Source organism: Elephas maximus, chromosome 7 (genome assembly GCF_024166365.1).
Source record: "Elephas maximus indicus isolate mEleMax1 chromosome 7, mEleMax1 primary haplotype, whole genome shotgun sequence".
Classification (NCBI taxonomy): Eukaryota; Metazoa; Chordata; class Mammalia; order Proboscidea; family Elephantidae; genus Elephas; species Elephas maximus.
This window is the reverse complement of record NC_064825.1, coordinates 106,759,066-106,903,244: the sequence shown is the minus strand read 5'-3', so window position 1 is coordinate 106,903,244 and position 144,179 is coordinate 106,759,066. Positions and strand designations below refer to the sequence as shown.

The window sequence follows — 144,179 nt, the reverse complement described above, 5'->3', positions numbered from 1 at the left end:
TTTTAAAGCACATGATGTCATTTATAGGAACCATATAGTACATCAAACTTTAGAAAATATTTTGCTTATTTTTTCCCATGTCTTAACTAGGGCATATTTTACATATTTGTTCCTTAAGCTATAAATCAAGGGATTCAACGTGGGGTTAACCAGGGTGTAAAATATGGAAGCCACTTTATCAGTATTAAAGGAATCACTGGACTTGGGCTGCATGTACATAAAGATTAAAGTCCCATAGAACACTACCACCACGGTCAGGTGGGATCCACAGGTGGAGAAGGCCTTGTGTCTGCTCTCAGCTGAGTTCATCCTGAGAATGGCTACAAGAATGAGTAGGTAAGAAACAAGAACTATTAGGAGGGATGAAATCAAATCAAAAGCTGCTAAGATGAGAATGATCAATTGAATTGCATGTGTTTGAGCAGAGCAAAGATAACAAAGAGTTACTGTCACAGTAGAAATGACTGATGACATTGTAGCCACAGAAGGATAAATTAAAAATCTTTATGCTGATGAGGAGAGAAACAAATGTGCTGTAGAGACAGATTATTGCCACCAGCACACAACAAGTTCTTTGTGACATGATGGCTGTGTAGACCAGAGGGTTACAGATGGCCACATAGCAGTCATAGGACATTGCTGATAGAATGAAAATTTCACTAGTTATGAACACAATAAAGAAAGCTAGTTGTGCAGCACAAAAATAATAGGAGATTGTATTTTCATCCACAACAAAATCTACTAACATTTTGGGTCCCACAGCTGTTGAATAACCAAGATCAGTGATAGCCAGGTGTCTGAGAAAAAAATACATGGGAGTTTGTAGCTTGGAGTCTGTCTTGGTGAGGATGATGATGCCCAAGTTGCCCACTGCTGAGATCATGTAGATGATGAGGAACAACCTGAACAATGGCGCCTGCAGCTCTGAGTGGTCCGTGATTCCAGTCAGAATGAATTCATTCAGCACTGTCAGATTGTGTTTGTCCATCTTGGTCTATCAGGAAACCTGTTCTGGATAGAGACATCAGCAGAGTCAATAGGTTTTATGTAGCATCATCTGGTAGATCTTTGGTATACAAAGGCAATATGCTAAATGAATAAGATAAATCCAAATTTTCCAATATAGTTATTTGAAATTAAACCCACTTCCCACAAATAATATATAGCCACATGAAGTTTGAAATACAAAGAGAGGGAGAGGGAAAGAGAGAGAAATCGAACTTATCAGTTGGGCAAAATTTGCTCCCCAAAGAACATTTGTCAATGCCTGGGACATTTTGGATGTCACAACTAGGAGAAGGGTTCTACTTGTATCTAATGGAAGCCTGGGATGTTACTAAACTTTCTACTACATACAGGGTAACGCCACACAATAAGAAAATTTCCAGTCCAAAACATCACTTTGGCAGAAGTTGAGAAACTCTGATATAAACATAGGGATACCACAGATAAAGATGTAGGTGTAGGTGTACAGGTACATGTAGCTGTAGATGTACATATACGTACACATATACATGCACATATTGTATACACAATACAGACGCATATACACATTAATATACTTATACATAGATGGGATTCCTGGTGGAGCAGTGGTTAAGGGCTGGACTGAGAATAAAAAAATCGGCTTTTTGAGTCTACCATCCTCTCCTTGAGAAACCTTTGGGGCAGTTCTATTCTGTCCTATAGTGTCTCTATGAGTCAGAATCAACTTGATGGCAAAGGGTTTCAGTTTTTTTTTTTTTAATACCTATAGATATATGAAGCAAAAATGAAAAAAAGTTAAAAATTTTAAGTGATAGGTACATGGATGATTACAAAATTTTCTTTTTTCTTGTAAATAATGACACATAATCACATTTACAAAATTATAATGCAAATGTTAATTTCATTATAAAAATTTCAAAGTGCAAATTCACTAAATGTGTGGGAACATTTAATATGCCTTTCTTCAAAACATAGTCCTATAAAAGCTCTTGTGCCACGGGTGGTACTGACTAAGACAACACACTTGACAGGTATTGAACACATGTCTTAACAAGGGATTATTTGTCTTTATACAGGGAAATATTCCGGATGGCAGACCCATGCAGATACATAGTCTCTGTTATATCACTGCTTGTGGGTTATAGAAACCCTGGTGGCATAGTGGTTAAGTTCCAGGACTACTAATCAAAATGTTGGCAGTTCAAATCCACCAGGTACTCCTGGGAAACTCTATGGGGCAGTTTTACTCTGTCCTATAGTGTGCTATGATTTGAAATCAACTTGACAGCAATGGGTTTGGTTCTGGTTTTGTGGGTTATAGAAAAAATACCTTAATTTCTTTATTTACAAATGCAAAATGGCCACTTCCCTTCAGGGTTGTTGGAAAATAAATAGTGATTAAATGTTTCAATGCATTTAAGGTATTGGGACATAAATCTTAATTATCAAGTATATAGTGTTATTGTCATTTTTAAAATGATGACAATAATTTACAAGAAAGGACTTTTCTTTACATATGTATCTATAAATTGTTATAGTGTGACTTAGTTTCTATGTCAGGGTTATAACGATGAGTAGGTTGAGAAGTGTGTTACCCATGTAACTGACCCCAGCTCTTCTCTCTCCAATCCTCAACTTCATAATTAAAATTGGACCGTCAGTGTGCCGGTCTTCTGGATAATACATCCTCTACTTAATACATTTTAATATAAGTTGATGGACTGCTAAACTAAAGATCAGCAGTTCAAAACCACCCATGGCTCCATGGGAGAAAGAAGTGGCAGTCTGCTTTCATAGTTATTTACAGCCTTGGAAACCCTACGGGGTCACTACTGAGTAAGGATCACCTTAACAGCAGTGTGTTTTAATATACATTTACTTAAAATACGACCTAACCTAGGAGTATTTTCATTATAACTAATATACTAAGTTGTTCGTAACAAATCAGAAATATTTTCTCATGAAAGAATCTAAGATAGTGAGAGGAGATTTGAACAAATGGGAGAAAGAGAGGTCCGTGTCATTGTTCTTATATAATGAGATTTCATTTAAAAAATTACATTTGAATAAAGAGATCCTCTAGTTTAAATGATTATATAGTATGTAATGCATATAAACATAAGTTAAAACCTATATACGTATCCCTAATATACCACAAATTAAAAAAAAAAAAAGCCAGAGAAGGATAAGGATGGCAGTTCAAGGTAAAAGAATGAATGGTTTGAAATGATACGACTTACATGAAAATAGCTGTACCAGCACCCTCTGATTCCGGAATAATCAAGCAAGTATAAAAATATAATTGTATTGTATTAAATATTAAAATGGCTACTGGGGAAATACACTCTCTCATATAAAACATTGCTTGTAAGGTTGTGACCTTATATACACACATTGCTTATGTCAGAAAAAAAAAAAAAGCTATTGGCCTCTTTCTGCCTCGAGCAAAGGAAAATGAAGGAAACCAAAGACTTAAGGAAGCAATTAGTCCAAAGGACATATGGCCCACATGAACCACAGCCTCCTCTAACCTGAGACCAGAAGAACTAGATGGTGCCTGGCTACGACTGCAGACCACTCTGACCAGGATCACAATAGAAATTCCAGGGCAGAATGAGAAAAAAATGTACCAAAAAATTAAAAAAAAAAAAAAAAAAGATGATATTTGCTGGTTTGAAAGAGGCTGCAGAAACCCATGAGACTATTGTCTTAAGACAATCTTCTAATGTGAAACTACGGACACTCCTGGTGGCCACCTTTCAGCCCAATAACAGATGGGGCAATTAAATTAAGTAATAACATCTATGAAGAATGTGCCCATTAGAACAATTAACTTTTTGAGACCAACGGGGAAAGAAGGCAGGGAGGACAGGGAAACCTGACTAATGGAAACAATGAAGCCGGGAAGGAAATGAGAAGAGTGCTGACACATTTTTTGTAAGAATCTTTGACTGGAAAATTAATTTGCTATGTAAACTTTCACCTAAAGCACAATAAAATGTTTTGTTTTTTTAAAGAAGTACTGAATTGAGTATCAGTAGGTACTACAATTAGGAAGTCAGCTATCTTCAATGAATACAATAAAAGCAATATAAATCTTGTTTAGCTGCAATGATGAATGGTGAAGAAAAAAAGTTCTTGTATTGGTAAGTACTGCTTTTCCTAGAAGGTAAAGGACGGTAAGGGGACTTCCTCTCAACATGTCGGGAGTTCCGTGGACAGCACCAAATTATTATGGAAAATCTGCTGGCTTCGTGGTTAAGGTGCTACGGCTGCTAACCTGAAGGTCAGGAATTCAAATTCTCCAGGCGCTCCTTGGAAACTCTATGGGGCAGTTCTACTTTGTCCTGTAGGGTCACTAGGAGTCAGAATCGACTCAATGGCAACAGGTTTGGTTTTCACATAGTTATTTAAATATATATTAAATATTAAATTACACTTGAGAGAGACATAAGAAGAGCCTAGAGCCATTATATAACTAAGGATTTTGAAGGACATCAACATTGGAGACTGAATACCTGCAGCTTCAGAATTCTGCCAGAGTAGTTTTTAAGGCTCTATATGCTTCCTTTACTTTCACCTTTGTGCTCTATTAGTTACATAATTAGGCCACTTGGATGGTGCAGATAATTAAGAACTCAGCTACAAACTGAAAGTTTGGGGGATCGAGTCCACTCCGAGGTGCCTTGGAAGAAAGAAGGATCTACTTCTGAAAGTCTCAACCATTGCAAAACCTATGGAGCACTGTTCTCAGACACAAACAGGGTAGCTATGCGGCAAAACTGACTCCAGGACTTCTTTTTTTTTCTGTCTTTGATTCTTTGTTTCTTTTTTGTTCATATAATTATTTATACAAAGTGAAATATTATTTAGCCATATAACGATAATATCTCATAGATGCTTATGAGCATTTAGCCTCTGAAACAAAGTGTGAATATTTGAAAAAAAAATGACAGAAAAGGGGAGAGAGATCCTAGCCTCCGTCACTATTCAAAAGTAGAGTGCACACAGGACTAACTCAGAAATCCTACTGTTCTGCAATGACTTTGCCATTGAATAAAGCTGGGACCCTGCAAGTGTCACTGAAACATTCTGGGTATTGCCAAAATATAGAAATAGTCTATCTTTTTACCTGCAATGAAGTCTCTGTCTTGCCTCTCCCATGTGTTTCTTAACATGACATAGAGAAACAAATTTATGGAATTTTTTTTTCACCCATGGAGATTCTCCCTGAGGAGATGCCAAGTAATTTGTTGATTTGTCCTGAACCACTTAAAAGCTTAACAAAGTATCTAGGGGTTGACTGTTAATTGTCCAGGACAATTTGTATTCATCAGTGAGCAAGTTTTCAATCATACAGTGTGTATACATATCTGTATTTATCTATTTCATACATTCTTACCTTTTACTCTTTGTTGACCTTCCATTTTTATCACCCAGGTACCTGGATTAAACCATCATACTTATAAATCCGATCTGTCAGTATTCCTCATTTCTACAGCGGTCTCTTCAAATAGATGACAAAATGAAGACGTGCTTAAACACTTTCTTATTATATTATTTAAAAGACTTAAATGGAATAAAATTAATGCATTGCCCACATGTTAGGTATCACTTCCTTGTTTGCTGCTGTTATTGTTGCTGTTATGGTTATTGTTCAGCGTTTGTTTGTTTGTTAGCTTTGTTTTTGACCTCAGGAACAGAAATGTTGCATTTGCTTCTCATTCCGTGGTCAACTGCCATCATAGTCTGCTTAGGATTTTTGCTTGTTTCTTTAATTTTCTTTTATTATATTTCAATATTTTATGGTTTTCCATTCTGTCCAATCTTCATCCCAAAACATCTTTCTCACCTTCATACATATTTGGCTGTGCTTCACATATGCTCAACCATAGCAATATTACTCTTGTGTCTTAGGCTGAGTTCTTCAGAGAAGCAAAACCAGTAGAGCATATAAATATACATAGAGAGAGATTTATATCAAGGGAATGGCTCACGTGGCTGTAGAAGCAGAAGCTGGAATGCCCTAAGTCTGTGGGTCAGAATAGAGGCTTCACCTGATTTATGTAGCTGCATGGGCTGGCTAACAGAACATCTGCAGGTCAGTGAGCAGGGCTCTTGCTCACAGGCTGGGAAGATCAAAAAATCCCAAGATCCAAAACCAAAACTGCAGGCAAGCTGCTGGTTCAATTCCTAAGAACCAGAGGTCAGAAAAACAGGAGCCTATTGCAGGATCCTGAGTGAGAAAAAGCCAATGAACCTTGGTAGAATGTCTGCTTATATTCCATGCAGGCCACAGGTGTCAACTGATTCCTACTCACAGCAGATGCCATCATGGAGATGATCACATCATCATAGAACTGCCATACCACTGAGAATCATGGCCTAGCCAAGTTGGCACAGAACCTTAACTATCACACATTGTAAAGTGTGATATTTTATGTGTAATGTTTTATTATGAATATACATTTGTCATGCTATAAATCTTTTTGGTGCACTTTGCCATTTTAGACATTCATAATGTACCCATTCATGCTTTTCTTTTTGCTTATTTGTGATATATATATGTATATATATATATATACATAATTTTTTCAGCATTCACTACTAAATGAAAATTTGTAAGTTTAAACCCACAAGCCATTATGGGGAGAAAAGACTTGGTCCTCTGCATCCATGAAGATTACACCCTGGGCAACATTTGGGGCATTTCCACTCTGTCTTTTGAGTCACTATGAGTCTCTCACCGTTTACCCTTTGGTATGGAGTGGATTCCAAGTCATCTCACAGTTTAGGAATCTAGAAATTCAAGTTCAGGACACCAGCTCCAGGGGAAAGTTTTCTTTCTCTATAGGTTCTGGGGAAAAGTCCTTGTCATCAACCTTCCCCTGATCTAGGAAGTTCTCAGCTACTGGATCCCTGGTCCAAAGGATTTTCTCAATTAGTGGTGACATTTTCTGGGTGGCATGAGGTCCTACACCTTTGTGCTCATTTCACTCTTTTGTATCTCCAAAGAGATTTACTCATAATACATCCTAATCCTGTTTGAATCCTTCCTTATTAACAGAAAAAAACATAGCTGCCTCTAATCCTGCCTCATTAACATCATATAGGTTAGGATTTACGACACATAGAATAATCACATAAGATCACAAAATGTTGGAGAAGGACACTATACTGGGAATCCTGGCCTAGCCAAGTTGAAACATATTTTGAGGGGACATAATTCAATCCATTACTAGTGTTATATCTAAGAAATCCCAAAAAGTATGTGTATGATAAACAAAAACCCACTTAAAATTCAGACAGAATTTTTTTTTAATTGACCACTAACCTAAAAGCAAATTCACAAGGAAATGCTAAGTTAACTTTTTAATACTATAATTCTATTGTAGGCTCTATTAGATTTTATACATAAAAAATTTCATCTATCAGTAAAAAGAGTTTTACCTCTTCCTTTCCAATCTGAATGCTTTCTATTTATTTATTTTTATTGCCTTGTATTTTCTAGAACATCCACTAAAATGTCTGATAGACTTGGCAAGGGTAAATTTACATATTGTGTTCATGGTCTTCCTGAGAATTTATTCAATCTTTTATACCATGTGTGATGGCAGCTGTAGGTGGATCACGGATGCCCTTTATCAGTTTGAAAAAGTTCCTTGTTTATATTGTCGTCAGTTGTGGTTAGTCGTCATTTGAGTCAGTTCCAATTCCTGGTGACCCAATGTACAACAGAATGAAACACTGCTTAGTCCTGCACTATTCTCACAACCATTGTTTTGCCTGAGTGCATCCTTCAAGCCACTGTGTCAGTCCATCTCATTGATGGACTTCCTTTTCTTCACTGACCCACTACTTTGTTGTTGCTGTTGTTAGGTGCCTTTGAGTTGGTTCTTACTCTATGTACAACAGAAAAAAACACTGGCTGGTCTTGTGCCATCCTCACAATTGTTGTTATGCTTGAGCCCATTGTTGCAGCCACTGTGCCAATCCATCTCATTGAGGGTTTTCTGTTTTTATTGTAGACCCTCTACCAAGCATGATGCCCTTCTCCAGGGACTGATCCTTCCTGATAATATGTCCAAAGTGCATTAGAAGAAGTCTTGCCATCTTTGCTTGCAAGGAGCATTCTGGTTGTACTTCTTCAAGTCAGATTTGTTCATTCTTGTGTCAGACCAATGTATATTCAATATTCTCCCCCAAAACACCAATTCAGAGGTGTCAATTCTTCTTTGGTCTTCTTTATTCATCCTCCAGCTTTCACATGCATATGAAGCAATTGAAAACACCATGTGTTGGGTCAGGCACACCTTAGTCCTTAAAGTGACATCTTTGCTCTTCAACACTTTAAAGAGATCTTTTGCATCCAAATTGCTCAATGAAAATTGTCCATTGATTTCTTAACTGTTGCTTCCACGGATGTTGATTGTGGATCCAAGTAAAATGAAATCCTTGACAACTTCAATCTTTTCTCTGTTTATCATGATGTTGCTTATTGGGCCAGTTACGAGGATTTTTGTGTTGTTCATGTTGAAGTGTAATTCATACTGAAGTCTGTGGTCTTTGATCTCCATCAATGGTGTTTCAAGTCCTCTTAGCTTTCAGCAAGAAAGATTGTGCCACCTGCATAATGCAGGTTGTTAATGTGTCTTCCTCCAATCCTAATGCCCTGTTCTTCTTCATGTAATCCAGCTTCATGGATTATTTGCTCACCATATAGATTGAAAAAGTGTGGTGAAAGGATTCAACCCTGATGCACACCTTTCTTCACTTTAAACGATGCACTGTTTTTCTGTACTCTTTTTCTGTTCGAACTACTGCCTCTTGGCGTAAGAACATGTTTCTCATTAGCATGATTAAATGTTCTGGAGTTCTTATTTGTCTCAGTGTTACTCATAATTTGTTATGATTCACGTAGTCGAATGCCTTTGCATAGTCATTAAAACACAGGTAAACATCTTTCTGCTATTCTCAGCTTTTACCCATGATCCATCTGACATGAGCAATGATATCACTCTTTCCATGTTCCATGTTCTCTTCTGAAGCCAGGTTGAAAATCCTTGTTGATGCACTGCTACAACCACTTTTGAATGATCTTTAGCAAAATTTCATTTGTGTGTGATATTAATGATTTTGTTAGATAATTTCCACAATCTGTTGGATCACCTTCAGTATTAGTTAAAATTTTATCACAATATTGTTACATTGAAAATGTTTTTCTACATCTTTTTATGTGGCTTTGTTTTTATTTCTAATTAGTTTTAATGGTGAATGTCATTACTTGGTCTTTAAAAACCAACTCTGCATTCTTGGGGCACACCTAATTTGGTGCATTACTCTCTTTACATGTTTCCGGACACAATTACTTTAAATTTTTTAAAAGTTTTTCACATATACCCTCTGCTGTTTTCTTCTTTTTAATACTTTTGCCTACCTTTGATATCAGACTAAAGCTATCCTCATTTAGAAAATGGAAATATACACTCTTCTTCAGTTTTCTGGAAGAGTTCATAGAGACCTGGCTAGTTCTTTTTCCTTAAATATTTAATAGAATTTCCCCCGTCAAGGCGTTTGGACTTGACTGGGGATCGGGCGTATTCTAAATTTAAATTTCCATTTTGATATTCTCTTAATCAATGATTTTTTTTTTCTTATGTGTTTTCCAGTCTCTATATACGTGGAAACACCATAACCCTTCCTTTTATGGTCCTGACCTAAAACCCAGGTTGAATTTTTTTTTTTAAATGGGCAACCTTAGTGTATCTAAAATTTACTTTATTTTTTCTCATTACAAACATTTTGAGTTTTAAAAGCACAAAGATAAGAAAATATGCATGGAAAATTTGGAGGGAATGTGGAGCAATCATGTCCAGAAATTATAACAAATATATAAAATGGTACATATCGTAGCTCACACACTACAAATACAGCATAATCCAAATTTGAGATTATCTCCTTTTGCTTCTTTCAAGTAGAAGAATCAAAATGATGAATTCAAACTGTAGGTCCTGATCAAAATATACTGTACACTCATATTAACCAAATTTTAGAAAATTCAGCAGAACAAAAATAAGGCAACAAACCTAACTTCATACTTCTGCATGCTCTGCAATGCATTTAGTAGTAGTGATGTTAACTCTTCGCTGAAAGTTTAGCAGAATTCTCCAGTGAACCTGTCAAGGGCAGGGCTTTTTTTTTTTTTTTTGGTAAGGAGTTTTTTAATTACCTCTCCATCTCTTCTTTTGTTATAGGTTCATTTAGTTTTTCTGCCTCTGCTTGTGTTAGTTTAGGTAGGTAGTGTGTTTTTTGAAATTTGCCTACTTCCTCTAGATTTCCAACTTTATTGGAGTAAAATTTTTTGTAGTATTCCGTTATGATTCTTTTCATTTTAGTTGGGTCTGTTGTGATAGTGTTCATCTCATTTCTTATTTGGGTTATTTGCTTCTGAGACAGATAGGGTTAACTGTGCTGGCAGAACAAAAGAGCTGTTAAAAGATTACTATCTAGAAGTTGGGTAAACAGGAACTACACCCTGGGAACATGAGATAAGTTTGAAACAAGCAGTGAATTACTATCTCCTTCTTAGTGTTTTTCTAGTACCCTCCCCCTTTACAGGCTCCCTCATGGACAGAAGAACAAAGTGTGACAGCTGTTTAACCTTCCTTGCCCTCCAAAGATGGCGATGTAGTGCCAAAGATCAGTGCACTTGCATTATGTCCCATAATACATGATGCCATCTTGACTATCAGCGGGTTCCATCTTAGATTCTAGATTCACACGCAACCTAATTAACATGCACCGCCATTCTGAGAAATACCCAACCCTTGAAAGAAGCCCACTAAATATTCATTACTCTATTGTCTCCACCGAACCCACAGAAGCCCTAGCCTTGCTTCCCTTTTTTGAGTCAGTGTTTTCGAAAGGCTTACTCCTCTGCTGACTTTTTTTGCTTGACTCAACCAAAATAAAGCTTGCTGAAGATAAAGTTTGTCTTTCACGTTTATTCTTACTTGGGAAATGACAAGGACTCTTTGTGTCAGATTGGCGAATGGTCACACTTCCTCTTCTGTTGTTCTTCTGTCAGGTTGGCCAGTGGTTTATCGATTTTGTTGATCTTTTCAAAGAACCAGATTTTGGTCTTGTTAACTCTTTCAATTGTTTTTCTAGTTTCTCTTTTATTTCTACTCTAATTTTTTTTTTTTATTTCCATTCTTCTGATTCATGTAGGCTTCTCTTGCTGATCTCTTTCTATTTGTTCATGTTGTAGGGTTAATATTTTGATTTTGTCCCTTTTTTCTTTTTGGTTGTATGCATTCACTGCTATCAACTGACCTTTAAGCACTGCTTTCTCTGTGTCCCAAAGCTCATGGTAGGATGCATTTTCATTTGCATTTGGTTTTGTGAATTTCTTTATTCATTCCTTAATTTCTTCTGTAGCCCAGAAGTTTTGGAGAAAGGTGTTGTTCAGTTTCTATGCCTTTTTTTTTCCTTGCTTTTTCTGTTATTGATTTCTACGTTTATGGCTTTATAGTCAGAAAAGATGCTTTGCAAAATTTTGGTGTTTCGGATTCTGTTAAGGCTTGCTTTGTGGCCTAATACATGGTCTTTTCTGGAGAATGTTCCACGTGGGTTGGAAAAGAAATTGTACTTGGCTGCTGTTGGGTGCAGTATTCTGTATATGTCTATGACATCAAGCTGGTTCATTATGGCATTTAGATCTTCTTTGTCTTTATTGAGCTTTTTCTGGATGTTCCGTCCTTCACCAAAAATGGCGTCAACTGTCCTACCATTATTGTGGAGCTGTCTATTTCTCTTTTCAAAGCTGTTAGAGTTTGTTTTATATATTTTGGAATTCTGTCATTCAATGCATAAATATTTATTATGGTTATGTCCTCCTTGTGTATTGACCCTTTAATCATTGTATAGTGTCCTTCCTTATCCTTTGTGGTAGATTTTACTTTCAAGTCTGTTTTGTCAGAAATTAATGTTGCCACTCCTGCTCTTTTTTGATTGTTGTTTGATTGAATTTTTTTTTTCCCATCCTTTGAGTTTTAGTTTGTATCTTTGTATCTAAGGTATGTCTCTTGTAGGCAGCATATAGGTGGACCATGTATTTTTTATCCCTTCTGCAACTCCCTGTCTCTTTATTGGTGCGTTTAGCCCACTATATTCACTGTAATCACAGATTGGTGTGAGTTTAGTGCTGCCATTTTCATGTACACTTTTCGTTCTTGTTTATTGACAGTTTCTTTATTAAAACACTTAATTTTCTTTGTTGAGTCATTTTTTCTTTGTGTATATTCTTTTCATCTTTTTCGCTGCTGTTGATTTCATATTTGCTGGTCTTGATGTTTTTCTTGTTTTTTATTTTGATATGCAGGATTGTTAATTTCCTTTGTGGTAACTTTAATATTTACCTCCATTTTTCTAATGTTTTAAACAATCTTTTATTTCTAATATTAACTTTGAATTCCTCTCCATATGATAGTTCTATAACTACATTATTTACCCTCTTTTTTGTTTTAATGTTGTCATCTTTTACATATTGACATCTCTGCATTCCCTATTTTCAGCACTTCAGCTTGTATTTATTTTTGTGAGTTCCCTATCTCAGGGGATATCTGGTTGTTCTCACCTGTGTTCTAATCTTGGGTTGTTATCTGATGTTATTGATTTTCTAACCAGAGGACTCCCTTTAGGTATTTCTTGTAATTTTGGTTTGGTTTTTACAAATTCCCTAAACCTCTGTTTATTCTGAATTGCCCTAATTCTGCCATCAAATTTGAGAGACAGTTTTGCTGGATATATAATTCTTGGCTTGTAATTTTTTTTTTTTTTTTCCCTTCAAGTCTTTATACGTCATCTCATTGTCTTCTTGCCTGCAGGATTTCCACTGAGTAATCAGAGCTTGGTCTTATTAACTCTTCTTTATAGATGACTTTTTGTTTATCCCAAGCTGCTCTTAAAATGCTCTCCTTATCTTTGGTTTTGACGAGTTTGATTATGATATTTCTTGGAGACTTTCTTCTGTGATCTACCCTGTGTGGGGGTTCTATGAGCTTCTTGGATAGATATCTTCTCATGTTTCGTGATATCAGGAAAGTTTTCTGTCAACAAATCATCAACAATTCTATCTATATTTTCTGTTATTCCCCCTGTTCTGGTGCCCCGAACAATCGTAGGTTATTTTTCTTGATAGGGTCCTACATAATTCTTAGGGTTTCTTCATTTTTTTTTAATTCTTTTATTTGATTTTTCCTCAGATAATTTGATGTCAAATGTTTTGTCTTCAATCTCACTAATTCTGCCTTCCATTGCCTCAATTTTGCTGTTATGACTTACAACTGAGTTGTCTAATTCTAAAATTCTTTAGCTAATCTTTTGGATTTCTGTTTGATATCTCTCTGTGGATTCTTGCAGCCTGTTAATTTTGTCATTTTGCTTTTGTGTAATATTCTTAAGTTCCTCTGTTGCTTTGTCTGTGTGTTCCTTGGCTTTTTCTGCATTTTGCATAGTCTCCTTCCTGATCTCTCGAATAGCTCTGTACACTAATCTTTTGAATTCTACTGCCAGTAATTCCAAGAAGTTATCTTCCTCTGGGAGGTTTCTTTGTTTTTTGTTTTGGTTGCTTGCTGAAGCCATCATGGTCTGCCTCTTTATGTGATTTGATATTGACTGCTGTCTCCATAAGTCATTATATTTATTTATTTAATGTTTACTTACCATGTCTTTTTTTTTTTTTTTTTTATATGTCCAAATAGGCTGGATTTGTGAGCTGCTTTGATTACTGATGTCTTTAAAGCTCTCATGTGCTGTTATCAGGTGGTTAGAGTTGTTACTAGGAAGGTGAGCCCAGGAGTCCTTTTACTTTTCTTGTGTCGATTCAGCTTAGGAGACCAGGTCAGTCATTCACCAAGTGTGCCTTGCAGGCTCTCACCTACAGTCCTAGACATGCAGGAATGATGGGAGTAGGCCTAAGTGTCTGGCTGCTGTAGGGGGAAGGCAGGGGACTGACAGCTGTCCTGTAGACAGCTGTCTACAGGTATGTTTCTGTTCCCTAGAGTATGTAGGTAGGAGGCTTTTGCAGTTGGACTTTGGGCAACCAAACTGCTGGCTGTAGGAACTGAGAAGAAACACTTATTGTCAGACACCTCCACGGGTGGCTGGGTGATATTGGTAGAGCCACCTGTCCTCAGACCAGATGTGGGTAGATGAGGACCCTGCTTAAAAGGCAGAGTAGTATCAAGTGTCATGAATCTGCCACTCTTCCTTAGCTATTGCAGTTGAAAATAGGCTTCAGCTATATACTCTGTTATACTGGGCTAATGAGTGTCTATGGTGTTGAAATGGGCCCACATAGGTCCAGGAAGTAGTGAAAGGCATTCAAGGCCTGAGGACCTCTTATGCCTGTTCCTAGGCAAAGGGACTGTGGTGCCCTGAATTCCCAGCTTAGGGGAGCTGGCAGATTATTTTTTTTCCTGCTTGTTAATTTTTTCCTACTCCAAATCTAGGAGAATGGTTTGGGGCACTCTTTAGGTCATACTTCTAGCCCAGGGAGCTCAGGGAGCACTGACACCAGGCCAGGACCCAGAGCAGAGAGGGGAGGGAGTCGGTAAATGGGACAGAGGTACTTCCCAAGGAGGGGAAGGGATTTTTGAGCCACACAGTAGGTTAGATGCTTGTACCTATCTTTTGCCAGTTCAGAACTGCTTCTCCATGGTTCCAGAGGTTTGAACAGACTCTCTGCCAATCTGTTACTCCTGATGTGGAAAATGCATCCCAAACACAATTGCTTGCCTCAGCCCAAGCTAGCGAGCTGATCTAGAATGCAAGGTACTGGCCAGGTCAGGTCTGGAAAATCCTTGCTTCTTCTGAACTGTCTCTCCCTCTCTCTGCCACTCAGTACAACTCCTTAAACTTGTCTTTGATGTTCAGGTCTCCTAGATTGTCATGTATTATTGACTCACTTGTTTTTTCAGGTCTTTGTTGTTAAGAGGGGCCTTAGGAAGCGTCTGACTAATCCAACACCTTGGCACCACCTGTTTGTAGAATTTTTTTTGTTGTTTTTTAACCTCGAGGAGAGTAATTGGCCACTCCAACTCTCCTTTTATTGTAAATTGTCTGTTTGAGTCTTCTCTGTTATTTTATTTTATTAGATTAAGATATTCTATTTTATTGACATGACTCAAAATGAGAAGAAACAGCTACAAATATCCAATAATAATTGAACATAGATTGTATGAAATATGAGTCCCAGATAATTGGAAGTTGTAAGAAATGACATGTAACACATAAAAATGGTTATCCTAGGCATTAGTGAGCTGAGATGGAATGGTATCGACCATTTTGAAACATATAATCATGTGGTATGCTATGCCAGAATGACCAATTGAAGAGCAATGGCATCAAGCTCATCATCAAAAAAAAAAAAATTATTCCAAGACCTATCATGAGGTACAACACTATCAGTGATATGATAATATTCATATGCCAAAAAAAGACCAGTTAATACTACTATTATTCAGATTTATTCAACCAATGCCAAAGATGCAGATATTGAAGATTTTATCAACTTTGAAGTCTGAATTCATCAAAATTGCAATCAACATCCATTGCTAATTATTAGCTATCAGAATGTAAAAGTTGGAAAAAAAGAAGGATCGATAGATGGAAAATATGGCCTTGGTGATAGAAATGACACCAGAGATTGCATGTTCAGATATTGCAAAACCAATGAATTCTTCATTACAAATAACTTTTTTCAACAAAAGAAATGGAGACCATATATGTGGACCTTGCCAGAAAGAATACATAGGAATCAAATTGACTACATCTGTGGAAAGAGATGATGGAGAAGCTCAGTATTATCAGTCAGAACAAAGTCAGGGGCCAACTGTGGAACTGACAATCAATTGCTCATATACAAGTAGAAGTAGAAGCTGAAGAAAACTAGAGCAAGTCCACGACACCCAAAATATGACCTTGAATATATCCTACCTAATTTTAGAGATCACACCAAAAATTGATTTGTCACACTGAACACTAATGACCACAGATTAGTCAAGTTTGGATGCTATCAAGAACATGATATCTGAGGAAATCAAAAGATCTTTAAAAGATAAGAAAGTAAAAGAAAACCAAATGAATGTCAAGAGATACTCTGACATTTGTTCTTGAATGTAGAGTAGCTAAAGCAAAAGAAGAAATAATAAAGTTGAAGAGATGAACAGAAGATTTCAAACAGAGGCTCAAGAAGACAAATTACAGTTTTATAATGAAATGTGCTAAGTCCTGGAGTTAGAAAACCAAAAGGAAAGGACATGTTTGACGTTTCTCAAGCTGAAAGAACAGAAGAAAAATTTCAAGAAACGTGAGTAAATTTTATAGTATGTTTCTCAATAAAAGGATTCAAAAAATAAAAGTGACAACAAAAAGACAATTAGTCTGACTTTCAAGATTTGAAATAAAAGACATATCCACGTATAAAGATGTAGAACCTATACTTACTCGAGTAGGTATTCAATGTCTTTATGGTTAGAATAATCATGAAAATTTAATGACTTTGAAAAAAACAAAGCCTTGAAAAATTTCTTATTTTTTTATTTCTATATCAGTTATTTTATATATTTATATCAGTTATTTTATATAAGTGCACAATATCCATAGAATCAATTTGTTGTGATGGTAATTGAAAAGTTCCATAAAAAGGTGAGCTTTAAAAATGAAAACATTTTCTATGAGAGAATAAATGTTGAATTTTTATTTTGCCTACTCTCTTTGTTGTTGTTAGGTGCCGTCGAGTCGGCTCCAACACGTAGCGATCCTATGCACAACAGAATGAAACACTGCCTGGTCCTCAGCCATCCTTACCATCTTTGTTACGCTTGAGCTCATTGTTGCAGCCACTGTGTCAATCCACCTCATTGAGGGTCTTCCGCTTTTCCGCTGACTCTGTACTCTGTCAAGCGTGATGTCCTCCTCCAGGGACTGATCCCTCCTGACAACATGTCCAAAGTATGTGAGATACCGTTTCACCATCCTAGCTCCTAAGGAGCATTCTGGTTGTACTTCTCCGAAGACAGATTTGTTCATTCTTTTGGCAGTCCATGGTATGTTCAATATTCTTCGCCAACACCACAATTCAAAGTCGTCAATTTTTCTTCAGTCTTCCTTATTCATTGTCCAGCTTTCACATGCGTGTGATGCAATTGAAAATACCGTGGCTTGGGTCAGGTGCACCTTAGTCTTCAAGGTGACATCTTTGCTCTTCAACACTTTAAAGAGGTCCTTTGCAGCTGATTTACCAAATGCAATGCGTCTTTTAATTTCTCAACTCCTGTTTCCATGGCCATTGATTGTGGATCCCTGTAAAATGAAATCCTTGACAACTTCTCCATTTATCATGATGTTGCTCATTGGTCCAGTTGTGAGGATTTTTGTTTTCTTTATGTTGAGGTGCAATCCAAACTGAAGGCTGTGGTCTTTGATCTCCGTAAGTAAGTGCTTCAAGTCCTCTTCACTTTCAGCAAGCAAGGTTGTCTCATCTGTATAATGCAGGTTTTTAATGAGTCTTCTTCCAAACCTGATGCCCTGTTCTTCTTTATATAGTCCAGGCTCTCAGATTATTTGTTCAGCATACAGATTGAATAGGTATGGTGAAATAATAGAACCCTGACGCACACCTTTCCTGACTTTAATAAGTATCCCCTTGTTCTGTCGGAACAGCTGCCTCTTGATCTATGTGAAGTTTCCTCGTGAGAACAAAGAAGTGTTCTGGAATTCCCATTCTTTGCAATGGTATCCATAATTTGTTATGATCCATATAGTCAAATGCCTTTGCATAGTCAATAAAACACAGGTAAACATCCTTCTGGTATTCTCTGCTTTCAGCCAGGATTCATCTGACATCAGCAATGATATCTCTGGTTCCATGTCCTCTTTTGAAACCAGCCTAAATTTCTGCCAGTTCCCTGTTGATATACTGCTGCAGCCATTTTTGATTGGTCTTTGGACAAATGGGGGTTTCCTACCCTATGGTTGACTAATTTCTATTGCTCCAAGTAATAAACTAATATATTGAGTTAATAATTATGTAAATAGGTAGGTTCATCTGAACTTATACTTTGATGTTATTTCATATATTGTGAACGTTTGGTGGTATTTAAGTCATATAATCCCATACTAAGTATTTTTATTTATCTCATCAAGGAGACAATACAGCTTTGTTACTGTTGTTAGTTGCCACTGTATATAGGTAAGACTGGCTGTAATTATGAGATGAACTTCTACTAGAATATGACACAGTGGAAACTGGGAGAAACACAATATGTTGTAACGAAGGGCAGGCCCCCCACATTTCTAGCATGTGCCATTCACATATGCTGGAAATTAGAATATCACTCTTCCTGTACCTTGACTTCTGAGACTTCCCTACCTCAGCATTTTTCTTTATCTCTCCACCAGTTTACTATTTCTCCAAGGAACCCAGCAACATAATGTAGTACCAAATTGTCAATCCCTCAGCCCCCTCTGCTTGATGGTAACTTTCTCTAATAGAGAAATTATATGCAGATAGTATTTGACACTTGGTGGGAGGGTTCAGTCCTTGGAAAAGGACATTACGGTTGGTATAGTGGAGAGTCAATTAAAAACAGGAAGACACTCAGTGAGGTGGATTGACACAGTGTCTGCAACAATGGGTTCAAATATAGCAATGATTGTGAAGTAGTGCAGGACCAGGCACTCTTTCGTTCTGTTTTCATAGAGTTTCTCTGATCAGTATCAACTCCAGACACTGTAAAACAATAACAAATATTAAGATTATTGGGGATCATTAAACATCTTAAAGAATCACAGATTATTTCTTATTATAACTCTAATAATGTTTAACTTGTATATCAAGCTCTTCAGTATTTTCTTATCATTCTCTCTCTCTCTCCCTCTTTCACTATCTTTCTTATTTTCAGGAGCTCCTTCAATGAAAAACTATATAAGTGGATTAGAGAAAATTATTTTCTTTGAGTTGATGGATAGCAACGAGTTATGTGTTTTCCTTTGGGTATGTGTGATTGCTGTGATGGAAAGCTCTTGGATGTTTACATTAATCATGGCAATAGCCAATATATGGCACATTTACAGCTGGTTCTTTCACATCCTAGGCTATATAAATGGGAACCCACAGAACTCCATGGTGCCCAACCTTCACAATTGCATGTAGTGCTTCTGTCTCTCATCATTGTATTATCCAGAAATTCTTCTCCCAGAAATGTAATGAAGCACTCAATAAGTAAATGTATCACTCAAACATTTGCTCAAGAACAGGTTTTAATTTTTTTTTTTTTAAAGAAGCAGAAAAAAAAAAAAAAGCCACTAGTGGGGCCTGGTGGCTCTTATGGGTTCAATAGCTCAGCCAAATCAAAGTTAACATATTTGGCAATCCCTTATCCTTAAATTCATATCCCCAAAATTCAAGTTCACACTGCAAGAAAGTCCAGGAAGCATAAGATGATGGGGAATAAATCTTCTTCTCACAGACCTCCTGTTTTAAAGAAGTAACATCAATCTTATCTTTATTTTTAAAAGGTGGCAAACTTTTTGAGGCAAAAGTCCAAAAATCATTTCTTAAAATGGGAATTTCCTTGTTTATTTATTTTTAGCATCTTCCTTACTAAACCAAAAACTAAACCCAAGCCATCCAGTCAATTCTGACTCCTAGCAACCCTACAGGAGAGAATACAACTGCCCCCTAGGGTTTCAAAGAGATGCTGGTGGGTTCTAACTGCTGACTTCTGGGTTCGCAGCTGAGCTGGAACCAGTGTGTCACCATGGCTCCTGTTCCTTAGTACTTTATGATAGTTCTCGATACCTGCCACTGGACATTTATTTTAAACCTGCCCAGACTATGACCTGCATTCATATTGTGATGGTTTTCCATTGTTTAGTTTGAACAATTCATGCACCCAAATGAATCCATTAGCTTGCTGTGTCAATTTATTAATTCATTATCTCTATTGAATTTATATTCTGTCCCAGGCATTGTCCTGGATATTCACTATTTTATGATCCCCACTGCTATTTCTCTTCTTCTAACCTGATATGCTCTGTTATCTCAGGGATGACATCATTAATGCAGAAAATTAACATTAAGAAGTTATTTAGACCAGCTGCTATGAATCCGGAACCTGGAGCTAGACCATGTTTGAAACTTGACTGTAATGCTTAAGACCACTCTGAACTTGGTCTATTTATTCATCCCTTGCAAGCTGAATGAGTAATTTATTTATGCTCTCTGAACCTCCACTTTATCATCAGAAATATGTAAACATTAATAGAACCTGCCTCACAGAGCTGTTGTGAAAATTAAACTATTTAAGTCTTGAAGAATGACTGTGATACAGCAGTCAATAAGTATGAGGTATTATTATCTGGATGTGCTCACTGTTGCTGTGGAAATCCCTGGTCCCACTCGGCATGACTTGTCTCATCCTGTAAACCAGAGGCTAAAGTGGGAGCATAGAAAGGCACGTTTATTTCATTGTGCAAGGGAAGAAACAGTTGGGGCTGATGTTGCCAAGGCTGCTCAGTGAAAGTAAGGCAAAAGGTTACTTTTAAGGGGATTACAACTTAGGAAATTCATACAAGTTACAACAGCAACATTATTAATCAAACTACTTAGGTGCAATGTGGTTTCAACGTAACTTCTTGCATCCTGTGTTCAGAATATGGTGGTTAAATCCCACCCAGAGATGGAGAATTTACTACGTAGGAGTTTTAAAAGGTTATCCTGAATGTCAACATGGCATCTGAAGCAGTTTCTGCCAATTTCCTCTAGTTTGGTCAGCATCTAAAAAAGAGGGGAATCTGGATTTTAATGTAAAGCTATGAAGCATATCAAGCAAAGAAACCAGGATTCTAATGTAAAGCTAGGTGGGGTGCCAAGCAAGCTGCTGGAGGCTGACCTTTCAGTTAGCAGCCAAACGATTTAATCACTGCACCACCAGGGCCCCAACGCATTCTCCTCTACTTTAAAATTTAATTATTTTATTTGTGATGTACCTCTTCACTTCAAGAAAGGCAAAGGTTTTTACTCTTTTGTTCATCAATGCATTTAGAAGAGTGAGTGACACATAGGATATTTGTAAATATATGTGGAATATATTTGTGCTCACTATAACCTATGGAGGCACACAGACAAGGTTTGAAGCCAATCATGTAATTTATAGGAACCACATGGTGCATCAAACTGTAGAAAAGATGTTGCATATTTTTTTCCATGTCCTATGTAGGGCATATTTTACATCTTTGTTCCTCAAGCTATAAATTAAGGGATTCAACATGGGAATAACCAGGGTGTAAAATATTGAAGCCACTTTATCAGTGTTGAAGGAATGACCAGACTTGGGCTGCATGTACATAAAGATTAAAGTCCCATAGAACACTACCACCACGGTCAGGTGGGATCCACAGGTTGAGAAGGCCTTGTGCCTGCCCACAGCTGAGTTCATCCTGAGAATGGCCACAAAAACGAACAGGTAAGAAACAAGAACTATTAAAAGGGATGTAATCAAATGAATTGATGCTAAGATGAGGGTGATCAATTGAATTTCATGTTTGTTTGAACAGAGCAAAAATAACAAGGGATTAGTGTCACAGTAGAAATGACTGATGGCATTGTGGCCACAGAAGGATAAATTAAAAATCTTTATGGTAACTAGAAGAGAAGCAAACGTGCAATAAAGGTACAGGCTTGCCACCAGGGCCTGACACACCCTTTGTGACATGATGACTGTGTAGAGCAGAGGGTTACAGATGGCCGCATAGCGGTCGTAGGACATTGCTGACAGAATAAAATGTTCACCATTTATGAACAAGAGAAAGAAAGCTAGCTGTGTAGCACAAAAATAATAGGAGATTGTATTTTCATCCACAACAAAATTGACTAGCATTTTGGGTCCAACGGCTGTTGAATAACCAAGATCAGTGATAGCCAGGTGTCTGAGAAAAAAGTACATGGGAGTTTGTAGCTTGGAGTCCATCTTGGTGAGGATGATGATGCCCAAGTTGCCCACCACTGAGATCATGTAGATGATGAGGAACAGCCCAAACAATGGAGCCTGCAGCTCTGAGCAGTCTGTGATTCCTGTCAGAATGAATTCATTCATGACTGTTAGATTGTGTTTTTCCATCTTGGTCTATCAGGTAACCTATTCTGAATAGAGACAACAGCATAGTCAATAGGTTTTATGTAGCATCAACTGGTGGATTTTTATTATAGAAAAGCAATATGCTAAATGAATAAGATAAATCCACACTTTCTAGTATAGTAATTTGAGATTAAACCCCCTCCCACAAATAAGGCATAGGCACATGAAGATACAGGTAGAGAGAGAAGGAAAGAGGGAAAGAAAGAGAAATCTAACTTGTTATCAGTTGGTTAAAATTTGCTCCCCAAATAATATTTGTCAATGCCTGAGACATTTCGGATGTCACAACTAGGAGAAGGGTACTACTAGTATCTAATGGGAGCCTGAGGTGTTACTAAACATTCTACTATATGCAGGTTAACTCCACACAATAAGAAAATTTCCAGTCCAAGATGTCACGGTGGCAGAATTTGGAAACCCTGCGGTAAACGTAGAGGTAGAGATAGACACAGATAAAGACATAGGTGTAAGTATGTGACGATGTAGACTTATATGTACACATATGCATACATATACATGCACATATGCATATACACAATACATATATGTATATATATATACACACACGTATATTCATGTACGTAGATGGGATTCCTGGTGGAGCAGTGGTAAAGAGCTTGGCTGATAACCAAAATTTGACTTTTTGAATCTACCAGCCTCTTCTTGCAAAACCTATATGGCAGTTCTATTCTGTCCTCTATTGTCTCTCTTAGTCGGAATGAACTTGATGGCAATGAGTTTCATTTTTTTTTTACTTTTAATACATATAGATATATGAAACAAAAATCTTAAAAAGTTAAAAGTTTTCAGTGGTAGGTATATGGATGATTACTAAATTTTCTTTCTTCATTTATATAATGACTATTACATAATGACATTTACAAAATTATAATACAAATGTCTATTTCATTAAAAAAATTTTTTTAAAGTGCAAATTTACAAAATGTGTTTAGAAGCCCTGGTGCCACAGGTGGTACAGACTGAAACAACACACTTGACAGGTATTGAACACATGATTAACAAGGACAATCTAATTGGTCATGGTGGGGATTATCTGTCTTTATACAGGGAAATATTCCAGGTGCTAGACCCATGCATATACAGTCTCTGTTATGTCTCCACTTGTGGGTTATAGAAAAAAATACTTTCTTTATTCACATCTGCAAAATGACCACCTCCCTTCAGGGTTGTTAGAAAAATAAATGAGGATTAAGTGTTTCAATGCATTTAAGGTATTGGATATAAGTCTCAAATATCAAGTATATACTGTTGTTGTTGTTTTTAAAATCATGATAATAAGTTACCTGAAAGGAGTTTTCTTTACATATGTATACGTAAATTCTTCTAGTGTGACCTAGCTTCTATGTCAGGGTTATGATGATGATGAGTAGGTTGAGTAGTCTGTAATCCATGTAACTGAGCCCAGCCCTTCTCTCCCTGATACTCACTCCATGACTGAAATTGGACCATCAGTGTGCCAATCTTCTGGATGATACGTCTTCTACTTTACTTAATATATTTTAATATAAGTTGATGGACTGCTTACCTAAACTTCTGCAGTCCAAAACCACCTGTGGCTCCATGGGAGAAAGATGTGACAGTCTGCTTCCATAGTTATTTACAGCCTTAGAAAACCTAGGGGGTCACTATTGAGTAAGGGTCACCTTAACAGGAGTGTCTTTGAATATAAATTTACTTAAAATATGTCCTACCCTAGGAGCACTTTTATCATAACTAACATTACTAAGTTGTTTGTAACAAATCAGATGTATTTTGTCATGGAAGCGTCTAAGATAGTGAGAGGAATTTTGAACAAATGGGGAGAAAGTGAGGTCCATGTCATTGATTTTATATAATAAAATTTCATTTAAAAATTCCATTTGGATAAAGAAATCTTCTAGCTTAAACTATTATATAGTACATAATTCACATAAACACAAATATATTTAAATTAAAATGTATATACATATCCCTAATATACTACAGATTTTTAAAAAAAAAAAAAATGCCAGAGAAGGATAAGGATGGCAGTTTAAGGTAAAATAAATTCCTGACTTGAAATGATATTATTTACAATGGAAATAATAGTACCAGCACCCTCTGAGTCAGAAAAAAGGAAGCAAATAGAAAAATATAATGATGTCATATTAAATAACAAAATGGCAACAGAGGAAATACACCCTCTCATATAAAATATTGCTTATAAGGTTGTGACCCTAAACACACACATTGCTTATGTCAGAAAAGAAACTATTGGCCTCTTTCCACCGAGAAAAAAGGAGAATGAAGAAAACCAAAGACTTAAGGGAGCAATTAGTCCAAAGACATATGGCGCATATGAACCACAGCCTCCTCTAACCTGAGACAAGATGGTGCCTGGATACCACTACAGACCACTCTGATCAGGATCACAATAGAAGGTCTGGGACAGAATAGAGAAAAAAATGTACCAAAAAATTCAAATTAAAAAAAAAGAAGAAGAAAAAAACCTGATTTACTGGTTTGAAAGAGGTTGAAGAAAGCCCTGAGACACTTGTACTAAGACAATGTTCTAATACCAAACTACAGACACTGCCAGTGGCCACCTTTGAGCACAATAACAGACGGGCTATTAAATTAAATGATAACATCTGTGAAGGATGTGCCCCTTAGAACAATCAACTGTAGGAGACCAAAAAGGAAGAAGGTGAGGAAGGACAGGGAAATGTGACTTTTGGACACAGAGAAGCCAGGAAGGCAATGAGGAGAGTGTTGACACATTTTGTGTAAGAATTTTTGATTGGAAAATTAATTTGCTTTGTAAACTTTCACCTAAAAAAACTTTCACCTAAAACACAGTTAAAAAAAAAATTTTAAAAGTTCAGCATTGGTTATCAGTAGATATTACAATTAGGAGATCAAGTATCATCAATGAATGCAATAAAAGCAATGTAAATCTTGTTTAGTTGCAATGATGAAAGGCTGAAGAAAAAAAGTTCTCATATTGGGTAAGTACTGCTTTTCCTATAAGATAAGGGAAGGTAAGAGGACTTCCTCTCAACAGCTTAGGAGTTCCATGGAGAACACCAAGTTATTTTCCATAGTTTACTATCTTTATTGAGTACCTAAGAAAATTATATCATCTTTCTCTGCCAGATTCCCCTAGAAATTGAAGAATATGGTATATATTCTTCATATAACTGGGTACTTAAAGTTTCCCAAACTCTTAAAAATTGCTTTTCACATCTCAACATGAGTTGTGAGATGGAAATTTATTTCCTCATCAGGAGATTAACAAAAATGTATATTTATACAGTTTTCTTTTTAAATATGCATTATATACTAAGTTACACTTAAGAGGGACATTTGAAGAGCCTAGAGCTACCTTTTTTTAGAGCTACCTTATAAGTATGGATTTAAAAGGACATCAACAGTGGAGACTGAATACCGTAGCTTCATAATTCTGCTACAGCATTTTTTAATACTGCGTTTGCTTCCTTTACTTTCAAATTTACGCTCTATTATTCACACAAATAGGCCACCTGGGTGGTACAAACAGTTAAGCACTCAGTTACAAACTGAAAGGTGGGGGATAGAGTCCACTCAGAGGAGCCTTGGAAGAATGGAGGATCTACTTCTGAAAGTTCACAGCCTTTGAAAAACTATGGACCACAGTTCTGTGACACCCATGGGGTAGCTGGAAGCCAAATTGACTCCAGGACAATTTTTTGTTGTTGTTGTTCTGTTAGTTTTTTATTCATGTAATTACTTACATAAAGTAAAAATATTATTTAGACATTATGATAATGTTTCAAAGATGCTTACGAGCATTTAGCCTGTGAAACAAAGTGTGAATATATGGAAAAAAAATAATAATGTAAAAAAAAAAAGGGGAGAGAGATCCTAGTCTCAGGCACTATTGAAAAGTAGAATGCACACAGAACTGACTCAGAAATAATATTTTGCAACGACGTTGTCATTGAATAAAGGTGGGACCCTGTGTCACTAAAACATTTTGGATATTGGTAAAATATGGAAACAGTTTATCTTTTTACCTGCAATGAAGCCTCTCTTGACTCCCCCAAGTGTTTCTTAATAGGGCAGAGTGAGAAAAATTTATGGATTTTTTTTTACCCTTGGTGAGTCTCCCTGAGGAGATGACAGGCAATTTGGTGACTGTTTCTGAAGCATTTGAAAGCTTAACAAAATACCTGGGGGTGGTTGGTTAATTGTTCAGGACATTTTGTATTCACCAGTGACCAAATTTTTATTCATATAGTGTGTATGCAGGTCTGTGTTCATCTATTTCATGTAGTCTTGCATTTTACTCTTTGTTAACTTTCCATTTTTACCACACAGGGATCAGAATTAAAATTGTGTCTATAAAACAGAATTATTAATATTCCCCATTTCTACAGTGGTCTCTCCAAACTGATGTCAAAATGAAGAAGTGCTTGAACACTTTCTTATTGCATTTTTTAAAAGACTTAAGTGGAATAAAAGTAATGTATTGTGTATATGTGACGTATTACTTACTAAAAAAATTTTTTTTTTTTTATTACTTACTAGTCTACTGTTATTTTTGTTATTGCTGCTGTTCTTGCTATTTTCAGGTTTTTTTTTTTTTTTCTTTTTGACTTCAAGAACAGAAGCGTTACCCCTGCTTCTCAATTCATAGTCAATTGCCATCGTCTGTTTATGTTTTTTGCTTGTTTGTTTTATTTTCCATCAATATATTTTAATATTTTATGTTTTTTTCATTCTGTCCAATCTTCATTCCAAAACTTTTTTCTCACCTTCATATATGTTCTGCTGTGCTTGATATAATGCTCTACCATATCAACACACTCTCATAAAGTGTGATTTTTTTGTATAATGTTTCGCTATGAGTATTTACTGTGCTATAAATATTTTTGTTGCATTTTGTCATTGTAAATATCTGTAATGTATTCATTTGTGACTCTTTTTTTCTGCTTATTTCTCCTATAGAATGGTATGTATATGGTATAGTGGTTGAGTCTGGCTGTTAACCAAAATATGGGCAGTTCAAATCCACCAGGTGCTGATCGGAAACCCCGTGGGGCAGTTCTACTCTGTCCTATAGAGTCATTATGAGTCATAATCGATTTGATAGTATTGGATTTTGTTGGTTATATATATATACATAGATATATATATGTATATATATATCACTGCTAACTGAAAAGTTGGTTGTTTGAACCCACTAGCCTTTCCGGGGAGAAAAGACCTGGCCATCGACACCCATAAAGATTACAGCCTAAGCAACCCTGTGGGATATTTCTACTTTGTCCTCTACGTCACTATGATTTTCAATCAGCTGGATGACAACTAACAAAACAAAAAGTTTTAATGTTACATATTTTTTGCCTCCAATAGAACCTTGTCTGACTTTCTTGCTTCAGGCATGTTATAAGCAGAGAACAGTTTCTGGGTGAGGACATCATATTCGGTAAAATAGAGGGACAATAAGAATGAAGGAATCTTTCCATGAGATGAACTGACAGTGGCTGCAACAATGGGCTCGAACATACTGATGATTGTGAGGTTAGGACAGTGACAGACAATGTTTTGCTCTGTTTTACATAAGGGTGCCATGAATTAAGGTCACTCAATGGCAGGTGACAACAACAAGAACCTTTTGTGATTGACTGTTTTCACTTCACATGATTCTATTGAGGTCCATCCTAGCTGTTGAGTGCATCAATACTTTATTCGTTTTTACTGCTGAGGATGACTATGTATGGATTTAGTGCAATTTGATTACCCATTACCCATAGAAGGACATTGTCGGTTGTTACCAGTTTTTAGCTATTATAAATAACATTTCTTTGAACATTTGTGTAAGGATTTTTGTATGAACATAAGTTTTCATTTCTGTGAGATAAATGTCTAAGTGCGGGTTGTTTCAATTTTCACAAAGTCCAATGTATCAATTTGTACTTTTCATCCATATATTTGCATGTACCAATAATTCAGTAGTTTTTATTACTGGGTGGCATTAAGTTGCTTGGAAATACCACAATTTATGTATCCATTCTCAGGTAGGTGAACATTTGGGTTGATTCTAGTTTTTGAGTATTACAAATAAAGTTGTTCTGGACATTTGTATACATGTATTTACAAGGATAGATGCTAACATTTCACTTGGGTAGATATGAGTAAATTGGATAAATTTTATGGTAAAACTGTGTTCAGCTTTTTAAGACCCTGGTGCTTAAAACAAATTATTTTTTAAGTATTTTCATCATTTTAATTTTACACTAGCAGTTGATGAACATTCCATTTCCCCCACATACTTACCAAACACCTGATATTCTAATAGATGTATAGAATTATGTCATTAATGTTTTAACTTGAAATTCGTTGATGAATAATGAACTGAACATTTTAATGTGCTTATTTACCAGCAGAATATGTCCTATGAATAAGTGAAAGTTTGTTTTTATGATAATTTTTGTGGATTATTTCTTTTCTTTTTTATTTTATTCTATTATTATTGATATTTTTGAGTTTTGAGGCCTATCTCTGTATATATTAGGGAACCCTGGTGGAACAGCGATTAAAAAGCTGGTTGGCTAACCAAAAAGGTTGGCAGTTCGAATCCACCAGCCACTTCTTAGATACCCTGTGGAGCAGTTGTACTCTTTCCTGTAGGATCTCTAAGCGTCAGAATCTAATTGACACCAATGGACCGGAGGAGGGATGGTATATATTGAGGACACAGGCCATTTATGAGATATATTATATGAAAATATTATCTTCCAGAATGTAACTTGTTTTTTATACAAGCATCTTTTGAAGAGCCTAAGTTTAAATATTTCATGTGGTCAAACTTTATGGATTTTATTTTTGGTGTTATAGCTATGAAATCTCCAAATATGTATATAGAATCAATGAAAGCCTACTTAAAATCCAAAATGCATTTTTTAAATAAACTTATAAACTGAGAGTAAATTCACAAATAAATGCAAAGTTATTTTTTTAGTTCTGTAATTGTATAGTGGGCCCTATTAGAATTTTTATATAAAAAAAATTATGTCACCTACCGGTAAATAAAGTTTTTCTCCTTTTCCAATCTACTTATTTAATTTTTTATTGCCTTATTGTGTTGCCTGGCACATCCACTAAAATGTGGAACAGATTTGGTAAGAGTGGATTTACTCGTTTTTTTCCTGGTCTTAGTGAGAATATATTCAATCTTTCACACCTTGTGTGATGGTAACAGTGGGCTGTTCATGGGTGCCATTTTTCAGTTTGGGAAAGCTCCATTTCAATACTAATTTGGTCAAAGTTTTATCACATTTATTGGGAGTTTTTAAATGTTTCTCTACATCTATTTATATGGCATTGTTTGTCATTTTTATTTGTAATTATGGTGAATGTTATTAATTAATTTTTTCATGCAAAACTATCCATGCATTTCTGGAGCACACCTATTTGGTGTACTGTTGTTTTTACATATTGCCAGACTTAATTTCTTAAATTTTTCCTTAAATATTTCACATGCATGCTCTGTTTTTTTCTTTTCTTTTAATGACTTTGTCTGAGCTTGGTATCAGGGAAACGCTATCGTCATATAACCTAAAAAACCTAGTGCTGTCATATACAGGAAATGCAAATATACCCTTCTCTTCAGTTTTGTGGAAGACTGTGTGTAGAATTGGCTAATTCTTTCTCCCTAAACGGTTAATAGAATTTCCTAGTCCAGCCACTTAGAATGATTGGGAATGGAGTGTGTTTTAAATTTCCATTTTGATATCCTCTTTATAAATGATATTTTCTACATGCATGGAAACATATCATAACTCACTGGTAGGGTCCTAACCAAAAACTCAGACTGGATTCTTTTCTAAGACAACCTTAGAATATCTAAAACTTAATTTTTTTCTTATTAAATTTTTTTTAATATTAAAATAAGAAAATATACAAGGAAAATTTGGAGGGAATATGGAGCAACTATGTCCAAAATCATGGCAAATACATAAAATGCTACATATCACACCTCACCCACTAGAAACAGAGCATAGTCCAAACCATGGGTTATCTCCTTATGCTTCTTCCAAGCAGGATAATCAAAATGATGAACTCAAACAACAGATCCTGATCAAAATAAAGTGCCACTCATATTCATCAAATTTAAGAAAATTCATCCAAACAAAATCAAGACAGCAAATATAATTCATCATACAATAGACCTCTTATGCAAGGTTACATAAACAGAAAATGACTTATAAACAGGAGTAATTTTTGTTTTCTAGAGAGATAAGGATAACAATCTATAAGCCAAAAGCATAGACTTTGGAAGCAATATCAATCCAAGAGATAAAAAATAAAAATTGTGAAAACTTCTGTGGCTGGCCTCAATAAATTTATTTTAACCGATATACCCACTGATACAGGCAAAATGGAATAATTTAGGTAAAACCAGATACAGAGTTGATCCTGTTGAATGTAACTTTATTTTTTTATTATATTATGCTTTTACTAATATTACAGTGTAGTAATAATAAAAATAATAACAACTAAGGGCTCAAATATGAAAGTAAAGGCACTGATGATGAAAGAGAGGGATTTCAAGGTTTGGAAAGTGGACATTTGAGCAAATTCAGAAGACTGAGTACTTCAAATCAACTCACCACACTGAGCCCTGTTTTATTCAGAATTAGCCACCCAGTGCAGAGAATGAGCAATAAAACAGAAGGTGTGTGCATGCACACACACACACAGGCTCACACACAGATACTTTCTTTATATTTTTTTCTCTATTAGATGAGGAAAACACCAAATACTTGGAAATCTTTCTGCATCTACTACAGTTTTACTCTCCCACTCAACATACCCAATTTTCTTATTTTTTCTTAAATCCAACACCCCCAGCACATTCTAATATACTATCAACTTTCTTAATTATTATGCTTATAATGCATCATTCCAGCTCAAGGAAGGCAACACTTTGTACTGTTTCATTTATTAATCTATTTGCAGCCTTAGTAGAGTGATTGGTAGAAGGCAATATGGAAATATATGTTACCTGTGCTGTTGTGCTTGCTTTATCCCCTGCCCGAGGCACACAGAAAAAAGTTTAAAGCCCATAATGTAATTTATATGAATCATATGTTATAGTGAACATCGAGAATTTTTTTTTAATTGTCCTAAAGTCCTAACGAATAAAACAAACCCAGTGCTGTCGAGTCGATTCAGACTCACAGCAACCTTATAGAACAGAGTAGACCTGCCCCATACAGTTTCCAAGGAGTGTCTGGCGGATTTGAACTGCCCACCGTTTGGTTAGCAGCCATAGCACTACCACTATGCAACCAGGGTTTCCTATGTAAGGCATATTTTATGTCTAGATTTTTTTTTTTTAGACATAAAAGGGATTCAACATGGCGATCAAAAACACCAGGGTGTAAAATATGGAAGCCATTTTATTAGTGTTAAAGAAATGACTGGATTTGGGCTGCAGATGCATAAAGATTAAACTCCCATAGAACACTACCACCACAGTCAGGTGGGATCCACAGGTAGAGAAGGTCTTGTGTCTGCTCTCAGCTGATTTCAGTCGGAGAATGGATGCAATTACAAGTATGTAAGAAACAAGAACCGTTAAAAAAAATGAAATCAACCCAAAAACTGGTAAGATGAGAATGACCAATATCATTTCATGCATGTTTCAGAGAGAAAAGATAACAAGGGGAGACTGTCACAGTAGAAATGCCTGACGACATTGTAGCCACAGAAGGATAAATTAAAAATCTTTATGGTGACCAGGAGAGAAACAAATGTGTTATAGAGATAGGGGATTGCAACCAGCACTCAACATTAACTTCATAACATGATGACTGTGTAGCGCAAAGGGTTACAAATAGCCACACAGCAGTTGTAGGCCATTGCTGATAGATTAAGAAATTCAGTAGTTACGAATATAATAAAGAAAACTAGCTGTGTAGCACAAAAATAATATGAGATTGTATTTTCACCTACAACAAAAGTTGCCAACATTTTCAGTCCCGTGGCTGTTGAATAACCAAAGTCAGTGATAGCCAGGTGTCTGAGAAAAAAATAAATAGGTGTTTGCAGACTAGAGTCCCTCTTGATGAGGATGATGATGCCCAAGTTGTCCACCACTGAGATAATGTAGATGATGAGGGACAGCCAGAACAATGGAGCTTGCAGCTCTGGGCGGTCTGTGATTCCCGTCAGAATGAATTCATTCAGCGCTGTTAGATTGTGTTTGCCTGTCTAGGTCTACCAGGAAACCTATTGTGGATAGAGACATCAAGCATCATCAATAGCTTTTATGTAATATCTATCATCTGGTAGATTTTTAGTATACAAAACCAGCATGAATAGTGTAAATCCAAACATTCTATTTTAGGATATTTGAATACATACCCAACTCCCACAAATTTTACGCATACATATACATATACTTATTTAGATTGATGGGTACACTGATAGATAGATGAAACAAAAATGAATAATATATTAAACCATGGATAGTTATTATACTCTTCTTAAAAGTTTTGTCTTTTTCACATACTTAAAAAAATAATTGGATACATTTTGAACCTTCTCCTTCAAAATATTATCTTACGGAAACTCATAATTATAGATGGTCCAGGATGGAACAATCAACATACTAGACAGGTTTTGGTTAGATATATAATTAATCACAGTGGAAATTATTTGTCTTCGTACATGAAAACATCCCTAGGGATACATGTATATAGATGCAACCTCTGTTATACTTTTATTTGTAATGTATACAATGTGGTACTTTGGGCAAATAACATATGTTATATGAATCTTTTTCTCCCATCTGAAAAATCGTATTCCAACACCTGCCTGCAAGGTGCTGGCCAGTTCAGGCCTGGCAAATTCTCACTTCTTCTGAACAATCTCTCCCTCCCTCTGCCAATCAGTACAACTCCCTAACCTTAACTTTGATGTTAAGGGCTCTTGTTGCTGTTGTTGTTAGGTGCATTGAGTCTGTTCCGACTCATAGCGACCCTACGCACAACAGAATGAAACACTACCCGGTCCTGATCCATCCTTACAATTGTCGTTATGCTTGAGCTCATGTTGCAGCCACTGTGTCAATCCACCTTATTGAGGGTCTTCCTCTTTTCTGCTGACCCTGTACTCTGCTAAGCATGATGTCCTTCTCCAGGGACTTATCCCTCCTGACAACATGTCCGAAGTATGTAAGATGCAGTTTTGCTATCCTTGCCTCTAAGGAGCATTCTGGCTGTATTTTTAAGACAGATTTGTTCGTTCTTTTGGCAATCCATGGTATATTCAATATTCTTCACCAACACCACAATTCAAAGGTGTCAACTCTTCTTTGGTCTTCCTTATTCATTGTCCAGCTTTCACATGCATATGATGCGATTGAAAATACCATAGCTTGGGTCAGGCACACCTTAGTCTTCAAGGTGACATCTTTGCTCTTCAACACTTTGAAGAGGTCCTTTGAAACAGATTTACCCAATGCAATGTGTCTTTTGATTTCTTCACTGCTGCTTCCATGGTTGTTGATTGTGGATCCAAGTAAAATGAAATCCTTGACAACTTCAATCTTTTCTCCATTTATCATGATGTTGCTCATTGGTCCAGTTGTGAGGATTTTTGTTTTCTTTATGTTGAGGTGCAATCCATACTGAAGGCTGCAGTCTTTTGATCTTCATTAGTAAGTGCTTCAAGTTATCTTCACTTTCAGCAAGCAAGGTTGTGTCATCTGCATAACGCAGGTTGTTAATGAATCTTCCTCCAATCTGGATGCCCTGCTCTTCACATAGTCCAGCTTCTCAAATTATTTGCTCAGCATACAGATTGAATAGGTATGATGAAAGAATACAATGCTGACACACACTTTTCCTGACTTTAAACCAATCAATATCCCCTTGTTCTGTCCAAACAACTGCCTCTTAATCTATGTAAACGTTCCTCATGAGCACAATTGTTCTGGAATTCCCATTCTTCGCAATGTTACCCATAGTTTGTTATGATCCACACAGTCAAATGCCTTTGCGTTGTCAATAAAACACAGGTAAACTTACTTCTGGTATTCTCTTCTTTCGGCTAGGATCCATCTGACATCAGCAACGATATCCCTGGTTCCACGTCCTCTTCTTAAATTGGCCTGAATTTCTGGCAGTTCCCTATCCATATACTATTGCAGCCATTTTTTAATGATCTTCAGCAATTTTTGCTTCCGTGTGATATTAATGTTATTGTTTGGTTGAATCACCTTTCTTGGGAATAGGCATAAATATGGATATCTTCCAGTCAGTAGGCCAGGAAGCTGTCTTCCATATTTTTTGGCATAGACGATTGAGCCCCTCCATTGCTACATCTGTTTGTTGAAACATGTCAATTGATATTCCATCAATTCCTGGAGCCTTGTTTTTCACCAGTGCCTTCAGAGCAGCTTGGACTTCTTCCTTCAGTACCATCGGTATCATATGCCACCTCTTGAAATGTTTGAACATCGACTAATTATTTTTGGTATAATGACTGTGTGTATTCCTTCCATCTTCTTTTGAAGCTTCCTGCATCATTTAACATTTTCCCCATGGAATCCTTCACTATTGAAACTTGAGGCTTGAATTTTTTCTTCAGTTCTTTCAGCTTGAGAAACACCGAGCATGTTCTTCATTTTGGTTTTCCATCTCCAGCTCTTTGCACATGTCATTATAATACTTTACTTTGTTTTCTCGAGAAGCCCTTTGAAATCTTCTGTTCAGTTCTTTTACTTCATTAATTCTTCCTTTTGCTTTAGCTGCTCAACTTTCAAGAGCAAGTTTCAGAGTCTCCTCTGACATCCATCTTGGTCTTTTCTGTCTTCCCTGTATTTTCAATGACCTCTTGCTTTCTTCATGTATCGTGTCCTTGATGTCAGTCCACAGTTCGTCTGGTCTTTGGTCACTAGTGCTCAATGCATTAAATATATTCTTCAGATGGTCTCTAAATTCAGGTGGGATATACTCAAGGTCATATTTTGGCTCTCGTGGACTTGCTCTGATTTTCCTCAGTTTCAGCTTGAACTTGCATATCAGCAATTGATGGTCCGCTCCACAGTTGGCCCCTGGCATTGTTCTGATTGATGATATTGAGCTTTTCCATCATCTCTTTCCACAGATGTAGTCTATTTGATTTCTGTGTGCTCCATCTGGTGAGATCCATGTGTATAGTCGCTGTTTATGTTGGTGAAAGAAGGTATTTGAAATGAAGAAGTCATTGGTCTTGCAAAATTCTATCATTCAGTCTCCGGCATTTTTTCTATCCCCAAGGCCATATTTTTCAACTACTGATCCTTCTTCTTTGTTTCCAACTTTTGCATTCCAATCACCAGTAATTATCAATGCATCTTGATTGCATGTTTGATCAATTTCAGACTGTAGCAGCTGATAAAAATCTTCTATTTCTTCATCTTTGGCCCTAGTGGTTGGTGCATAAATTTGAATAATAATCATAGTAACTGGTCTTCCTTGTAGGCATATAGATATTATCCTATCACTGGCAGCACTGTACTTCAGGATAGATCTTGAAACATTTTTTTTTTACTATGAATGCAACACCATTGCTCTTCAAGTTATCATTGCCAGCACAGTAGATTATGGTATGACCAATACCAGTCCATTTCAGCTCATTAATGCCTAGGATATTGATGTTTATGTGTTCCATTTCATTTTTGATGATTTCCAATTTTCCTAGATTCATACTTCATACTCAGGGCTCTTGGATTGCCATATATAGTGGATTCACTTGCTTTTCCAGATCTTTGTTGTATGAAGGACCACAGGAAGGATCTGACTACTCCACCGTCTTGGCCCCGACTATTTTCACTCAAGGAGAGTTATTTGTCACTCTAACTTTTCTTTTATTGCAAATTTTCTGTCTTCTCTCTTATTTTGTTTTGTTAGTTTAAGATATTCTATTTTATTGGCATGACTCAAAATGAGAAGAAACATCTGCAAATATCCATTAATAATTGGAACATAGAATGTACAAAGTATGAATCCCAGAAAATTGTAAGTTGTAAAAAATGAAAAGGAACACATAAAGATCGATATCCTGTGCATTAGTGAGCTGAAATGGAATGGTATTGACCATTTTGAATAAGACAATCATGTCATGTACTATTTCAGAAGGACAAATGAAGAGGAATGGCATTGCACTCATCATCAGAAAAAAAAGAATTCCAAGACCTATCATGAGGTACAGTGCTCTCAGTGAAATCATAATACACATATGCCAACAAAGAAGAGCAGTTAATACTACTATTATTTCAACTTAATCAGTGCTAAAGATGAGGAAATTGAAGATTTTATCAAATTAAGAAGTCTGAATTCATTGAAATTGCAATCAAGATCCATTGCTAATTATTAATTATTAGAATGTGAAAGTTGGAAAAAAAAAAAAAAAAGAAGGATCAATATTTGGAAAATGTCATGGATTGAATTATATCCCCCAAAAAATGTGTGTATCAACTTGGTTATGCTGTGATTCCCACTATTGTGTAGTTGTCCTGCATTTTGTGATTGTAATTTTATGTTAAGAAGATTAGGTGGGACTGTAACACAGCCCTTACTTAGGCCACCTCCCTGATCCAATGTAAAGGGTGTTTCTTTGGGGTGTGGCCTGTGTCAACTTTTTTTATTAAAAGATAAAAGTAAAGAGAAGCAAGCAGAGTTGGGACCTCGTACCATCAAGAAAGAAACACTGAGAGCAGAGCGTTTCCTTTGGACCCAGGGTCCCTGCTCCTGAGAAGCTCCTCGACCAGGAGAAGATTGAGCACGAGGACCTTCCTCCAGAGCCAACAGAGAAAGAAAGCCTTCCCCTTGAGCTGACAGCCTGAATTTGGACTTCTAGCCTACTAGACTGCGAGAAAATAAATATCTCTTACTAAAGCCATCCACTTGTGGTATTTCTGTTATAGCAGCCCTAGATGACTAAGACAGAAAATATGGCCTTAGTGATAGAAAAGACACCAGAGATTGTTTGTTTGAATACTGCAAGACTAATTCTTCATTAAAAATAACTTTCTTTGACAACAGAAACAGAGAATACATATGTGGGCCTTGCCAGGAAGAATACACAGTGATCAGATCGACTACATCTGTGAAAAGAGATAATGGAGAGGCTCAATATCATCAATCAGAACAAAGCCAGGGGCCAACCACAGAATTGACCATTGATTGCTCATACACAAGTACAAGTTAAAGCTGAAAAACACTAGGGCAAGTCCACGAGAGCCAAAACGTGACTTTGAATATAAAAATACTCTACCTAAATTTAGACATCATCCCAATAATTGATTTGACACATTGAACACTAATGACCACAGATTAGACAAGTTTGGAAAGACATCAAGGGCATCATACCTGAAGAAATCAAAAGATCATTAAAAGACAAGAAAGAAAGAGAAAACCAAATGGACGTGAAAAGATACTCTGACAAAACAACTTATGAAACAAAAAAGAGAATTATTAAATAAGAACTATGAGTGAGGAAGGGATTACAATCCTGAGAGCAACTATGGATGACCTCAAGAAAATTATCTTAATTGCTGTATATTCTGATCTAGGCAAAATGTATTGATTAAAACAAAGTCAGATGCAGAGCTGAACTTTTGAATTGCTAAATAGCAAGCTAGTTTGAGTTAACAGATTTACATGTGAATGTAAAGGCATTAATAAGAAAAGAATGGAATTCCAAGGTCTGGAGTGGGGACATTTGAGCAAATTTAGATAAGAGAGTAATTCAGAGCAACATGCTACACTGAGACTCATTGCAACCAGGCCAAATCTAATACCCACCTCAGAAACTATGCAGGCTAAAACAGAAGGCAAAGACTTACACAAACACACACATACACAAACACAAGTACTGACACTACAAAGTTTATTTTAATAGTTGGAAAATACACCAGAATCATTGTAATTCCACTTTTGTACCTAGTACTTTTCCCCACTCCCACTCAGCATATCCACTCTCCTTGCCTGATTTCAGGGTTCCCAGCAAATTCTCCTGGACCCCTCGTGGTGCATTGGATAAGAGCTTGGAGCCTGACCACATGTTCAGCAGTTCAGAGCCACTAGCCACTGTTTGGAAACCCTATGGAGCAGTTCTACTCTGTCCTATAGGGTCGCTATTAGTCAGAATTGACTCAACGGCAAAGGATTTTGTTTTTTATCACATTCTAAAAAAAACCAAGTGTGCGGTTGTGCAGTAGATTCTGACTCTTACTGACCCTATAGGACAGTGTAGGACTGCTCCATAGGGTTTCCAAGGCTGTAAAGCTTTATCGAAGCAAACTGTCACATCTCTTCCATGGATTGGCTGGTTGGTTTGAACCACCAACCTTTCAGTTACCAGCCAAGCACTTTGATCACTGCTCCACCAGGGCCCTAATTCATTCTTCTCTACTATAAAATTTACCTAATTGTTATATTTGTGATCCATCCCTTCAGTTCAAGGAAAGCAAAAGTTTTTACTCTTTTGTTCTTCAATGCATTTGGAAGAGTTACTGACACATAGAAGGATATTTATAAATATATGTGGGCTATATTTGTGCTTGCTATACCCTATGGAGGAACACAGACAAGGTTTGAAGTACATGACGTAATTTATAGGAACCGTATAGTACATCCTTGGAAACTCTATGGGGCAGTTCTATTCTGTCTTATAAGGTCGCTATGAGTCGGAATCGACTCGACAGCAACGGGTTTTTATAGTACATCAAACTTTAGAAAATATTTTGCTTATTTTTTCCCATGTCTTAATTAGGGCATATTTTACATCTTTGTTCCTTAAGCTATAAATCAAGGGATTCAACATGGGGATAACCAGGGTGTAAAATATGGAAGCCACTTTATCAGTGTCAAAGAAATTACTGGACTTGGGCTGCATGTACCTAACGATTAAAGTCCCATAGAACATTACCACTACCGTCAGGTGGGATCCACAGGTGGAGAAGGCCTTGTGCCTGCCCACAGCTGAGTTCATTCTGAGAATGGCTACAAAAACGAGAAGATAAGAAGTAAGAACTATTAGAAGGGATGAAATCAGATCAAAAGATGCTAAGATGAGAGTGATCAATTGAATTTCATGTGTGTCTGAGCAGAGCAGAGATAACAAGGGGTTACTGTCACAGTAGAAATGACTGATGACATTGTAGCCACAGAAGGATAAATTAAAAATCTTTATGGTGACCAAAAGAGAAAAAAATGTGCTGTAGAGATACGGTATTGCCACCAGTACCCAACAAGTCCTTCGTGACATGATGGCTGTGTAGAGCAGAGGGTTACAGATGGCCACGTAGCGGTCGTAAGACATTGCAGACAGAAGGAAAAGTTCAACATTTATGAACACAATAAAGAAAACTAGCTGTGTAGCACAAAAATAGTAGGAGATTGTGTTTTCATCCACAACAAAATTGACTAGCATTTTGGGTCCCACAGTTGTTGAATAACCAAAATCAGTAATAGCCAGATGTCTGAGAAAAAAGTACATGGGAGTTTGTAGCTTGGAGTCCATCTTGGTGAGGATGATGATGCCCAAGTTGCCCACCACTGAGATCATGTAGATGTTGAGGAACAGCCCAAACAATGGAGCCTGCAGCTCTGGGCGGTCTGTGATTCCCATCAGAATGAATTCATTCAGCACTGTTAGATTGTGTTTTTTCCATCTTGTATCTGGAAATCTATTCTGGATAGAGACATCGTCGTAGTCAATAGGTTTTATGTAGCATCATCTGGTAGATTTTCAGCATAGTAAAGTAATATGCTAAATGATTAAGATAAATCCAAATTTTCCAATATAGTAATTTGAAATTAAACCCACCTCCCACAAATAAAGCATAGGTACATGAAGATAGAGACAGAGGCAGAAAGAGGGAACGAAAGAGAAGTCTAACTTGTTATCAGTTGGGTAAAATTTGCTCCCCAAAGAACATTTGTCAAAGCCTGGGACATTTTGGATGTCACAACTAGAAGGGTACTATTGGTGTCTAATGGAAGCCTGGGATGTTAATAAACATTGTATTATATACAGGGTAACTCCCACAATGACAAAATTTCCAGTCCAAAATGTCACTAGGGTGGAAGTCGAGAAACCCTTCTGTAAACGTAGAGATAGAAAAAAAAAAAAAAAGATAGAGACACAGATAAAGATGTAGGTGTCGGTGTACAGGTACATGTAGCTGTAGATGTACATATACATAAACATGCACATACACATGTACATATATACAATATATACACACATTATACATAGATGGGGTTCCTGGTGGAGCAGTGGTTAAAAGCTTGGCTGATAACCAAAAAATCGGCATTTTAAATCTACCAGCCTTTCCTTGCCAAACCTATGGGGCAGTTCTTTTCTGTCCTATAGTGTCTCTATGAGTCAGAATGAGCTTGATGGCAATGGCTTTCATTTTATTTTTTTATGCATATGGATATATGAAGCAAAAATTTTAAAAAGGTAAAAAAAATTAAGTGATAGGTATATGGATATTACTAAACTTTATTTTTTCATTTATATAATGACAATTATGTAATAACATTTACAAAATTATAATACAAATGTTAATTTAATTATAAAAATTTTAAAGTGCAAATTCACAAAATGTGTGGAAACATTTAACATGCCTTACTTCAAAACACAGTCCTAAAAAAGCCTTTGTGCCACGGGTGGTACTGACTGAAACAACACACTTGACAGGTACTGAACTCATGATTAACAAGGAAAAACTAATTGATCATGGTGGGGATTATCTGTCTTCATATAGGGATGTATTCCAGGTGGTAGACCCATGCAGATATAGTCTCTGTTATATCTCCACTTGCGGGTTATAGAAACCCTGGTGGTGTAGTGCTTAAGTGCTACGACTGCTTACCAAAAGGTCAGCAGTTCAAATCTACCAGGTACTCCCCGGAACCCCTATGGGCAGTTTTTCTCTGTCCTATTTTTTTTTTTTTTTTTGTATGGTTGCTATGAGTTGGAATTGACTAGACTGCCATGGGTTTGGTTCTGGTTTTGTGGGTTATAGAATAAGATACCTTAATTTCTTTATTCACAAATGCAAAATGACCACTTCCTTTCAGGGCTGTTGGGAAAATGAATGATAGCTACGTGTTTCAATGCATTGTCTCAAATATTAAGTATATAGAGTTATTTTTAAAATGATGACAATAGGTTATATGAGAAGGCTTTCCTTTACATATGTGTATGTAAAATCTTCTAGTGTGACCTAGCTCCTGCATCAGGGTTATGCAGATGAGTAGGTATTTATCCATGCAACTGAGTCCAGCTGTTCCCTCTCCCATTCACAACTTCATGACTAATATTGGAACATTCTGTATTATACATCTTCTATTTAACACATTTAATATCAGTTGGGAAACCCTGATGGCGTAGTGGGTAAGCGCTATGGCTGCTGACCAAAGGGTCAGCAGTTTAAATCCTCCAGACGCTCCTTGGAAACTCTATGGGGCAGTTCTGCTCCATCCTATACGGCCGCTATGAGTCGGAACCGACTCGAGGGCAATGGGTTTTTATGGTAACATAAATTGATGGGCTGCTAGCCTAAAGACCAGCAGTTCAAAACCATCAGTGGCTCCATGAGAGAAAGATGTGGCAGTCTGCTTCCATAGTTATTAAACCCTATGAGATCATTGTTCAGTCCTGATCACCTTAACGGCAGTGTGTTTTAATATAAATTTACTTAAAATGTGTCCTAACCTGAGTATTTTCATTATAACTAATACACTTAGTTGTTTGTAACAAATCAGATATATTTTCTCATGGAAGAATCTAATATACTGAGAGGAAATTCGAACAACTTGGGAGACAGTAAAGTCCGTGTTATTGATTTTATATAAAGAAATTTCATTAAAAAATTCCTTTTGGATAAAGAAACCCTCTAGTTTAAACTATTATATAATACAGGATGTATATAAACATAAGTATATTTAAATTAAAATATATATACCTATCCCTAATAAACTAGATTTAAAAAAAAAGCCAGAGAAGGATGCAGATGGCAGTTTAAGGTAAAAGAATGAATAGCTTGAAACGATACTACCTACATGAAAGTTGTGACCTTATACATACACATTGCTTATGTCAGAAAACAACTGTTGGCCTCTTTCCACCTAGATCAAAGGACAATGAAGAAAACCAAAGACTTAAGGAATCAATTAGTCCAAAGGACATATGGCCCACATGAACCACAGCCTTCTCTAACCAGAAGAACTAGATGGTTCCTGACTACCACTACAGATCCTTCTATCCAGGACCACAGTAGAAAGTCTGGGGCAGAATGGGAAAAAAGTGTATAGGAATTAAAAAAAAAAAAAAGACAAGATTTACTGGTTTGAAAGAGGTTGGGGAAACCCCTGAGACTATTAAGGCAATATTCTAAAGTGAAACTATACACACTCCCAGCCCAATAACAGATGGGGCTGTTAAATTAAACAATGACACCTGTGAAGAATGTGCCCCTTAGAACAATCAAATATTGGAGCCAAAAGGGCAAGAAGGCAGGGAGGACAGGGAAACCTGACTAATGAAAACAGGGAAGCCAGGGAGGAAATGAGAAGAATGCTGACACATTTTTTCTAAGAATCTTTGATTAGAAAATTAATTTGCTATGTAAACTTGCACTTAAAACAATTCTTTCTTTCTTTTTTTTTTTTTAAAGAGGTACTGAATTGGGTATTAGCAGATATTACAAGTAGGAAATCAACTATCTTCAATGAATAAAAGCTATATAAATCTTGTTTGGTTGCATTGACGAAAGGCTGAAGAAAAAAAGTTCATATATTGGTAAGTACCAATTTTCCTATAAGGTAAGGGAAGATAAGAGGACTTCCTCTCAACAGCTTTTGAGTTCCATGGAGAGCACCAAGTTATTTTCCATCATTTACTATCTTTGTTGAATATCTAATTCTTATTTTATAAAGCTATATTCTTTGGTGTATAATACACAATCATCATCAATCTGGCTGCTTAAATGTTTCCTAAACTCCAAAAATTGCTTTTCACCTCTCAGCAAGAGATGAGAGATGGAAGTTTATTTCTTTCCTCATCAAGAGTTTAGGAAAAATGCACATTTACGCAGTTATTTAAAGATGCATTAAATATTAAATTACGCTTTAGAGGGACATAAGAAGAGCCTAGAGCTACTATATAACTAAGGATTTTGAAAGACATAAACACTGGAGGCTGAATACCTGCACAGCTTCATAACTCTGCTACGGTATTTTTTTTAATACTATATATGCTTCCTATACTTTCATATTTGAGCTCTAATATTCACATAGTTAGGCTACCTGGGTGGTGCAAACAGTTAAGCACTCAGCTGCAAACTGAGTGGGGAATTGAGTCCACTCAGGTGCACCTTAGAAGAAAGAAAGGTCTACTTCTGAAAAGTCATAGCCGTTGAAAAACCAATGGATCACAGTTCTGACACACATGGGGTAGTTATGAGGCAAAATTGACTCCAAGACTTTTTTTTTTCTCTTTGTTTCTTATTCATATAATTATTTATATAAAGTAAAATATTATTTAGCTGTATAATGAGAATGTTTCTAGATGCTTATGAACATTTAGCCTGTGAAACAAAGTGTGAATATTTGGGGGAAAAAAACACATGACAGAAAAAGGGAGAGAGATCCTAGCCTCAGGCACTATTGAGAAGTAGAAAGCACACAGAACTGACTCAGAAATCCTAGTATTTCACAATGACTTTGCCATTGAATAAAGGTGGAACCCTGCAAGTATCACTGGAACATTCTGGATATTGGTAAAATATAGAAATAGTCTATCTTTTTACCTGTAATGAAGTCTCTGCCATGACTCCCAATTGTTTCTTAACATGGCATAGTGAGACCAATTTATGGAATTTTTTTCACCCGTGGAGATTCTCCCCGAGGAGATGCCAAGCAATTTGTTGGTTAATCCTGAACGGCTTGAAAGCCTAACAAAGTATGTAGGTGTTGTCTGTTAATTGTCCAGGACGATTTGTATTCACCAGTGAGCAAGATTTCAACCATATAGTGTGTATACATGTCTGTATTTATCTATTTCATACATTCTTGCATTTTACTCTTTGTTAACATTCCATTTTTACCACACAGGGATCTGGATTAAAATATTGTATCTATAAAACAGAACTATCGATATTCCCCATTTCTACAGTGGTCTCTTCAAATGGATGACAAAATAAAGAAGTGCTTAAATAATTTCTTATTATATTATTTAAAATGGAATAAAAGTAATCCATTATGTGTATATGAGATATCACTTCCTAGTTTGCTGTTGTTATTGTTATTGTTCAGGGTTTTGGTTTTTTTAGTTTTGTTTTTGATCTCAGTGATAGAAATGTTACCCTTGCTTCTCATTTCATGGTCAAGTACCATCATCAGTCTGCTTAGGATTTTTGCTTGTTTTATTTTCTTTTATTGTATTTCAATGTTTTATTTGTTTTCATTCTGTCCAATCCTCATTCCAAAATACCTCTCTCACTTTCATACATATTTGCCTGTGCTTCACATATGCTCAACCATATCAGTATACCCTTGTGTCTTAGGCTGAGTTCTCTAGAGAGGCAAAACCAGTAAAGTATATAAATATATATATATATAGAGAGAGAATTATATCAAGGAAATTGCTCAAGTGGCTGTGACGTTGGAATGTCCCAAGTCCATGGGTCAGGATAGAGTCTTCTCCTGATTAACGTAGCTGCAGGCATTGGTTAACCCTACATCTGCACGTCAGGTAGCAGGGCTCTTGCTTACCGGCTGAAGATCAAAGAATCCCAAGATCAACAGGCAAGACTGCAGGCAAGCTGCTGGTTGAATTCCCAAGAACCAGAGGTCAGACAAACAGGAGCCAGCTGCAGCATCCAGAGGAAGAAAAGTCCAACAAAACTTGCTAGAATGCCCACTTATGTTCCATGCAGGCCACACACGTCAACTGATAGGCTACTCACAGCATGGAGGTGATCACAACATCACAACATCATAGGACAGCCATACCACTGAGACTCATGGCCCAGCCAAGTTGACACACAACCTTAACTGTCACACTGTATAAACTGTGATATTCTATGTGTGATGTTTTATTATAAATTTATATTTATCACAGTACACATCTTTTTTGCACATTTTGCGATTTTAAGTGTTCATAATGTATCCATTTATGCTTTTTTTTTTGCTTATTTGTGATATATATATATTTTTTTTCCAATGTTTAAGCACTCTCTACTAAATGAGAGTTTGGTAGTTTGAACCCACAAGCCATTATGGGGAGAAAGGACCTGGCCTTCTGCACCCATGAAGATTACATGCCTAGCAACCTTTGGGTATTTCAACTCTGTCTTGTAAGCCGCTATGAGTCTCAATCGACTGGAAGGCACCTAACAAAACACAAATTCTTTACTTATAGATATTTTGTTGTCTCCAACAGAACATGTTCTGACATTCTTGCTTTGAGCATATCATCAGGGCAAGATCAGTTTCTGGAATTGACATCATATTTGGTGAAGTAGAGGACCAGCTAGAATGTGGGAAGCCCTCCATGAGATGGATTGACATAGAGGCTACAACAATGGACACAAACCTAACAAGGATTGTGAGGATAGCACAGGGCCAGGCAATGTTTTGTTCTGTTTTCCATAAGGTCACCATCAGCTACAGTCAACTCAATGGCAGAGAACAATAGCGACCTTTTGAGATGGACTTCTTTTACTTCACATGACTCTATTGAGGTTCCTCCTCGCTACTGTATGCATCAAAAATTTGTTTCCTTTATTGCTATTATCTCATGTATGGATTTATTAAAATTTGCTTAACAATTTACCCATAGCAGGGCATTTTGGGTTGTAAAAGTTTACAGAGTGAATTAGTTTCTATTAAACTGTTAATACTCAAATTATTTTCTGACATTGATTGATAACATTGTATCAGCACTTTTCCTTTCTTTGCCCTAGGTTCTCTGCTTCCATTCGTCCATTTTTCCTGCCTTCTTACCCTTGCTTTTGGGCTATTGTGCCTATTAGTCTCATATACAGACTTTAACTATGCATTACATCCCTCAATTGGGCCATTCTGGCCTTTGAAAGCTGTTAAATCTTTGGGTAAAGGATGAACCTCCAGAGTGACTTCAGTGCTAAGTTAAAAGGATGTCCAGGGGCCATACTCAGAGGGTTTCTCCAGTCTCTGTCAGCCCAGCAAGCCTGGTATTTTGTGTGTGTGTATGTGATTGTGAATTTTATTCTACGTTTTTCTCCCACTCTTTCTGAGACCCTCTACTGTGATGCCTGTCAGAGCAGTTGGTGGCAGCAACTGGGCACTTTCTAGTATTTCTCAGCTCAGTCTGGTGGAGGTTGTAGTAATTGTGGTCCATTAGTCTTCTGGACTAATCTTTTCCTTGTGTCTTTGGTCTTCTTCATTCTCCTTTTGCTGCAGTCAGGATGGGTTCTGTGAATGTATCTTAGCTGGCCACTCGCACGCTTTTAAGACCCTAGTCTCTACTCATCACAGTTAAATGTAGAACATTCTATCTATAGACTGTTATGCCAATTGAGCTAGATGTCCCCTTAGATCATGGTTTCCTGCCCTCAGCACAGTAGTTCAGTCTCTGAGGGCATTTGGATATTTATGATGCTTCTATGACTTTGCCTTAGTCAAGTGGTGAGGACTTCCCCAGTATTGTGAAGTGTCTTTCACTTCACCAAATTTACCACTCCTCTGCTAATTTGTGTAAGGGTTATTGTGTTACTGTAGGTTTAATTTCCCTGGGATAAATGTCTAAGGGTGAGTAGTTTTAATTTTGACAAAGTCCAATTTATTTGTTTGTATTTTTCATCAATATATTTGCATGTAATAATTAATTCAGTAGATTTTATTGTTGAGTGGTATTCATTTTCTTGGATGTATCACAATTTATTTATTCATTCTCAAGTAGATGAACAACTGGATTGATTCTAGTTATTCACTATTACAAAGAAAGTTGCTATGGACATTTGTATACATGTCTGTATAAGGAAAAATGCTGTCATGTCTCTTGGTTAGATACATATGAATAGAATGGCTAAATCTCATTTCAAAACTATGGTTAGACTTCTTAGAGCCCAATATTTGAAACAAATTTTTTAAAAGTAATTACCCCTTTTTAATTATCCCCTGGCAGTTCATGAATGTTCCAGTTCCTCCACATGCTTACCAACTGCCTGTTATTCTAACATATGTAAAGAGGTGTCTCATTAAAGTTTTAACTTGAAATTCATTAATTAAGAATGATGCTGAGCATATTTATATGCTTATTTGCCAGCTGCATATTTTCTTTGGGAAAGTTATTATTTTTAAGACCATTGTTGTAAACTGTCTTTTTTTTTTTTTTTTAGTTTTGAGAACTCTGTGTATATTATGGAAACAACTCATTTATTACATATGTTGTTGTTATTGTCAGGTGCTGTCAAGTTGGTTCCAGCTCATAGCGACACTATGTACAACAGAACAAAACTCTGCCCGGTCCTGCACCACCCTTACAATCGTTGTTATGCTTGAGATCATTGTTGCAGCCACTGTGTCAATCCACCTCGTAGAGGGTCTTCCTCTTTTCCGCTGACCCTGTACTCTGCCAAGCATGATGTCCTTCTCCGGAGACTGATCCCTCCTGACAACATGTCCAAAGTATGTAAGACACAGACTTGCCATCGTTACTTCTAAGGAGCATTCTGGTTGTACGTCTTCTAAGACAGATTTGTTCGCTCTTTTGGCAGTCCATGGTATATTAGATATTCTTTGCCAATACCACAATTCAAAGGCCTCAATTCTTCGGTCTTTCTTATTCATTGTCCAGCTTTCGCATGCATACGATGCGATTGAAAATACCATGGCTTGGATCAGGCACACCTCTTCAAGGTGATATGTTTGCTCTTCAACACTTTGAAGAGGTCCTTTGCAGCACATTTATCCAAAGCAATGAGTCTTTTGATTTCTTGACTGCTGCTTCCATGGCTGTTGATTGTGGATCCAAGTAAAACGAAATCCTTGATAACTTCAATCTTTTCTCCGTTTGTTCTGATGTTGCTTATTGGTCCAGTTGTGAGGATTTTTGTTTTCTTTATGTTGAGGTGCAATCCATACTGAAGGCTGTGGTCTTTGATCTTCACTATTAAGTGCTTCAAGTCCTTTTCACTTTCAGCAAGCAAGCTTGTGTCATCTGTATAATGCAGGTTGTTAATGAGTCTTCTTCTCTCTCTCTCTATCATCTATCTATCTATCCATCTATCTGTCTATCTATCATCTATCTCTCTCTATCATCTAATCTCTCTGTCTAGCATATATCTATTCCTGAACACTATGAGCAGAGGAGGCTCTGGGTAAACTATTAGCAAACAAATGTAGAAATTAAATTTCATAGCATGAATTTAAAAGTGAATACATGAAGACCACATTTATCTCATATAAAACATATTAAGAATGATGGAAAACGACAGAATTGAATAAAAATGGGGCCTTGAAAATGTTACTAAAACAGTCTCGATATTACCAAAAACATGGTATTGCATAAAAATTTTTGCCTTTTACCTGCATTGAATCTGTTCGACACCCATGTGATTCTCAGCATGGCATAGAGGGAGCAGCTTATAGCTTTCCCTCAGCGTTTAAGGCTCTCCCTGATGAGATACCAAGGAATCAGTTCATTATGTCTGTAGTGCTTGAAAACTAGAGTGTCCGTTAATTTTTTAAATAATTTTGTATTCACCAGTGATTAAGTTTCTTTGAGATATATTCCTTCATGTATTCTCACTTAGCTTTCAATTTGTCCCACCCAGGGATCTGGATTAAAATATTTTACCTTTAGCACAGACCACTCGATATTCCCCCATTTCCACAAGGTTGTCATACAGAATAAAATTAGTAAATTTCATATTATGATATACCATTTCTTTGTATTTTTTCTGTTTTCACTTTTTTATTATTATTACGCTTTAGGTGAAAGTTTACAGCTCAAGTTAGTTTCTCATACAAAATCTGTACATATATTGTTATGTAACCCTAGTTGCTATAAATATAATGTTATTGGAAACTTCCCTTTTCCACCCTGGATTTCCTGTGTGCATTCCACCAGCTTTTGTCCTTTTCTGCCTTGTCCTCTTGCCTCTGGACAGGAGATGCCCATTTAGTCTCACGTACCTACATGAGCTAAGAAGTACACTCTTTATGAGGATTATTTCATGTTTTATAGTCCCGTCTAATCTTTGTCTGAAGAGTTGGCTTCAGGAATAGTTTTAGTTCTGGGTTAACAGAGAGTCCAGGGGCCATGTCTTCTGGGGTTCCTCTAGTCTCAGTCAGAGCATTAAGTCTGGTCTTTTTTTCATGAATTTGAATTCTGCACCACATTTTTCCTCTGCTCCATCAGGAACGCTGTCTTGTGTTCCAAGTCTGGGCAGTCATTGCTGGTAGCTGGGCACCATGTAGTTCTTCTGGTCTCAGGCTGAAGGAGTATGTGGTTTATGTAGCCCATTTTGTCTCTTGGGCTAATATTTTCCTTGTGCCTTTGGTGTTCTTCATTCTACTTTGCTCCAGGTGTGTTGGGACAAATTGATGCACCTTAGACGGGTGCTCGCAAGTTTTTTAGTCTCCGAGTGCCACTCACCAAAGTGGGATGCAGAACATTTTCTTAATAAACTTTGTTACGCCAGTTGACTTAGATGTCATCTGAAACTATGGTCCTCAGGCACCCGCCTCTACTATTCTGTTCCTTGAAGTGTTTGATTGTGTTCAGGAAACTTCTTAGCTTTTGGTTTAGTCCAGTTGTGCTGACTTTCCTGTATTGTGTGTTGTCCTTCCCTTCACCTAAGATAATTCTTGTCTACAATAAAAAAAAAAAGTCTACTATATAGTTAGTGAATTCCCTGTCCCTTCTTCCCTACCCTTGTAACCATCAAAGAATATTTTCTTCTGGGTTTAAGCTTTTTCATGGGTTCTTACAAAGTGGTCTCATATGATATTTCACTCAGCATAATGCCATACTAAAGTGGTGTCATACTAATTTCACTCACCATAATGCCTCCCAGATTCATCTATGTTGTGAGATGTTTTGGGGATTCAACATTGTTATTTATTGTTGCATAGTATTCCATTGTGTGAATACACAATAATTTGTTTATCCATTCATCTGCTGATGGGCACCTACACAGTTTCCATCTTTTTGTTATGGTGAACAGGGCTGCAATGAGCATGGGTGTGCACATATCTATTCTTCTGACAGCTCTTATTTTTCTACCGTATATTCTAAAGAGTGTAATTACTGGATCGTATGGCACTTCTATTTCTAGATTTTCAGGAAGTGCCAAATCATTTTCCAAAGTGATTGTACCATTTTACATTCCCACCAGCAGTGTATACATGTTCCAGTCTGTCCACAACCTCTTCAACATCTATTATTTTGTGTTTTTTGGATTAATAATAGCCTTGTTGGGGTGAGATGGTATCTCATTTTAGTCTTGATTTTCATTTCCCTAATGTCTAAACATGATTGCAAGCATTTCCTCATGTATCTATTAGCCACCTGAATGCTTTCTTTGCTGAAGGGCCCGTTCATAACTTTTACACATTTTTTAAATTGGGTTGTTTTTTCATTGTTGAAGTTTTGCAGTATCTTCTAGGTTTTAGAGATTAGACCCTGTTCAGATATATCATACCCCAACATTTTTTTTCCAGTCTGTAGGCTGTCTTTTTTCTCTTTTAGTGAAGTCTTTTGATGAGCAGAAATGTTTGTTTTTTATTAGCTCCAGTTATCTAGTTTCTCTTTTGGTGTTTTTGCGTTGTTAGTAATGTTTTGTATACTTTTCATGCCATGGATTAGGGCCGCTATCATTGTCCCTACTTTTTATTCCTTGATCTTTATCATTTTATATTTAGGTCTTTGATTCATTTTGAGTTAGTTTTTGTGCATGGTGTGAAGTAAGGGTCTTTTTTCATTTTTTTGTTGATGATGTCCAGTTATATCAGCACCATTTGTTAAAGAGACTGTCTTTTCCCCATTTGTCAGACTTTGGACCCTTGTGAGATATCAGCTCCTGATAGGTGGATAAACTTACATCTGGATTCTCAATTCTGTTCCATTGGTCTATGTATTTATTGTTGTACCAGTACTAGGCTGTTTAGACTACAGTGGAGGTGTAGTAGATTTTAAAATCACTTAGCATGTATCCTCCCACTTTGTTCTTCTACTGTAGTGCTTTACTTATCCGGGGCCTCTCCCTTTTCCATATGAATTCAGTGGCTTGTTTCTCCATCTCATTAAAAAATGCCATTGGGATTTGGGTTGGGATTGCATTTAATCTTTAGATCGCATTGGGTAGAGTTGATATTTTCACAGTGTTGAGTCCTCCTATCCATGACCAAGGTATGTTTCTCAACTCAGGTAGATCTTTTTTGGTTTCTAGCAATAGTGTCTTGTAGTTTTCTTTGTATAGGTCTTTTACATCTATGGTTAGATTTTTTCCTAAAGTATATTATGTTTTTTTTTGGGGGGGGGGCTATTGGAAATGGTATTACTTTGGTGACTTCCTCTTCAAAGTTTTATTTGTTGGTGTCAGGAATCCAACTGATTTTTGTATGTTTATCTTATACATTGACCCTTTGCTGAAATCTTCTATTAGTTTCAATAGTATTCTTGTGGATTCCTTAGGGTTTTCTGTGTATAAGATCATATCGTCTGCAAATAGGAATACTTTTAATTCATCCTTTCCAATTTTGATGCCCTTTATTTCTTTTTCTTTCCTAATTGCTCTGGCTAGGGCCTCCAGCACAATGTTGAATAAGCATGGTGGTAAAGTGCATCCTTGTCTTGTTCCTTTTCTCAAGGGGAATGATTTCAGACTCTTTCCATTTAGGATGATGTTGGCTGTTGGCTTTGCATAAATGACGCTTATTATGTTGAGGAATTTCCTTTCTTTTCCTATTTTGCCAAGAGTTTTTATCAGGAATGGATATTGGACTTTGTCAAATACCTTTTCTGTGTCAATAGATAAGATCATTTGTTTCTTATCTTTCGTTTTATTTATGTGTTGGATTACAGTGACTGTTTTTCTAATGAACCATTCCTGCATACCTAATACGAATCCCACTTTCTCATGGTGAATGATTTTTTCATATGCTGTTGAATTCTATTGGCTAGAATTTTGTTGAGGATTCTTGCAACTGTGTTCATGAGGGATATTGGTCTGTAATTTTCTTTTTTGGTGGTGTCTTTACCTGCTTTTGGTACCGGATTTATGCTGGCTTCATAGAATGAGTTTGGGAGTACTCCATCCTTCTGTATTCTCTGCAATGTCTTTAGTAGTAGTGGTATTATCTCTTCACTGACAGGCCGGTGGAACTCTTCAGTGAAGCCGTCAGGGCTAGGACTTTTTTTTTGTAGGGTGTTTTTTAATTACCTCTCCATCTCTTCTTTTGTTGTAGATTCATTTAGTTTTTCTACCTCTGTTTGTGTTAGTTTAGGTAGGTAGTGTGTTTTTAGAAATTTGCCCGTTTCTTCTAGATTTTCAACTTTGTTGGAGCAAAATTTTCCATAGTATTCTTTTACAATTCTTTTAATTTTGGTTGGGTCTGTTGTGATTTCATTCATTGTTCATCTCATTTCTTATTTGAGTTATTTGCTTCTGAGACAGATAGGGTTAACTGTGCTGGTGGAACAAAACAGCTGTTAAAAGATTGCCTTCTAGAAGTTGGGTAAACAGAAACCATACCGGATCAACATGAGATAAGGTTGAAACAACCCATAAATTACTATCTCCTTCTTAGTGTTTTTCTAGTCCCTTCCCTCTTTACAAGTTCCTGCATGCTCAGAAGAACCACTGTTGAACCTTCCTTATCCTCCAAAGGGAAACCTCAGTGGCACTGTGGTTAAGTGCTATGGCTGCTTACCAAGAGGTCAGCAGTTCGAATCTGCCAAGCAATCCTTGGAAACTCTATAGGGCAGTTCTACTCTGTCTTATAGGGTCACAATAAGTTGGAATTGACTCAACGGGCGTGGGTTTGGTTTTTTTGGTTTACCCTCCAAAGATGGTGATGTAGTGTAAAAGATAAGTGCACTTGCGCTGTATCCTATAAGCGATGCCAAGGGCTGCCAAGAAGACTCCGTCTTGAATGTCAGTGAGTTTCATCTTAGATTCCAGTTGTGCATGCAACCTAATCAAAATTCACTGCCATTCTGAGAAATACATGCCCCTTTAAAGAAGCCCAATAAATATTCATTACTCTGTTGTCTCCACTGAATCCGTATTAACCCTAGTCTTGCTTGCCTTTTTCGAGTCAGCCTTTTGGAGAGGCTTAGTCCCCCACTCACTCCTTTTATTTGACTCAAGCAAAATTGCTAGAGGTAAATCTTGTCTTTTTCATGTATTCTTAGGAAAAGACAAGGACCCATTGTGTCAGATTGGTGATTGGTAACACTTCCTCTTCTGTTGTTCTTTTGTCAGTTTGGACAGTGGTTTATCAATTATGTTGATCTTTTCAAAGAACCAGATTCTGGTCTTGTTAACTTTTTCAATTGTTTTCTATTCTTTTTCATTTCTGCTCTACTTTTTATTATTTTCTTTCTTCTGGTTCATGTGGGATCCTTTTGCTGATCTTTTTCTATTTGTTGCCATTGTAGGGTTAATGTTTTAATTTTGTCCCTTTTTTCTTTTTGGTTGTATGCATTTATTGCTATCAATTGACCTTGAAGCACTGCTTTCACTATGTAGGATGTATTTTCATTCTCATTTGATTTCATGAAATTCTTTATTCTTTCTTAAATTTCTTCTGTGGCACAGTAGTTTTTGAGCAACATGTTGTTTAGTTTCCAAGCATTTGATTTTTTTTTTTTTTTTTACCTTCCTTTTTCTTTTATTGACTTTGACTTTTATGGCTTTATGGTCAGAATAGGTGTTCTGTAATACTTAGATGTTTTGGATTCTGTTAAGGCTTGCTTTGTGGCCTGATATATAGCCTATTCTGAAGAATGTTTTAAGTGGGTTGGAAAAGAAAGTATATTTGGCTGCTGTTGGGTGCAGTGTTCTGTATATGTCTATGAGATCAAGTTGGTTCATTATGGTATTTAGTTCTTTTTTGTCTTTATTGAGCTTTTTCTGGATGTTCTGTCCTTCACTGAAAGTGGTGTGTTGAAGTCTTCTACTATTATTGTGGAGCTATTTCTCTTTTCAATGCTGTTAGAGTTTGTTCTATGTATTTAGGAGCCCTGTCATTGAGTGTATAAATATTTATTATGATTATGTCCTCCTTGTGTATTGACCTTTTAATCATTATATAGTATCCTTCCTTAACCTTTGTTGTAGATTTTGCTTTCAAGTCTATTTGGTCAAAAAGTAATGTTGTTACTCTCACTCTTTTTTGATTGTTATTTGATTGATATATTTTTTTCCTTCCTTTGAGTTTTAGCTTGTTTGCATCTTTGTATCTAAGGTGTCACTTGTAGGCACCATCTGGACAGATCATGTATTTTTTATCCATTCCGTTACTCTCTGTTGGTGCAATTAGTCCATTTACATCCATTGTAATTATAGATCGGTCTGAGTTTAGTGCTGTCATTTTCATGTATATTTTTGTTGTTGTTTGTTGACAGTTCCTTTATTTCACTTAATATATATATATATATATTTTGGTGAGTATTTTTTCCTTTATGTATTTTCTTTTCATCTTTTTCATTGTTGTTGATTTTGTATTTGCCAGTCTTTATGTTTTTCTTGTTTTTTATTTTGATGTGTAGGATTGTTAATTTCCGTTGTGGTTACTTTAATATTTACCTCTATTTTTCTAAGTTTAAACAAATCTTTTTTTTTTAAATAACTTTTATTGTGGTTTAAGTGAAAGTTTACAAATCGAGTCAGTCTGTCACATATAAACTTATATACACCTTACTACATACTCCTATTTACTCTCCCCCAATGAGTCAGACCGTTCCCTCCGTCCAGTCTCTCCTTTCGTGACCATTTTGCCAGTTTCTAACCCTCTCTACCCTCCCATCTCCCCTCCAGACAGGAGATGACAACACAGTCTCAAGTGTCCACTGATACAAGTAGCTCACTCTTCATCAGCATCTCTCTCCTACCCATTGTCCAGTCCCTTCCATATCTGATGAGTTGTCTTCGGGAATGGTTCCTGTCTTGGGCCAACAGAAGGTTTGGGGACCATGACTGCCGGGGTTCTTCTAGTCTCAGTCAGACCATTAAGTCTGGTCTTTTATGAGAATTTGGGGTCTGTATCTCACTGATCTCCTGCTCCCTCAGGGGTTCTCTGTTGTGCTCCCTGTCAGGGCAGTCATCAGTTGTGGCCGGGCACCATCTAGTTCTTCTGGCCTCAGGATGATGTAGTCTCTGGTTCATGTGGCCCTTTCTGTCTCTTGGGCTCATAGTTATTGTGTGACCTTGGTGTTCTTCATTCTCCTTTGATCCAGCTGGGTTGAGACCAATTGATGCATCTTAGATGGCCGCTTGTTAGCATTTAAGTACCCAGACGTCACACTTCAAAGTGGGATGCAAAATGTTTTCTTAATAGAATTTATTTTGCCAATTGACTTAGAAGTCCCCTTAAGCCATATTCCCCAAACCCCCACCCTTGCTCCTCTGACCTTTGTAGCATTCAGTTTATCCCGGAAACTTCTTTGCTTTTGGTCTAGTCCAGTTCAAATGACCTTCCCTATATTGAGTATTGTCCTTCCCTTCACCTAAAATAGTTCTTATCTACTAAGTAATCAGTAAATAACCCTCTCCCACCCTCCCTCCCCCCTCTCGTAACCACAAAAGAATTTGTTCTCAGTTTATGCTATTACTCAAGATCTTATAATAGTGGTCTTATACAATATTTGTCCTTTCCCTCTGACTAATTTCACTCAGCATAATGCCTTCCAGGTTCCTCCATGTTATGAAATGTTTCACAGATTCATCACAGTTCTTTATCCATGCGTAGTATTCCATTGTGTGAATATACCACAATTTATTTAGCCATTCACCCGTTGATGGACACCTTGGTTGCTTCCAGCTTTTTGCTATTGTAAACAGAGCTGCAATAAACATGGGTGTGCATATATCTGTTCGTGTAAAGGCTCTTATTTCTCTAGAGTATATTCCGAGGAGTGGGATTTCTGGGTGGTATGGTAGTTCTATTTCTAACTTTTTAAGAAAATGCCAGATAGATTTCCAAAGTGGTTGTACCATTTTACATTCCCACCAGCAGTGTATAAGAGCTCCGATCTCTCCACAGCCTCTCCAACATTTATTATTTTGTGTTTTTTGGATTAATGCCAGCCTTGCTGGTGTGAGATGGAATCTCATCGTAGTTTTAATTTGCATTTGTGTAATGACTAATGATCGAGAACATTTTCTCATGTATCTGTTAACTGCCTGAATATCTTCTTTAGTGAAGTGCGTGTTCATATCCTTTGCCCACTTCTTGATTAGGTTGTTTGTCTTTTTGTGGTTGAGTTTTAACAGAATCATATAGATTTTAGAGATCAGGTGCTGGTCGGAGATGTCATAGCTGAAAATTCTTTCCCAGTCTGTAGGTGGTCTTTTTACTCTTTTGGTGAAGTCTTTAGATGAGCATAGGTGCTTGATTTTTAGGAGCTCCCAGTTATCTGGTTTCTCTTCGTCATTTTTGGTAATGTTTTGTATTCTGTTTATGCCCTGTATTAGGGCTCCTAGGGTTGTCCCTATTTTTTCTTCCATGATCTTTATCGTTTTAGTCTTTATGTTTAGGTCTTTGAACCACTTGGTATTAGTTTTGTGCATGGTGTGAGGTATGGATCCTGTTTCATTGTTTTGCAAATGGATATCCAGTTCTGTCAGCACCATTTGTTAAAAAGACTATCTTTTCCCCAATTAACTGACACTGGGCCTTTGTCAAATATCAGCTGCTCATATGTGGATGGATTTATCTCTGGGTTCTCAATTCTGTTCCATTTGTCCATGTGCCTGTTGTACTAGAACCAGGCTGTTTTGACTAGTGCGGCTGTATAATAGGTTCTAAAATCAGGTAGAGTGAGGCCTCCCACTTTCTTCTTTTTTTTCAGTAATGCTTTACTTATGCGGGGCTTCTTTCCCTTCCATATGAAGTTGGTGATTTGTTTCTCCATCACATTAAAAAATGTCATTGGAATTTGGATTGGAAGTGCATTGTATGTAGATGGCTTTTGGTAGAATAGACATTTTTACTATGTTAAGTCTTCCTATCCATGAACAAGGTATGTTTTTCCACTTATGTAGGTCCCTTTTAATTTCTTGCACTAGTGCTTTGTAGTTTTCTTTGTATAGGTCCTTTACATCTTTGGTAAGATTTATTCCTAAGTATTTTATCTCTTGGGGACTACTGTGAATGGTATTGATTTGGTGATTTCCTCTTCGATGTTCTTTTTGTTGATGTAGAGGAATCCAAGTGATTTTTGTATGTTTATCTTATACCCTGAGACTCTGCCAAACTCTTCTATTAGTTTCAGTAGTTTTCTGGAGGATTGCTTAGGGTTTTCTGTGTATAAGATCATGTCATCTGCAAATGGAGATAATTTGACTTCTTCCTTGCCAATCTGGATGCCCTTTATTTCTTTGTCTAGCCTAATTACTCTGGCTAGGACATCTAGCACAATGTTGAATAAGAGTGGTGATAAAGGGCATCCGTGTCTGGTTCCCGTTCTCAAGGGAAATGCTTTCAGGCTCTCTCCATTTAGAATGATTTTGGCTGTTGGCTTTGTATAGATGCCCTTTATTATGTTGAGGAATTTTCCTTCAATTCCTATTTTGATGAGAGTTTTTATCATGAATGGGTGTTGGACTTTGTCAAATGCCTTTTCTGCATCAATTGATAAGATCATGTGGTTTTTGTCTTTTATTTTATTTATATGGTGGATTACATTGATGGTTTTTCTAATATTAAAACAACCTTACATGCCTGATATAAATCCCACTTGGTCGTGGTGGATTTTTTTTTTTTTTTTTTGATATGTTGTTGAATTCTATTGGCTAGAATTTTGTTAAGGATTTTTGCATCTATGTTCATGAAGAATATAGGTCTTTTTGTGGTGTCTTTACCTGGTTTTGGTATCAGGGATATGGTCGCTTCATAGAATGAGTTAGGTAGTATTCCATCATTTTCTGTGCTTTGAAATACCTTTAGTACTAGTGGTGGTAACTCTTCTCTGAAAGTTTGGTAGAACTCTGAAGTGAAGCTCTCCAGGCCAGGGCATTTTTTTTTGGGGGGGAGTTTTTTGATTACCTTTTCAATCTCTTTTTTTGTTATGGGTCTAGTTAGTTGTTCTACTTCTGATTGTGTTAGTTTAGGTAGGTAGTGTTTTTCTAGGAATTCATCCATTTCTTCTAGGTTTGCAAATTTGTTAGAGTACAATTTTTCATAATAATCTGATATGATTCTTTTAATTTCAGTTGGGTTTGTTGTGATATGGCCCATCTCGTCTCTTATTCGGGTTATTTTTGTTTCCTTTCCTGTATTTCTTTAGTCAGTCTGGCCAATGGTTTATCAATTTTGTTAATTTTTTCAAAGAACCAGCTTTTGGCTTTGTTAATTCTTTCAATTGTTTTTCTGTTCTCTAATTCATTTAGTTCAGCTCTAATTTTTATTATTTGTTTCCTTCTGGTGCCTGATGGATTCTTTTGTTGCTCACTTTCTATTTGTTCAAGCTGTAGGGACAGTTCTCTGCTTTTGGCTCTTTTTTCTTTTTGTATGTCAGCATTTATTGATATAAATTGACCTCTGAGCACTGCTTTTGCTGTGTCCCAGAGGTTTTGATAGGAAGTGTTTTCATTCTCGTTGCATTCTATAAATTTCTTCATTCCCTCCTTAATGTCTTCTATAACCCAGTCTTTTTTGAGCAGGGTATTGTTCAGTTTCCAAGTATCTGATTTCTTTTCCCTGATTTTTCTGTTATTGATTTCCACTTTTATGGCCTTGTGGTCTGAGAAAATGCTTTGTAATATTTCGATGTTTTGGATTCTGCAAAGGTTTGTTTTATGACTGAATATTTGGTCTATTTTAGAGAATGTTCCATGTGTGCTATTAAAAAAGTATACTTTGCAGTTGTTGGGTGGAATGTTCTATATAAGTGTATGAGGTTACATTGGTTGAATGTAGCAATTAGGTCTTCCGTGTCTCTATTGAGCTTCTTACTGGGTGTCCTGTCCCTCTCCGAAAGTGGTGTGTTGAAGTTTCCTACTATAATTGTGGAGGTGTCTATCTCACTTTTCACTTCTGTTAAAGTTTGTTTTATGTATCTTGCAGCCCTGTCATTGCGTGCATAAATATTTAATATGGTTATATCTTCCTGGTCAATTGTCCCTTTTATCATTATGTAGTGCCCTTCTTTATCCTTTGTGGTGGATTTAACTTTAAAATCTATTTTGTCAGAAATTATTACTACTCCTATTCTTTTATGATTGTTGTTTGCTTGATATATTTTTTTCCATCCTTTGAGTTTTAGTTTGTGTCTCTAAGTCTAAGGTGTGTCTCTTGTAGGCAGCATATAGACGGATCGTGTTTCTATCCAGTCTGAGACTCTCTGTCTCTTTATTGGTGCATTTAGTCCATTTACATTCAGCGTAATTATAGATAAGTTTTTTTATGAGTTTAGTGCTGTCATTTTGATGCCTTTTTGTGTGTGTTGTTGACAATTTCATTTTTCCACTAACTTTTTTGTGCTGAGACGTTTTGCTTTGTAAATTGTGAGATCCTCATTTTCATAGTAGTTGAATTTATGTTTGCTGAGTCATTACGTTTTTCTTGGTTTTTATTTTGAGTTATGGAATTGTTAGACCTCTTTTTGGTTACCTTAATATTTACCCCTATTTTTCTAAGTAAAAACCTAACTTGTATTGTCCTATATCACCTTGTTTTCCTCTCCATATGGCAGTTCTATGCCTCCTGTATTCAGTCACTCTTTTTGATTATTTTGGACTTTTACTTAATGACTTCAATGATTCCCTGTTTTGAGCATTTTTTTTTTCTTTTTAAAATTAATCTTTATTTGTTTTTGTGATTTCCCTATTTGGGTTGATATCAGGATCTTCTGTTCTGTGACCTTGTGTTGTGTTGTTATCTGATATTATTGATTTTCTGACCAATTTCGTTTAGTATTTCTTGTAGCTTTGGTTTGTTTTTTTGCAAATTCTCTAAGCTTGTGTTTATCTGTAAATGTTTTAATTTCACCTTCATATTTGAGAGAGAGTTTTGCTGTATATATGATCCTTGGCTGGCAGTTTTTCTCCTTCAGTGCTCTGTATATGTCATCCCATTGCCTTCTTGACTGCATGGTTTCTGCTGAGTAGTCTGAACTTATTGATTCTCCTTTGTAGGAGACCTTTCTTTTATCCCTGGCTGCTTTTCAAATTTTCTCTTTATCTTTGGTTTTGGCAAGTTTGATGATAATATGTCTTGGTGATTTTCTTTTTGGATCAATCTTATATGGGGTACAATGAGCTTCTTGGATAGATATCCTTTCGTCTTTCATGATGTTAGGGAAGTTTTCTGCCAACAGATCTTCAGCTATTCTCTCTGTATTTTCTGTTATCCCTCCCTGTTCTGGAACTCCAATCACACGCAAGTTATTCTTCTTGATAGAGTCCTGCGTGATTCTTAGGGTTTCTTCATTTTATTTAATTCTTTTATCTGATTTTTCTTCAACTCTTTTTGGTTTTATATTGGTTTCAATTGCCTTATGCTCTACCTCCCCCACTCTGCATTCCAGTTGCTCGAGTCTGCTCTTCTGACTTCCTATTGAGTTTTTTAATTCTGTAATTTTACTGTTAATCTTTTGGATTTCTGAATGTTGTCTCTCTATGGATTCTTGCAGCTTATTAATTTTTCCACTATGGTCTTGAATAATCTTTTTGATTTCTTCAACTGCTTTATCAGCGTATTCCTTGGCTTTTTCTGTAGATTGCCTTATTTCATTCCTGAGGTCATCCCTGATGTCTTGAAGCATTCTGTAAATTAGTTTTTTTTTATATTCTGCATCTGGCAATTCCAGGATTGTATCTTCATTTGGGAAAGATTTTGATTCTTTAATTTGGGGAGTTGTAGAAGCACCACCAGAAGCAATCATTGTCTGCTTCTTTATGTGGTTTGATATCGACTGCTGTCTCCGAGCCATCTATAAGATATTGTAATGATTTATTTTATATTTGCTGACTGAGTCTTATCTTGTTTTTTTTTTTCTTTCAATATACATAGATAGGCTACTAGATTGCACTGTCTTGATTGTTGTAACATTTGAATCACTTATGTCCTATTACCAGCTGATTTGGGCTGTTACCAGATATACAAGCCTAAGAGTCCATTCATTCACTATTCTTGAGTAGAATCTGATTTTGGGTCACCAAGTGTGTGGTGTAGACTGTCACCTATTCATTTAGAGGAGTAGCGGTGATAGTTGTGTGCACCAGATTCTAGTAGCAGCAGGGGGTCACAATCCGGGGGGGGCAGGCTGCTGACAGGCTTCCCCCAAGTGCCAGTGAGGTAGGTGTGTCTCTATTCCTAAAGTACTTTGGTGGGTGGGCTCTGCAGCTGTACCTTAGGCCCCCAATGCAAGTACCTCTACAGATTGGTAGGTCTCACTATCCTCAGACTTCTGTCAGGAGGCTTGGTGGTTTGGGTGGAGCTTCAGCCCTCAGTTCCCCCTTGTGGGTTAGTGAGGGCTCTGTTTAATACGTAGAGATATCAAACCTGGAAAACTTGTCTTTCCAGTAATTAGCTAAAACAATTACAGTCAGATCACTATCAGAATTGCCTTTGCATTATAATAGCCACCTTGTTCCCTGTAGGGATGAAAGCCTAAGACTGTGGATCTCATATGCTTGGCTGGAGCTGGTTCTGTATTTTTAGTCCAATTTCGGGAAGTCAGGGAAGGATTTTTGGCCCCTGGGTTTTTGTAGCTGCTTCTCTCAGGCCAGGAGAATGGGTTAGGAAAAGACAAAAAAAAAAAAAAAAACCAGCAGAGCACTTCACTCTCTGGTCCAGGAAATTCCAATGTTAATGAATCCACCTGGGAATGGAGGGAAGGGATCAGATAGATAGGAGAGAGTAGCACCCAATAATATAGAGAAAGAAGCTTATCTTGCTTGGTGATGACTGTTTTATCTGAGGTTTTATCTGAGATTCCCAAGGGGCATGTAGCCTGTGTGCGCTGGCTGGGTAGAGATTGCCCCCAAAGGGTCAGGCCTTTGTCCTGTGCTTGTGCTGTCTCAGAAGCCATGGTCAGTTCCTCTGCTCCCAGTCCAAAGCCCAGTGCCAAGGTTTCCCGGCTGGGACGCCACACTCCAATCTCCAAAACCAGTCTCTGCCTCCCGGTGACTTCTCCTCCTATCAGCCATGTCGCTGCGCTGCCTGCGTGCACTGGCTGCACTTCCCCCGGGGTCACTTCAGGGGGCTAGGTCTGCGTCCCATGTTTGCGCCCTTTCGGGATGCCATGCTCAGTTCCCCTGCACCCAGTCCAAAGCCCAGCGCCAAGGTTTTCTGACTGGGATGCCCCAAAAACAGTCATTGCTTCCCCATGGTTGCTCGTTCTCGTTAGCCGTGTCAGTGTGCAGCCTGCTTGCTCTGGCTTAGTCTCTACGGAGATTACCCCAGGGGGCTAGGGGCTAGGGCTTTGTCCAGTGTCTGCCACACCTCAGCAAGTTGCAATCAGCCCTGCCACTCAGCACCAGGGAATCGCGAGGGCTCAAGGCTGTGCCACCGGATGCCGGATCCAGAGGCAGTTGCTGCTTCAGGATGCAGCTTTTCACTCACCTGTCACTCAGGTCAACTCTTTACATATGTGTTTGATGGTCAGGGTTTGTAGATTGTCATGTATGTGACCAATTCACTTGTTTTTCCAAGTTTTTGTTGCAAGAGGGATCCGAGGTAGCTTCTACCTAGTCAGCCATCTTGGCCCCACCTCTAAACAAATCTTTTATTTCTAATTTTGACTTGACTTACTCTCCATATGAAAGTTCTATGACTACATTTTTTGGCCCCTCTTTTTTGTTTTAGTGCTGTTATCTTTTATGTATGGACATCTCTGTTTCCCTTTTTTCAGCATTTTAGCTTGGATTTACCTTTTGACTTACCTTTCTGGATTGATATCTGTTTTTTCTGACCTGTGTTCTAATTTCAGGTTGTTACCTGGTGCTATTTATTTTCTAACCTGAGGACTCCCTTAGTATGTCTTGTAATTTTTGTTTGGTTTTTACAAATTCCCTAAACTTCTGTTTATTCTGAATTTCCCTAATTTTGCCATTAAATTTGAGAGATATTTTTGCTGGATATTTAACTCTTGGCTTGTAATTTTTTTTTTTTTCCCTTCAACGCTTTATATCTTATCTCATTGTCTTCTTGCCTGCATGGTTTCTATTGAGTAGTCAGAGCTTAATCTTATTAAATGTCTTTTATAGATGACTTTTTGTTTATCCCGAGCTGCTCTTAAAATGCTCTTTTTATCTTTGGTTTTGGCAAGTTGGATTTGGTGACTTTCTTTTTGGATCTACCTTGTGTGGGGTTTAATGAGATTCTTAGATAGCTATCTTCTCATGTTTCACAATATCAGGAAACTTTTCTGTCAACAAATCTGCAACAATTCTTTCTGTATTTTCTGTTATTCCCCCCTGTTCCGGTACTCCAATCAATTGTAGTTTATTCCTCTTGATAGAGTCCCACATAATTCTTAGGTTTTCTTCATTTTTAATTTTTTATTGGATTTTTTCTCAGATAATTTGGTCTCAAATGCTTTGTCTTCAATCTCACCAATTCTGCCTTCCTTGCCTCAATTTTGCTCCTATGACATTCAATTGAGTTGTCTAATTCTGCATTTTTTTGCTAATCTTTTGGATTCCTGTTTGATAGCTCTTTATGGATCTTGCAGCCTGTTAATTTCATCATTATGCTCTTGTATAACCTTCTTAAGTTCCTCTGTTGCTTTGTCTGTGTGTTTCTTGGCTTTTTCTGCATTTCGTCTGATCTCCTTCCTGATCTCTTGAATAACTCTGTACATTTATCTTTTGAATTCTACTGCCAGTAATTACAAGAAATTATCTTCCTCTGGGAGGTTTCTTTGTTCTTTGTTTTGGTGGCTTGCTGACGCCATCTTGGTCTGCCTCTTGATGTGATTTAATATTGACTGTCATCTCCAAGCAATGAATAAGTTATTATATTTGTTTAATGTTTACTTATTGTGTCCTAAGTTTTTTTTCTTTTTGATATGCCTAAATAGGCTGGTATTGTGAGCTACTTTGTTTACTTCTATCTTTGAAGCTCTCATGTGCTGTCATCAGGTGGTTAGAGCTGTTACTAGGTATGTGAGCCCAGGAGTCCTATTACTTTTCTTGTGTTGATTCAGCTTAGGTGTCCAGGTCAGTAACTCACCAAGAGTGTGATGCAGTCTAGCACCTTCATTCCTAGTCATCCAGGGGTGATTGGAGAAAGCACAAGTATCTGGCTGCAGTAAGGGGTCATATGCTGGGCATGGGAGGAGGCTGACAGCTGTTCTTGAGTGCCTAGGTGGAGGGTGTGTCTCCATTCCCTAGAGTGCATAGGTAGGTGGCTTTTGCAGTTGGACTTTGGGCACCCAATACTGTTGGTTGTAAGGACTGAGAGACAACACTTATGCTCGGACCCCTCTCACAGTTGGCTGGGTGATGTGGATGCAGCCACCAGTCCTCAGACCCAATGTGGGTAGATGAAGACCCTGCTTAATAGGCAGGGTGGTATCAGATATCACGAATCTACTACTCTTCCTTAGCTGTTGCCGTTGAAAATAGGCTTCATGTATATACCCTGTTATACTGTGCTAATGAGCGTCTATGCTGTTGAAATGGACCCACACAGGTAAATGAAGTGGTGAAAGGCATTCAAAGCCTGTGGACCCCTTATGCCTTTTCCTAGTCAAAGGGACTATGCTGCCCTGAATTCCTGGCTTAGGGGAGCTGGCAGATTATTTTTTCCCCATTTGTAAATTTATTCCCAACTCAAAGCTGGGCAATGGTTTAGGGCACTCTATAGGTCATACTTCCAGCCCAGGGGGCTCAGCAATCACTGACACTAGAACAGGAACTGGTGCAGAGAGGGGAGGGAGTTGGTAAATGGGAGAGAGGTTCTTCCTAAGGAGGGTAAGGGATTTTGGATCTGCACAATAGGTTAGATGCCTGTACTTATCTTTTGCTAATTCAGAACTTCTTCTCTCTGGTTCCAGAGCTTTGAATAGACTCTCTGCTGCCCTGTTTCTCCCAGTGTGGAAAATGCATCCCAAACACCATTGCTTGCCTCAGCACACACTAGCTAGCTGATCTTGCATGCAAGGTGCTGGCCAGGTAAGGTTTGGAAAATTCTCACTTCTTCTGAAATATCTCTCCCTCCCTCTGTCACTCCGTACATCTTAAAATTGCCTTTGATGTTCAGGCCTCCTAGATTGTCATATATTATTGATTCACTTGTTTTTTCAAGTTTTTGTTGTAGGACAGACCATAGGAAGTATCTGTCTACTCCAACATCTTGGCGCCACCTATTGTTCTTTTTTTTCCCCTCAAGGACAATTATTAGTAACTCCAACACTCCTTTTATTTCAAATTGTCTGTTTAAGTCTTCCCCCTTATTTTATTTTATTAGATTAAGATATCTATCTACTTTATTGGCATGACTCAAAATGAGAAGCAACAGCTGTAAGTATCCAAAAATAATTGAACATAGAATGTACAAAGTATAAATTCCCAGAATATTGGAAGTTGAAAAACATGAAATAGAACGCATATAGATATCCTAGGCATTAGTGAGCTGAAATGAAATGGTACTGATCATTGTGTAACAGACAATCATATGGTATACAATGCCAAAATACAAATTGAAGAGGAATGGCAACACACTCACCATCAAAAAAGAAAAAAAAAAAAATCCAAGACTTATCATGAGGTACAATGCTGTCAGTGATATGATAATATTCATATGCCAAAAGAGACAACCAGTTAATAATATTATTTTTCAAATTTACTCAAACAATGCCAAAGATGAGGAAATTGAAGATTTTATCAACTTATGACATCTGAATACATCAAAATTGCAATTAAGATCCATTGCTAATTATTAGTTTTTAGAATGTGAGAGTTGGAAAAAAAGAAAGATCAATAGATGGAAAATATGGCCTTGGTGGTAGAAACGATGCCAGAGATTGCATGTTCAAATATTGAAAGACCAACAAATTCTTCATTACAAATAACTTTTTTAACAAAAGAAATAGGGAATATATATGTGGACCTTCCCAGAAAGAATACACAGGAATTAAATTGACCACATGTGTGGAAAGAGATGATGGAGAGGCTCAATATCAGCAGTCAGTACAAAGCTGGGGACCAGTTGTAGAACCGACCATTGATTGCTCATAGGCAAGTACAAGTTAAAGCTGAAGAAAAGTAGAGCAAGTTCACAAGAGCCAACATAAGACCTTGAATATATCCTACCTAAAATTAGAGATCACTCCAAGAATTTATTTGTCACATTGAACATTAATGACCACAGGTTAGACAAATTTGGAATGCCATCAAGGACATCATACCTGAAGGAATCAAAAGGTCATTAAAAACAAGAAAGAAAACGAAAACCAAATGTTGTCAAAAAATACTCTGACACTTGTTCTTGAATGCAGAGTAGCTGAAGCAAACAGAGGAAATAATAAAGTTGAAGAGCTGAACAGAAGATTTCAAAGAGAGGCTCGAGAAGACAAATTAAAGTATTATGATAAAACATGCTAAGACCTGGAGTTAAACAACCAAAAGGGAAGGACATGTTTGACTTTTCTCAAGCTGAAAGAATGGAAGAAAAAATTCAAGACGTGAGTAAATTTTATGCTATGTTATTTATATCTCAATAAAAGGATTTAAAAATAAAAGTAACAAGAAAAAAGCCAATTTATCTGACCTTCTAGATGTGAAATAAAAGACATATCCATGTATAAAGCACTTTAAAGGATGCAGGACCCATGCTTACATGAGTATGAATTAAAAATGTCCTTATGGTTAGAAAAATCATGAAAATTTAATCATTTTGAAAAATAAAGCCTTGAAAAAAATTATCGTATTTTTTTTCTGTATCAGTTATTTTATGTATGTTCATGATTTCCACAGAATCAATGGGTTATATATTCATAGATATGTTCCATGAAAAAGTGAGTTTTAAAAATGGAAACATTTTCTATGAGAGAATAAATGTTGAATTTTTATTTTGTCAACTCTAATTTCTATTGCTTCAAGTGATAAACTAATATTTTGAGCTAATAGTTATGTAAATAGGTGCATCTAATCCTGTAAACCTGTACTTTGCTGTTATTTCATATATTGTGCATGTTTGGTGGTACTTAAGTAATATAATATACTAAATATTTTAATTCTTCTCATCAAAGAGACTATACAGGTTTGTTATTGTTGTTAGTTGCTGTTTTATATAGGTAAGACTGGCTATGATAAGAAGAGCTTCTACTAGAACCTGATGCAGTGGAAATTGGGAGAAACACCACATGTAGTGAAGGGCTTGCCCCTCACAGTTCTAAGATGTGCCATTCACAAATGCTGGAAATTAGAATATCACTGTTCCTGTAAATTGACTTCTGAGACTTCCCTACCACAGCATTTGTCTTCACCTCTCCTCCAGTTTACTCTTTCTCCAGGGAATCCAACATTATATGCAGTGTCAGTTTGTCAATTTGCTCAGCCCCTTTGCTTGGTGGTAACTTTCTCTATCAGAGAAATTATATGCAGATGCTATTTGACACTTGATGGGAAGGTTCAGCCCTTGGAGAAGGTCATCATGGTTGGTATAGTAGAGGGTCAGTTAAAAATACAAAGATGCTCAATGAGATAGATTGACACAGTGTTTGCAACAATCAGCTCAAACATAGCAATAATTGGTGAGGTGGGGCAGGACCAGGAACTCTTTCGTTCTGTTGTTTATGAGTTTCTGTGATCAGTATCAACTCCAGGCACCTTAAAACAAAAATAAGTTTTAAGGCTGTCGGGGATCATTAAATATTTTAGTGAATCACAGATTATTTCTTATTATAACTGTCATAATATTTAACTTGTATATCAAGCTCCTCATTCATTCTTTTTCCCTCTTTCTCTGTCTGTCTTATTTTTATGATCTCCTTCAATGAAAAACTTTATAGGTGGATTAGACAAATTGATTTTCTTTGAGTTGAAGGATATCAGTGAGTTGTGTGTTTTACTTTTGCTATGTACGATTACTGTGGTGGGAAGCTCTTGAATGTTTACATTAATCATGTCAATACCGAATATGTTGCACATTTACAGCTGGTTCTTTCACATCTTGGGCTATATACATGGCAAATCATAGAACTCCACGGTGCCCAACCTTCACAACTGCACGTAGTGCTTCTGTCTCTCATTGTATCATCTAGAAATTCTCTTCCCAGGCATGTAATGAAACACTCAATAAGTAAATGAATCACTTGAACATTAGTACAAGAACAGGTATTAATTTATTTTAAAGAAGAAACAGAAAAAAAAAAAAAATGTCCAGTAGTGGGGCCTGAAGGCTCTCATTGGTTCGATAGCTCAGCAAAATCAAAGTTAATACATCTGGCAACCCCTTGTCCTTAAATTCCCCCCAAACTGAAGTTCATGCAGCAACAAAGTCCAGGAAGAAGATGATGGGGAATAAATCTTCTTCTCACAGACCTCCTTTTTAATGGAAGTAACATCAATCGTATCTTTATTTTTAAAAGGAGGCTGAATTTCTTGAGGAAAAAGTCCAAAAATCATTTCTTAAAATGGGAATTTCCTTGTTTATTTATTTTTAACATCTTCCTTACTAAACCAAAAAACCAAACCCATGCTGTTTAGTCTATTCCAACTCCTAGCAACACTACAGGACAGACTAGAACTGACCCCTATGGTTCTCAAAGAGGTGCTGGTGGGTTTGAACTGCTGAGCTTTGGGTTAGCAACTGAGCTCTAACCACTGTGTGTCCATGGCTCCTGTTTCTTACTACTTTATGATAATTCCTGATATTCCCCATTGGGCATTTATTACAAACCTGCCCAGTCTATGTCCTGCAACCACATTATTATGGTTTTCCATTATTGAGTTTGAACAAATCGTGCATCCAAATGAATCGACTAGCTTGCTATGTCACTTTATTAATTCATTGTCTCTATTGAATTTATTTTCTCTCCCAGGCATTGCCCTAGGTATTCAGTATTTTATGAAGCCCACTGCTATTTCTCTTCTTTTCATCTGATATTCTCTGTCATCTCACAGATGACATCATTAACACAGAAAATTGACTTTAAGAACTTATTTAGACCAGCTGTTATGGACCTGGAACCTGGAGCTAGACCATGTTTGAAACTTGATCCTAATGCTTGACACCTCTGTAAACTTGGACTATTTATTTATCATTTGTGAGTTGAACTTGGATAATTTATTTACCCTCTCTGACCTCCACTTTTTTTTTTCACCTCCACTTTATCAACTGAATTATGTAAATATTAATAGAACCTGCCTCACAGAGTTCTGAAAATTAAATTAATTAAATCTTGAAGAATGACAATGAGACACCAGTCTATATGTATGAGATATTATTACATGATGTGCTCATTGTTGCTGTGGAAATCCCTGGTTCCACTTGCCATAACTTGTCTCATCCAGTGAAACAGACACTCAAGTGGGAGTGTAGAAAGACACCTTTATTTCATTGTGCAAGGGAAGAAACAGTTGGGGCTGATGTTGCCAAGACTGCTCAGTGAGAGTGAGGCAAAAGGTTACTTTTAAGGGGTTTACAAGTTGGAAGTTCATACAAGTTACAACAGCAACATTATTAATCAAACTACTTAGGAGCAATGTGGTTTAAATGTTACTTCATGCATCCTGTGCTCAGAATATGGTGGTTTCACTCCACCCAGAGATGGAGAATTTAAATTGACGGCACTGGGTGGGAAATTTAAAAGGCTATCCTTAATGTCAACATGGCATCTAAACCAGTTTTTGCCAATTTCCTCTAGTTTAGGCAGCAGTTAAAAAGAGAAGAACCCAGATTTTAATGTAAAGCTATGGGGCCTATCAAGCAACGAAACCAGAACTCTAATGTAATGCAAAGGTTGGGGGGGGGGGGGCGCGGTGACAAGCAAGCTGCTCCAGACAGTGTAATTTTCCCCAGATTGGGGAACTCTGTATTATCATGGTCATCTTCACCTCCTAACTGCTTCAAACTTTTAAAATATTGATGTTCATATGACAATATAACTTGCATCTTCTCTTATATTCCAATGTACTATTTTTATTCAAATTTCATTGGCTACACAAGGGATTTTGCTTCATGATCCTGAGCCATGAAAATAGTTTAGACTCTAGTAGCTTCAGTAAAATCCTAGAAAATTTAAAAAGAAAAAATAATAAATAAAAATACACGGTTAATCTGAGGAGTAACATGGAGCAAGTATGTCCACAAGGCAAGATAACTGTATCCTTGCCACGTAACAGACCTCACTTGAATTAGAAGAACATCATGGTGTACACCATAGGATTTTCTCATTTTGCCTCTCACAAATAGGGTAAATGGAAGTCAATGAAAATATAGTAGATGATAAATATTGACCAAATATTAGGAAAGCCAAAACAATGAAGGACAGCAACAAATTTAACTCAGCATAGCATATCTTGTTACCCAAGGAAATACACAAAGAAATAATTGGACAGATATTTTTAAAAGTTTTTCATATAGATAAGAAAAGCTAACAACTCATGAAGCAGATAAGGTAATTATTAAATAGATCAACGAGTGGGGAAGAGATTTCAAACCTGGGAGCAACTATGGATGACTTCAAGAAATTTTTCTTAATTGGTGTGTATTCTGATCTAGGCAAAATACATTGATTAAAACAAAGTCAGATGCTGAGCCGAACCTTTGAATTGCTAAATAGCAATCTAAGCTGAGTTAACAGGTTAACATGTGAAAGTAAAGGCATTAAAAAGAAAAGAATGGAACTACAAGGTCTGGAATGGGGACAGTTGAGCAAATTTAGATGACTGAGTAGTTCAAATCATCTCACTACACTGAGGCTCATTGCAATCTGGCCGAATCTAATACCACCCTCAGAAACTACGAAGGCTAAAACAGAAGGCAAAGGCTTATACAAACACACACATACACAAGCACAAGTACAAACATTGCAAAGTTCATTCTAATAGTCAAAAAAAAAAAAAACCACCAGAATCATTAACTCCACTTTTGTACCTAGTACTTTTTTTCCCACTCCCACTCCCACTCACCATATCCACTCTCCTTGCCTGATTTCATGGTTCCCTACACATTCTCCTGGAGCCCTGGTGGTTTATTGAGCAAGAGCTTGGTTGCTAACTGAAAGGACAGCAGTTCAAATCCACCAGCCACTCCCTGGAAATCTACGGAGCAGTTCTGCTCTGTCCTATAGGGTCGCTATCAGTCAGAATCAACTCAGTGGGAAAGGATTTTGTTTTTTAGCATACTTCAAAAAACCCAAATGCTTTTCAGTAGATTCTGACTCATAGTGACCCTACAGGACAGAGTAGAACTGCCCTATAGGGTTTTCAAGGCTGTAAATCTTTATGGAAGCTGACTGCCACACGTTTTCCCAGGGATTGGCTAGTGGGTTTGAATCACTGACCTTTCAGTTAGTAGCTAAGCACTTTAATCACTGCACCAACAGGGTCCAAAACACTCTTCTCTACCATAAAATTTATTTATTATATTTGATACCTCTCATCACTTCAAGGAAGGCAAAGGTTTTTACTCTTTTGTTCATCAATGCATTTAGAAGAGTGACTGACACATAGGATATTTATAGATATATGATGAATGTATTTGTGCTTGCTATATCCTATGGTGGCACACTGACAAGGTTTGAAGCCCATCATGTAATTCATAAGAACCATATGATGCATCAAACTGTAAAAAAGATGTTGTATATTTTTTTCCATGCTCTATAAAGGGAATATTTTACATCTTTGTTCCTCAAGCTATAAATCAAGGGATTCAACATGGGGATAACAAGGGTATAAAATATGGAAGCTACTTTATCACCATCAAAGGAATGACTGGACTTGGGCTGCATGTACATAAAGATTAAAGTCCCATAGAACACTATCACTACCATCAGATGGGATCCACAGGTGGAGAAGGCCTTGTGCCTGCCCACAGCTGAGTTCATCCTGAGAATGGCTACAAAAACAAGCAGGTAAGAAACAAGAACTATTAAAAGGGATATAATCAAAGCAAAAGATGCTAAGATGAGAGTGATCAGTTGAATTTCATATGTGTTTGAACAGAGCAAAGATATCAAGGGGTTAGTGTCACAGTAGAAATGACTGATGACATTGTAGCCACAGAAGGATAAATTAAAAATCTTTATGGTGATAAGAAGAGAAACAAATGCACTATAAAGATAGAGGATTGCCACCAGCAACAGACACAACCTTTGTGACATGATGACTGAGTAGAGCAGAGGATTACAGATGGCCACATAGCGGTCGTAGGACATTGCAGACAGAATGAAAAGTTCACCATTTATGAACAAAATGATGAAAGCTAGCTGTGTAGCACAAAAATAATAGGAGATTGTATTTTCATCCACAGTGAAATTGACTATCATTTTGCGCCCCACAGTTGTTGAGTAACCAAGATCAGTGATAGCCAGGTGTCTGAGAAAAAAGTACATGGGAGTTTGTAGCTTGGAGACCATCTTGGTGAGGATGATGATGCCCAAGTTTCCCACCACTGAGGTCATGTAGATGATGAGGAACAGCCCAAACAATGGCGCCTGCACCTCAGGGCGGTCTGTGATTCCTGTCAGAATGAATTCATTCAGCGCTGTTAGATTGTGTTTGTCCATCTTGGTCTATCAGGGAACCTATTCTGGATAGAGGCATCAGCATAGTCAATAGGTTTTATGTAGCATCAACTGGTAGATCTTTAGTATACAAAGGCAATATGCTAAATGAATAAGATATAGCTATACTTCCCAATGTAGTTATTTCAAATTAAACCCACCTTCCACAAATAAAGTATAGGCACATGAAGATACAGAGAGAGAGAGAGAGAGAAGGGAAGAAGGAAAGAAAGAGAAATCTAACTTGTTATCAAGTGGGTAAAATTTGCTCCCCAAAGAACATTTGTCAGTGCCTGAGATATTTTGGATGTCACAACCAGGGGAAGGGTACTACAGGTATCTAATGGAAGCCTGGGAGGTTACTAAACATTCCACTCTATATAGGGTAAGTCCACACAATAAGAAAATTCCCTGCCCAAATGTCACTATGGCAGAAGTTGAGAAACCCTGATATAAACATAGCGTTAGACACAAAGATGTAGGTATATGTGTACATGTAGATGTACATAGACATATACATGCACAAATACATATACACAATACAGACACATACACACGTACATAGATGGGATTCCTGGTAGAGCAGTGGTTAAGAGCCTGGTTGAGAACCAAAAAATGACCTTTTGAATCTATCATCTGCTCTTTGAGAAATCTTTGGGACAGCTGTATTCTGTTCTCTAGTGTCTCTGTGAGTTGGAATCAACTTGATGGCAATGGGTTTCAGTTTTTTCCTTTTTTTTTTTTAAATGCATGTAGATATATGAAACAAAAATAAAAAAACTTAAAAACTTAAGTGGTAGGTATATGGATGATTACTAAACTTTCTTTTTCATTTATATAATGACAATTAAGTAATGACATTTACAAAATTATTATACAAATATTAGTTTCATTATAAAAATTTTAAAGTGCAAATTCACCAAATGTGTGGAAACATTTAATATGCCTTACTTCAAAACATAGTCCTATAAAAGCCTTTGTGCCACAGGTGGTACAGGCTAAGTCAACACACTTGACAGGTATTGAATACATCTATTAACAAGGAAAATCTATTCGATCATGGTGGGGATTACCTGTCTTTATACAGGGAAATACTCCAGGTGCTAGACCCATGCAGATATAGTCTCTGTTATAGCTTCGCTTGTGGTTTACAGAAAAAGATGCTTTCTTTACTCACATCTGCAAAATTTCCACTTCCCTTCAGGGTTATTGGAAAAATAGTGATTAAATGTTTCCATGCATTTAAGGTATCGGTACGTAAGTCTCAAATATCATGTATATTGTGTTGTTGTTATTTTTAAAATGATGATGGTAAGTTACCTGAAAGGAGTTTTCTTTCCATATGTCTATGTAAATCCTTCTTGTGTGACCTAGCTTCTAAGTCAGGGTTATGATGATGAGTAGATTCAGTGGTGTGTTATCTGTGTAACTGAGCCCAGCCCTGCCCTCTTCCATCCTCAACTTCGTGACTAAAATTGGGCCATCAGTGTGCCAAGCTTCTGGATTATACGTCTTCTACTTTACTTAATGTATTTTAATATAAGTTGATGGACTGCTTACCTAAAGTTCTGCAGTTCAAAACCATCAGTGGCTTTGTGGGAAGAAGATGTGGCAGTCTGCTTCCATAGTTATTTACAGCCTTGGAAACCCTATGGGATCACTATTGAGTCAGGATCGCCTTAACAGCAGTGCATTTTAATATAAATTTACTTAAAATATGTCTTACCCTAGGAACATTTTCATTATAACTCATATACTAAGTTGTTTGTAACAAATCAGATACATTTTCTCATGGAAGTATCCAAGATAGTGAGAGGAAATTTGAACAAATTGGGAGAAAGTGAGGTCCATATCATTGATTTTATATAATGAAATTTCATTAAAATATTCCATTTGGATAAAGAAATCCTCTAGGTTAATATTATATAGTACATAATGCATATAAACATTAATATATTTGAATTAAAATGTATATATATATCCCTAATATACCACAGATTAAAAAAAAGCCAGAGAAGGATGAGAATGGCAGTTTAAGGTAAAAAAAGGAATAGTTTGAAATGACACTACTTACATGAAAATAGCAGTACCAGCAGCTTCTGAGTCAGGAATAATCAAGCAAATAGAAAAATACACTAGTATCATATTAAATAATAAAATGGCTACAGGGGAAATACACTATTTCATATAAAACATTGCTTGTAAGGACACACATTGCTTATGTCAAAAAAAAAGAAAAAAAAAAACTGTTGGCCTCTTTCTGCCTAGAGCAAAGGAGAATGAAGAAAACCAAAGACTTAAGGAAGCAATTAGTCCAAAGGAAATATGGCCCATATGAACCACAGCCTCCTCTAACCTGAGACCAGAAGAACTAGATGGTGCCTGGCTACCACTCTGAACAGGGTCATAGTAGAAGGTCTGGGTACAACAAAATTCAAAAAAAAAAAAAGACCAGATTTACTGGTTTGAAAGAGGCTGGAGAAACCCCTGAGACTATTGTCTTAAGCCAATCTTCTAATGTGAAATTATAGACACTCCCAGTGGCCACCTTTCAGCCCAGTAACAGATGGGGCTATTAAATTAAACCGTAAAATCTGTGAAGAAAAATCAACTATTGGAGACCAAAAGGCCATGAAGGCGAAGAGATCTGACTAATGGGAACAGGAAAAGCCACGGAGGAAATGAGAAGAGTGCTGATAATACTTTTTATAAGAATCTTTGATTGGAAAATTAATTTGTTATGTAAACTTTCACCTAAATCACAATAAAATGTTTTGTTTTTTTAAAGAGGTAGTGAATTGGGCATTAGTAAATATTACAATTAGGAAATCAACTATCATCAGCGAATGCAATAAAAGCAATATAAATCTTCTTTTGTTGCAGTGATGAAATGCCGGAGGAAAAAAGTTCTTATATTGGGTAAGTACTGCTTTTCCTATAAGGTAAGGGAAGGTAAGAGGACTTCCTCTCGACAACTTTGGAGTTCCTTGAAAAGCGCCAAATTATTTTTCATAGTTCACTATCTTTATTGAGTATCTAATTAATTTTACAAAGCTGTAGTCTGAGAAAATTATATCACCTTTCTGTAAGATTCCACTGGAAATTGAAGAATGTGGTATCTATTATACTATCTTCATAAAACTAGGTGCTTAAAAGTTCCCTGAACTCTGAAAATTGCTTTTCACATCCCAACATGAGTTGTGAAATGGAAATTTATTTGTTTCTTCATCAAGGGATTAGCAAAAATGGACATTTATACAGGTAGTTAAATATACATTAACTACCAAATTACATTTGAGAGGGACGTAGGAAGAGCCTAGAGCCAGCTTATAACTAAGGATTTTGAAGAACATCAGCACTGGAGACTGAATATCTGCAGCTGCATAATTCTGCTACAGTATTTTTTAATACTGTTCATGCTTCCTTTACTTTCATATTTAACTATAATATTCACATAATTAGGCCACCTGGGTGGCCCAAACAGTTAAGCTCTCAGCTACTAACTGAAGGTTTGGGGGATAGAGTCCACTCAGAGGCACCTTGGAAGAAAGAATGACCCGCTTCTGAAAAGCCACAGCCATTGAAAAACCTCTGGAGCACAATTCTCTGACATGCATTGGTAGTTATGAGGCAAAACGGACTCCAGGGCTTTTTTTTTTTCCCTTTGTTTTTTATTCATGTAATTCTTTATATAAAGTAAAAATATTATTTAGCCGTATAATGATACTGTTTCAAAGATGTCTCATGAGTATTTAGCCTCTGAAACAAAGTGTGAATATTTGAAAAGTAGCATGCCGGAGAAAGGGAGAGAGATCCTGGTCTCAGGCACCATTGGAAAGTAGAACGCACGCAGAACTGAATCAGACATCCTGATATTTTGCAATGACTAGGCCATTGAATAAAGGTGGGACCCTGCAAGTGTCACTGAAACAGTCTGGATATTGGTAAAATATGGAAATACTCTATTTTTTTTACCTGTAATGAAGCCTCTGTCTTGACTCCCACATGTGTTGCTTAACACGGCATAGGGAGAAGAATTTATGGAATTTTTTTCACCCATGGAGATTTTCCCTGAGGAGGTCCCAAGCAATTTGTTGATTGTTCCTGAAGCATTTGAAAGCTTAACAAAATATCTAGAGGTTGTCTGTTAATTGTCCAGGACAATTTGTATTCACGTGTGAGCAAGTTTTTCTTCATACAGTGTGTATAAAAAAGTTTTTCTTCATATAGTGTGTATACACGCCTGTATTTATCTATTTCATACGCTCTTACATTTTATTCTTTGCTAACTTTCCATCTTTACCACCCAGGTATCTGGATTAAAATACTGTATCTATAAAACAAAACTATCAATATTCCCCTTTCCTACAGTGGTCTCTTCAAACAGATGGCCAAATGAAGAAATGCTTAAGCACTTTTTTTTTAAATAATTTTTATTGTGCTTTAAGTGAAAGTTTACAAATCAAGTCAAATTCTCACATAAAAACTTATACACACCTTGCTACATACTCCCAATTACTCTCCCCCTAATAAGACAGCCCACTCTCTCCCTACACTCTCTCTTTTCATGTCCATTTCTCGAACTTCTAATCCCCTCTACCCTCTCATCTCCCCTCCAGGCAGGAGATGCCAACATAGTCTCAAGTGTCCACCTGATCCAAGAAGCTCACTCCTCACCGGCACCCCTCCCCAACCCATTGTCCAGCCCAATCCATGTCTGAAGCGTTGGCTTTGGGAATGGTTCCTGTCCTGGGCCAACAGAAGGTCTGGGGGCCATGACCACCAGGGTCCTTCCAGTCTCAGTCAGACCATTAAGTCTGGTCTTTTTATGAGAATTTGGGGTCTGCATCCCACTGCTCTCCTGCTCCCTCAGGGGTTCTCTGTTGTGTTCCCTGTCAGGGGAGTCATCGGTTGTAGCCGGGCACCATCTAGTTCTTCTGGTCTCAGGATGATGTAGTCTCTGGCTCATGTGGCCCTTTCTGTCTCTTGGGCTCGTAATTACCTTGTGTCCTTGGTGTTCTTCATTGTCCTTGGATCCAGGTGGGTTGAGATCAATTGATGCATCTTAGATGGCTGCTTGTTAGCATTTAAGACCCCAGATGCCACTCTTCAAAGTGGGATGCAGAATGTTTTCTTAATAGATTTCATTATGCCAATTGATGCAGATGTCCCCTGAAATCATCATCCCCAAGCCCCTGCCCCTGCTACACTGGCCTTCCAAGCATTCAGGTAACCACTTTCTTGTTGCATTATTTTAAAGTCTTCAGTGGAATAAAAGTAATGCATTGTGCATATGTGAGGCATCACTTCCTTGTTTGCTGTTGTTATTGTTGCTGTTACTGCTATTATTCAGGTTTTTTAAAATTTTTTTGTTAGTTGTATTTTTTGACCTCAGGAACAGGAATTTTACCCTTGCTCTTCATTTCATGGTCAGTTGCCATAATTTGTCTGTTTCAGTTTTTTGCTTGTTTTATTTTACTTTATTATATTTCAACAGTGTATGTTTCCCCATTCCGTCCAATTCTTATTTCAAAACATCTTTCTCACCTTCACACCTATTTGGCTGTGCTTGACATACGAGCTTTCATATCAATATACGCTTGTGTCTTAGACTGGGTTCTCTGGAGAAGCAAAACCAGTAAAGTGTGTAAATATATGTATATAGAGATTTATATTAAAGAATTGGCTCATGTGGCTATAGAGCCTAGAATTTCCCAAGTCCATGGGTCAGGATAGAGCCTTCTGCAGAATCATGTAGCCACAGGGGCTGACAGACCCAACATCCCCAGGTCAGAAAGCAGAGCTCTTGCTCACAGTCTGAGAAGATCATGGATTTCTAAGATCGGCAGGCAAGACTGCAGTCAATATGCTAGGCCAAGTCCCAAGAACCAGTGGTCAGACAAACAAGAACCTGCTGCAGGATACAGAGCTAGCAAAAGGCCACGAGCCTTGCCAGAATGTCCACTTATATTCGATGCAGGCCATGAAGCCACCATTGAGGCTTCCCCTGCTCTGCTGCGGTTGCTTCCTCCTTCCTCGAAGCCTGCCAAGCCAAGGTTTCTAATTGCAGGTTGGCCTGACATCGCTGGGGCCCTAACCGCAGTTTGCATTTGGTGCCAGAATCCCGTGCATGCACAAACCAAGATCCTGTTACATGTGCAGGACCTGAGGAGCACTGGCCCTAAACTTGACCCCGGAGCTGAACATCACAGGAGAGGAAGATGGTTTCCCTCACACAGCAGTGCCCCGGCGGACCCACTTGAAAAGTGAAAGTTCCCTTCCTTTGCAGCATGACTCAGCACCCGGATCTCCAAATATGGGCTTGGGAGGGCCTGAGGTTTCAGATTTAAGGCGCTAATCCCTATACCCTGGGGCCTGGAAGACATAAAAGCTCCCCACTCCCGTGGGGCAGGGAGCTTGTGGTCTTTCGGCTGCTAGGTCCCATATTGCTCCTTGTTTGCACAAACAATAAATTTCCATTTTCTGTTTTCCTTGCAACTGGTGGTGTGGTAACCATCTTATTTTGATAGGTTAATAGGATAGGACAAGAACCCACCTTCAGTTTACAGCCACACACCCAAGGAAACTCCCTTTCAACTGATTGACTGCTCACAGCAGATCCCATCATGGAGGTGACCATGTTATATCCAATCATAAAAGTGATCACGAGGGGGGTGGAGCCAAGATGGCGGACTAGGCAGACGCTACCTTGGATCCCTCTTACAACAAAGACACGGAAAAACAAGTGAATCGATCACATACATAACAATCTACGAACCCTGAACAACAAACACAGATTTAGAGACGGACAACGAACTAATACGGGGAAGCAGCGATTGTTTTCAGAGCCTGGAGCCAGCGCACCAGTCAGGTACGGCACAAGCACAGAGACCTGCTCCACCCCCCTGAACTAACCCCGGGAGGGGGACCAGCCGGTTCCACGGGCAGCGTGGGACGCAGCCGGTAGGAGAAGTCCCCGGGAGGCAGTGACTGGTCTTGGAGCAGAAAGAGCAGCATCCGAGCCGGGGAACCGTCCCGCAGGGATTTGGACTGGACGCAGGTACGCCATAAACACGGAGAGTTGCTCCACCCCCTGAACTAACCCCGGGAAGGGGACCAGCCGGGTCGCGTGGGCGGCGTGGGACGCAGCCGGTAGGAGAAGCCCCCGGGAGGCAGCGACTGGTATTGGAGCGGGGAGAACAGCGTCCCACCCGGGGCACTCGGTCACGGCACAAGCACGGGGACCTGCTCCACCCATCTGAACTAACCCCGGGAGGAGGCTCAATGGGTTCTCGGGGCGGCACGGCCACGCGGCTGGAGGGACGAGAAGTCCCCGGGAGGCAGCGACTGATTCTGGAGTCGAGAGTGCACTGTCCCAGTAGGGGAGCCTTGACGCTGGGCGTGGGACTGGAAGCGGAGGATCTGACTGTGACTCCAGCGGGCCAGACCCCCTGGGGGCAATCTCCACACAGCCAGCACACATAGGCGGCGCGCGCCCACGGGAACCTCAGATATAATAGTCATTCCAAGCAAGACAAGCAACTCTGGCTATATTCTGAGGTGCTACTCTCCTATCTCTCTGTTCCCTCCCCCACCCTCCCCAGGCGGCTTCATTAACATCTGAATAGCCTGAGCCAGAGGGAGAACTCTGATAGGGATCTGAATGCATTTTTTTTTTAGCGGATTTTCTGGAAAAACTAGTTTCCCGGTGATGGCTTGGAGACAACAATCCATATCAAACCACTTAAAGAAGCAGACTGGGACAGCTTCTCCAGCCCCCCAAACAAAAGAATCAAAACCTTTCCCAAATGAAGATACAATCTTGGAATTATCAGATACAGAATATAAAAAACTAATTTACAGAATGCTTAATGATATCACAAATGAAATTAGGATAACTGCAGAAAAAGCCAAGGAACACACTGATAAAACTGTTGAAGAACTCAAAAAGATTGTTCAAGAACATACTGGAAAAATTAATAAGTTGCAAGAATCCATAGAGAGACAACATATAGAAATCCAAAAGATTAACAATAAAATAACAGAATTAGACAACGCACTAGGAAGTCAGAGGAGCAGACTCGAGCAATTAGAATGCAGACTGGGACATCTGGAGGACCAGGGAATCAACACCAACATAGCTGAAAAAAAATCAGATAAAAGAATTAAAAAAATGAAGAAACACTAAGAATTATGTGGGACTCTATCAAGAAGGATAACCTGCGGGTGATTGGAGTCCCAGAACAGGGAGGGGGGACAGAAAACACAGAGAAAATAGTTGAAGAACTCCTGACACAAAACTTCCCTGACATCATGAAAGACGAAAGGATAGCTATCCAAGATGCTCATTGAACCCCATTTAAGATTGATCCAAAAAGAAAAACACCGAGACATATTATCATCAAACTCACCAAAACCAAAGATAAACAGAAAATTTTAAAAGCAGCCAGGGAGAAAAGAAAGGTTTCCTTCAAGGGAGAATCAATAAGAATATGTTCTGAGTACTCAGCAGAAACCATGCAGGCAAGAAGGGAATGGGACAACATATACAGAACACTGAAGGAGAAAAACTGCCAGCCAAGGATCATATATCCAGCAAAACTCTCTCTGAAATATGAAGGCGAAATTAAGATATTTACAGACAAACACAAGTTTAGAGAATTTGCAAAAACCAAACCAAAGCTACAACAAATACTAAAGGATATTGTTTGGTCAGAGAACCAATAATATCAGATATCAGGACAACACAAGGTCTCAAAACAGAACGTCCTGATATCAACTCAAACAGGGAAATCACAAAAACAAACAAATTAAGATTAATTAAAAAAAAAAAATACACATAACAGGGAATCATGGAAGTCAATAGGTAAAAGATCACAATAATCAAAAAGAGGGACTAAATACAGGAGGCATTGAACTGCCATATGGAGAGTGATGGAAGGCGATATAGAACAATACAAGTTAGGTTTTTACTTAGAAAACTAGGGGTAAATAATAAGGTAACCACAAAAAGGTATAACAACTCTATAACTCAAGATAAAACCCAAGAAAAATGTAACGACTCAACTAACATAAAGTCAAGCACTATGAAAATGAGGATCTCACAATTTACTAAGAAAAATGCCTCAGCACAAAAAAGTATGTGGAAAAATGAAATTGTCAACAACACACATAAAAAGGCATCAAAATGACAGCACTAAAAACTTATTTATCTATAATTACGCTGAATGTAAACGGACTAAATGCACCAGTAAAGAGACAGAGAGTCACAGACTGGATAAAGAAACACGATCCATCTATATGCTGCCTACAAGAGACACACCTTAGACTTAGAGACACAAACAAACTAAAACTCAAAGGATGGAAAAAAGTATATCAAGCAAACAATAAGCAAAAAAGAAGAGGAGTAGCAATATTAATTTCTGACAAAATAGACTTTAGACTTAAATCCACCACAAAGGATAAAGAAGGACACTATATAATGATAAAAGGGACAATTGATCAGGAAGACATAACCATATTAAATATTTACGCACCCAATGACAGGGCTGCAAGATACATAAATCAAATTTTAACAGAATTGAAAAGCGAGATAGATACCTCCACAATTATAGTAGGAGACTTCAACACACCACTTTCGGAGAAGGACAGGACATCCAGTAAAAAGCTCAACAGAGACACGGAAGATCTAATTACAACAGTCAACCAACTTGACCTCATTGACTTATACAGAACTCTCCACCCAACTGCTGCAAAGTATACTTTTTTTTCTAGCGCACATGGAACATTCTCTAGAATAGACCACATATTAGGTCATAAAACAAACCTTTGCAGAGTCCAAAACATCGAAATATTACAAAGCATCTTCTCAGACCACAAGGCAATAAAACTAGAGATCAATAACAGAAAAACTAGGGAAAAGAAATCAAATACTTGGAAAATGAACAACACCCTTCTGAAAAAAGACTGGGTTATAGAAGACATCAAGGAGGGAATAAGGAAATTCATAGAAAGCAATGAGAATGAAAATACTTCCTATCAAAACCTCTGGGACACAGCAAAAGCAGTGCTCAGAGGCCAATTTATATCAATAAATGCACACATACAAAAAGAAGAAAGAGCCAAAATCAGAGAACTGTCCCTACAACTTGAACAAATAGAAAGTGAGCAAGAAAAGAATCCATCAGGCACCAGAAGAAAACAAATGATAAAAATAGGAGCTGAACTAAATGAATTAAAAAAAATTAGAGAACAGAAAAATAATCGAAAGAATTAACAAAGCCAAAAGCTGGTTCTTTGAAAAAATTAACAAAATTGATAAACCATTGGCCAGGCTGACTAAAGAAATACAGGAAAGGAAACAAATAACCCGAATAAGAAATGAGAAGGACCACATCACAACAGAACCAAATGAAATTAAAAGAATCATTTCAGATTATTATGAAAAATTATACTCTAACAAATTTGCAAACCTAGAAGAAATGGATGAATTCCTGGAAAAACACTACCTACCTAAACTAACACATTCAGAAGTAGAACAACTAAATAGACCCATAACAAAAAAAGAGATTGAAACGGTAATCAAAAAACTCCCAACAAAAAAAAAGCCCTGGCCCGGACGGCTTCACTGCACAGTTCTACCAAACTTTCAGAGAAGAGTTAACACCACTACTACTAAAGGTATTCCAAAGCATAGAAAATGACGGAATACTACCCAACTCATTCTATGAAGCCACCATCTCCCTGATACCAAAACCAGGTAAAGACATTACAAAAAAAGAAAATTATAGACCTATATCCCTCATGAACATTGATGCAAAAATCCTCAACAAAATTCTAGCCAATAGAATCCAACAACACATCAAAAAAATAATTCACCCTGATCCAGTGGGATTTATACCAGTCATGCAAGGCTAGTTTAATATCAGAAAAACCATTAATGTAATCCATCACATAAATAAAACAAAAGACAAAAACCACATGATCTTATCAATTGATGCAGAAAAGGCATTTGACAAAGTCCAACACCCATTTATGATAAAAACTCTAACCAAAATAGGAATTGAAGGAAAATTCCTCAACATAATAAAGGGCATCTATGCAAAGCCAACAGCCAATATCACTCTAAATGGAGAGAACCTGAAAGCATTTCCCTTGAGAACGGGAACCAGACAAGGATGCCCTTTATCACCGCTCTTATTCAACATCATGTTGGAAGTCTTAGCCAGGGCAATTAGGCTAGACAAAGAAATAAAAGGTATCCGGATTGGCAAGGAAGAAGTAAAGTTATCACTATTTGCAGATGCCATGATTATATACACAGAAAACCCTAAGGAATCCTCCAGAAAACTACTGAAACTAATAGAAGAGTTTGGCAGAGTCTCAGGGTATAAAATAAACATACAAAAATCACTTGGATTCCTCTACATCAACAAAAAGAACACCGAAGAGGAAATAACCAAATCAATACCATTCACAGTAGCCCCCAAGAAGATAGGATACTTAGGAATAAATCTTACCAAGGATGTAAAAGACCTATACAAAGAAAACTACAAAGCTCTACTTCAAGAAATTGAAAAGGACATACTAAAGTGGAAAAACATACCTTGCTCATGGATAGGAAGACTTAACATAGTAAAAATGTCTATTCTACCAAAAGCCATCTATACATTTAATGCACTTCCGATCCAAATTCCAATGTCATATTTTAAGGGGATAGAGAAACAAATCACCAATTTCATATGGAAGGGAAAGAAGCCCCGGATAAGCAAAGCACTACTGAAAAAGAAGAAGAAAGTGGGAGGCCTCACCTTACCTGACTTCAGTACCTATTATACAGCCACAGTAGTCAAAACAGCCTGGTACTGGTACAACAACGGGCACATAGACCAATGGAACAGAATTGAGAACCCAGACATAGACCCATCCAGGTATGAGCAGCTGATATTTGACAAAGGACCAGTGTCAATTAACTGGGGAAAAGATAGCCTTTTTAACAAATGGTGCTGGCATAACTGGATATCCATTTGCAAAAAAATGAAACAGGACCCATACCTCACACCATGCACAAAAACTAACTCCAAGTGGATCAAAGACCTAAACATAAAGACTAAAACGATAAAGATCATGGAAGAAAAAATTGGGACAACCCTAGGAGCCCTAATACAAGGTATAAACAGAATACAAAACATTACCAAAAATGATGAAGAGAAACCCGATAACTGGGAGCTCCTAAAAATCAAACACCTATGCTCATCTAAAGACTTCACCAAAAGAGTAAAAAGACCACCTACAGACTGGGAAAGAATCTTCAGCTATGACATCTCCGACCAGCGCCTGATCTCTAAAATCTATATGATTCTGTCAAAACTCAACCACAAAAAGACAAACAACCCAATCAAGAAGTGGGCAAAGGATATGAACACACATTTCACTAAAGAAGATATTCAGGCAGCCAACAGATACATGAGAAAATGCTCTCGATCATTAGCCATTAGAGAAATGCAAATTAAAACTACGATGAGATTCCATCTCACACCAGCAAGGCTGGCATTAATCCAAAAAACACAAAATAATAAATGTTGGAGAGGCTGCGGAGAGATTGGAACTCTCATACACTGCTGGTGGGAATGTAAAATGGTACAACCACTTTGGAAATCTATCTGGCGTTATCTTAAACAGTTAGAAATAGAACTACCATACAACCCAGAAATCCCACTCCTCGGAATATACCCTAGAGATACAAGAGCCTTCACACAAACAGATATATGCACACTCATGTTTATTGCAGCTCTGTTTACAATAGCAAAAAGTTGGAAGCAACCAAGGTGTCCATCAACGGATGAATGGGTAAATAAATTGTGGTATATTCACACAACGGAATACTACGCATCGATAAAGAACAGTGACGAATCTCTGAAACATTTCATAACATGGAGGATCCTGGAAGGCATTATGCTGAGCGAAATGAGTCAGAGGCAAAAGGACAAATATTGTATAAGACCACTATTATAAGATCTTGAGAAATAGTAAACCTGAGAAGAACACATACTTTTGTGGTTTCGAGGGGGAGAGGGAGGGAGGGTGGGAGAGGGTTTTTTATTGATTAATCAGTAGATAAGAACTGCTTTAGGTGAAGGGAAAGACAACACTCAATACATGGAAGGTCAGCTCAATTGGACTGGACCAAAAGCAAAGAAGTTTCCGGGATAAAATGAATGCTTCAAAGGTCAGCGGAGCAAGCGCGGGGGTCTGGGGAACATGGTTTGCGGGGACTTCTAAGTCAATTGGCAAAATAATTCTATTATGAAATCATTCTGCATCCCACTTTGAAATGTGGCGTCTGGGGTCTTAAATGCTAACAAGCGGCCATCTAAGATGCAGCAATTGGTCTCAACCCACCTGGAGCAAAGGAAAATGAAGAACACCAAGGCCACACGACAACTAAGAGCCCAAGACACAGAAAGGGCCACATGAACCAGAGACCTACATCATCCTGAGACCAGAAGAACTAGTTGGTGCCCGGCCACAATCGATGACTGCCCTGACAGGGAGCACAGCAGAGGACCCCTGAGGGAGCAGGAGATCAGTGGGATGCAGACCCCAAATTCTCATAAAAAGACCAAACTTAATGGTCTGACTGAGACTGGAGGAATCCCGGCAGCCATGCTCCCCAGACCTTCTGTTGACACAGGACAGGAACCATCCCCGAAGACAACTCATCAAAAATGAAAGGGACCGGTCAGCGGGTGGGAGAGAGACGCTGATGAAGAGTGAGCTAATTATATCAGGTGGACACTTGAGATTGTGTTGGCAACTCTTGTCTGGAGGGGGGATGGGAGGATAGAGAGAGAGGGAAGCAGGCAAAATTGTCAAGAAAGGAGAGACTGAAAGGGCTGACTCAAGAGGGGGAGAGTAAATGGGAGTAGGGAGTGAGATGTATGTAAACTTATATGTGACAGACTGATTGGATTTGTAAACGTTCACTTGAAGCTTCATAAAAGTTATTAAAAAATAAATAAATAAATAACAACTGCACTATTAAAAAAAAAAAAAAGTGATCACGAGATCATGGGAATGCCAAACCACTGAGAATCATGGTTCAGCCAAGTTGATACAGTCTTAACCATCACACCTTGTAAAGTATGATATTTTGTGTGTAATGTTTTATTATGAATATATATTTATTATACTATAAATATTTTTGATGCATTTTGTTATTTTAAATATTTGTAATGTATCCATTTGTGACTTTGTTTTTGCTTATTTGTGATATATAGTGGTATGTATATATATATATATATATATATATATATATATGTATATATTTTCACCTGTCACCTTTTTCGCCTGGAAGGAGCCCTGGTGGTACAATGTTTAAACACTCACTACTCAATGGAAAGGAAACACTCGTGGCGTAGTGACTAAGTGCTACGGCTGCTAACCAAAGTGTCAGCGGTTCAAATCTGCCAGGGGCTCCTTGGAAACTCTATGGGGCAGATTCTTCTCTGTCCTATAGTGTCACTATGAGTCGGATTCGACTTGATGGCACTGGGTTTGGTTTTATTTATTTATTTATTTTTATTAAATGGAAGGTTGGCAGTTTGAACCCATAAGCCATTCTGAGGATAAAAGACTTGGCCATTTGCACCCATGAAGATTATAGCCTGTGCAACCCTACGGGCATTTCTACTCTGTCTTACAGGTTGCTATGAGTTGTAATTGACTAGACGGTACCTAACAAAACAAAAATTCCTTGGTGGTAGATATTTTATTGTCTCCAACAGAACACTGTTTGACTTTCTTGCTTTAGACGTATCATCAGGAAGGACGAGTTTCTGGTGTTGTACATGATATTTGGTGAAGTAGTGGACCAACGAGAATGAGAGAAGCCCTCAATGTGATAAATTGACGCAAAGGCCGCAGCAATTAAGTCAAACATACCAATGATTGTGAGGATAGCACAAGGCCAGGCAAAGTTTTGTTCTGTTTTCCATAAGGTCACCATAAATTGGAGTCAACTCAATGGCAGATAACAAGAACAACCTTTTGAGGCGACTTCTTTCACTTCACGTGACTCTATTGAAGTACATCCATGCTATTGTGTGCATCAATAATTTGTTCATTTTATTGCTGAGTATTATTTCATGTATGGATTTACTAAAATTTGCTTAACCATTTACCCATAGAAGGATATTTTGGGTTGTTACCAGTTTTTAAGCTATTATAAATAAAGTGTCCTTGAACTTTTTTTCTTTTTTATTGTGATTTAGGTGAAAGTTTTCAGAGTAAATTAGTTTCTCATTAAACACTTAATACAGAAATTGTTTTGTGACATTGGTTGCCAACCCTGCAATGTGTCCACACCCCTCTGTCCTTCAACCTAGGTTCTCTGTTTCCATTCTTCCAGTTTTCCTGCCCTTTCCTGCCTTCCTGTCTTTGCTTTTGGGCTGGTGGGCCTATTAGTTTTGCATACATGATTGAACTATGAAATATATCACTCATATGTGTTATTCTGGCCCTGTAGACCTGTTGTATCTTTGACCGAAGGGTGAACCTCAGGAATGACTTCAGTGCTGAGTTAAAAGTGTGTCCAGAAGCCATACTTTGGGAGTTTCTCCAGTTTCTGTCAGACCAGCAAGCCCGGTCTTTTGTGTGTGTGCACATGTGAATTTGAATTTTGCTCTACATTTTTCTCCTGCTCTGTCAGAGACTCTCTATTGTGATCCCTGCCAGAGAAGAGAGGGATTTTAAGGTTTAGAAAGCAGACATTTGAGCAAATTCAGATGTCTGAGTACTTCAAATCACCACACACACTGAGCCTTTTTCCAGTCAGAATCAGCCACCCCAGGGTAGAGTACGAGCACAAAAACAGAAGGAGTGTGAACATGCACATACACATGTGTGCATGCATGTACACACTTTCTACAATTTTTTTTTTCTACTGGATGAGGAAAACACCAGATATTTGGAACTCTTTCTGTATCTACTAGAGTTTCCATATCCCACCTAACATATTCACTTTCTGTTTCTATTTTTTTCAAAATCTGTCACCCATTCTAATGTTTATATATACATATATATATAAACATTCTAATATATTAATATTTTATATATATATGTGTGTTTTATATATATATGTGTGTATATATATATATATATATATATATATATATATATATATATATGCTTACTGAGATTGAGAATATGGGAAGCCCTCCATGAGATGGACTGACACAGTGGCTGCAACAATGAACTCCAACATACCTGTGATTGTAAAGATAGCACAGGGCCAGGCAATGTTTTGTTCTGTTTTGCACAAGGTAACCATGAGTTGGAGCTACTCAATGGTAGCTAACAACAACAACCTTTTGAGACAGAGTTTTTTCACTTTGTATGCTTCTATTGAGATCCATCCACGTTGTGTTCATCAATATTTTGTCTCTTCTTGCTGCTATTAGTTCATATATGAATTTACTACAGTTTGATTAACCATTCATCCATAAAAGGAAATTTTGGGTTGTTACTAATTTTTAGCTATTATAAATAATGTTTCTATGAACATTTGTGTAATGGTTATTGTATGAACTTAAGTTTTCATTTATCTGGGATGAATGTCTAAGTGTGGGTTGTTTTAATTCTGACAAAGTCCAATGTATCAATTTGTACTTTTCATCCACATATTTGCATATACCAGTAATTCAGTAGTTTTTATTCTTAAGTGGTATTAACTTGCTTGGATACAGCACAAATTATTTATTTATTCTCAAGTAGATGAACATTTGTGGTGATTCTCGTTTTTGAGTATTACAAATGAAGTTGTTATGGACATTTGTATGCATGTCTTTATAAGGAAAAATGCTGTCATTTCTCTTGGGTAGATACGAGTAAAATGGCTAAATTTTGTTGTAAAACTATGTTCAGCTTTTCAAGACCCTGATGCTTAAAACAAATTATTTTTTAAAGTATTTACATCATTTTAATTTCCACTAGCAGTTTATGAATGTTCCAATCCCTCCACATACTTACCAAAGACCTGATATTCTGAAGGATGTATAGAGTTACGTCATTAATATTTTAACTTGAAAGTCATTACTGAATGACCTGACCTATTAGCAAACAAATGTAGAAATTAAATTTCATAGCATTAAGTTGTAAAAGTGAATACATGAAATCCACATTTATCACATACAAAATGTATCAGGAATAATGGTGGAAAGCAGACAGAATTGAATCAAAATTCTTAGTATTTTCCTGTTTCTTTGCCATTGACTAAAAGTGGGGCTTTGAAAATATCACTAAAACATTCTAGGTCTTAGTAAAACATGGCACTGCATTGAAAATTCTATCATTTACCTGTAAGGAATCTATTTTAACACTCCTTGCTCTTCTTAATATGGCATAGTGGGAAGAAATTATAGCTTTCTCTTAGCCTGTGTGGCTCTCCCTGAGGAGATACCAACAAATTTTTTATTATGTCAAAGCATTTGAAAGCTTAACAAAATGTCTAGAGTGCCCGTTAATTTTCTAATCAATTTGCATTCATCAGGGAGTAAGTTTCTTTTAGATACATTTATTCATTTATTCTCAGTTAACTTTCAATTTGTCCCACTCAAGGATCTGGATTAAAATATTTTAAATTTAGGACAGACCACTCAATATTCCCTCATTTCCATGATGTTCTCAAATGGAATAAAACTAGTACATTTCATATAGATGATACACCATTTCTTTGTGTTTTTTTTCTAGATTTTCATAACTTTTTTTTTTTTTACCTTGAGGACAGACATAAATCACTCCAGCTCCTCCACTTATTGCAAATTTTCTGTTTAAGCCTTCTTTCTTATCTCCCCATTTTCTTAGATGAAAATATTCTATCTTATTTTTCCCATTCTCTCCGATTTCTAATAATTATTTCCCACCTAGATACATACTCTATTATGTTTGATATATGAACTCTACTACGTTTGGTATCCTTGTTGGCTCAAAGGTGAAGAGTTTGCCTGCTAACCAAAAGGTCAGCAATTCGAATCCATCAGATGCTTCTTGGAAACACCATGGGGCAGTTCTACTCTATCCTATAGCATCTTTATGAGTCAGAATTGACTCAACAGCAATGGGTTTTGGTATGTTTGATATACCACATATAATATCAATGTATCCTTACAAAAAAGTAATATTTTGTGTGTATGTGTTTTATTCTGTACCTTTTATTAGTGTTGCATTTTTCAGCCATTTTGATAGTCGGTAGTCTATCCATGTTGTGACACACACACACACATTTCTCTGCTTCTTGCTCAGTAATAGTACATGAGATGGAATCAACTCAAGAGCAAGTAACAACAAAAACATCATATATGTGACATTCCACTTTTCTGTTCTCCAAATGGTATATATTTTGTGTCTTCCACTACCAGTTATTCTCAAAACCAGCTATCCTTCAACTGTCAGATATCCTCAAAGCCTTGAGCTTGTCCCTTTCAACTACTGCTGAAAAAAAGCCTATATGATATATGTCAAGTGTATGTATGTATATGCACACACACATATGCACAAACACACACAAAAACCAAACCCATTGCCCTCGAGTCGATTCTGACTCATAGCGACCCTATAGGACAGAGGGTCCTATAGAGTTTCCAGAGAGTGCCTGGTGGATTTGAGCTGCTGACCTCTTGGTTAGCAGCCACAGCACTTATTCACTACGCCATCAGGGTTTCCAAGCACACACGCACAAGGATGGGGTGAAATATCTTCAAAAAATGAAACATAATATCCCTATTAATTTTACTAAACAATTAAAATTGCTATAGAAATGTGTACTTCCTCCATTAAATGAATGATGTTTTCCTGGATTCTCACTCACATCCTTGATAATTTCATTGTTAACTGGGCATTAATTCTAAGAAATATAGATTTCACCTATTATATTATTGCCTCCTTCTTCTCCTGTTCCAGTTGTCCAACGGCTCATATCTTCTAGACCACCCACGATGGCACCAGAGAAGAGGATGTAATAAGTTAAAGTAAAAACACCACAAAGCTCTCCGACAGTATTTAACTGCCTTTTTCTTGATCCAGCTTCATCTAGTTTTGATAAGTGTTGTATTACTTTCCAGAGTTCTCACTAGGTTTATTGTGACTGTTTTTTTCTTTTCTTTTTTTTTTTAATGTTCCTCTGGATGAACAGGCCTGTGTATCTTTAGACTTCACCATTTTCACTGGTGTCACTTCATTTTTAGTAACTTTAGGAATACAATAATGAGATAAGAGATAAAGGAAATAATAAATGGAGTTTAAAAAACACTCTGACTTCTGTTCTAAGGCTTTATTGAGTATTTTCATTCTTCGAATTTACATATTTAACTGGTTAACCTACTTGATTCAGGTCTTTCATTATTTCAATAAAAATTAATGGCTAATAAAATAATTTTTTTTTTTTAATTTTGTAAATTTATTCTGTATTTATGGGAATAGAAAGAGAATCATACCCTATGCTGAAATCATGTAGTATCTCCACAGCTGTGGCCTTTTTCTTAATTAAATTCCTTTCTTTTCCCACATAGAGTACTTTCACTTTTTCAGCCTAAGCCTTACCAGTCATTAACCACAATATTGAAGGACTTATATCATGTGCCAAATGGCTGCTATCTTTTTAAGAGTTTAATATTTGTCTTAAATTAGAAAAAGGTATAAACATTTCTAATCAAATTTTTTTTCAGATTTATATTCCCTTCCATTATGTCACTAGGATCAGATATACTCCACCCAGGAGCCCCGGTCAGTTAAGTGCTGGGCTACTAACAAATAGGTCGGCAATTCAAATTCACCCAGAGACATCATCTCAGTAGAATGGTGTTGTGACTCATTTCCGAAAAATCAACCACTGAAAACCGTAAGGAGCACAGTTCTACTCTGACACAAATGGGGTTGTCATGGGTTAGAATTGACTCAGTGGTAACTGGGTTGGTTCTGGTATTTTAGTATCAGACTTATCCCCACAAATGACTAGAAAATTACAGAAAAGTGTAGGAGACAAAAGTATTCAGACATTCTACAAGTAAAAGAGGAGTTTGATTCTCTAAGAGACAGAGAACAAAGAAGGTGAGTCCCACAATGTTCCTGGCTATCTGAACTCAACCACTTTCTCGACTTCAGGCACTTCTAGACTTCAGAGCACTCCAAGTAAAGAAGGATGAGCTCTTTAAACCTAGGAGACACATATTGGACTTTGGGAAGACTTTAGTAGGTGCAATTTGCCAGTGTATTGTACTACCTCTAGTCAAATTCTCTTGAGATCACATTTTCTTTCTGGTTAATTTTTTGGGTGTTAATACGGTCTCAAATGCCATAGACCATATTCATCTAATTTTTGGTTTGGATTCCTCTAATTATTTATATGTGTACTCCGCATATTCTATGTATGCTACATGTGGAGTATTATTACTATACATGTTAACAATACAATTTAAAACTATCCCTAAATCTGTAATTTTATTAATTAAGGTGGTGATAAGATTAGAGATAAATAATTTTCTGTTTACTTCTGTTTTCCTACAGTAGTTTCCCAAGCTTGTCATTTTTTTCCTGAAACTGTTTCAATTTGTACCAAATACGTTACCTTTCTGTATTTCTGACGATGTTTCTGTTTCAGCTCATTATTGGATTGTTGTTGTTAGGTGTCTTCGAGTCAGTTCCAACTCATAGCAACCCCATGTACAAGGAACAAAACACTGCCTGGTCCTGCACCATCCTCACAATCGTTGTTACGCTTGGGCCCATTGTTTTAGCCACTGTGTCAATCCATCCTGTTGAGGGTCTTCCTCTTTTCGGTTGACCCTTTACCAAGCATGATGTCCTTCTCTACGACATGTAGATATGTCCAAAGTATGTGAGACATAGTCTCGCCATCCTTGCTTCTAAGGAGCGTTCGGGTTGTACTTCTTCCAAGGCAGATTTGTTCATTCTTTTGGCAGTCTGTGGTATATTCAATATTCTTCACCAACACCACAATTCAAAGTTGTCAATTCTTCTTTGGTCTTCCTTATTCATTGATCACTAATGATTGTTCATACCTAATCATTATTGGGTATTGTGTACCTTTTCTAGCCCTGTCAGATATTATTTGATTCCCAAGGTATTGAAGAAAAATGCTCTTTAGATTGCTAAAACTCATACTTGTCTCTATTAGTGGCACAAGTGCCTGTGGAGACTAGGCCAAAATCAACAAATGGGGTAAAAAAGATTGTCAGCATTATGATAAAACTTACCTACATGCTTGTTTAACTAGCCATCATGTTTACCAGTTTACAAGTTTTTTTTTTAATTTACTCTATGCCAAGGCAAAGTAGGAAGTAAAAATGTTTTTTTCTTTTCCTTTGTAAAAAATGGAACTTGGTCAAGAATTTTCACTTGTAATTACGCTCTTCATTTATGTGTCTAAGAATTAAAAAACATTAATTATAGGAAGAGGTTATTTGTATGAAATGATTGAGAGTTTGAAACAAAACAAATATTTGTCCCCAAAGATTAGTAGGAATAAGCATAAAAATCTGTAGTGACTAAGGTACAAAAATGGACCTAAACTTGCCAACAATCATGCAGATGGGACAGGACTGGGGAATGCATTTTTCTGTAATACAGAATGTTGCTGTGAGTTGGATCAATAGCAACTATAAGAACAACAAGCATAAAATACTTGCAGAAGTGTATATTACTTCAGAAGAATGTATATAGATTCAGAACAATTTAGCCCAACATCTTTTTAAACATTCTCTATTAATGAATAGTATTATTTTCAACATAATGCTTTTTGCTTTTGTTTTGTGTTCAGCAAAAAGAAAAAAAAAATCATTCTAGATGTATTTGTCCTGTTGACATTTTCTTCATTTTACTAACATAAAGTTTTCCAGTTTCACTGAAAATATAAATTAGAATATTTAAAATATTAGATTAAAATATTCTAATAAAATATTTTAATCTAATATTTTAAATATATTAGAAATTTTTTACCATGATGTTCTCTATGAGTTATCACCTATAATAAATCTTCGGAAGGAAATAACATTTAATTTGAAGGTTCAAAAGTGATCATTCATGTACATTTGAATAAATATAAAGGAAACAATGTACTTTTCAGGGCTTTATAATTAGTCTTTGCTCTGGGACCAAAAAGAGTGCAATTATCTGTTAAAATATTATTAAGAGACATTTGCCTTTTCCATAAGTTATTAGAACAATAATGTATATTAAATATTAAACACAAAGTTTGCATCAATTCTTAATGACTCCGTGGAAGGCATTTTTTACCTCTTTGTTCATTAAGCTGGGTATGCAGGGGTTAAGCATGGGGATGGATAAAGTATAAAACATGGAAACCATTTTGCATTACCAGAAGAATGAGCAGATTCAAGCTGCAGGTACATAAATAGTACAGACCCATAGAACACTGCCACCATGGTCAGATGAGAACCACACGGGGAGAAGAGCCTTAGCAGAATGATTTCAAATATGGCTATCAGAATCAGCATGTAGGTCAGCAAAACTACCATGAGGGTGGAAACCACATTAAACACTGAAAACATTAAGATCAACAATTCTATTTCTCGTGCACTTGAGTAGAGAAAAGGTATCAAGGGAACATCATCACAATAGAAACAACCAACAACATTAGTACCACCGAAGGTCAATGTAAATATCTCACTGGTGAGCATCACAGACTAAAAGGTACTGAAGAGGCATGGAATGCCAACAAGCACATGACAAAGTCTCTGGGATGAGACAACATTGAAGAGCAGAGGGTTACAGATGGTCACATAGTAGTCACAGGTTATGATTGCCAGGATATAAAATACACAAATAATGTACAAAAGGAGGAGAGCCATCTGCATGGCACACATGTAATAGAAAACAGTATTTGGATTCAAAACTAAATTTACCAGCATCTTGGAAAAATAACAGTAGAATTGCCAAGATCAGCCAAGGCCATGTTTCTGAGAAAAAACTGTATAGGAGTGTTAGGCAGGAATTCGCCTTGGTCAAGGTGATCATGCCCACGTTGCTCATCCCTGCGGTCATGTAGACGATGAGGAAGATGCCCAGAAGAAGGAGCTCAGTTGCTTTGTGACTCTCATTAGAATGAAGTCAGTGATCACTGTTAGATTCTGTTTCTCTGTTTAGTCTGGCTATCTCCTCTAGAAAGAAACAGATGGATTGATACAGGTTTTCATATGGAATCATCTAAACAAGTTATTCTACTTGTAGACTGAATTGACATTTTTTTTTTCTGCCTACTAGGGATAGAAAAATAATTCCCACATTTGATTTTAAGCTAAAGTACATTGTAGAGGATCCTACTTCTCAAAATTGGAGGATGCATATGATACTCATTTTACATTGTTATGACATAATTTCAGAAATGTTTGGAGCTTATGCATATATATTAAAACCATATGTTGTTAATAGAGAGATAATGTTTTAAGTGCTGTCTAGACAATTCCAACTCATAGTAATACAATATACAGCAGAATGAAACATCGCCTGTTCCTGTACCATCCTCACAATTGTCACTATACTTCAGCTCATCATTGCAGACACTGTATGAACCCATCTCCTTGAGGGTCTTCCTGTTTTTCGATGACTCTCTACTTTACCACGCATGATGTCCTCCTCCAGGAACTTGCCCCTCTTCTTAATATATTCAAAGTATGTGAGATGAGTATCACCATCCTTACCCCAGAGGAGCATTCTGGCTATGCTTCTTCCAAGACAGATTTGTTTGTTCTTCTGTCAGCCCATGGTGTAGTCAATATTCTTCTCCAACACCGTAATTCAAATACACCAGTACTTTGGTCTTCCTTATTCACGGTCTGGATTTCACATACACATGAGGCAATTAAAACTACCATGGTTTGGGTCTAGTGCGCCTTAGTCTTCAAAGAGACACATTTACTTTTTAACACGTTAAATAGGTCTTTTACAGCAAATTTGTCCTATGCATCAGCTCATTTGATTACTTGACTGCTGCTTCCATTGACGTTGTTTGTACATCCAAGTAAAATGAAATCTTTGACAATTTTGATATTTTACCTGACTACCATGATGTTGCTTATTGGTCTGTTTGTGAGAATTTTGTTTCCCTTATGTTGAAGTGTAATGCATGCTGAAGGCTGTAGTCTTTGATCTTTATCAGTAAGTACTTCAAGTCCTCTTCACTTACATCAAGCAAGGTTGTGTCATCTGTATATCGCAGTTTCTTAATGAGTCTTCCTCCAATCTTGATGCTGTGTTCTTGTTCATATAGTCCAACTTTTCAGATCACTTGGTCAGCATACAGATTGAATAGGTCAGCATACAGATTGAATAGGTCAGCATACAGATTGAATAGGTATGGTGAAAGGATACAACCCTGATATATACCTTACCCGATTTTAAACCAAGCGGTATACACTTGTCCTGTTCGACACACTGCTTCTAGGTCTATTTACAGGTTTCAAATGAGCACAGTTTGTTGTTGTTATTAGGTGCTGTTGAGTAGATTTTAACTCATAGAGACCTTATGTACCACTGAATGAAACACTGTCCAGTCCTGCACCATCCTCACAATCGTTGTTATGCCGAGTCCATTGATGCAACCGCTGTGTCAATCCATCTTTTCCAGAGTCTTCCTCTCTTTCACTGACCCTTCGCTTTACCAGACATGATGTCCTCCAGGGAATGGTCCCTCCTGATAACGTGGCCACAGTATATGAGATGGAGTTCTTGCTTCTAGTGAACATTTTTACTGCACTTCTTCTGAGAGATTTGTTCATTCTTTTGGCAGTCCATGCTATGTTCAATATTCTTCACCAAAACCATAATTCAAAGGCATCAATTCTTCTTCAATATTCCTTATTCATTGTCCAGCTTTCATATACATGTGAGGAGATTGAAAATGCCATGGCTTGGATAAAACTCAACTTAGGCCTTAAAGAGACATCTTTGTTTTTTAACACTTTACCCATACGGGAGGCTATGGTCTTTGTTCTTCATCAGGAAGTGATTCAAGTCCTCTTTACTTACCTTGATGTACACCTTTCTTGACTTTAAACCACGTAGTATCTCCTTGCTCTGTCTATGTACAGGTTTCTCATGAGCACAACTAATGTTCTGGGGTTTTCATTCTTCTCAGTGTTATCCATAATTTGTTATGATCCACCAGTTGAATGTCTTTACAAAGTCAATAAAACACAGGTAAATGTATTTCTAGTAGTCTTTGCTTTCAGCCAAGAGCTATTTGACATCAGCAGTGATATCCCTTTTTCCATATCCTCTTCTTAATCCAGCTTGAATTTGTGGCAGTTTGCTGTTGAGGTACTACTGGAACTGCTTTTATTGCTCTTCCACAATATTTTAATTGGTTGTGATATTAATGATATTGTTCAATAATTTCTGCATTCTGTTGAGTCACCTCTCACTTGAATGGGCACAAATGTGGATCTCTTCCAGTTGGCCAGGTAACTTTCTTCCAAAATTCTTAGCATAAACAAGTCAGCATTTGCAGTGTTGCATCCTTTTGTTGAAACATCTCAATTGGTATTCCTTCAACACCTGGAGCCTTTGTTTTTGCCAATGCCTTCCATGTAGTTTTGACTTCTTCTTTCAGTGTCATCTGTTCTTGACCATATGCTACCTCCTGAAATGTTCGAATGATGACTGATTTTTTTAGTAAAACATTTATGTGTTTTTTTTTTGTTTTGTTTTTCCATTTTCTTTTGATCCTTCCTGCATTGTTCAATATTTTCCCGTAGAATCCTTCAAAATTGCAGCCAGAGACTCGACTTTTTTCTTCATTTCTCTCAACTTGAGAAGTAGAGGGCATGTTCTTCCCTTTTGGTTTTCTAACTCCAAGTCTTTGCACATTTCATTTTAATTATTTACTTTGTCTTCTTCAGCTGCCCTTTGAAATCTTGTCTTCAGCTTTCACTTCATCATTTTTTCCATTTGTTTTAGCTACCATATGTTCAAGAGCAAGTTTGAGAGTCTCTCTTGACATTCATTTTGGTCTTTTCTTTCCTTCCCGTATTTTGAATGACCTTTTGCTTCCCTCATGTATGATGCCCTTGATATCATTCCATGATTCCTCCGATCTGTGTCTTTAGGGCTCAGTAAGTCCAACATATTCTTGAGGTGGTCTCTAAATTAAAGTGAGGTATATTCAAGGTTATACTTTGACTCTTGTGGGCATGTTTAGATTTTCTTCAACTTCCACTTGAACTTGCATATGAGCAATAGATGGTCTGTTCCAAAGTCAGCCTCCAGCCTGGTTCTGATTGATGTTAATGAGCTTCTTCATTTTCTCTTTCCACAGATGTATATAACTTGATTCCTGTATTTTCCATCTGGCAAGGTCCACTTGTATGGTCACCATTTATGTTGTTGAAAAATGTTGGTTGCAATGAATAAGGCATTGGTCTTGTAAAATTTCGTCCTAAGACCTTCAAAGTCATTTCTATCACCAAAGCCTTATTTTCCAACTACTATTCCTTCCTCTTTGTTTCCAGCTTTTGCATTCCAGTTGCTAATAATTATCAATGTATCTAGGTTGTACCCTTACTCAATTTTAAACGATCACACACACTGAGACATCTTTCAAACTGGTCTGAATCTAATAACCCCCTCAGAAGACTATGAAGGCTAAAACAGAAGCAAAGGGCTTACACAAGCATACACAAAAATACATGATTACCCTGAAAAATTAGTTCTAATAGTTGAAAAAAAAGATCAGAATCACTGTAACTTCACTTCTGTACCTAGTACTTTTTCCCACTTCCACTCAGCATATCCACTCTCCTTGTCTGATTTCATGATTCCCAACATATTTTGCAAATAGTGAAACCTACTCCCATCAAGTTGATTCAACTCATGGTGCTGACTTTATAGGACAGAGTAGGACTGCCAGATAGTGTTTCCAAGAGTGTAAATCTTTATGGAAGTGCACTGTCACATCTTTCTCCCTTGGAAGGGCTGGTATTTTCGAATCACCAACCTTTCGGGTAGCATCCAAGCCCTTTAACCACTGTGCTGCAAGCCCTCAACACATTCTTCTTTACTGTAAAGTTTGCTTAATTGTTATGTTTGTGATCCATCTCTCCCCTCCAAGGAAGACAAAGGTATTTCCATTTGTGTTCATCAATGCATTGCAGCACTTATAAGAATAACTACACGTAGAAGGCAATATAGAAACATATGTTGAATATATTTGTACTTGGTATTCCCATTGGAGGCACAGAGACAAAGTTTGAAGTCCTTAATGTAATTTATGGGAACCATATAGTACATCAAACTTTAGAGCATATGATGCTTATTTTTTTCCATGTCTTAAGTATGACATATTTTACATCTTTGTTCCTCAAGCTATAAATCAAAGGATTCAACATGGGGATCACCAGGGTGTAAAATATGGAAGCCAATTTATCAGTGTCAAAGGAGTGACTGGACATGGGCTGCACATACATAAAGATTGAAGGCCCGTAGAACAATACCAACACCATCAGGTGGGATCCACAGGTGGAGAAGGCCTTGTTCCTGCCCTCAGCTGAGTTCATCCTGAGAATGGCTATAAGAAGGAGCAGATAAGAAACAAGAACTATCAGGAGGGATGAAATAATATCAAAAGATGCTACTACAAGAAGGATCAATTCAATTTCACGTGTGTTTGAGCAGAGCAAAGAGAAAAAGAGGGGAATGTCACAGTAGAAATGATTGATGACATTGTAGCCACAGAGGGATGAATTAAAAATCTTTGTGGTGATAAGAAGAGCAACAAACGTGCTGTAGCAATAGGTGATTGCCACTAGCACCCAACACACCCTTTGTGACATGATGACTGTGTAGAGCAAAGGGTTACAGATGGCCACATAGCGGTCATAGGACATTGCCGACAGAATAAAGAGTTCACTAGTTATGAACAAAATAAAAAAAGCAAGCTGTGTAGCACAAAAACAATATGAAATTGTGTTTTCATCCACAACAAAATTTACTAACATTTTGGGTCCCACGGTTGTTGAGTAAAAAAGATCAGTGACAGCCAGGTGTCTGAGAAAAAAGTACATGGGTGTTTGTAGTTTGGAGTCTATCTTGGTGATGATGATGATGCCCAAGTTGCCCACCACTGAGATCATGTAGATGAGGAACAGCCCAAACAATGGAGCCTGCAGCTCTGGGCTGTCTGTGATTCCGATCAGAATGAATTCATTCAGCACTGTTAGATTGTATGTGTCCATCTTGGTCTACCAGGAAACGTGTTCTGGATAGAGACATCAGAATAGTCAATCGCTCTTATGTAGTATCATCTGGTAGATTTTTAGTATACAAAGTCAGTATATTAAATAAATTACATAAATCCAAACTTTCTAATATAGGTAGTTAATAGTAAACCTATCTCCCAGAACTGACTCGATGGCACCTAACAGCTACAACAACACACATGGATAGAGGTAGAGGAAGAGGATAGGGAGAAAGGACAGAAGGAGAGAAAGAGAGAGGTAACTGGTTGTAAGTTGGAGAAAATTTGTTCCCCAAAGAACATCTGTCAATATCTGGGACATTTTGGATGTCACAACTAGGATAAGGGTACTATATTATTAGTACCTAATAAAGGCTTGGGGTGTTACTAAACATTCTAGTATTTGCTGGGCAACTCCCCACAGTAACAGAATTTCTAGTCCAAAATGTCAATGAAGGCTGAAATTGAGAACCTCAGAGATATATATATATACACACACACATTTAGGTATACATTTAGGTATGCATATAGGTATATGTGTATATGTATATATATGTACATGCACATACATATATACAAATATACATACATGAATTAAAAATAAAGAAATTTAAAAAATTTAGATGTTAGGTATATGAATGGTTACTAAACTTTCTGTTCATCATTTACAAAATGATAATTACACAATGACATTTCCAAATTATAATACACATATTAACTACATTATAAAATTTTAAGGAGCAAATTCCCAAAATGTGTGGAAATATTTAATATGCTTAACTTCAAAACAAGTGAAAGCCCTTGTGGCACAGGTGGTACAGACTTTGAATGCAAGGAAAATCTAATAGATTATAGCGGGGATAATTTGTCTTTGTACAGGGAAATGTCCCCAGTAATAGATACATGCAGTTACAGCCTCTGTTATACCTCCACCTGTGGGTTATTGATTTGAGTATTTAATCTTTTTACCCACATCTTTAAAATAACCATGTCCTTTCAGGATTTTTGGATAGATAAATGAAGATTAAATGTTTCAATGTGCTTTTGGTATTGGTATCAGAATGGTATTGGGAAATAGCTCTCAAATATCAAGTACATAGTGTTTTTTGTTGTTTTTAAAATGTTCACAGTAAGTTGCCTCAAAGGAGGCTTTCTTTACATATGCATATGTAAATTCTTTTGAGTGATTTAACGTCTATGTCAGGGCTATGATGACAAGCAGTGTGTTATCCATTTAACTGACCCCAGCTTTTCCCTACCTATCCTCAAATCCATGACGAAAATTGGACCATCAGTGTGCCAGTCTTTTGAATTACATATATTTTACGTTACTTAAAACATTTTAATATAAGTTTAATATAAATTTACTTAAAATATGTCTTCCCTGCAGGAAGAGTGTGTGTCAGGGTTGTATCTTCTCACCATACTTAGTCAATCTGTATGCTGAGCAAATAATCTGAGAAGCTGGACTATATGAAGAAGAGTGGGGCATGAGGATTGAAAGGAGATTCATTATTAACATATTCAGATGAAACAAGTTTTCTTGCTGAAAGTGAAGAGGACTTGAAGACTGATGAAGATCAAAGACCACAGCCTTAAGTGTGGATTACACCACAACATAAAGGAGACAAAACTCTCACAACTGGACCAATAAGCAACATTATGATAAACGGAAAAAAAGACTGAAGTTGTTAAATATTTAATTTTACTTGGATTCGTAATCAATACTCATGGAAATAATAGTCAAGAATTTAAGACACATTGAAAAGCAAAGATGTCGCCTTGAAGGCTAAGGTGCACCTGACCCAAGCCATGATGTTTTCAATCATCTTCTATGCACATGAAAGCTGGACGATGAATAAGGAAGACCAAAGAAGAATTAATGCCCTTGAATTGTGGTGTTGTAGAATATTGAATACACAGTTGACTGCCAAAAGAAGTTACAAATCCGTTTTGGAAGAAGTACAGCCAGAGTGCTCATTAGAAGCAAGGATGGCTAGACTACATCTCAAATTCTTTGGACATGTTGTCAGAATGGATCAGTCCCTAGAGAAGGACATCATGCTTGGTAAAGCAGACAGCAAAAGAGAGAAAGACCTTCTACCATATGGATTGACACAGTGGCTACAAACATAGGCTTAAGCATAAGAACGAGTGTGAGGATGGCACAGGCCCAGGCAGTGTTTCTACTGTTGTACATAGGGCAACTGGGTGTCAACACTGACTCAATGGCATGTGACAAAAATACCATATACTAAGTAGTTTGTAAAAAATCAGGTATATTTGCCCATGGAAGATCCTAAAATAATGAGAGGAAATTTGAGAAAAAATTGGGAAAATATGAGGTCACAGTCATTGATTTTAAATAATAAAGTTTCCTTTAACAATTCCTTTTGGATAAAGAGATCATCTACTTTAAAGGAAAAATAAGTTAAAATCACAATATCACACAAGAACATAGAGAAAAATGCACTGATAAGGTAAACATGGATTCTCGGTTTTATTTTAACTCCTCCTGCACATTAAGGGCCCAGGCAATCCTCTGTGCTGTTACATAGTACACAGTGCATGTAAGTGTATGAACATATTGAAATTAAAATGTATGCATATTCCCAACAAATCACAAGCTCAACAATCAAACAAAACAAACAAACAAACAGAGAAATGCCAGAAAAAGGTGAAGGCGGCAGTTTTAGGTAAAAGAAGGAATGGTTTGAAATGATACTGCTCACATGAGAATAGCAGTACCAGCAGCCTCTGTGTCAGGAATAATCAAGCAAGTAGAAAAAGACAATATTATCATATTAAATTGTAAAATGGTTGTGGGGAAAATACTCTACCTCACATAAAACATGGCTTATAAGGTCTTGGCCTTCTGACACCCTACCTCCTCCCTATGCACACTCAGTGCTTATGACAGAAAAGCAGCTTTTGGTTCTTTCCCACCTGGAGCAAAGGACAACAAAGAAAGCCAAAGACTTAAGGAAGCAATTGGTCCAAGGACAAATGGCCCCTATGAGCCACTAACTGCTTTAAACTGAGACCAGAAGAAGTAGCAGTGCCTGGCTACCACTACAGACCACTCTGACCAGGGCCACAATAGATAGATCCAGGTAGAATGGGTAAAAACTGTAGATCAAAATTAAAAAAAAAAAAAGACCAGAATTATTGGCCTGAAAGAGATTGGATGAACCTCCAAGTCTATTGCTATAAGACAATCTTGTAACATAAAGTATAGTCTCTTCTGGAGGCCACTATTCAGTCAAATAATAGATGGGGCTATAAAAAAAACAATAACATCCCTTAAGAATGTGTTTCTTAGAGCGATCAACGATATGAGACTAAAAAGGCAACACTTGCCCCAAACCAAAGATGAGAAGACAGGGAGGGACAAGGAAACACGTCTAATGAAAATGGGGAACCAACAGAGGAAACAGGGAGAGTGCTGACACGTTGCAGGCGTTGAAACCAAGGTCATGAAACAATTTGTGTTAGGAATTACTGATTGGAAAATTAATTTTCTATGTAAACTTTCACCCAAAGCACAATAAATTTTTCCAAAAAATTGGGTAACAGTAGATATTACAATTAAGAAACTGACCATCTTCAACGAATGTAATAAAAGCAACATAAATCCTGTTTAGTCACAATGATGAAAGCCAGAAGGAAAAAAGTACTTGTATTGGTAAATAAAGATTTTTCTGTTAGGTCAGGAAAGATCAAAGGACTTTCTCTCAACAGCTTTGGAGTTCTATGGAGAGCACCAAATTAAATTTCATCATTTACTATCTTTGTTGAGTATCTAATTCTTACTTCATAAAGCTAAGCTCTTTGACAAAATTTATCTTTCTGCCACGTTCCATTGGAAATTGAAGAACACAGTATATATTGTACTATCATCATAGAACTGGGTACTTAAAAACTTCCTAAACTCCAAAAAATTGCTTTCCTCATCTCAACATGTGGTATAAGAGGGAATGTGTTTTTCATTATCAAGAGGTTAGTAAAAAGGCAGAGTTATACAGTTATTAAAATAGGCATTAAATAGTAAATTCTATTTGAAAGGGACATAAAAGGAGCCGAGAGAAAGACATCTGCACTGGAGAATGAATACTTGCAGCTTCATAATTCTGCTGCAGTAGTTTAATACTGGATATACTTCCATTACTTTTGTATTTGAGCTCTATTATTAACATAATTAGGCCACCCAGGAGGTGCAAACCGGCTAAACGCTCAGTTACTAACAAAGTTTGGAGGTCAAGTCCACTCAGAGGCTCCTTGAAAGAAAGAAATATGTACTTCTGAAATGCCCATGTAGCACAGCTCTCTGACACACATGGTATATGAGTCAGAATTGACTCCAGGACAACTGGTTTGGTTTCTTGTTTGCATTTTTTATTCATATAATTATTTTTATAAAGTAAAAATATTATTTAACCATATAATAATGATCATTCAAGGATGCTTATGAGCATTTAGCCTTTGAAACAAAGTGGAAATATTTGAAAAAAATAATATGAAGAAAAAATTGAGAGAGATCCTAGTCTTAGGCACTATCGAAAAGTAGAACGCACACAGACCTCAATCTGAATTTCTGATGTTTTGCAATGACTATGTCACTGAATAATTGTGGGACCCTGCAAGAATCACTGAAACCTTCTGGATATTGGTAAAATAAGGAAATTGCCTTATCTTTTTACCTGTAATGAAGCCTCTCCCTTAACTCCCCCATGTGCTTCTTAACATGGCATGGTGAGAACAATTTAAAGGTTTTATTCTCACCCTTGGAGATTCTCCCAGAGGAGATGCCAAGCAATTTGTTGACTGTTCCTGAAGCATTTGAAAGCTTAACAAAATATCTGGGGGTTGTTTGTTAATTGTCCAGGACTATTTTATTCACTAGTGGGCAAGTCTTTGTACAGTGTGTATACCTGTCTGTATTTATTTCATGCATTCTTTCATTTTACTCTTTGCTCGCTGTCTGTTTTTACCACCCAGGGGTCTGTAGCCATCTTCTGCCTGTTGAAGATTTTGCTTCTTTTTTGTATTTCAATATTTTATATATATTTTTTTCCTTCTGTTCAATCCTAATTCTAAAACTTCTTTTTCTCCTTCATACATACTCTGCTGTGCTTGACATAATGCTCTACCGTATCAACACACCCTTGTAAAGTGTGATATTTTAGGTGTAATGTTTCACTATGAATATATATTTACTGTGCTAGAAAACATTTTGCTGCATTTTGTCAACGTAAATATCTGTAATGTACCCCTTTTTTTTTTTTGCTTTTTTTTCCCTGTACTTCCATTGTACTTATATGGTGTTGTGGTTCACAGTTCATCTGCTAACCAAAAGGTTGGGAATTTACGTCCACCAAGTGCTCCTAGGAAACCCTGTGGGGCATTTCTACACCATCTTATAGGGTCGCTATGAGTCGGAATTGACTTGACTGCAATGTGTTTGGTTTTATACATAATTATATATTTATATATATATATATATAAATATTGTTTTTTTCACCTGTCTGTTCTTTAATGGAAGGAGCCCTGCTGGTGCAATGTTCAAACACTCACTGCTAACTAAATAGTTGTCTCCTTGAACCTGTTAGCTATCCCAGGGAGAAAAGAGCTGGCCACTTGCACCCATAAAGACTACAGACTAGGCGACTCAATGGGGCATTAATACTGCATCCTATATGTTGCTATGAGTCACAGTCAACTCGGTGGCACCTAACCAAAAAAAAAAAAAGAAAGAAAATATGTATATATATATATATATATATTTAATGGTACATATTTTGTTGCCGCCAGCAGAATGTACCCTAACTTTCTTGCTTCAGGCATGCCATCAGGATTGATCAGTTTCTAGAGGAGGACATATTTGGTGAAGTAGAAGGTTAATGCAAATGAGCAACACCCTCCAAGAGATCAAGTGACACAGCGGTGGCAACAATGGACTCAAACATATCAATGATTGTGAGGCTAGCACAGGGCCAGACAATGTTTAGTTCATTTTACATAAGGTCACCATGAGTTGGCATCACTGAATAGGTAACAAAAACAGCAACATTTTGTGATCAACTGTTTTCACTTCATATGCTTGTATTGTGGCCCATTCTCCCTGTTGTGTGCATCACTAATTTGTTCTTTTTTACTGCTGAGTATTATTTCAAGTATGGATTTAGTACACTTTGATTACTCATGAACCCATAGAAGGGCATTTTGGGTTACTAGTTTTTAGTTATTATATATAATGTTTCTGTGAACATTTGTGTAAGGGTTTTTTATGAACATAAGTTTTCATTTCTGTGGGATAAATGCCGAAGTGAGGGTTGTTTTCATTTTGACAAAATCCAATGTATCAATTTCTACTTTTCATCCATATATTTGCATGTACCAATGATTCACTAGCTTTTATTACTGAGTGCTGTCTACTTACTTAGGTACCCCACAGTGTATTTACCCATGCCCAAGTAGATGGGCATTTGGGTTGATTCTCGTTTTCGAGTATTACAAATAAAGTTGTTATGGACATTTGTATACATTTCTTTATAACAAAAAAACTCTCATTTTTCTTGGATAGATATGAGTAGAATGCATAAATTTTATTATAAAGCTATATTCAGCTTTTGAAGACCCTGATGTTTAAACCAAATTATGTTTTAAATTATTTACACAGTTTTAATTTTCCACTAGCAGTGTATGAGAGCTCTGGTTCCTCCACATACGTACCAACTATCTGATATTCTCATATATATGTAGTTAGGTCATTAATGTTTTAACTTGAAATTTATTAATGCTAATGAACTGCTTTTTTTTTTTTTGTACTTTAGATGAAGTTTACAGAACAAACTAGCTTCGCATTGAACAGTTAGCACACATACTGTTTCACGACATTGCTTATCAACCCCATGATATGTCAACACTCCCTTCTTGATCTAGGGTTCCCTGTTACCAGCTTTCCTATCCACTGCTGCCATCCAGTCCTTGCCTCTGGGTTGGCGTGCCTCTTTAGTATCATATTGTTTTACGGGCAGTCTAATATTTGGCTGAAGTGTGGACTACAAGAGTGAACTCATTACGGAGCTGAAAGTGCATCCAAAGGCACAGGGTTTCTCCACTCTCTGTCAGGCAAGTAAGTCTGATCTTTTTTTGTGAGTTGGAATTTTGTTCAACATTTTTCCCCAGTTCTCTGCTGGACCTTCTATTGTGATCCCTGTCAGAGCTGTCAGTGTGGTAGCTGGGCACCATCTAGGTGTACTGGACTCAGTCTGGTTGAGATCATGGTAGCTGTGATCCATTAGCCCTTTGGACTAATCTATTCATTGTGTCTTTAGTATTCTTCATTTTTTCTTTCTCCCAAAGAGACGAGAGCAGTGGAGTTTCTTAGACGGCCAGTCATAAGCTTTTAAGCCCTCAGATACTACACTCTAAAGAAGAATGTTGAACATTTTCTTTATAAACTATGTTATGGCAATTGAGCTAGATATTCCTGGGCCCTTAGCCCAACAATTTGAGCCCTGTTTGGATGTGTCTATGGAGCTTCTGTGACCTTGCCTTGTACAAGTTGTGCTGGCTTCCCCAGTATTGTGTACTGTGTTACCTTTCACCAAAGTTACCACTTATCTGTTGTCTATTTAGTGTTTTTCCATTGCCTACTCCTCCCCTCCCTTGTAACCACCAAAGATTGGATCTTTTTGTGTGTAAACCTTTTCATGAGTGTTTATGGTGGTGGTCTCATATAATATTTGTCCATTTGTGATTAACTTATTTCATGCAACGTGATACCCTCCAGATTCATCCATGTTGTGAGGTGTTTCGCAGATTCATCACTGTTTTCTATCCTTGTTTGCAAGTACCAAAGTTTCTTTATCCATTCATCTGTTGATGGGCATCTAGGTTGTTTCCATCTTTTGCTATTGTGAACAAAGATGCAAAGAATATGAGTGTGCTTATATCTATTTGTGTGACAACCCTTATTTGTCTAGGATATACTCCTAGGAGTGAGATTGCTACATCATATGGTATTTCTATTTCTAGCTTTCTAAGAAAGTACCATATCATTTTCCAAAATGGTGGTATCATTTAGCTTCCCACCAGCAGTGCATAAAAGTTCCGCTCTCTCTTTAGCCTTTACAGTTTTTTTTTTTTTTTTAATTTTCTGTTTTTTTGATCCATTGCAAAAATGCTTGGGTGAGATGGTATCTCACTGAGGTTTTGATTTGCATTTTTCTAATGGCTAGTTATCTCAAACATTCCTCATGTGTCTGATAGGCACTTGAATGTCTTCTTTGGTGAGGTGTCAGTTCATTTCCTTTGCCTAATTTTAATTGGTATTTTTGTTTTTTGTTTTAGAGATGCTGGGTTTTCCTGTAGATTTTAGGAATTTATCATAGCCAATTTTCTTTTCCCAGTCTGTAGGTTCTCCTTTTACTCTTTGGGTGAAGTCTTTTGATCAGCATAAGTGTTTAGTTTTTAGAAGATCCCAGTTATCTAGTTTATCTTCTAGAGTTTTTTGTGTTGTTAGTAAAGGTTTATATCCTGTTAATGTCAAGTATTAGGCCTCTAGCATTGATCCTATTTTTTCTTCTATTATCTTTATAGTTTTTGGCTTTATATTTATGTCTTTGATCCATTTCAAATTAGTTTTTGTATATGGTGTGAGGTATGGGTCCTGTCAAAGTTCAGGTGACCTTAGGTGTATGAATTTACAAGTGTGCTCTCAATTCTGATCCTTTGGTCAATGTTTCTGTCATTTGACCAGTTGCAGGCTGTTTTGACTACCATAACCATATAGCAGGTTCTGAGGTCAAGTAGCGAGAATCCTCCTACTTTATTCTTCTTTAACAGTGCTTTTGTTATCTGTGGCTTCTTCCCTTTCCGTATAAGGTTAATTGTAAGTTTTTCCATCTCTTTGAAGAATGTTGGAATTTGGACCAGGCTTGCAATGTGTTTATAAATTGCTTTGTGTAGAATTCTCATTTTCACAATGTTGAGTCTACCTATCCATGAGCATGGTATGTTTTTCCATTTAGGTAAATCTCTTTTGGTTTCTTCCTGTAGTGTTTTGTAGTTTTCTTTGTATAGGTCTTTCACATCCCTGGTTAGATTTATTCCTAAGTATTGTGTTACTTTTAGGGGCTATTATAAATGGTATTATTTTACTGATTTCCTTTTCATCATTGTCTTTATTGGCATATAGGAATCCAACTGGTTTTTATATGTTTATCTCATATCCTGCTGCCCTTCCAAATCTTTCTATTAGTTCCAGTAGTTTTCTCGTGGAGTCTTTTTGGTTTTCTTTGTATAGTATCCTATCATCTGCAAATAGGTGTAATTTTACTTTTTCGTTATCAATTTAATGCCTTTTACTTCTTTTTCATGACTTATTGTCCTAGCTCAGATCTCCAGCACAATGTTAAAACTGCATTCTTGTCCTGTTCCTGACCTCAAGGAGAATGTTTTCAACCTCTCTCTCTTAAGAATGATGTTGGCTGTTGGTTTTGTATAGATGCCCTTCATTATGTTGAGGAATATTATTCTATATCAATTTTATTGAGAGTTTTTATCAAGAATGGGTGTTGGGCTTTGTTGAATGCCTTTTCTGTGTCCATTGATATGATCATGTGATTATTATGTTTCATTTGTGTGCTGGATTACTTTGATTGATTTTCTAATGTTGAACCATCATTGCATACCTGGTATGAATCCTATTTGGTTCAGGTGTTTTGTTTTGTTTTGAAATGATGCTGAATTCTATCAGCTAGAATTTTGCTGAGAATTTTTGCATCCATATTCATGAGATATATTGGTCTGTAGTATTCTTTTTTTGTGGTGTCTTTGCCTGGTTTTGCATCAGGGTTATGCTGACTTCATAGGATTAATTCATACATATCACTTCCTTTTCTATGTTCTGAAATAGTTTGAGTAGTACTGTATAAGAATTCTCCAGTGAAGACATCTAGGCCAGGGGTTTTTCTCTTAAGAATTTTTTTTTTTAATTTCCTTTTCGATCTCTTCTTTTGTGTGGGTCTGTTCAAAATTTCCAGATTTTCCACATAATTTTGTTTTAGTTTGGATAGGTCGTGTGAGTCTAGAAATTTGTCCATTTCCTCTAGGTTTTCAAATATGTTGGACTGCAGTTTTTAATAATACTCTTATGATCCTTTTTATTCCAGTGTGTTCTGTTGTAATGTCCCCAGTTTAGTTTCTGACTTGGGCTATTTGTGCCCTCTCGTCTTTTTCTTTTGTTTAATTGGCCAGGGGTTTGTTGACTTTTTTGATCTCTTCAAAAAACCAACTTTTGTTTTTGTTAATTCTTTCTAATGTTTTTATAGTCTCTATTTCATTTATTTCTGCTCTGATCTTCATTATTTGTTTTCTTCTGGTGGTTGTGAGTTTCTTTTAATATACCCTTTCTATTTGGTCTAGTTGTGTCGCTAATGTTTTGATTTTGTCCATTTCTTCTTTTTTGATGCATGTAGCTATTGCTATATATTGACCTGTGAGCACTCCCTTTTTTGTGTTTCATAGGTTTGGGTATGATGTGTTTTCATCCTCATTTGATTCTAGGAATTTTTTTTTATTCCAGCTCTGATTTCTCTATTGCCCAGTGTTTTTTTTTTGTTTGTTTTGTTTTTTGTTTTTTAAGCAGGGTGTTATTCAGTTTCCATGTATTTTTTTTTTTTCCCATGCTGTTCCTGTTGTTAATTTCTACTTTGATGTTGTTGTGGTCAGAGAAGATACTTTGTTATACTCAATATTTTGGATTTTGTTGAAGGTTGATCTGTGGCCTCAGATGTGGTCTATTCTGCAGAACATTCCTTGTGCATTAGGCAAGAATGTGTACTTTGCAGTTGTTGGTTGGAGTGTCCTCTATATATCTATGAGTTCAAGCTAGCTGATCATGTCCTTCAGATCTTCTGTATCTTTTTTGAGTTTCTTTCTGGGTGTTCAGTCCTTTACCAAGAGTGGTGTGTTGAAGTCTCCTATCATTGTTGTGGAACTGTCAATTTCTCTTTTCAGTGCTGTTAGAGTTTATTTTATGTACTTTGGAGTTCTATCACTGGGTGCATAGATATTTATTATGGTTATGTCTTCATGATGGATCTTTCCTTTTATCATTAAATAGGGCCCTTCTGTCTTTTCTGGTGGATTTTATTTTCCAGTCTATTTTATCTGAGATTAGTGTTACCACACCTGCTCTTTTTGGTAGTGGTTTGCTTGACATATTTTTTTTTCTGTGCTTTAATTTTTTAAAAATTTGTGTTTTTGTTTCTAATATGTTTCTCTTGTAGATAGCATATTGATGGATCCTGGTTTTTTATCCATTCCATCACTCTATGTTTCTTTATGGGTGAATTTAGGCTATTTACATTTAGTGTAATTATTGATAGTACTAGTTTTTTTTTACTGTCATCTCCTGTACTGAATTTTTTTGTTTGTTTCTTTTGTTTTTGCAGAGACTTTATGTTTTCCTTCTTTATTTTGTTGGGTAGGTTTGTTAATTTTCTTTGTGGTTATTGAAATTTACCCTATCTTCCCATGTTTGTGCAAGTCTATTATTACTTGGTATTGGCTTCTTTTTCTCTGCATTAGAGTTTTATACCTATACTGTTTTTCCCTGTTTATTGTTCAGACATTGTTGTCATTGGCAGATTAACCTCTGTTTCTCTGTTGCAATTCTTGGTTTTGAATAGTCCTTGAGAGTTCATTTCCTATGTCTGACTGGTGCAATATTGCATCCTAGATTCAAGCTTGGTCTGATGTTTGTTCTCAAACTGAAGGACTTCCTTTAATAATTCCTATAAGTTTTGTTTGCTTTTCGCACATTCACTTTTATTTCTGTTTATCCGGAAACATCCTAATTTCACCATCATATTCGAATGAGAGTTTTGCAGGATGTATTATTCTTGGTTGGCAAGCTTTTTCTTTCAAGGTTTTATATATGTCATCCCATTGCCTTCTTGCCATGTAATCAGAGTTTAGTCTTATTGTTTCCCCTTTGTATGTGACTTTTCATTTTTCGCAAGCTGCTCTGAGAATTCTTTCTTTGTCTTTGGTTTTAGTGAGTGTGATTATGGTATGCCTTGGTGATTTTCTTTTGGGTTCTATCGCATATGGGTTCACTGAGCTTCTTGGATGGTTATCTTTTCATCTTTCATGATATTAGGGAAGTTTTCTCTCAGCAATTCTTCAAGGATCCTCTCTGTATTTTAAATGTTCTAATAGTTATCAATGTGTCTAGAATATACATTTAATCAATTTCAAACTGCAGAAGTTGATAAAAATGTTCAATTTCTTCATCTTTGGCCTTACTGGTTGGTGTGTATTAGTAATGCATAATGGAATACACATAGAGGAAAAAGAACTTCAGACATTGATACAGATAATAAAATATTTTATTATCTGTGACCCTCACAAGCATCATACCGTGAGGTTTGGCAAAGATTAATGTACGAAACTGAACTCTCAATCAATAAAATATCAATATACTCAATCACTTTTGAAGTCTTGGATTATGTTTCTACTTCTGTGACTATTTTACCTTTGTTAAATATTTGTGTTTTTAATAGTTAGCTTCCATTTTACCTTAGGATAACTGTGTTTTACCCAATGATGACAAACCAGAAATTTATTGTGTATGTCTTTAAGCCTTCCAACTTTGCTCCTCCTTTTTTCCCCCCAAATATTTGAGGTATTCTAGTTCGTTTGCCTTCAGATAAACATTAGTATCAGCTTTCTATTTCTTCTACTGGGATTTGTTAAGCACTTTGTTGAATCTCTACATCATTTTCACATCTTAAAAATATTGTGCATTCCAATTCATAAGCAGGACATATGTCCCCATTTACTTATCACTAATTTCTTTCATCAGTGTCGTGCAGCTTCTCTCATGGCAATCTTGTATATACTTTGTTTGATTTATATCTAAATATTTCATGTTTTGTGTTTTATTGTTAATTGTTCTTTTATTTAAACTTCCAATTGTCCATTGTTAGTATGCAGAATACAATTTGCTTATGAATGCTGATTGTGCATATTCTTACATTGGTATAATAAATTATTAGTTCTAGTAAACTACACACTTTTCTTACAGAAACAATTATATCACTTTCAAATAGATGATTTTTTTTCCCTTTGTTTCAAATATGTTTCTTTTTATTTATTTTCCTTACCTTATTGCCCAGAGTGGGACCGCCATATAGATGTGGTGAGAACAAACATCCTACCCTTGTTCCTCACCAGTGGGGTAATGAATTTCATCCTTTCATGATTAAGTATGATGTCAGTTTTAGGATTTTACACATGACTTTTATCATTTTTTATGAATATCTCTTGTATTCCCAGTTTCCTGAGAGTTTACTTTTATTTCACGAGTGGATAGGCAGTTTTGTCGATCCTTTTGTGCATCCAGTGAGACGGTCGTGCATTTTTCCTTCTTTATTCTGTTGACATAGCAAATTACATTTACTGATTTTTAAATGTTAAACTTGCCTTAAAAAAACTTACATTTCCAAAATAAACCTTCTTCAGTCAGTATTCTATTACCCTTATTTTGTATTTTGAATTAACTTTTCTAATACTTTATTGAGGATTTTTTTGTCTATGGTCATGTTGGATATTGGTCTCTGGTCTCCTAGTAATACCTTTTGCATTGGTCTCACTTTGGTGTCTGGCTAAGGACAGACTCCTAAAATGAGTTGGGAAGTGATTTTTCCTCTCCTGCTCTGGGAGATATTATGTAGAATTTTTTTTTTTTGAATGTCAGTAGAATTTCTCAATGACACGACTATGGTCCAGAGTTTCCTATTTTGGAAGCTTTTTTTTTTTTTTTAATTTTTCTATATTCATTTATTATTGTGAATTCAGTCATTTTAATACATAAGAAACCCATTAGAGTCTCTACTGAAAATGAGTTAGTTTTGTAGTTCATGTCTTTTAAAGATTTCGTCCATTTTATCTATGGTGTATAATTTTGTAGCAAAACCTTATTCCTATATTATACTTTTAATATCTGTAAGATCAATAGCCATGTATCCTTACGTATTCCTCAAATTCATAACTGTGCATCTTCTTTTAATTTCTTTCTCTGCCTAGCTAAAATGTTATCGTTCATATTGATTCTAAACAAACAGCTTGGGATTTCACTGATTTTTATTCATTGTTTTTTGTTTTCAGTTTCATTGATTTCTACTGGGAGTAAGGGAAAAGAAAACTACATGGGGTTATGGAAAAATTTTTGATGGTAATGGGATTTTCTATTTGTAGTTGTTATGATCAAAAGCTTAGAAAATTCTTTGAATTATGAGTCTTATTTTGTGCAAATTAAGTTCAATAAATTGCATAATGCTAAATGAATGCCAAGCTAATAAATTTAGGTTTATATAGGTTAGAAAGTATTGTTTTGGTATTACTTTTAGCCATTGTTATATCAGAAAAAATATTTTTCCATCAATTCTTATTATTTTGATACTGACTCATAACTAGAGCATCAATTTTGCAATAATTTCATATTTTTAGTTTTACCAATGAGCAACTTTATTTTTCTTGATATTTCTCTGATCCACCAGTCCTTGATGAGTTTTACATTAACTTCTTCTTTAGGCTGTCTTCTCATAATACCTTCCTTGAGATTACTATATTCATAGGTTTTATTTTCATTCAGCTTGACAAGTGAAGTTATGAATCCTTTTTTATACCATATAGCTAGATGATGGCAGAGAGACTAAAACAATGTTCAACATATCATACATCAGTCATGTTATTTTAATAAATTCTTTCAATGAAAATACACTCCTTGTATCATAAACTTCCTGAAACCTAAAGAGTAACTTAAAAAAAAACAAAAAAACACTGCCCTCGAGACTATTCCAACTCATAGCAACCCTCTAGGACATAATAGAACTGCCCCATATGATTTCCAAGGAGAGGTTGGTGGATTCGAACTGCCAACCTTTTGGTTAGAAGCCCTGATCTTAACCCCTGTGCCACCAGTGGTCTGAAAGAGTAACTAGATGTTTGCTGTTCCAAAGAACTTGTGGGATTGTAAGTCAGGTGTGACACAGAATAGAGGAGTCAGGGAGGCCCGGCAAAGTGGCTAAGATCATTGCAGTTACAGTTCCTGGAAACAAAAAGGCACAGCACGTCTTGACTCAGACCACACATGAGATTGAACCTACGGACAAGGTAACATCAGAGGGGAACTGTAGAAGATGGCTTACGCATGGCAAGGAGACTTGGGTTAGCTAGGTTTCTCGAGTTTCCTGGATATTTGGCATTTTTAATAATTCTATGGGCTAAGGGAGTATAGGTGCCTAGTTGTTGGATACCTGGTCCTGGGGTCATTAAGATGGGTATGTAGTGCCTCAGAGGGGTGAGGACCTAATCAGTTACTCAAGAAGGAGAGTAGACTGGCTTTCAGCAAGAGGTATAAACTGTCAACACAGCATCTAAAGAAAATGATATTGCAATTGACCCCTTGATATTTTGACATCAATTTTGAGCTTGATTATATGTGCTGCCTGAATGGTTGAGAATACTTTCAGGGAATAGGGAATAAGTTGCCCTAAACATTGTAGAAAATGCTTCTCATGACAGTAAAAAAGGAGGAAAACAGGTAGAATTATGAACAGTTTTTGTAGGCTGGTCCATAATTAGGTTTCCCCTTTATCTGGCATTAGCAAAGCAAGCACATCTGAAGCTTTTGGGTTGCCTGACAATATCTTGGTGGAGTTAATGAATGTGCTTTTTTTAATGATAGTAACACATTGGTGTATTTCTTGTGTCAAAATAGTTTTATTTCTTTGTAACCAATAGAAGGGGTAGTTGTGATTGTGGTTGGAGATGCATGGTGAGAAGTCATAGTGGAATGCTAGAACTGAGGAAGTCAAAGAAAGCACTTGGTAGGGGGAAGTCATCTTTTCAAGAGGTGAAGGGTTGAATTAATATGAGGCACTTGCATTTTAGGGAAAATAATTGTTGTTAGTTGTCATTGACCTTGCTCTAAACTAATGTGCCTTTATCTTTAACAGAACAAAATGTTTCCCAGTCGTGTGCCATCTTTATGATCATTGGTATGTTTGAGTCCATTGTTCAGCTATTGTATCAACCCATTTCTTTGAGGGTTTCCTTTATTTTTGCTGACCCTCCATTACACCGAGCCTGATGTCCTTTCCTAGTGATTGGTCTTTCCTAATTATGTGTCCAAAGTAAGTGAGCCCAGTCTTGCCATGCTCACTTCTAAGGCATATTCTGGTTACATTTCTTGTAAGACAGATGAGTTTGTTCTTCTGGTAGTTCATGGTAGATCCAATATTACTTGCCAGGACCACAATTCAAATGTATCAATTCTTCTCTCTTTTTTATTATCCGTATTTCTCATGCATATGAAGGGATTGAAAAGACCAAGGCCTGGGTGACATGCCTTAGTTACCAAAATGATATCTGTGCTCTTAAAAACTTTAAATAGGTCTTTTGCAGTGGATTTGCACAGTGATGTATACATTTAATTTCAATACTGCTGACCCATGGGTGTTGATTGCTGATCCAAATAGAATGAAAACATTGACTTTCCTTTCTCCGTTAATTATGATGTTGTTTGTTATCTATTTGTGAGAATTTTAGTTTTCTTTACAATCAGGAATAAGTATGTACCCAAGGGACATTTAAACATATGTCACACAAATATTAATAGAACCTAACTCATAGAGCTGTCGTGATTATTAAATCAATCAAAACCTGAAGAAAGACTATGATATAGCACTCAATCAATGTGAAATATTATTACCTGATATTGCTCATGACCATCTTAGCCTTCTAACAGCTTCAATTCTTTAAAAATATTTATGCTTACATGACAATATAACATGCATCTTTTTCCCATATTCCAATTAACTAATTTATTTAAATTTCATTACTACACAGGGTATTTTATTTCATGATTGTGAACCAAGAAAATAATTTAGACTCTTGTTTTTCTTCTTGTTAGGTTCCACTGAGTTGGTTTCAACTCATAGTGATCCTAAAGGGCAGAGTAGAACTGCCCCATAGAGATTCCAAAGAGCAGCTGGTAGATTTGAATGGATGACTTTTGGTTAGCAGCTGAGCTCTTAAGTACAAGTCACCAGGTTGTCTAGACTCTAGGAGATTCAAAAAAATCCTGGAAATATTAATAGAAAAAGAAAAAAAGGAACAAAAAAAATTATGGAAAAATTTAAGGAGTATCATGGACCTACTATGTCCACAAGGCAAGATATTTGTATCCTAGCCAAATAAGAGGCCTTATTTGAATTAGACCTATAGCATGGTGCAAACTATGGGCTTAACTCATTTTTTTCTTCTCACAATAGGTGGAACAAAAACAATGAATATATACTGTGTAGTAAATACTGACCAAAGTTTAGGAATTCTAAACCAGTGAAAGACAGTCAATTTAATTCATCATAGAATATACTGTTACCCAGGAAAATAACAACAAAAAAATAATAAATGTTTTTTTTTAAAAAAAGTTTTTTATGTAGATAAGAAAATATAACAACCCATGAAAAAACATATAATCATTAAATAAGACCAAGCAGCAAGGAAAGAATTCCAAACCTGTGAGACTCTGTGGTTAGTTTCAATAAATTTATCTTAATTGGTATATATTGTGATACTGGCAACATGGGTGATTAAAAGAAAGTCAGATGCAGAACTGAACCAGTGGATTGCTAAATCACAAGGTATGTTGAGGTAATAGGTTAAAATTGAAAGTAAAGGTGTTGATGAGAAAAGAGTGGAGCTCCAAGGTTTGGAATGGGAGCACTTGAGGAAATTCAAATTATAGAGTACTTCAAATCATCACATACTCAGAGACTCCTTGCAAACTGGTCCAAATCTAATAATCCCCACAGAAGGCAATGAAGGATAAAACAGAAGGCAAGGGCTTGCAGAAACAAACACAAAAACACATTATGACCCTGTAAAATTTATTCTAATAGTTGAAAAAACACCAGAATCACTGTGACTCCGGTTTTGTACCTTGTACTTTTTTCCCACTCCCACTCAGCATACCCACACTCCTTGCCTGATTTCATGGTTCCCAACACATTTTGCAAAAAAACAAAACCTACAGCTATCAAGTTGATTCCAACTCATGGCATCAGCCCTATAGGACAGAGTAGAACTGCCTCAGAGGGTTTCCAAAGTTGTAAAGCTTTATGGAAGCAGATTGCCACATCTTTCTGCCTTGGAGTAGCCAGTACTTTATAATCACTGACCTTTCTGCTGGCATCCAAGCACTTTAACCACTGCTCCACAGGCCTCCAACACATTCTTCTGTACTATAAAATGTACTAAGTAATTATGTTTGTGATACATCTCTCCCCTTCAAGAAATGCAAGGTAATTACTTTTTTTTTCATCTATGCATTACAGCACTTAGAAGAATAATTGACACATAGAAGGCAATATAGAAACATATTTTGAATATATTTGTACTTGCTATTCCCATTGGAGACACACACACAAGGTTTGAAGTCCATAATGTAATTTATACGAACCCTATAGTATATCAAAATTTAGAACATATATTGCTTATTTTATTACATATCCTAAGTAGGGCATATTTTACATCTCTGTTCCTCAAGCTATAAATCAACGGATTCAACTTAGGGATAACCAGCGTGTAAAATATCGATGCCAATTTAGCAGTGTCAATGGAGTGACTGGCCGTGGGCTGCATGTAGATAAACATTGACGGACCATAGAACAATACCAAAACCGTCAGGTGGGATCCACAGGTGGAGAAGGCCTTGTACCTGCCCTCAGCTGAGTTCATCCTGAGAATAGCTATAAGAAGGAACAGATAAGAAACAAGAACTATCAGCAGGGATGAAATAGTATCAATAGATGCTACTACAAGAAGGATCAATTCGATATCATGTGTGTTTGAGCAGAGCAAAGAGAGAAAGGGTATAGCATCACAGTAGAAATGATTGATGACATTGTAGCCACAGAAGGATGAATTAAATATCTTTATAGTGATGAGAAGAGACACGAATGTGCTGTAGAGATAGGTGATTGTCACCAGCCCCCAGCACACACTTTGTGACATGATGACTGTGTAAAGCAGAGGCTTACAGATAGCCACATAGCGGTCATAGGACATTGCTGACAGAATAAATTGCTCACCAGTTATGAACAAAATAAAAAAAGCTAGCTGTGTAGCACAAAAATAATAGGAAATTTTGTTTAGATCCACGATAAAATTTACTAACATCTTGGGTCCCACGGTTGTTGAGTAAAGAAGATCAGTGATAGCAAGGTTTCTGAGAAAAAAGTACATGGGTGTTTGTAGTTTGGAGTCTATCTTGGTGAGGATGATGATGCCCAAGTTGCCCATCACTGCGATCATGTAGATGATGAGGAACAGCCCGAACAATGGCGCCTGCAGCTCAGGGCGGTCTGTGATTCCCATCAGAATAAATTCATTCAGGTCTGTTAGATTATGTTCGTCCATCTTGGCCTGTCAGGAAACCTATTCTGCATAGAGACATCAGAATAGTCAATAGTTTTATGTAGTATCATCTGTTAGATTTTCAATATACAAAGTCGGTATACTAAATAACTTAGATAAATCCAAAGTTTGTAATATAGGTAATTAATGAAAACCTATCTCATACAACTGACTCAACAACACCTAACGACAACAACAAGAACACACAGATAGAGATAGAGGGATAGGGTAAGAGGATAGAAGGAGAGAAAGAGACAGCTACCTCGTTATCAGCTGGGGAAAATTTGTTCCCCAAAGAACATTTGTAAATGTCTCAGGCATTTGGATGTCACAACTAGGAGAAGGGTACTATTGCTACCTAATAGAGGCTTTGGATGCTACTAAATATTCTGGTAAGTAGTGGGCAACTCCCCATAATAACAAAATTTCCAGCTCAAAATTTCAATAGCGTTGACTGAGAAACTCTGATATAGATGCAGTTATATATATATATATACACATACACATTTAGGTATACATTTATGTAAATGTATATACATACGCATACATATCCATGAATTAAAAATAAATTAAAAAATTTAAGGTGTTAGGTATATAAATTGTTATTGAAGTTCTGTTTGTCATTTATATAGTGATAATTATGCAATGATATTTAAAAATTATAATACACATGTTAACTACATTATAAAAACGTTAAAGAGGAAGTTCCCAAAATGTGTGGAAATATTTAATATACTTTACTTCAGACACAGTCCTCTGAAAGCCCTTGTGCCACAGGTTGTACAGACTGAAACAACACACTTGACATGTATTGAACACAAGGAAAATCTTATAGATATTGGTTGGGATTATTTGTCTTTATACAGGGAAATATTCCCGGTGATAGACACACACAGTTATAGTCTCTGTTTACCTCAACTTGTGGGTTATTGAATGAGATATTTAATCTCTTTATCCAGATCTTTAAAATAACCATGTCCTTTCAGGATTGTTGGATAGATCAATGAGGATTAAATATTCCTGCGTGCCTATGGTATTGGGAAATAGCTCTCAAATATCAAGTAGATAGTGTTTTTCTTGTTTTTTAAATGACAGTAAACTGCCTGAAAGGGGTTTCCTTTACATACATATATGTAAATTCTTCTTGTGTGATTTAACTTCTATGTCAGTGCTATGATGACAAGTATGTTGAGTAGTGTGTTATCCATGTAACTGACCCCAGCCACATAGCCTTTCCCTACCCCAGGCTTTCCCTACCCCATCCACGATTACATGGCTAAAATTGGACCATCGGTGTGCCAGTCTTTTGAATTACATATTTTTACATTACTTAAAATATTTTAACATGTTTACTTTAATATAAATTTACTTAAAATATCTCCTCCTCTCTGGAAGACTGTGTGTCACAGTTGTATCCCCTCACCATACTTACTCAATCTGTTTGGTGACTAAATAATCTGAGAACCTGGACTATGTGAAGAAGAACAGGGCATTGGGATTTAAGGGAGATTCAGTAATCAATAACCTATGCTATGCAGATAACACAATATTTCTTATTGAAAGTGAAGGGTACTTGAAGCACTTACTGGTGAATATCAAAGACCACAGTCTTCAGTATGGATTACACCTCAGCATAAAGGGAACAAAAACTCTCACAAACGGACTAATGAGCAACATCATGATAAACTGAGAAAAGGTTGAGGTTGTCAAAGATTTCATTTTACTTGGTTTCATAATCAACACTTATGGAAGCGACAGTGATAAAACCAAAAGACACATTGCTCTAGGCAAATCTTCTACAAAAGACCTCTTTAAAGTGTTGAAAAGTGGAACTTCCAGCAAACATGGAGCCATATATGCACCATGCTGTGCCTCCACAACGAAGACCTGAAAAATTAAGCAAAACAGAGACAAGCAATCTGTAAATGACAACAACATCAGAACAACAAAAGAAGGAATAAACAATATAGGTCTAGAATTTTCTAAATAGAGAGAAAGGCAAGGTGATATGAAGTAATAATAGACTGGTTCAAGCCTAGGAAGATACGGTTAAATTTCAAGATAACCGCAAAAAAAGTTAACAAACCTACTCATCAAAATAAAGAAGAAAAACATAAAGTGTCAATAAAAACAAAATATACAAAAACAAAAGAAGAAGAAGAGATCCACAGACAAAAGCAACTAAGCAGAGGAGAGTAAGAGAACAAAGAAAATGTTAGCACCAGAAAAAGAAAAAAAAAAAAAAAAGCACTACAAAATGACAGCAATAAACTCACTCCTATCAATAATTACACTGAATGTAAATGGCCTAAATGCACCCATAGACACAGAGTGACAGAATAGATTAAAAAAAAAAAAAAGATCCATTAATATGCTGTCTACAAGAGACACGACTTAGAAATAAAGAAGTAAATTTATTAAAAATCAAAGAAAGGGAAAAAAATACATGAAGCTGGTAACCTTCAAAGAAGAGCAGGAATGGCAATAATAATCTCACATAAAATATACTTTAAAACAAAATCTACCATAAAAGACAAAGAAGGGCGCTATATAATGCTTAAAGGGATGATCCATTATGAAGACATAATAAACATCTACGCACCCAATTACAGAGCTCCAAAATATATAAAACAAATTCTAACGGCACTGAAAAGAGAAATCGACAGTTCCACAATAATAGTAGGAGACTTCAACATACCACTCTCAGTAAAGAACAGAACATCTAGAAAGAAACTAAACAAAGATACAGAACTTGACCTTGTAGACATATTTAGAATTTATAGAGACACACAACCTACCCAAACTAAAGCAAAATGATGTTGAAAATCTGCAAAATCTGTACAAACCATTAACCAGAGAAGAGATTGAAAAGGGAGTAAATGAATAAAAGGGAGTTAAAAAAAAACAAAAACAAAAACAAAACTCTGGCCCTGATGGCTTCACTGGAGAATTCTACCAAAAATTCAGAGAAGAGCTGACTCCAGTATGACTCAAACTATTTCAGAACATAGAAAAGGAAGCAATACTGCCAAATTCATTCTGTGAAGCCAGCAGAACCCTGATACAAAACCAGGCAAAGACACTGCAAAGAAAAGAAAATTAGAGACCAGTATCTCTCAGGAATATAGATGCAAAAATTCTCAACAAAATTCTAGCCAGATGAATTCAGCATCATATCAAAAGAAAATGCACCATGGCCAGGTAGGACTCATACCAGGTATGCAAGGTTGGTTCAACATTAGAAGATCAACCAACGTAATCCACCACATAAATAAAAGGAAAGGAAAGAGTCACATGATCATCTCAATCAACATAGAAAAGGCATTTGAAAGAGTCCGACAACTATTCCTGAAAAAAACCTTCAATAAAATAGGCAAGAAGGGAGATTTCTCAACATAATAAAGGGCATATGTGCAAAACCAATGGCCAGAATCACTCGTAATGAAGACTGGCTGAAAACATTTCCCTTGAAAACAGGAACAAGACAAGAGTGCCCTTTATCACCACTCCTATTTAACATTATATTGGAAGTCCTAGCTAGAGCAATAATGCAAGAAACAGAAATAAAGTGCAACCACACAGGTAATAAAGAAGTTAAACTGTCACTATTTGCAGATGATATGATACTATATATATAAAACCGAAAGAATCCACAAATAAACTACTGGAACAAATACAAAGATTCAGCAGAATAGCAGGGTGCAAGATAAACATACAAAACTCAGTTGGATTCCTATACACCAAGAAAGAGAACAATGAAAAGGAAACCAGGGAAAGAATGCCATCTATAATAGCCTCTAAAAAAATAAAACACTTGGGAATAAATCTAACCAGGGATGTAAAAGACATATACAAAGAAAACTACCAAACACTACTGTAAGAAACCAAAAGAGATCTACATAAATGGAAATACCTACCATATTTATGGATAGGTAGAGTCAACATTGTGAAAACGACAATTGTACTAAAAGGGATTTGCAAATACAATGCAATATCAATCCAATCGCCAAAAACATTATTTAAGGAGATGGACAAAACTTATCATTAATTTTATATAGAAAGGGAAGAAGGCCCGGATAAGTAAAGTACTATTGAAGAAGAATAAAGCAGAAAGAGTTGCATTACCTGGCCTCAGAACCTACTATACAGCTATGGTAGTCAAAACAGCCTGATACTGACTGCTACAAGGATGGATCCATTGACCCCTGAACAGAATTGATAACCCAGTTGTAAATCCATTTACCTATTGTCAACCAATATTCGACAAGAGCCCAAAGTCCATCAAATGGGGAAAAGATACACTTTTTATCAAATGGTGCTGGCAAAACTGGATGTCCATCTGCAAAAAAATGAAACAGGACCCATATCTCATACCATATACAAAAACTAACCAAAATGGACCAAAGACCTAAATATAAAGTCAAAAACCATGAAATTCATAGAAGAAAAAATAGGAACAACACTAGAGGACCTAACAGACAACAGTAACAGTATACAAACCACAACCAACAACACACAAGCTCCAGAGGATAAGCCAGGTAACTGGGATCTTCTGAAAATTAAACACTTAATGCTCCTCAAAAGACCTCACCAAAAGAGAACCTATAGACTGGAAAATAATTTTGGCTATTACAAATCAGACAAAGGTCTAATCTCTAAAATCTGCAAGAAATTCCAACACCTCTACAACAAAAAGGCAATCCAGTGAAACGATGGGCAAAGGAAATGAATAGACACTTCCCCAAAGAAGACATTCAAGTGGCCAACAGACACGTAAGGAAACGCTCAGGATCTGTAGCCATCAGAGAAATGCAAATCAAAACCACAATGAGATACCATCTCACCCTGGCATGAATCAATAAAACAGGAAATAACAAATGTTGGAGAGACTGCAGGGAGATCAGAACACTTATGAACTGTTGATGGGAACACAAAAGGATACAACAATTTTGGAAAACCATATGGCACTTCCTTAGAAATAGAAATACCGTATGATCCAGCAATCCCACTCCTAGGAATATATCCTAGAGAAATAAGAGTCGTCACACAAATAGACATTTGCACATCCATGTCGATTGCAGCATTGTTCACAATAGTAAAAGGTGGAAACAACCTAGATCCTCATCAACAGATGAATGGATAAACGAACTGTGGTACATACAGAAAGATGGAATATTATGCAATGATAAAGAACAAGGATGAATGTGTGAAGCATCTCACGACATGGATGAATCTGAAAGGCATTATGCTGAGTGAAATAAGTCAATCATAAAAAGACAATTATTGTATGAGACCACTACTGTAAAAACTCATGAAAAGGTTTACATTCAAAAAGAAACAATCTTTGGTGGTTATGAGGGAGGGGAGGGGTGGGGGTGGAAAAAACACTTAATAAACAACATGAAAAAAATAAAAACAAATTTATATTTTTATTTAAACAATACATAAGTGGTAACTTTTGTGAAGGGTAAGACAGTACACAGTACTAGGGAAGCCAGCACAACCTGTACAAGGCAAGGTCATGGTAGCTCCACACACACATCGAAATGCCCTGAGGGACCGAAATGATGGGTGAGGGCTGTGGGGACCATGGTATTGGAGAACATCTAGCTCAATTGGCATAACATAGTTTATGAAGAAAATGTTCTACATTCTACTTAGATGAGTAGCATCCGGGGCCTTAAAAGCCTGTCAGCCACCATCTAGGATAATCCACTGGACTCACCCCCTCTGGAGCAAGGGACAATGAGGAAAACTAAAGGCACAAGGGGAAGATTAGTCCAAAGGACTAATGGACCACATCTACCATGGCCTCCACCAGACTGAGTCTGTACAACTAGATGGTGCCCAGCTGTGAGCATTGAATGCTCTGACAGGGATCACAGTAGAGGGTCCCAGACAGTGCTGGAGGAAAATGTAGAACAAAATTCTAACTCAAAAAGAAAGATCAGACTTGCTGGCCTGACAGAGACTGGAAACTCCTGAGTGTGGGCCCCAGACTCCTTTTTCAGCCCAGTTATGTGATTCCTCCTGAGGCTCACCCTTTGGCCAATGATTGAATAGTCCCGTGGAAAAAAAGAAGACTAAAGGGGCATACAAACTCTGGGGCAGGGACTGGAAGGGAGAAGGGAACAGGAAAGCTGGTAATGGGAATCCAGAATGGAGAAGCGAGAGTGTTGACATGTCCTGGGGTTGTTAACCATTGTCATAGAACAATGTGTGTACTAACTGCTTGATGAGAAACTAGTTTGTTCTGTAAACCTTCATCTAAAGCACAGTAAAAAAAAAAAAAAAAAAAAAATAGTAAATAAAGTGTTGAAAAGCAAAGGAGTCATCTTGAAGGCTAAGATGTCCCTGACCCAAGTCATGCTGTTTTCAATCGCCTCCTATGCATGTGAAAGCTATAGGATGATTAAGGAAGACTGAAGAAGAATTGACTCCTTTGAACTGCAGTGTTGAAGAACATTGAATATACAGCAGACTACCAAGAGAATGAATAAATCTGTCTTGGAAGAAGTACAGCCAGAGTGCTCCATGGAAGCATGGATGGTGAAACTAAGTCTCAAATACTTTGGACATGTTGTCAGGACGGGTCAGTCCCTAGAGAAGGACATAATGCTTGTTAAAGTAGAGAGTCAGCGAAAAAGAGGAAGACCCTCAAGGAGATGGATTGACACAGTGGCTCCAAAAGTAGGCTTAAGCCTAAGGATGGCACAGGGCCGGGCAGTGTTTCATTCTGTTGTACATAGGGTCGCTATGAGTCGGAACTGACTCGATGGCATCCTGACAACAACCACAAAATATACTAGTTGTTTGTAAAAAATCAGATATATTTGCTCATGGAAGATCCTAAAAGAATGAGAGGAAATTTGTTCAAAAATTGGGAAAATATGAGGTCAATTTCATTGAGTTTAAGTAATGAAGTTTCCTTAAACAATTCCTTTTGGATTAAGAGATCCTCTAGTTTAGAGGAAAAAAAGGTTAAAATCATTATATTACAGAAGAATATAGAGAAAAATGCACTGATGAGATATACATGGATTCTTGGATTTTATTTTAATTCTTTCTGTACATTAAGGGCCCAAGTAATTCTCTGTACTATTATATAGCAAATAATGCATTTAAATATATTTAAATTAAAATATATATACACATCCCTAATGAATCATATGTTAAACGATCAAACAAAACAAATATATACCAGAAAAGGATGAGGGTAGCAGTTTACAATAAAAGAATGAATGTTTTGAAATGATACTACTTATAAGGTCTTGGCCCTCTGATACCCTATCTCCTCCCTACGCACACACAGTACTTACAGCAGAAAAGCAACTTTTGGTGTCTTCCCACCTGGAGCAAAGGACAACAAAGAAAGCCAAAGACTTAAGGAAGCAATTATTCCAAAGGACAAATGGCCCCTATGAGCCACTAACTGCTTTAAACTGAGGCCCGAAGAAGTAGGCAGTGCCTGGCTACCACTACAGACCGATCTAACCAGGGTCACAATAGAAAGACTCAGGTATAACGGGTAAAAACTGTAGATCGAAAACAAACAAAAAAGACCAGATTTACTAACCTGAAAGATATTGGATGTACCTCCAAATCTGTTGCTATAAGGCAATCTTGTAACATGAAACTATAGTCTCTTCTGGAGGCCACCATTCAGTCAGATAATAGCTGGGGCTGTAAAATAAACAATAACATCCGTAAAGAATGTGCTTCGTAGAGCAATCACCTATAGGAGATTAAAAGGCAACACTTGACCAAAACCAAAGGTGAGAAGACAGGGAGAGACAGGGAAACAGGTCTAAGGAAAATGGGGAACCAAGAGAGGAGGTGGGGAGAGAGCTAACACATTGCAGGCATTGAAACCAAGGCCATGAGACAATTTGGTTAGGGATCACTGGTTGGAAAATTAATTTGCTATGTAAACTTTCACCTAAAGCACAATAAATTTTTCCACAAACTTGGGTATCAGTAGATATTACAATTAAACTGACTATCTCCAAGGAAGGCAATAAAAGCAACTTTTTTATATCTTGTTTAGTTGCAGTGATGAAAAAAAAAATTTTTTTTTTAAAGGCTGATGGAAAAAAGTACTTGCATTGGTAAATGATGTTTGTATCAGGTCGGGAAATTTAAAAGGACGTTCTCTGAACAGCTCTGGAGTTCTACAGAGTGCAGCAAATCAAGTTTCATAGTCTGCTATCTTTGTTGAGCATCTAATACTTACTTTATAAAGCTAAACTCTGAAAAATTTTTATTTTCCCTCTGCTAGGCTCCATTAGAAATCGAAGAACGTAGTATATATTATACTATCATCATAAAACTGGGTACTTAAAATTTTCTAAACTCCAAAAAAGTGCTTTCCACATCTCAACATGTGGTGTAAGATGGAAATGTGTTTCCTTATCAATAAATTAGTAAAAATGTACATTCTTCAGTTATTTAAATATGTGGTAAATAGTAAATTCTATCTGAGAGGGACATACGAGGAGCCTAGAGCAAGTATATAACCAATGATTTGGAAGGATATCAACACTGGAGAATGAATACCTGCGGCTTCATAATTCTGCTACAGTAGTTTAATACCGTATATGCTTCCTTTATTTCTGTATTTGAGCTCTATTAGTCACATAATTAGGCCACCTGGGAGGTGCAGCTTGCTAATCACTCAGCTACTTACACAGTTTGGAGGTCAAGGCCACTCAGAGGCTGCTTGGAAGAAAGAAAGGTCTACTTGTGGAAGGTCACAGCCATTGAAAGCCCTGTGGAGCACAGCTCTCTGACACACAAGGAGTGTGTATGAGTCAGAATTGACTCCAGGCCAACTGGATTGGTTTCTTGTTTGCTTTTTTTATTCATGTAATTATTTTTATAAAGTAAAAATATTATTTAGCTATATAATAATGATTGTTCAAGGATGCTTATGAGCATTTAGCCTCTGAAACAGAGTGAAAATATTTGAAAAAATAATATGAAGAAAAATTGAGAGAAATCCTAGTCTTAGTTGGGCCCTATTGAAAAGTAGAATGCACACAGAACCAAATCTGAAATCCTATGGTTTGCAATGACTTTGCCATTGAATAAAGGTGGGACCCTGCAAGCGTCACTGCAACCTTCTGGATATCAGTAAAAAATGGAAATTGTCTCATCTTTTTACCTGTAATGAAGCCTCTGCCTTGACTCCCCACGTGCTTCTTAACATGGCATGTAGAGAATGATTTAAAGGTTTTTTTTTTTTTTTTTTTCTCCCTTGGAGATTCTCCCTGAGGAGAAGCCAAGCAATTTATTGATTGTTTCTACAGCATTTGAAAGCTTAACAAAATACGTGGAGGTTGTCTGTTAATTGTCCAGGACAATTTGTATGAACCAGCGAGCTAGTCTTTCTTCATATAGTGTGTATGCATGTCTGTATGTATCTATTTCATACGTTCTTTCACTTTACTCTTTGTTCACTGTCCATTTTTACCACCCAGGGGTCTGGATTAAAATATCCTATCTATAAAACAAAGCTATCAATATTCCCCATTTCTACAGTGGTCTCTTCAAATGGATGACAAAATGAAGAAGTGCTTGAACACCTTCTTACTGGATTATTTAAAAGACTTAAATGGAATAAAAGTAATGCATTTTGTATCTGTGAGCTCACTTCCTTGTGTGCTTTTGTTATTGTTGCTATTATTGCTACTGTTATAGTTTTTTTTTTTTTTTTTCCTTTTTGACCTCAGGAACAGAAATGTTACCCTTGCTGCTCATTTGATAATTGCCATCTTCTGCCTGTTTAAGTTTTTTGCTTCTTTTTTATGTTTCAGTATTTTATACATTTTTTCATTCTGTTCAATCCTCATTCCCAAACACCTTTCTCACCTTCATACGTGTTCTGCTATGCTTGACATAATGCCCTGCCATATCCACACACCCTTGTAAAGTGTGATATTTTCTGTGTAATGTTTCACTATGAATATACATTTGCTGTTCTATGAATCATTTTGCTGCATTTTTTCATTGTAACTACTTGTATCTTTTTTTTTTTTTTGCTTTTCGGTCCTATATAATGGTAAGTATATGGCGTAGTGGTTAAGAAGTTGGCTGCTAACCAGAAAGCCAGAAGTTCAAGTCCACCAGGTACTACTTAGAAACCCCATGGTGCAGTTCTACTCTGTCCTATAGGGTCGCTATGAGTTGGAATTGACTCGACAACAATTGGTTTGGTTTGGTTACATATATAAACAATTTTTTTTTTTCACTTGTCTATTCTTTAACGGAAGGAGCCCTGCTGGTGCAATGTTCAAATACTCACTGTTAACTGAATGGTTGTGTCTTTGAACCCACTAGTCATTCCAGGGAGAAAAGACCTGGCCACTTGCACCCATAAAGTTACAGCCTAGGCAACCTGGCTATTTATGCTCCATCCTGTAGGTCTCTATGAATCACAGTCAACTCGGCGACACCTAACAAAACAAAAATTCTTCAATGGTACATATTTTGTTACCTCCAACAAAATATTACCTGACTTTCTTGATTCAGGCATGTCATCAGGAAAGATTGGTTTCTGGGGGAGGACACTGTATTTGGTGAAGTAGAGGGCCAATGGGAATGAGGGATGCCCTCCATGAGATGGAGTGACACAGCGGTGGCAACAATGAACTCAAACATATCAATGATTGTGAGGGTAGCACAGGGCCAGCAATGTTTAGCTCATTTTACACAAGGTCACCACAAGTCGGGGCCACTTAATGGCGGTAACAACAAGGGCAACATTTTGTGGTTGACTGTTTTCACTTCATACGCTTCTATTGTGGCCCGTTCTTCCTGTTGTGGGCATCAATAATTGGTTCTTTTTTACAGCTGAGTATTAGTGCATGTATGGATTTAGTACAGTTTGATTACCCATGCACCCACAGAAGGACATTTTGGGTTGTTACTGGTTTTTAGTTATTATATATAATGTTTCTGTGAACATTTGTGCAAGGGTTTTTGTGTGAACATAACTTTTCATTTCCTGGGATAAATGTCTAAGTGAGGACTGCTTTTGTTTTGACAAAGTCCAACGTGTCAATTTCTACTTTTCATCCATATACTTGCATGTACCAACGATTCACTAGTTTTTATTATTGAGTGGTATCTACTTACTTACGTACACCACGATTTATTTACCTGTTCCCAAGTTGGTGGACATTTGGGTTGATTCTCATTTTTGAGTATTACAAATAAAGTTGTTATGGACATTTGTATATACATGTCTTTATAATGAAAAAAATCTCACTTTTCTTAGGAAGGTATGAGGAAAATGGATAAATTTTAGGGGTAAAGCTATGTTCAGCTTTTGAAGACCCTAATGCTTAAAAGAAATTATTTTTTTTTAATATTTATGCAGTTTTAATTTTCCACTAACAGGGTATGACCTCTGTTTCCTCCACATACTTACCAACTATCTGATATTCTCATATATATGTAGTTAGGTCATTAATGTTTTAACTCAAAATGCATTAATGTTAATGAACTGAATTTTTTTTAATTTAAATGAAGTTTACAGAACATACTAGCTTCTCATTTAATAGTTAGCACACATATTGTTTCATGACATTGGTTATTAACACCATGATAGGAAAACACTCCTTCTTGTCCTCGGATTCCCTATTACTCCTGCCTTCGGTCCTTGCCTCTGTGTTGGCGTGCCTCTTTAGTGTCATTATTTTATGGGCCGTCTAATCTTTGGCTGAAGGGTAAACCTCAAGAATGACCTCATTACTGAGCTGAAAGTGTGTCCGGGGGCCATACTCTCAGGGTTTCTCCAGTCTCTGTCAGGCGAGTAAGACTGGTATTTTTCTGTGAGTTGGAATTTTGTTGTACCTTTTTCTCCGGTTCTCTCCAGGACCTTCTACTGTGATCCCAGGCAGAGCAGTCCTTGTGGTAGCTGGGCACCATCTAGTTGTACTGGATTCAGTCTGGTGGAGGCCATGGTAGTTGTGATCCATTAGTCCTTTGGACTAATCTTTCCATTGTGTCTTTAGTTTTCTTTTTTCTCCCTTGCTCCCAAAGGGGTGAGAAAAGTGGGGTCTCTTAGATAGCCACTCTTAGTATTTTAAGACCCCAGGCACTACACACCAAAGAAGAATGTAGAACATTTTCTTTATAAACTGTTATGCCAGTTGAGCTAGATATTCCCGGATACCATTGTTCACATAGCCCTTAGCCCAGCAATCTGATCCCTTGGGGAATTTGGATGTTTTTTATGGAGGTTCCATGACCGTGCCTGTACAAGTTGTGCTGGCTTGCCCAGTATTGTGTATTGTGCTACGTTTCACCAAAGATACCACTTATCTATTGTCTATTTAGTGCTTTTCCATCCCCCACCCCTCCCCTCCCTTGTAACCATCAAAGATTGGATCTTTTTTTGTGTAAATCTTTTCATGAGTGTTTACAGTAGTGGTCTCATATAACATTTGTCCTTTTGTGATTGACTTATTTCAGTCAGCATGATAGCTTCCAGGTTTATCCATGTTGTGGGATATTTCGCAGATTCATCGTTGTTCTTTATCATTGCATAGTACTCTATTGTGTGCCTGTACCATAGTTTCTTTACCTGTTCATCTGTTGATGGGCATCTAGGTTGTTTCTATCTTTTTGCTATTGTGAACAATGCTACAATGAATATGAGTGTGCATGTATCTATTTGTGGGACAACACATTTCTCTAGGATATGTTCCTAGGAGTGAGATTGCTGGATCATATGGTATTTCTATTTTTAGCTTTCAGTGGAAGCACTATATCATTTTCCAGAATGGGTGCATCATTTTGCATTCTCACCAACAGTGCATAAAAGTTCTGCTGTCTGCACAGCCTCCCAAAATTTTTCATTTTCTGTTTTTTTGATCCATGCCAATAATGTTTTGGTGAGATGGTATCTCACTGAGATTTTGATTTGCATTTCTCTAATGGCTAGTGATCTCAAGCATTTCCTCATGTGTCTGACAGGCACTTGAAAGTCTTATTTATTGAGGTGTCAGTTCATTTACTTTGCCTATTTTTTAATTGGATTATTTGTCTTTTTGTTGTAGAGGTGCTGGGTTTTCCTGTAGATTTTAGAGATTTGTTATAACCAAATTTTTTTTTTTTCCCAGTCTTAGGTTCTCTTTTCACTCATTGGGTAAAGCCTTTTGATGAGCATAAGTGTTTAGTTTTTAGAAGATCCCAGTTATCTAGCTTATCTTCTATAGTTTGTGTGTTGTTAGTAATGGCTTGTATCCTGTTAATTTCAATATTAGGGCCTCTAGAATTGATCCTATTTTTTCTTCTATTATCTTTATAGTTTTTGGCTTTATATTTATGTCTTTGATCTATTTTTTTTAACTTTTATTGAGCTTCAAGTAAACGTTTACAAATCAAGTCAGACTGTCACATATAGGTTTATATACACCTTACTCCATAATCCCACTTGCTCTCCCCCTAATGAGTCAGCCCTTCCAGTCTCTCCTTTTGTGACAATTTTGTAAGCTTCCAACTCTCTCTATCCTCCCATCCCCCCTCCAGACAGGAGATGCCAACACAGTCTCAAGTGTCCACCTGATACAAATAGCTCTCTCTTCATCAGCATGTCTCTCCTACCCACTGTCCAGTCCCTTCCATGTCTGATGAGTTGTCTTCGGGAATTGTTCCTGTCCTGGGCCAACAGAAGGTTTGGGGACCATGACCGCCGGGATTCCTCTAGTCTCAGTCAGACCATTAAGTCTGGTCTTTTTATGAGAATTTGGGGTCTGCATCTCACTGATCTCCTGCTCCTTCAGGGATTCTCTCTTGTGCTCCCTGTCAGGGCAGTCATCAATTGTGGCCGGGCACCAACTAGTTCTTCTGGTCTCAGGATGATGTAAGTCAAGTTCATGTGGCCCTTTCTGTCTCTTGGACTCATAGTTATCGTGTGACCTTGGTGTTCTTCCCTCTGCTTTGATCCAGGTGGGTTGAGACGAATTGATGCTTCATAGACGGCCGTTTGTTAGCATTTAAGACCCCAGATGCCACATTTCAAAGTGGGATGCAAAATGTTTTCATAATAGAATTATTTTGCCAATTGACTTAGAAGTCCCCTTAAGCCATAGTCCCCAAACCCTCGCCCTTGCTCTGCTGACCTTTGAAGCATTCATTTTATCCTGGAAACTCCTTTGTTTTTGGTCCAGTCCAGTTGAGCTGACCTTCCATGTATTGAGTATTGTCCTTCCTTTCACCTAAAGCAGGTCTTATCTACTAACTAATCAGTAAAAAAACCCTCTCCCACCCTCCCTCCCTCCCCCCCTCGTAACCACAAAAGTATGTGTTCTCAGTTTATAAATTTCTCAAGGTCTTATAATACTGGTTATATACAATATTTGTCCTTTTGCCTCTGACTAATTTCGCTCAGCATAATGCCTTCCAGGTTCCTCCATGTTATGAAATGTTTCACAGATTCGTCACTGTTCTTTATCGATGTGTAGTATTCCATTGTGTGAATATACCACAATTTATTTTCCCATTCCTCCATTGATGGACACCTTGGCTGCTTCCAGCTTTTTGCTATTGTAAACAGAGCTGCCATAAACATGGGTGTGCATATATCTGTTTCTGTGAAGGCTCTTATTTTTCTAGGATATATTCCAAGGAGTGGGATTTCTGGGTTGCATGGTAGTTCTATTTCTAACTGTTTAAGATAACGCCAGATAGATTTCCAAAGTGGTTGTACCATTTTACATTCCCACCAGCAGTGTATAAGAGTTCCAATCTCTCCACAGCCTCTCCAACATTTATTATTTTGTGTTTTTTGGATTAATGCCAGCCTTGTTGGAGTGAGATGGGATCTCATCATAGTTTTAATTTGCATTTCTCTAATGGCTAATGGTCCAGATCATTTTCTCATGTACCTGTTAGCTGCCTAAATATCTTCTTTAGTGAGGTGTGTGTTCATATCCTTTGCCCACTTCTTGATTGGGTTGTTTGTCTTTTTGTGGTTGAGTTTTGACAGAATCATATAGATTTTAGAGATCAGGCACTGGTCGGAGATGTCATAACTGAAAATTCTTTCCCAATCTGTAGGTGGTCTTTTTACTCTTTTGGTGAAGTCTTTAGATGAGCATAGGTGTTTGATTTTTAGGAGCTCCAAGTTATCTGGTTTCTCTTCGTTGTTTTTGGTAATGTTTTGTATTCTGTTTATGCCTTGTATTAGGGCTTCTAATGTTGTCCCTATTTTTTCTTCGATGATCTTTACCGTTTTAGTCTTTATGTTTAGGTCTTTGATCCACTTGGAGTTAGTTTTGTGCATGGTGTGAGGTATGGGTCCTGTTTCATTTTTTTGCAAATGGATATCCAGTTATGCCAGCACCATTTGTTAAAAAGACTATCTTTTACCCAATTAACTGACACTGGGCCTTTGTCAAATACCAGCTGCTCATATGTGGATGGATTTATATCTGGGTTCTCAAATCTGTTCCACTGGTCTATGTGCCTGTTGTTTTACCAGTACCAGGCTGTTTGGACTACTGTGGCTGTATAATACGTTCTGAAATCAGGTAGAGTGAGGCCTCCCACTTTCTTCTTCTTTTTCAGTAATGCTTTACATACCCGAGGCTTCTTTCCCTTCCATATGAAGTTGGTGATTTGTTTCTCCATCACATTAAAAAAATGTCATTGGAATTTGGATCTGAAGTTCCTTGTATGTATAGATGGCATTTGGTAGAATAGACATTTTTACTATGTTAAGTCTTCCTATCCATGAGCAAGGTATGTTTTTCCACTTAAGTACGTCCTTTTGAATTTCTTTTAGTAGAGCTTTGTAGTTTACTTTGTATAGGTCTTTTACATCCTTGGTAAGATTTATTCCTAAGTATTTTATCTTCTTGGGGGCTACTGTGAATGGTTTTGATTTGGTGATTTCCTCTTCAATGTTCTTTTTGTTGATGTAGAGGAATCCAAGTGATTTTTGTATGTTTATCGTATAACCTGAGACTCTGCCAAACTCTTCTATTAGTTTGAGTAGTTTTCTGGAGAATTCCTTAGGGTTTTCTGTGTATAAGATCATGTCATCTGCAAATAGAGATAATTTTACTTCTTCCTTGCCAATCCGGATGCCCTTTATTTCTTTGTCTAACCTAATTGCTCTGGCTAGGACCTCTAGCACAATGTTGAATAAGAGCACTGATAAAGGGCATCCTTGTCTGGTTCCCATTCTTAAGGGAAATGCTTTCAGGCTCTCTCCATTTAGAGTGATGTTGGCTTTTGGCTTTGTGTAGATGCCCTTTATTATGTTGAGGAATTTTCCTTCAATCCCTATTTTGGTGAGAGTTTTTATAATAAATGGGTGTTGGGCTTTGTCAAATGCTTTTCTGCATCAATTGATAAGATCATGTGGTTTTTGTCTTTTGTTTTATTTATATGGTGGGTTACATTAATGGTTTTTCTAATATTAAACCAGCCTTGCATACCTGGTATAAATCCAACTTGGTCATGGTGGATTATTTTTTTTCAATGTTCTTGAATTCTATTGGCTAGAATTTTGTTGAGGACTTTTGCATCTATGTTCATGAGGGATATATGTCTGTAATTTTCCTTTTTTGTGATGTCTTTACCTGGTTTTGGTATCAGGGAGATGGTGGCTTCATAGAATCAGTTAGGTAGTATTCCGTCATTTTCTATGCTTTGAAATACCTTCAGTAGTAGTGGTGTTAACTCTTCTCTGAAAGTTTGGTAGAACTATGCAGTAAAGCCATCCGGGCCAGGGCTTTTATTTTTGTTGGGAGTTTTTTGTTTACCTTTTCATTTTCTTTTTTTGTTATGGGTCTATTTAGTTGTTCTACTTCTGAATGTGTTAGTTTAGGTAGGTAGTGTTTTTCCAGGAATTCATCCATTTCTTCTAGGTTTGCAAATTTGTTAGAGTACAATTTTTTGTAATAATCTGATATGATTCTTTTAATTTCAGTTGGGTCTGTTGTGATGTGGCCCATCTCGTTTCTTATTCGGGTTATCTGTTTCCTTTCCTGTATTTCTTTAGTCAGTCTGGCCAATGGTTTATCAATTTTGTTAATTTTTTCAAAGAACCATCTTTTGGCTTTGTTAATTCTTTCAATTGTTTTTCTGTTCTCTAATTAATTTAGTTCAGCTCTAATTTTTATTATTTGTTTTCTTCTGGTGCCTGATGGATTCTTTTGTTGCTCGCTTTCTATTTGTTCAAGTTCTAAGGACAGTTCTCTAATTTTGGCTCTTTCTTCTTTTTGTATGTGTGCATTTATCGATACAAATGTTTGGCCTCTGAGCACTGCTTTTTCTGTGTCCCAGCGGTTTTGATAGGAAGTATTTTCATTCTCGTTGCATTCTATGAATTTCCTTATTCCCTCCTTGACGTCTTCTATAACCCAGTCTTTTTTCAGGAGGGTATTGTTCAGTTTCCAAGTATTTGATTTCTTTTACCTATTTTTTCTGTTATTGATTTCCACTTTTATGGCCTTGTGGTCTGAGAAGATGCTTTGTAATATTTCGATGTTTTGGATTCTGCAAAGGTTTGTTTTATGACCTAATATGTGGTCTATTCTAGAGAATGTTCCATGTGCGCTACAAAAAAAGGTATACTTTGCAGCAGTTGGGTGGAGAGTTCTGTATAAGTCAATGAAGTCAAGTTGGTTGATTGTTGTAATTAGGTCTTCCGTGTCTCTATTGAGCTTCTTACTGGATGTCCTGTCCTTCTCCGAAAGTGGTGTGTTGAAGTCTCCTGCTATAATTGTGGAGGTGTCTATCTCACTTTTCAGTTCTGTTAAAATTTGATTTATGTATCTTGCAGCCCTGTCATTGGGTGCATAAATATTTAATATGGTTATATCTTCCTGGTCAATTGTCCCTTTTATCATTATGTAGTGTCGTTTTTTATCCTTTGTGGTGGATTTAACTTTAAAGTCTATTTTGTCGGAAATTAATCTTGCTACTCCTGCTCTTTTTTGCTTATTTTTTGCTTGATATATTTTTTTCCATCCTTTGAGTTTTATTTGTTTGTGTCTCTAGGTCCAAGGTGTGTCTCTTGTAGGCAGCATATAGATGGATCGTGTTTCTTTATCCAGTCTGAGACTCTCTGTCTCTTAATTGGTGCATTTAGTCCATTTACATTCAGCATAATATAGATAAGTATGTGTTTAGTGTTGTCATTTTGATGCCTTTTATTGTTCTGTTGACAATTTCATTTTTCCACTTACTTTTTTGTGCTGAGACGTTTTTCTCTGTGAACGTGTGTTCCTCATGTTCATAGTATTTGACTTTATGTTTGCTGAGTCGTTACGTTTTTCTTGGTTTTTATTTTGAGTTATGGAGTTGTTATACCTCTTTGTGGTTACCTTAATATTTACCCCTATTTTTCTAAGTGAAAACCTAACTTGTATTGTCTTATATCGCCTTGTATCCCTTTCGATATGGCAGTTCTATGCCACCTGTATTTAGTCCCTCTTTTTGATTATTGTGATCTTTTACATATTGACTTCAATGATTCCCTGTTTTTAACAGTTTTTTTAAATCAATATTAATTTGTTTTTGTGATTTTCCTATTTGAGTTGATATCAGGATGTTCTGTTCTGTGACCTTGTGTTGTGCTGGTGTCTGAAATTATTGGTTTTCTGACCAATTTCCTTTAGTATTTTTTGTAGCTTTGGTTTGGTTTTTGCAAATTCTCTAAGCTTGTGTTTCTCTGTAAATACCTTAATTTCGTCTTCATATTTCAGAGAGAGTTTTGCTGGATATATGGTCCTTGGCTGGCAGTTTTTCTCCTTTAGTGCTCTGTATGTCTTTCCATTGCCTTCTTGCCTGCATGGTTTCTGCTGAGTAGACTGAACTTATTCTTATTGATTCTCCCTTTTAGGAGACCTTTCTTTTATCCCTGGCTGCTTTTAAAATTTTCTCTTTATCTTTGGTTTTGGCAAGTTTGATGATAATATGTCTTGGTGTTTTTCTTTTTGGATCAATCTTAAATGGGGTTCAATGAGCATCTTGGATAGATATCCTTTCGTCTTTCATGATGTCAGGGAAGTTTTCTGCCAGCAGATCTTCAACTATTCTCTCTGTGTTTTCTGTAATCCCTTCCGGTTCTGGGATTCCAATCACATGCAAGTTATCCTTCTTGATAGAGTCCCACATGATTCTTAGGGTTTCTTCATTTTTTTAAATTCTTTTATCTGATTTTTTTTCAGCTATGTTGATGTTGATTCCCTGGTCCTCCAGATGTCCCAGTCTGCCTTCTAATTGCTCGAGTCTGCTCCTCTGACTTCCTATTGCGTTGTCTAATTCTGTAATTTTATTGTTAATCGTTTGGATTTCTGAATGCTCTCTATGGATTCTTGCAACTTATTAATTTTTCCACTATGTTCTTGAATAATCTTTTTGAGTTCTTCAACTGTTTTATCAGTGTGTTCCTTGGCTTTTTCTGTAGATTGCCTTATTTCATTTCTGAGGTCATTCCTGATGTCTTGAAGCATTCTGTAAAGTAGTTTTTTATATTCTGTATCTGATAATTCCAGGATTGTATCTTCATTTGGGAAAGATTTTGATTCTTTAGTTTGGGGAGTTGTAGAAGCAGTCATGGTCTGCTTCTTTATGTGGTTTGATATCGATTGCTGTCTCCAAGCCATCACTAAGATATTGTAGTGATTTATTCTATGTTTGCTTACTGAGTCTTATCTTGTTTTGTTTTCTTTCAATATGCTGGATGTGCTGCTAGATTGTGCTGTCTTGATTGTTGTAGCCCTTGACTTACTTATGACCTATTACCAGCTGGTTTGGGCTGTTACCAGATATACATGCCTCAGCCCATTCACTGTTCTTGAGTAGAATCTGATTTTGGGTCATGAAGTGTGTGATGCACCCTGTCACCTATCCACCTTGATAAGTAGTGGTGATAGTTGTGTGCACCAGATTCTATTAGCAGCTGGGGTTCACACTCCGGGGGGCAGGATGCTGACAGGCTTTCCCCAAGTGTCAGTGAGGTAGGTGTGTCTCTATTCCTAAAGCACCTTGGTGAGTGGGCTCTGCTGTTGTACCTTAGGCCCCCAATGCAAGTACCTCTACAGATTGGTAGGTGTCACCCTCTTTAGGCCCCTAAGACAGGAGGCTAGGTGGTCTGGGGGCAGCTTCAGCTCTCAGTTCCCTGTTGTGGGTCAGTGAGGGCTCTGTTGAATATGCAGAGATATCAGACCTGGGAAAATTGTCTTTCCAGTAAATCTGCTAAAAAAAAACATGCGGTCAGATCCCTATCAGAAATGCCTTTGCATTATAATAGCCACCTTGTTCCCTGTAGGGATGAAAGCCGGAGACTGTGGATCACATATGCTTGGCTGGAACTGGTTCTGTGTTTTTAGTCCAATTAGGGAAGGATTTTTGGTCCCAGGGTTTTTTGTGGTTGCTTCTCTCAGGCCAGAAGAATGGGTTAGGAAAAGACCAAAAAAAAAAAAAAAAAAAGTAAAAGACAAACCACAGAGCAGTTCTCCCTCTGGCTCAGGAAATTCCAGTGTTAATGAAGCCACCTGGGAAGGGGAGGGGAGAGTTCAGAAAAACAGGAGAGAGTAGCACCCCGGAATATAGACAAAGTTACTTATCTTGCTTGGGATGACTGTTTTATCTGAGATTCCCGAGGGGCACATTGCCTGTGTGTGCTGGCTGGGTAGAGATTGCCCCCAAGGGTCAGGCCCGCAGAAGCCGCGGTCAGTTCCTCTGCTGCCAGTACAAATCCCCGTGCCAAGGTTCCCCAGCTGCGACGCTGCAACACCATTCTTAATGAAGAGTGGCTGAAAACATTTCCCTTGAGGACCAGAACAAGACAAGGATGCCCTTTATCACTACTCCTATTTAACATTGTGTTGGAAGTGCTAGCTAGAGCAATGAGGCAAGAAAAAGAAATAAAGGGCATCCAAACTGGTAATGAAGAAGATAAACTGTCACTATTTGCAGACGATATAATAGTATACGTAGAAAACAAAAAGAATCTGCAAATAAATTACTGGAACTAATAGAAACTTTCAGCAGAATACAAGATAAACAACAAAACTCAGTTGGATTCCTATACATCAAGAAAGAGAATGATGAAAAGGAAATCAGGGAAATAATACCATCTATAATAGCCCCTAAATAAATAAAATACTTGGGAATAAATCTAACCAGGGATGTAAAAGACCTATACAAAGAAAACTACAAAACACCAGTGTAAGAAACCAAAAGAGATCTACATAAATGGAAAAACATACCATGCTCATAGATAGGTAGGCTCAACACTGTGAAAACGACAATTCTACCCAAAATGATTTACAAATACATGCAATCCCTATCCAAACACCAACAAAGTTCTTTAAAGAGATAGAAAAACTTATCGTTAACTTTATATGGAAAGGTAAGAAGCCCCAGATATGTAAAGCACTATTCAAGAACAATAAAGTAGGAAGACTCACACTACCTGACCTCAGAACCTCCTATACAGCTACGGTAGACAGAATAGCCTGGTACTAGTGTAAGGACAGATACATTGACCAGTGGAACAGAAAAGAGAACCCAGTTGTAAATCCATCCATCTATGGTCACCTCATCTCCGACAAGGGCCTAAAGTCCATCAAAGGGGGAAAAGAAAGTCTTTCTAACAAATGGTGGTGACAAAACTGGATGTCCACCTGCAAAAAAAATGAAACAGGACCCATATATCACACCATATACAAAAACTAACTCAAAATGTATCAAAGTCCTAAATATAAAGCCAAAAACCATGAAGTTCATAGAAGAAAAAGTAGGAACAATGCTAGAGGGCCTAACACACAACATTAAGAGGATACAAACCACAGCCAACAACACACAAGCTCCAGAGGATAAGCTAGATAGCCGAGATCTTCTAAAAATTAACCACTTATGCTCATCAACAGACTTTACCAAAAGAGTAAAAAGAGAACCTACAGACAAGGAAAAAAATGTTTGGCTATTACAAATCAGACAAAGGTCTAATCTCTAAAATCTGTAAGAAAATCCAACACCTCTACAACAAAAACACAATCCAATTAAAAAATGGGCAAAGGAAATGACAGACACTTCCCCAAAGAAGACATTCAAGTGGCCAACAGGCGTATGAGGAAATGCTCAGGATCTGTAACCATCAGAGAAATGCAAATCAAAACCACAATGAGACGCCATCTCACCCTGGCATTACTGGCACAAATCAATAAAACAGGAAAGAACAAATTTTGGAGAGGCTGTGGGGAGGTCAGAACTCTTATGCACTGCTGGTGGGAATGCAAAATGATACAACCATTTTGGAAAACCATATGGCGCTTCCTTAGAAAGCTAGAAATAGAAATACCATGTGATCCAGCAATCCTATGCCTCAGAATATATCCTAGAGAAATAAGAGTCGTCACATGAATAGATATATGTACACCCATGTTGATTGCAGCATTATTCACAATAGCAAAAAGATAGAAACAACCTAGATGCCCATCAACAGATGAATGGATAAACAAACTGTGGTATATACACACAATGGAGTATTACGCAACAAAAAAGAGCAATGATGAATCTGTGAAGCATCTCATAACATGGATGAAGCTGGAGGCATTATGCTGAGTGAAATACGTCAATCACAAAAGGACAAATATTGTATGAGACCACTACCGTAAAAACTCATGAAAATGTTTACATTAAAAAAGAAAGAGTCTCTGATGGTTACCAGGCAGGGGAGGGATGGGGATGGAAAAACACTTAATAGACTACAGATAAGTTGTAACTTCTGTGAAGGGTAAGACGGTACACAATACTGGGGAAGCCAGCACAATCCGTACAAGGCAAGGTCCTGGTAGCGCCACACACATCTAAACCCCTGAGGGATGGAATTGCTGGGAGAGGACTTTGGGGATCATGATCTCGGGAAACATCTAGCTCAACTGGCATAACGTAGTTTATAAAGAAAATGTTCTACATTCTACTTTGGTGAGTAGTTTCTGGGGTCTTAAAACCCTGCGAGCGGTCATCTAGGATACTGCACTGGTCTCACCCCTTCTGGAGCAAGGAAGAATGAAGAAAACTAAAGACACAAGGGGAAGATTAGTCCAAGGGACTAATGGACCACATCTACCATGGCCTCTACCAGACTCAGTCCACACAACTAGATGGTGCCTGGCTTCTGCCACCGAATGCTCTGACAGGGATCCCAACAGAGGGTCCCAGACATAGCTGGAGAAAAATATAGAACAGACTTCTAACTCAAAAAGAAAGACCAGACTTGCTGGCCTGACAGAGACTGGAGAAGCCCTGAGGGTATAGCCCCC

General features: G+C 37.0%; 4 protein-coding genes across 4 annotated transcripts; all 4 read right to left on the bottom strand.

Annotated features, from left to right (window-relative positions):
- Window positions 1-21,227: 21,227 nt before the first annotated feature.
- Window positions 21,228-22,175, bottom strand: LOC126080234 (olfactory receptor 8K3-like). The gene has a single exon (XM_049891496.1). The coding sequence runs from the start codon at window positions 22,173-22,175 to the stop codon at window positions 21,228-21,230; it is 948 nt and encodes a 315-aa protein (XP_049747453.1).
- A 16,764-nt stretch (window positions 22,176-38,939) lies between these two features.
- Window positions 38,940-72,887, bottom strand: LOC126080233 (olfactory receptor 8K3-like). Its single transcript, XM_049891495.1, has 3 exons — window positions 72,749-72,887; window positions 72,312-72,457; window positions 38,940-39,908 (listed from the first exon to the last, which is right to left on the bottom strand). Exons 1-3 carry the CDS (start codon window positions 72,885-72,887, stop codon window positions 38,940-38,942), a joined length of 1,254 nt encoding a protein of 417 aa, XP_049747452.1.
- Window positions 72,888-100,441: 27,554 nt separating this feature from the next.
- On the bottom strand, window positions 100,442-101,386 carry LOC126080232 (olfactory receptor 8K3-like). Its single transcript, XM_049891494.1, has one exon. It carries the CDS (start codon window positions 101,384-101,386, stop codon window positions 100,442-100,444), a length of 945 nt encoding a protein of 314 aa, XP_049747451.1.
- An 18,554-nt stretch (window positions 101,387-119,940) lies between these two features.
- On the bottom strand, window positions 119,941-120,888 carry LOC126080231 (olfactory receptor 8K3-like). Its single transcript, XM_049891492.1, has 2 exons — window positions 120,643-120,888; window positions 119,941-120,555 (listed from the first exon to the last, which is right to left on the bottom strand). The coding sequence occupies exons 1-2, from the start codon at window positions 120,886-120,888 to the stop codon at window positions 119,941-119,943; spliced, it is 861 nt and encodes a 286-aa protein (XP_049747449.1).
- Window positions 120,889-144,179: the final 23,291 nt, after the last annotated feature.

Excerpts from the sequence above, each read along its gene's own strand:
- LOC126080234 (XM_049891496.1), bottom strand. The coding sequence starts at position 22,175 with ATGGAAAAACACAATCTAACAGTCATGAATGAATTCATTCTGACAGGA.
- LOC126080233 (XM_049891495.1), bottom strand. The coding sequence starts at position 72,887 with ATGATAGTCAATTTCACTGTGGATGAAAATACAATCTCCTATTATTTT. Across the intron at positions 72,458-72,748 it reads CGACCGCTATGTGGCCATCT|CCATTCTCAGGATGAACTCA; the intron begins GTAATCCTCTGC and ends TTGTTTTTGTAG. Across the intron at positions 39,909-72,311 it reads ATTCCTTTGATGGTGATAAA|AATAGATTTCCAGATACAAG; the intron begins GTAGCTTCCATA and ends GTCTCTATCCAG.
- LOC126080232 (XM_049891494.1), bottom strand. The coding sequence starts at position 101,386 with ATGGACACATACAATCTAACAGTGCTGAATGAATTCATTCTGATCGGA.
- LOC126080231 (XM_049891492.1), bottom strand. The coding sequence starts at position 120,888 with ATGGACGAACATAATCTAACAGACCTGAATGAATTTATTCTGATGGGA. Across the intron at positions 120,556-120,642 it reads CCGTGGGACCCAAGATGTTA|CAATTTATTCTGTCAGCAAT; the intron begins GTAAATTTTATC and ends ATAACTGGTGAG.